This window comes from Poecilia mexicana, unplaced genomic scaffold, assembly GCF_051168715.1.
Source record: "Poecilia mexicana isolate PSO_F unplaced genomic scaffold, ASM5116871v1 scaffold_9, whole genome shotgun sequence".
NCBI lineage: Eukaryota > Metazoa > Chordata > Actinopteri > Cyprinodontiformes > Poeciliidae > Poecilia > Poecilia mexicana.
Window position 1 is genome coordinate 6161952 of NW_028263378.1, and position 144179 is coordinate 6306130.

At 37.0% G+C, this 144179-nt stretch overlaps 1 protein-coding gene and 1 long non-coding RNA gene across 3 annotated transcripts; one reads left to right on the top strand and one right to left on the bottom strand.

The window, feature by feature from the left end:
* The first annotated feature begins 22091 nt into the window (after positions 1-22091).
* Positions 22092-76781, top strand: rtn4r (reticulon 4 receptor). The gene is made up of 2 exons (XM_014985700.2): positions 22092-23335; positions 74717-76781. The coding sequence occupies exons 1-2, from the start codon at positions 23314-23316 to the stop codon at positions 76096-76098; spliced, it is 1404 nt and encodes a 467-aa protein (XP_014841186.2). The 5' UTR covers positions 22092-23313; the 3' UTR covers positions 76099-76781.
* LOC106917043 (uncharacterized) lies at positions 75703-81798 on the bottom strand. Of its 2 annotated transcripts, none has more exons than XR_015764248.1 (3): positions 81754-81798; positions 77022-77157; positions 75703-75790 (listed from the first exon to the last, which is right to left on the bottom strand). It is a non-coding gene; the product is annotated as an uncharacterized LOC106917043 (long non-coding RNA). The 2 variants fall into 2 exon arrangements; XR_001418119.2 differs by lacking the exon at positions 81754-81798 and adding an exon at positions 80916-80995.
* Positions 81799-144179: the final 62381 nt, after the last annotated feature.

The window sequence follows — 144179 nt, forward strand, 5'->3', positions numbered from 1 at the left end:
TGTAGATTATTCAGCGTGAAAATAAAGTTATACTGTAAGGAACTGGACTCAACACTCAATTATGCTCTAAGTAAAACTCAGTCCTACTGGCTGCCTTCTATCACATGCATGGATCTGCCATCTCATGCTACATGGACCAAAAGTGTGGCGCCAGGACAAAAGCACTGCCGAGTTGAGAAGGGAGAGATGAGAGAAGTCAGCACTGCAACAGACTGACAGAATTCTAGCTGTGGAATCTGGTGGAGCCTTGCAGGGGTGAGAGTGACAACAGATCAATAGCTGTGATTAATTAACTTCTAATGAGTTCATCTGAGCGCTGAGAGACTCAGAAAGTTGGACATGTCCTATTGTCTCTTTTTCCCTGACCTATCCCACCCCTACCTCTCTTCCACATTTACTGATGTGTTTTGAAGACAAATTAAGACCACCTTGTGTTTTTATTTTTAATGTCACATCATAACTTGGAGGATAGATTTTTTTATTAATAGTTGAATACCAAATTCCCAAAATTAAGAAATCTAAACTGCACTATAGATTTTTAGTTTTAGAAGGATTGTTGTCTTGCATTGAAGTAAAATGCAGGTACTTTACCTCAATGTTGACTATTACTGTTATTGAAGATCGGTAGCAAACAGCACAGTTAAAATCAAGCATTATTGAGCTGGCCTGATTTTCTGCGGCCACCATAGTTAGAGCCAGACAAGCTGCGCTGAGAATTATTGAGTGACAGAGATACACTTTCTCTCATCTGATTACCCTAACAGCCATTATGATGCTTCAGAAAGTGAGAGTGAAAGTCAGGAGTGTAAAAGCAATGGAGATGAATGGTCATGTGAACACACGGGTGGAACCGGGAGCTGAGGTGTCCTGTGTTGCTCGGTGTGCCACTTTCCCTCCCCACTCCTGAGCTCAGAGGGCGAAGCACAAGGGTTATTTGTCTTGTGGTGAAATTAGTAATCGCACTGCCATCCATCATCGGCTGACCTGCTATTGATCGGCAGTGGACCTCTCTTTTCAACAAAATTATATTACGAAAAAAGAATAACAAATGTCTGCACAGTCTGAAGTGGTCCACACTTTTGGCTGCCTCAGCAGGAGGCTCAAGGAAGGAAAAACAAGCTTTTTTGTGGCATGTTGGTACGGCGTGTCAAGCAACCCCATTCACAGAGATTAGCGCTGCTGTTCTCAAGGTGACAAGCATGGGGCAGGTTTAAATCAACGCAGACTTTGAAGCCAGGGGTAATTTCTGCTAGCAAAGCTTGTTTTACACCTCTGACACCTTATTGACAAATCCTATATCCTGTTCCCCTGTCTTAAATGATATACAGAGTCGAACATGCTGCCTCGATTGACTTGTAAATATTTCAGAGGCGAGTTGCATGCAGTAGATATTTCAGAGGCGAGTTGCATACAGTAGATGGTTATTGTGCATCCAAAAATAACATTTTAATCTAAACTATACATACTGCAGACCACCAAAAATGAAGTCAAGATTTTTTTTTTTTTGTTTAGACTTTTCCAGTCAATATTATAGACAGGCACTGAGCTACAATTAGCCCGCCATTGATCAATGTTTTGCCTGTGACCGACAAAACACTGTAGACAGAGGCCACTGCCTATTTCCTTCTCCCTTGGGATTGCATGACTGCAGAAGTATTTGTTAAACTTAAACTCAGTGCCTGGCAGATGTCGTCAGGAAAGCATAGTTATCCATTCAATGAAATATTTGAAAGCATTTTCAACTACCAACCATTTGTTCCCCATGACCCCCAAAAAATTCATTTATAACATTTTAACTTTTTCTCCTTTCAACCTGTAATTTTGTGGAAAACAAACAGTTTATTTGTATATTTTGTTAAAAACATGTACAATTTGTACAAATTTGCTTTGTACAAATTGTTGATAGTCAGATTTGTAAAAGCAACAACAGGCTGAACCATCCAAGATGGTGATAACATTTTATGGACTCTGTAAGATTACTTGTTCTGAGTATTTTACTGAATTCTTCTTTTGTATTGCAAGTTTCCTATGACCTGCCCGTCCTGTGATTGCTCTATAAGTTTCCCTCATCACTTTATTAAAGAACTGCTGCAGTAAATCTCTGTAATTGGGTTTTTCACTAACCTCGAACATGACAGCAGCGAAAGATGGTTTTAAAAACCCTTGCCACAGGGAGGCTAAATACAAACCAATGTTTGTAATTTCAGATCTTAACTTTCAACATGTGAATTCATTTTCTTACATTTCAAAATTATCCAGAATTTTATTTTGGTCTATCACTTATGCATAACCCCATGAAATACATATTAAAGTTGGTTGCAATGTTACAGTGTTGCATAAGGACATGAATATATTTGCACTGTAGAGAAAGAGTGACATACCCACAACATTGAGAAAAGGAAAATGTGATGAACACACTGAAGTGCTATCAGTTACACAGCAGCTTTCAAATTCCAGGAAGAGGAGGTTGAAGGGGTAAATTGTTATTAGTTAGATGTGGTTTCAAATATCTGTGAAGTGACTGCTTAGAAAAACATGAATAGATAAATGCTGAAAAACAGTAGCAGGACAGAGATTAATGTGAGACGTGTTATAGACACAGGCGGACACATGGGCTTCTGTGTGTGTCTGCATAGACATGCACATCAGTGTGTGTAAATGACTGACTGTAATGTAAAGTTTAGCATGTGGCTGCAGGTAAGATCACTTGTTAAATCTCCTATGTCAAAATGTCGAAGCACTAAACCGAGGAGTTACTTACAAATGGTCAACTTGTTTACATTTTCAAGCTTCATTCAGATATTTTATGTAATTTATAAGTGCATAATCCTTAAACTTAGAAGAGAGATAAAGGTCTACAGGTTCCTCAAAGACTTGTTAGTAAAAACGAAGCGTTTAAGCTTCATGGTTTTTAGTTTAATTCTGCTTCTCCATTCTTTACAGATCACAGTGAATGCACTTTTCCCCATGTTTATCATGTTTCCCTATTCTTATCTAAATCCTCCTCACTGTTCCAACCTCAGTTTCCCCATGGATTCCCTCACAAACATTAGATAGCCTCTCAGTCATCCAGAGTTGCATCTGCTTCAAATGTTTCTGCACTCTGGACTTTGAACTGTGGATGCCCAAGGCACTCACCAGAGACCTGATAGGGCCTGTGGTTTGGCCGCCAATCTGTCATATCTCGCCTGCAGCCATAAAGAGACAGACCCCCCCATATCTCCCCCCTCCCCCCCCACATGCAGCATGTTTGATTCATTGCACCCTCACGCACATCACAAGTATTGATCACATCAACAGGTTCTCGAAGCGCTCTGCTTCTCTTTCTTAGAAAATTATTAGATTTAGCTTACATAAAAAAACATGAGACCACTTTAAAATTTGATAGGGGACTCAGGCAGATTTCATAATTCAAAACATTAGGAAGCAGTTAAAACTTACTTTGATTCTTATTTACTTTAAGCTATTTGTAACCATAGTTTACATTGAACCTCATCTAGTTCATACGTCTTTGTCATACAGTGGTCCAAAACAGAAAGTCCTCCTCTGAATGGGTCAAAAAGAATTTGGAGCAAAACAAAATCTGGGCTCGCTGTCTTGTTTAATAATATGTTGAAGCATGACATCAAACAAACCATTTTTTGCCCCAAAGTCCTTCAGCCTGGCTGAAAAGCAGAGTGTGATAAAATTCCTCCACACTGATTTAGTATATGCATTACTAGTTATCAGAAATACTTGATGGCAGCTGCTGCTTCCAAGAGTGCCACAACCAGTTATTAGGTTTCGGGAGCAATTGTGGGGGATATTTTCACACAGGGCCAAGCTGGCTCAGATAGTTTGATTAAAAATAATAAAGAAAAACAGATTTTAAAAACTAGATTCTGTGCTTTCTCTAGTTATTTTTGTCTAATGTTAAAAAATTATTATAATTTTCCATAAGCTATGTTAATCATTTTAAGATTCTTATTTTAAAATAGAGTTAATTTATATTTGTATATTTAAGACTTTTTACATGTGGAACAAGATCATTTTAAATCAAATTCCTGACAACTATGATGTTTCAGAAAGTTAGATTTCAAGCAATCATTTTATAACCAAGTTTTAAGTCCAAATTCCTTTGATACCAAACTTACTTCTGCATCTGCTGCAGTTGTGCATGAGAACATATTTTTCTGACATTGGTTTTTGAAAAAAATGACCTTTGTTTTCACTATTAGCATCTTAATAAACCAATTTGCTATTTATAGAGTATAATTCAAAATATTTCTTTATCCCTTACCACTGGAGGCCTAAATTCACTATGTATGAGATTTATCGAGCTTGGTTAGGCTTATTGTTATAACTAGACAGCTAAGCCCACATTTAAGCCACAAAAGAATTGGACAGAGTGGTAAACATGATTCTGTACAAAAGATGGGGAATATAACGTAAAAGAAAATAGTGTTCCAGGGGAAATAACCCTTTTTGGTCAAGTTACAGTGTGTTCCTTTCAGTCACAGACAATAACTGATATCATTACATGAAACCCAAATTGTTATAACGCCAAAGCTGTCTCGTGTTTGAAACATGGAGGTGATTGAGCTTCCACAGTGTCCTTTATTCCTTACATCTTCCCTTTTTGTTTTCACCTCTAGTGGAGTATAAAGCCCACACAGATTTATAGCTTTGCCCTGTTTTTCTCATTTCATTGTCCATTTATTCCTTTTATTGTGGCTTTATAATTTATTGCCTCTTGGTGCTTTGTTGTTTATATTGTAAATTTTATTTTGACTGTAATGCAGTTCTGTCAATTTTTATTCTTTTCAAATGAACTCCATAAATAAACTGAACAAAGAAACATTGACATCCCATGGTGCTGTGAAAACCTAGTTGCACCCTTACATATTTCTTCCATTTGTCCTTTTTTGTCACTCTGAAATGTTTAAGGTCAAAACTATTTTAATATCAGGCAAAGACAGCTTTAATGAATACAAAGGAAGTTTGATAATTTAAATAATTCTTCACATTTAATAACCGAAAAACACTATGTAAATCAACCACCCTTGTAGTTTTAAAAAATAAAATAAAAATAGCCTCAATCTTAAATCATGTTGTAGAATCATAAAATGCATAAGTTAATTGAAGTTGATGATGAAGACTCGAAGATTACAAAAAGCAGCTTAGCATACTTCAATTTAAAGACACTTATTCCCTAAGTCTGGAATGATAAACCCACAAACCTTGGTATTCCAGAAAACTACCCTGAGATTCCTTATTTGCAATCTGAGAAAACATAGAGTAATGGTCACCCTTGCCAGGGGTGGCCAGTCTACCAAATGACTCCAGTTCACAAAGGATCACAGAACAACCTGACGCACTACAAGTCTCTCTTGCCACAATTAAGGTATCCATAGGAAAGTTCCATCGAAAAAACCTCTAGTGACCAAAAACACCACAAAAACCTGTCTCACGTTTTCCAAAAAAACATCTTGTGGATCCCTGTGACCTTAGGGGAAATATTCTGCTGACTGATAAAACAAAAGTGGCGTTTAGAAAAGCAGCCAGTCCAAACATTCCCGAAAGTGAAGCAGCCCATTAGCCAAGACAAAAACCGTAAACCAGCTGAACAACCCTGGCTCCGACCTCACTTCTATCAGGGCCAAGAAACCCAAAAACCATCCAACTAGATCAGCCCAGGACAAAACAGCTGCAATCAAAACTCCATGAACTTCTCACCACCCACAAACTCCAACATGAACAGATTCTACTCCAAACACCCTCTCCACATCCCGTCCCCCTCCACACAGCGTGCTGCAATAGCAAGGCAATGGCCGTGAATGCAAACGCATTGCCCCTGCATGCAAATGGAACAGAAGGGATGCCACCGAGCCATGCAACCACACTGGATCTTCTGACCCAACACCAGGACAGGATCAAGTCACCTAACAAACAATCCCTGCCAGGCGGTATGCATCCTGAGCCAGATGGTTCCCACCGACAATGCCCCTGCAAACACTGAAAAAACCAAAACATGTCCACAGATATCCCTCCTGGATACAACGGTGATCCGAAAAGGAAGCCGCCCAACTGCCTGTCCAGTGCTGGCAAACCCAGCCCAATTAAAATTATTATACAAAGATTCCCAAGATTCTAACCAGATGTTAGATTTAGGGGGATATTAGATTTTAGATGTTCAAATATCTTTTTTTTTTTTTTATCTAACCAATGAAGTAATGATTTGAAAATTTTATTTAACTTTGATATAAAATTTTATAGTTTTTTTTGGGGGGGGAGACATTTAGGTATGACAATAAATCCATGTACAGAATAAATCTGTAAGGGGGCATAAAAGTTTTACTTTATATGCAAAGTCATCAAAGGCAAATTAATGTGTCCCATCATATTTATGTCTTTGTGAAGGCCGTACTGTCCTTATCACAAACTTCTCAAATCCAGCAACATTTCTCTTCATCTATTTTGTAGGCTGTGCTTGGAGCTTAAACATCAGCTGCCTGTAAACCCTCCTGAAAGAAAAAAGAAGACATCATTTTCCCTCAGTCGTTCTATATGTCTCTGTTGATTTTCCGGGAGGATGAGATCATTGTCAAAATTGTCGCATTGGTGGCAGATATGTCAGCTGTGTTGACTACAAAAACCTCCTACTGACACCTCCATAGGATGTAGAGAAATTAAATCGAATCAAAAGGAATTCCTTCAGCCCTGCTGTTGCGGAACACACAAACACACACAGAAATATGAAATGTTATTATCATATTTGCACAAAAAACAGCCTAGAGGAGCTTTGTCTGTTGTACCTTGTGGTTGTGTTTTTCTAGCTTATTGAACTCATCAACTCAAGATGAATGCCCACCTGATTGCAGACCTACTCCGCCATTTACCTTTTGAGGAGATGCAACACTACAAAGAAAGAGAGAGGGGCAAGACTTGAAGGCTCAAACCATTAATTTCCCTGGAGAAAGTGTGCACTCTGCTTGGAGGGCCAGAGTGACCTTTCGCTGACAAGTCTGGAGCGGCAGAGACAGGAGCAGTGGACAAATGAGATATTAGAATACAGCAGCAAGAGGGGATGGAGGAGAATACAGACACCAGCAAGGCAGCCGTTAAGTCATGTACTGCATCCCCAGGGGGAATTTAAAAATATGGACTTTCAGCACAGTTTATCATAATGTTTTTAATGTTAATTATTTGAAAAGTGTGGTCTGCATATGTGTCCCCTTTATTCTGATACCCCTAACTAAAATCCATTGCAACTAAATGCCTTCATTTATCTAACTAGTAAATATGTCCAATCTGGTAATTTAGCTATAAATTGAACTGTCCTGTGAAAGGCTCATTACAAAATACTGGTGAATAAGTAGCTTCATGAATACACTTGGGGCTGCACAGTGGCGCAGTTGGTAGAGCTGTTGCCCAGAAGGTTCTGGGTTCGATTCCCGGCCCCAGTCTTTCTGCATGGAGTTTGCATGTTCTCCCTGTGCATGCGTGGGTTTTCTCCGGGTACTCCGGTTTCCTCCCACAGTCCAAAAACATGTCAGGTTAATTAGCCTCTCCAATATGCCCCTAGGTGTTGGTGTGTGTATGCATGGTTGTTTGTCTCTGTGCTGCCCTGCGACAGACTGGCGACCTGTCCAGGGTGTACCCTGCCTCTTGCCCGGAACGATAGCTGGAGATAGGCACCAGCAACCCACCAGTGACAGTTCACCTAAGTTGACAGATTGGTAAGAAGCAGCTGATCCGTCCATGGCAAATCTGTCCCAGACATGAAAACCATCAGCTGTGCACTCAACATATCTGGACTTTATGTAGGGGTAGCAAGCTAAAAGTTACTGCTGAAAGAAAGACACAAATCACGAAGGGGCAAAGCAAACAGGTAAAAGACGACACTTTGATATGATGAGACATAAATTACGAATTTGAGGTGGAGCAGGAGGAGTGGACAAATGAGACATCAGAATACCTGAGACATAGATGAATACATGCTGTTGGGATTGTTTGTTTTTAGCTGTGAAGAGAAGTTGGTCTGATTTGATGGGTAAATACATGGAGATAAATACACTGGGATAAATCCTGGGAACAAATCCTTTAAAGGTCCAGAAAACATCTAACAGAGGGACAATCACTCTAAGCATGCAACAGATCTGCAAATAAATAATTTGGATGAAAGAATATTCATGTGTCACAATGACAAAGTAAAAGTCCAGGTCTGATTCCAATTGTTAATTTTTGAGAATAATTGCAACTGTTGCTCATGGACAATATATATTTCCAGTCTTAGCAAAAGATATTCTAGAAAGAAGAATCACCAACTTTACAAACACTGGCAGAGACAAACCCAAAAGGTTTTGCCATCGCAAGAACAGTGAACAGTGGTACAAAAAAATTTAGTAAAATACAAACACCATCCTTTGCAGTTTTGTGGTGATCTATTAAGTATTAATAAAATACTTTATGTATTGTTTGTGTAAGTTTCAATATGACAACATGTAAAATGTTCAAGAGGCATGAACACTTTTATTATATTATTGGAGCAGCTTTGCACCTCATGTTTTGATGAATATAAGACCTAAAATGAATATTATAATTTTACTTAAGAGTAGATTTTTTTTCTTCACATGGTCGCTCACTTTAAGTGTTGAAAAATTTAAAAATAGATCATTTTAAAGTGCTTCTTAATAAAAAGCCCTAAAAGGCTTTTTTGTTGTTTCCATGATAAAGCAATAAAATCACAAAGCCACAGAAGAAATTTAGACGTATTCACTGCTTCAGGCTATACAAATTGAAGTAGCAGAAGATTAGAAGAGGCTGCACTTTTTTCTCTTCCCTTCATTTTCTGGTGGTGAGATGGAGGTTTTGTGAAAAACCACTTAAAACAGTCACCAGCTGTGCTGAAATCTTGTTAGCCAGCATGATGCTTATGAAGTTCTGTTTAAATTCTCTGCCAAAAGGGATACATAAGTTATTACCATAAATAGCAATGCGCCTCCACTGTTGTTTTATTCTTGATGTTATGTTTTTGTTTTTGCTAATTGTCAGGGTAGCATTCAGCTATACTGGGATTAATTTTGTGCAATTCAGATGCTGCATTTTGTTACAATACAGTAACAAAATGAATTGACATCATTATTTAAAATTTTTTGGCATCACATGACTGTCAATAAACAAATTAATTGTACTAATTAGCATCATGTGGGAAAATAAGATTTACCTAGTTTAATATGCACACACACCTACATGCATCTCTATATCGGGCTTCTACTTGGTATCCAGACAACAATTCTGGACATGTTAAAAAAAGAAGAAAAAAAAAGGATACAAGCCTGGATAACTGGGCCTCCAGCATAAAAGTACTTTCAACATTTAGTATAGTGGAAGAAGTGCTATACAGGTTAGATCCAGCTATCCATCCATTATCGTCTACTAATCCAGGGCCATGTCACAGAGGCAGCAGCCTAAGCAGAGAGGCCCAGACTTCCCTTTCCCCAGCCATATGGGACAACTCCTCCAGGGGAGTCCTAAGGTGTTCCTAGTCCGACTAGCACAACCTGGGCACCACAAGCCAGAGCCACTTCAACTTCCTCCTCTCTATGTGAAGAAGCTTGGTTATCACCGGATCTCTAAGGGAGAGTCCAGACACCCTGTGGAGGAAACTCATTCCGGCCGCTTGTATCGAAAAACCTCATATCCTTGTCCTCCTCTCTAATCTGTGGTGCTCACTTCTGACTTTAAGACAATGTAATGTCAATACATGCTGCTTGTTCTTAATAAAACAAAATATATTTCTCTTGATATCAAATCTCAAGAGAAGAGAAGTCTTGGACACTAAAGTAAAATCATTTTTCAAAAAAGCATTATTTCTATTACATTAGAGAGTTTTTCATCTACTGAAATCCATTTGCTTTCCAGCCAACCTCTAGTCATCTGTTAATTATAAGTGTGAAGATGTGATCTTCATTGCTGTAATCTCATAATATCTATCAGGCACCCACACAAATAGAAAATCAACAGCAACCCCAGCAGTGACTAATGACTAACACCTACTTGTTTTCTCTCAAGTACACAGTTAGCCACTTCAGTTCAAGAGATATAGTGCACTTATGCACATCGCTTTGTTTGTGCTGAAAATATATGACAGACCTGGGCACAAGGACTATCAGAGGAGGTACTTATAACGGAAATGTTTAGTTTACTATATCATAGAAATCAATATATGTAAACACAAAAGAATATCGCTGTCGGAGTGGGGAAACGTGCTCAATATGGGTTAAATAGACTCAGAAGCTGACATGAGACCTGGTGTTTTATATACTGATTCTGGTAAAAGTAACAAGGATGAAAAAGAATCTAGCCTTCAAATATGAAAAGCTATGATGAATGAGAAATGCTCTATACCATAAGAAGGAACCTTTAATGGGGTTTGAGTGTATTGAAGTGTGGCTGCATAATGAGAAATCACACATAAGTAGAAGCAGTCAGGGAAGATGGAACCTGTCGTTCTTTCTGAATTAAGAAAGTATCATATTTACTCCCTTGAATTAAACAACAGTTTGTTCATTATTTAACAACAAATCCAGGACATGCAAAGAGATTTGAAAACCTATTACAGACTGAAATGATTAAAGAATCATGCATAGGCAAGATAGAAATGTATATATGATGGTGTTTTGTTGATTATTGGCTTAATCTAGTACTTGATTGCATTTGTTATCGTATCAAACAAATACATAAACATTATGGCACTTGTAAACCGAGATGGGATATAGGACCTTCTTTTCTTCTCTCTCTTTCTCAATGCTTAGTTAAAGCAGAGAATCCATTTTTGCTAAGCCAGTATAACTGGTGCCAACAACATAGCATGATCAATCATATCAAAGTGTTATTCAAACAGGCTGAGGTTGCCAGTATCTTATTCAGAGGAGCACATCCAATCGTGACATCACAGACACTTCACAACAAATTAGTTGGGGGCAATTTCCATCTAATGATGTTTATCGCTTGATGTGGAGATGTGGGGACTTAATCACATTTCCTTCTTTTGGTGTGAAACTAAGTGTTTATCCTTGCACCAAGCTAACTCATTTCTGTTTAGTGATATTCTGAGGACATCATGATTGGAAAGTTATCTACACAGGACATTGAGTCACTTCCTGACAAGGACGGTTCCTCCAACTACAAGAAAATTATTTTCCCCGTTAAACCAATTAGGTGATCCGACAAAAACAGTTCCTTCATTATTCATCTTAAAGCGTGTCAGCGTTGTCAAATAGAAGTTGTTTTGCCCTGATCTAAGTGTGGTTAAACAGAACACCTCTGTGAATGAGAAACATGTCAGAAACACAGATACTAGCTTCGGGTGCTGCTAGCCAGCTTCCGTTGGCTCCTGCCAAGAAATTAGTTCTGTGAAGATGGCTTGCTGAGCTTTGGTAATTAAACTCCACATATCCACTGATCTCCCTCATCTCTTCCTGCATCCGTCCTATCTCCTCCCTCAACCCAGTGCTGGTCCTAAGCAGGGATACTGAATAAGTAATGCAGGTTTCCGAAAGAGGGTGTGTTAATTGGCTTGTTTTTATGAGTGCAGAGTGCTCCTGCTGACCCTTTTCCCGAAGAGATAGCCAGTAGCCCTGGGCCAGAACCCTGGAGAGAGACAAACTGGGAGCTGTTAGACTCTGGACTGCAATGAGATATTTTCCTGTATCTTTTCCACATTAAAAAAATCATTTCACTCTCCTGATGAAAAGTTTGAAAAGAATGAGCATACATATGTAGAAAGCATGTCTGGTCAGTGATGGAAACTTCTTGAGAAATAGATGTGTTTATTTGCAGCATTTTGTTTATACATCCTTATGTTGTTTGGCTTATTCCAGTCGATTTTGAATACCTGATGTTTTTGGGCATCATTAGACAATTATGTTGCATTAATCTCTGTCTTGGGGACACTGGCGTCTTCATGACATCATTGTCTCACATGTTCTGTGAGACAATGTGAGACATTGATATAATAGTCAACTGTGATGACAGTCAAGGGGTTAACTCAACAGAACTACACAATCAAATATCTCTGTCACACAATTAGATTTTTGCCTTGCATTTTAGTAGTGTGGGAAGATGAGAATGCATTGCTTTACAATACATTTAATGCTGTAGCATACATAATTCTTCAGCATTTTTTGACATGTAAAGGAAAAATGCAGCATGCCCACCATAGTGTCCATGCGCCATACGTGCAACTGATACAGAACAGGCACAACTGTTACTCAAATATTGAAGCAAATACCCACTAAATCTTGCAACATTAGGCGAAAGTGTTGTTCCTACTGATGGAGTTTCACTGACCATGATATGACACATGTTTGAATCTTAAAGTGAAAATAACAGCATGACCTATGTTTCCATGAATTCATCTAATATTCATTAGACTTTTTAGGAGAAGTTACAGAGCACTGAAATTAAACTATATTGTCAGCGTACTCTATGCTAAAAATCAATAAGACGGGTTATATGACCACTTGGAATCAAAAAGGTTTAGTGGAATAGAGAACAGTCACACAACAGCAACTTTATGATAATGTACCTGTCCTGCTGCAGCTAATCATTATTTCTGTGAATTCTACTGCCTTTGTCCTAATGCACATGCACTATTCGCATCAGGAGTGCATCAAAAGCAACACACACACTTCAGAGAGATTACATGACTTTATGTTCAGCAAACAGCTTAATTTCTTCACAGTTATGCCACACAACAAGCATTTTCCAACACAGCAATATATATTGCATAATAGGAAAAGGTACAACACAATCTTTAGAAAAAAAAAATTACATTGCAAACCTGGAGTTAAATGTTGTGAGGATGAAGTCAATTGCAATAACATTCATTACAATGTTGTTACAAGTCCCAATTAATTTTGAATCACAACAATGTCATCCTCCCCTCTGTAGGAGGAATTTTGGATCTTGATAATTAAGCTCCATATCAGATAAAAAGGACAATGAAAAGCATTTCAGTGGTGAAATACATTGGCAACTAGAATTTGTATGCATGGCCCTTATAAATATTCCACCCAAACAGACTTTATCCAATTGCCTGATTGCACTTAATTGTATTTGATGCCACGGATTCAATCTACACTCCAGCTCTATAACTGAATTTGAATTTGGTTGACATAATTAAGAGATTCAAGTTACTTATAAAGAGCTGAAGGGATTTTATTATGAACAGCGAGAGAATGGGTATGAGATTTACAAGGTTTTCTTCAGTGATTATTTCAGTTAAATAGGTTAGCTCATAAGTTTAAAAAAAAACTAATAGTAAAATGAGTGATTGCACAAATAATACTCTGACATTTAACCCATCAAGTTTAAAAGTTGAATTTTAGTATCGCCAAAGGAAATTGCTATTTCATATTGTGTAAAGATTTCACCTGCTGAAATCAGTTTTAATGGGCTCTGATTTCTCCCTAAGAACTATAAAAAATGTAAATACAAGAAAAGCATTCAGTTGGAAAATATACTTTTCCTCTCAAAAGCTATCCTTCTATAAACCTTACTTTAAATACATCATTGATATAATAGTAAACTTGTTTTTTTCTTTTTTTAACAATGACCACAATAAACTGTTACTGTGACCATGATTCAGTAAAACTAAGTTATTGTGCTTTCAGTGATTTGCAAAAGAGCAAATGTTGTGATTTTAGACAGCATGTTTTTATTTGATCAAGCCAAAAAATCATCTGATACTGATAAGTAGCAAAATTCTCTGTAGATTTCTATGTTCTAAAAAATGAAGAGAGTTGCAAACTATGGATTTCATAACATATATACCAGAGGAGTCTATATTAGTTACTGCAATTAATCTAAATTTAATTATTGATGCATACCAATGTCATTGAAACCATCGGGGCCATGACAGTGTGATTAGGATTCATTAGTTCACCTCAAGAGTGCAGACATACATCAGTGGAAGCTGTCTATGTGCAGAAAATTACATATTTGAAATATATATATATATTTTTTGTACTGAAGTAGAGGCAACAATATTGTGAGCTCTCATTAAATCAAGCAATTTTTATTGATTGAATATTAGCTCAAAGTTCCTTTACATTTCACAATTCACCCGTTTCTTTGATATTCAAGGATTTCTTTTCACAAAGCAGGTCAAAAAGCATCAACCTCCTGCATGACAGAGTTGTGAATATCCTACTTTTTCCTGTCCAGCTAAAGTCTTCTTTGTTGCTTGGCCTACAAAGAAGACAAAATAAATGGAGCATCTTAATTTTGCATTAATTTGGAATACGCCACTTATAATGGAATTTCTAGACAAAATGCATGTCTATATGTAGAGATGAAAGGCTTTCATTTTTCTTAAAGCTTTCCAAGGGATATTAAATGCTCTGACGTCTACACTGGTGAATTAATTTCATGTTTTGAAAATGTGGCATGTCTTTTCTCGTGATTCATCAAATGGTAAAGGTTGTGTTTTAGACCACTGAGCTGCAATCTTGATGGCCATGTCTTATCGTCTTTTGTAGGCTTAAAGACAAAAGATTTAGATTCTGTTCAAGATTGATTGTTTGCCTTCAAACACTTCCAGTATCTCACGGAACAGCCTAATACTTTGAAAGATTTACCAGCAGAGATTCATTTAGATTTAAAAATGGACATGCCCTCAGACTTTCAATCTGGGCCTGCTGATGTGTGCCACATGACACTGAAATTTGCTGATGCTATCATCTGATCACATCAATACACCTATGGAATAAAAACATGATTCACCATTACAAACTAAAGGTGAATTATAATACTAATTTTAGATTAAATAAATGATTGTTTTATATGGCTTTTCATAAAGTCATTTTGGATTTAATAGAAGTTAAACAGGTTGGTGGTATTGTATGTTATTAATGGAGACTGCAATTATTTTGTTAAATAGATCAAACAGGAGAATTCCTAATTACATTATGTATCACAAATAAAAAGAAAGGATCATCTAATCAGATTCAACAGCACAATAAAAGCTTGTTACTGCCTCCAAACAATCAGTTTTATGTTTTTAGAAGGACATTTCCATTTAAAAGAAGACTTCTATGGAAGCATGTCATTATTTTTCAATTATTACAAATATTTTTCATGGTCTTATCTAATGTTTGAAATCAAGGAAACATACAAGTCTGTAGTGACAGTCATGTGAAGAGCTGCTGGGAGCAGAGACAGCCTCACTGAAGTGAGGAAAATTAACTAACTCCATTTAGGGTGTGTAATTAACTTTACCAGACAAAGTGAAGACATTAGGCCCCTAAATAATCTGCGATGGGATTTACTAAGGGAAACAGAACCAAGAGTAGGGTGTCAGATAAAATTGAAAAATGCAGATTAATAATCCAGCCCAGAACAGACCTGGAATTTCAGACAGAGCAATATGGCTTCTTTGTTGAGGGCATGTCAGGACAAATTGCTCTGTTGTCCAGCTGTTACACTGTAGCACAAAGCCGACAACATGAAAGACATGTTTTTGATCACAATGCTGGCAGAGCAGCTTGTCTTGTGAAAACAATGGCCACAGTGTTGTATCTGAAAAAGGGATAAATCTGGGTCTTTACGAATAAAAAAAGTGAAAATAAAAAAGCTCTAGGCAAAAATTGTCACTGAACAGAGGACAGAATATCCCTGAGCTCAAAATGCTACCAATACAACATCACTGTTGATAAGATAATTATATGTGTGTGTGTGTGTGTGTGCGCGCGTGTGTGTGTGTGTGTGTGTGTGTGTGTGTGTGTGTGTGTGTGTGTGTGTGTGTGTGTAAGCTTTGGTTACTGTTGCCAGAATTTACAATTTACAAGAACATTTTTAGAATATTTGAGAGTTTAGAGAGGTCGATTGACAGTACAGACCCGTTTATCACTACTAAGTGCTTTAAAGTGAATACTGATAATACTGAGGGCCAGGAAGAGGTTCTCCTGCAGCGGCCCTCACCTTTCAGAGTCTGACCCCAAACATACAAATTCAAGTATTCATTATATTAAAAAACTTGTTAACCTGACACATTTTGAACATGATTATGTAAACAATGTTAAAAAAAAACAACCTATACATTCTAAATGAACTGAACCACAAGCTAATTTCAAAACATTAAAAGGTGGTCATAACCATTAATATATGCAACAAAAAAAAAACATATTCAAAAACTTTGTGAATATGCTTCAACAATATTTTATTGAGATGCAACTATATTTTGAAGTTCTTGTGTTAGTGTGAATGTTGAACTAGGTTGTGCTGACCGCTCAGCAGGTAAAAGACTTGTGTGACCAAACTTGTTCTCCAGAGTGAACTAAAGTTCACTGCAACTCATGGTTATTAAAAATAATTACTCAATATGTTTTAACATCTTGCTATTTTTAATTCACCCGATGGGGGAGATTCTGTGAACTCTGATCTGCTTGTTTTATGGTTTAAAATGACATTCTGTGGAGAATGATGAGGATCCTTGCTTCGTCTAAAATAAAACTGAGTCACAACTGATTAACTTTTTTCCTAGAAGCATGAGGAAAACAAGAGTTTTTAAAGTGAAACCACGGTCTAATTAGGTCTGTTAAGATTAGGAGAAATCTGTGTTCAGCATAAGGCTGCCAACTTCTTAAACTTTCCCCAAAATAAGAACATTGTGTAAATTTAGCCCAAACCAATGGTGTTTGTTAATTAAGCCGTAGAATATGGATAACATCCAAAGAAGATTTTAATTATTTCAAAAATGTTGTTTCATAAATCCAAGTTCTTAAAAGAAAATGTGTTTAATTTCATTTTTCTACATTGAAAAGCCTGAGAAAAAAACAAACAATATTTTTAGGCCTTAGGCAAGATACCAAAATGTTGATGGTCTTGTTATAATCATCCAGCGCACTTCACACGCTTGCTGTAGAAGGTGTGAAAAATCTTGGGCCCTTTGGGAGCTGTTATACCTTTATACCTTTCTAATCTAATCTAAATATGAAAGTTTTCATCCCTGCCAACAGGTTTCTTACAAATATGAAGAAGGTAAACTCAGATATTACTCTCTATTGACAAACAGAGGAAAAGTAAAAAAAAAACAGATTCTCCAAATGTAGACAGCTATTTAGGATTTGATTTTAAAAAGTCATATCATATATCTACTTATATATGTTCACACTACCCAGAATATGAGATCAAACTGACATAAGACTGATGCACAAAGCCTGTGTTCATCCAAGATTCACACTTTCTTTCCATCTTTCTGTCTTCTTGTTTTTCCTTCAGCTCTTTAGTTTTCTTAAGTATCTCACTTGAGAAAACAAAAAGAGAGGAAATCAAGGTCAGGCACCAGACCATGTGAAGCTATGCAAGAATAAATTTACCCAGTCTTGTCCATTTTGACCCACTGACAGTTTAGAGGAATGTAACCTATATGGCCAAGTTTTATATGAGTAGTGAAGATGCTGCTATGTGGAATGTCTGTTTCCTCCCTTTCCTCATGCATGAAACACAAAACACCACAAGAGGTGATGTGTAGGTAGGTGCTTAATTTACGAGACACAACCCAGTCCACGTTGTCGGTATTTGAGTGGAGGGGAATCTAATTAAAGTGGCAAATGGAAAGAAGAGAGAGTGAGTAAGAGAGACAGAAAGTGAGTGAATCAGCATAATTACAGCTTAATGCAAACAACTCCACATTGTCTTTATTCCAATGAGTTAATGAGGTTACAGACTGGAAAAAAACAATTCCATCACAGCTATTGTCTACTGCTGGCCACCAAGGAAAATGAGCTGTCACCCGATCTTAATGGCGACAGGGTTTTCACCCAAGCCAGAATTAATATCTGACTCCCAGGCCTAATGAGGAAGGGCCTGGCCAGCAGACTGAACCCTTTGTACTGGAAGTTTGGAGGAAAAGAAAAAAGGCAGACCAAAAAAAACAAAAAAGAAAACAAAAAAGAAATGGATGATGCTTGGGAGTAAGCCTGGACTATGATTCAGAGGTGCTGTTTTAGCTCAGAGTCTTATTGGGAGTGGCGTGGTGACATATTCCAATAAAAGTTGTCATACAGTTTTTACAAGTTATTTATTGTAACTGCTATGTTCTGTTAGCTGTGGCTAGAAAAAAAAAGCCATTATCTGTAGGTGGTGAATTACATTGCTAATTTGTACCCTTATTTCATACATGTTCCATTTTGGATCTGCACGCAAACCATTCCATGTGCTTCAACAATTGCATGTTTCTTTTTTCTTACTAATCTCTATACTTAAGTATTTTGTTAGTAATTAACAAATATCCCAAAAAACAGTCATGTGTATTTTAATGTAATTGCATTTAATTTACTGTGTATTGCACATTATTTGCAGTTTTAATTATGATATCTTATTTACCTGGAAGCATCGTACCCTCAAGCTTTGACTTTTTGTCCCTTAACTTCATATCTATAAGCATCCGCTTTGCATGTCATGCCTACCGTTTTTTCTTGACTTATTTACTGTTTTACATTAATCCTTTCATCAACTGACTAAAATGAAGACATAAAACCTCACCAACTGTAATACAAAAGAACCAACGTAAAAACAGAAATGCAAAATGAGAGGGAGAAATTTAAAATAAAAAACAATAGCAGGCAATTAAGTTCAGTGATGCACAACTGCACATTAGGAGGATCAAATACAAAAAGAGAAGAAGAGAGCCACAGGGTGATGTAAAAAAAAAAAAAAAAGTTAGAAGCACACATCTGAACAGACATGAGGAATCCTCAAATAAGATGTAACACAACTGGAATGAGATTTATGATTACGGGGCAGATCTGTAAGACACCCAATTAGAGACAGAGAGCCAGCAGGAAATTTACATGACAGGTTTTGTTTGCTTTGCTCGTTTTTAATTTGGGGGCATTGCTCCTCAGTAAGATACAGTCCAACAGGGTGCCTCTTTCATGTCTGCACCCAGGAAGCCATTATTATTCTATAAACAGTCCATAGCTCTTTGTCTGTCAGGATTTCTATTGCTTTAGGAAAAAATACATGGTTTGATTATAACGGTTTAGTGAAACACGTTACAATCATATTTTTTTATGAAGTAACAATGATGCACCTGTATGTTTATTTACTGAATATACAGAAAGATAAACAATTAATTTGTCATGTAAGAAACTTTCTTGCCAACAAATAGAGTACTGTAAAAAATGTTTATTCCATCAGAACATTTTTTTTTTCTAATTTTGTATTTTTGTCAGGCTGAGGTGGTCATTGCAGGTTATTGCAATTATTATTAGAAAAAAAAAATACATCCAAAACAATCCATTAAAACACATTTGCCCCTCTGTGTTGAAAGTCAAATTGACTTTGATTATTAAATATTTTTGGGTTGGGGTTAATTGAAGTAATCACACCCTAGTTAGTGGGTAACCTCTTGAATATTAACTAATATAAAATTAATTAGAATCTGTCTAGCAACATGAAGTTGTTTATTTTTAATTTTTCAAAACTATACAAGGGCAAATAGTATTTCACAGTATTGTATAACTCATATCCTAACAATTAATAAAACTGTGCCTTGTTTTTTTTTTACGTATTATATAATGGCTTATATTTTACAAAAACCTTCTGTGCAGCTTAGCCGACAGGGATTCCCTCCCTGATTAGGATTTCATTTTATTATTTTTCTCTTTTTACATATTTTCCCCTTTAAATGAATCATCATCAGACTCCATCTGCTTCTGGTTTAGGCAAAAGCTAAAAAAGCAATATAGCCTAAAGTGACAAATAACAAGCTATTCTTATGGGCCAACACCGGAGAATGTTAAGAAAGCAAATGCCAGCACCATTTTTGAATATTTATGTAATTCTGAACCTCATATGAGACACAAGGGAAGATCATTCAAGAAGAAAAATGGATATGCCACAGGATGAGTTAGTGTAGAAGACCTCCAGGACCTTCGACATAATCACAAATTAAATTTCATGTTCAACTTGCTCATTCTGTAATATAAACTGAGAGAAATCCTTAGCTTTTATTCATAAACTGCGATTAACATTGAGCCTGTTGCAGTTCCTGTAGCAGCAGGATACAACTAACTTCCCCATTACCAAAGGAAGTCATTTATGCCCCTGCTCTCCTTTTGATCTGTCAGACTTATGATGAAAAGAATGGTAGAGCTTCAGCCTATAGGGATCTGTTGCCTTTGAGACTCACCAGCTTGACTCATTTCATTACTGTCATGAATTAAAGATCCTCAATCTTATTTTTTTTCTAACTTCACATGGCAATGATCTGCTGTTAGTTAATTTATAGTTGCTTATTGTGGAAGGTCTCCAGTGTCAAAGCTCCCTTTGGCAGTATACCTGTGTCCTTTTCACTTGCTCCATCATGTCTTTGTGATATATAATAGCAAAATGAGAGGGGTACTTATAAGTTCTTACTTAATGTTCCAGATGAAATAATCAGGTGTGATGCACCTCATAAACTTCCTGGCCTTTGGAAGTATCTTAGCATATAATTATACTTCTTATATATATTTAGGAGTGATTATTGTCTGAGAACGTCGTGTTGTAATAATGTAGAAGTAACGACGTTGCTTTGACTTAATTAGGATCCTTTTTGCATGCAAGGCTTGTTCTTATTCTGTCGAGTGCAGTTTCTGTTTGAAGAGTTGCTTATCACCTAATACGCCTCCAGAACTGGGTTACGCTGGTACTGTATTGTCTGTTGGTCTGTGCAAGATAAAGGTGTTAAAATGAAAAATGTGCTACTAACACAGGTGTTTGATGTCTGTTTCTTTACACATGGTTTTATTTCCATCTTTTTACCTGAACTAAGCTGTCTCTGCTTCAAAAGCAAAGCTATACAACAACGTGACAGGATGACACTCATGCATGTGTTTACCCAGCCAGACGCATTTGGATAAAGTAGGAGAGACAAAGACAACCACGAAAGGTGACAACATCTTCTTTTGTGTGGGGTGACCTCGTTCTCAGCGGGTTGCCGTGGCGGTTTTGGCCCACGTCTCTACAGGCCATCTGGCTCTGCTCATCCCCACTGAGAGCAAATACCAGGCGAGCGGCTCGTTGACATATTCTGATGGTGTGATTCAACATTGGTGGTGGTTGTAAGCCTGGGATTAGCCTATCCCTGTTTCACTTGTCTAAACCGTCCACCTGACAGTGGCTTCCATTCACCTGCTCACTGTGGTAATCTTTCGGTTATTATCTGTCTCAGTCTACAAAGCATACTGTAATTATTGTAGGCATTAATAATGTGCCAGGCATACAGAGCCTTAAAAACATTTCATAAGCCTTGATTGTTCCATGTTTTGCCATATTTCAACCACAAATTTCAATGTATAAATTGAGATGTTATCTGCAAAAATACCATTTTGCTTATTAAATAAAAATCCAAAATATCTAATGTGGAACATGAAAAGTGTGGCATGCATTTTAACTGAACCACTTTTATCCTGATACCCCTAAAAATTTGCTGCGACCCATTGGCTCTAATCTCTATCAAATCTATAAAAAATAAAAATAAAAAAGATTAAAAAAAAAAAAAACACGCACCGAAATAACATAGCGTCTTATTCCACCTCATCAGTTTGATTCTTTTGCATCGTATGGTGTCATCAGCTCAAATACATATAAAGTTTCCCTGCAGTGGAAATAAATACTCACCAGCTGTAGTGGCAGCTGGTCTACATTTGTTAATCATGATGGAAGTAATACACAGTGAGGTAATAACCTTAAGGAAGTAAGTCACAGTACTTACCAATGTGACGTCTAATATTAATCTACAAGAGCAGTTTTTAGATACCTTGGGTATCACCCAGAGGTTCAATGTTCCTCAGATTAAAATATGTTCTTTCAATGTTCGCCGGCAGGGGGCGTGTAACACCTAAAGATAACGTTCTTGTGTTGAGTCCCCCAATTCTCATGGGTCTGAGCAAGGCTCAGCATTAGATGCACACCCGATGAGCGCCGCTGAATTAGTCTGTGGTACTATCAGCAGTGACTATTTAACACCCAGTCACTTAGTAAATGGCATCGCTAATATGCCCAACAGAAATGAAAGGTTCCGTGCATCTAACACGTCGTGCTTACCAGGGAATTGTTTAAGTTGCCTGTTATACAGAAATACTTTCGTAAAATAAAGTTTATTCTAACCAGACAGGATGGATTTTTTTTTCCTCCATTGAACTTGACGAAGACATAAAAGCAGTTGTTTCACGGGAGAAAGCTCGGGTCCCCAGCATTAGGCTTGGCTCTGTGCCTCTATTTTAGAGCTTATTTTTCTATGCATGTTGTGCGCCTTACTGAGTCCAATACAAATAGATTCGCCGCACGTCATCGTCCTACACAGCCACACCACCAACCCCAAACCCCTGCGCATAAAACATTCATCAGAGCGCAGGCACGGCGCTACAAGAAATGGCATTAGGTCTGCGAGTCACTCTATAAAATCTGGAAATTTCACCTCTTTCTATTAATAGCTTTAATGCGGGTATGATAAAACGCTGGCAGGAAATAGCCTGGAGACATTTTTTTTTTACCATTATAAATATTCTAACTTTTCTTTTAGAATAAAAGGGGGGATATTTTTTGTGCCGTGACACGTAGCCATAAAAGATTCATCCTTTGAATTTTCTCTCCCCCTCTCTTTCTGTCTCTTTTTTTTTTCCGCCAGACGCACCTCGCCGCCCCGCCCTCATCTCTTCCCCGCCCGGTGAACGCACACTGATGCGCACCAGTGCGGCCGTCGTCCACGCTCAATGCCGCACACTTTCCTCTCTGTGCACTTGGAAAATATATTGTGACAAAAAAAAAAAAAGAACAGTTGATCGTTGATCGAACTGGATGTGTTCTGCGATTACAACGTTTGGATTCGGTGCTGGCTTGTCTTTTTTCTCTCTCTTTTTTTTTTGTTAATTCTCAACAACTGCGATAACACTTTGAGCTCTTTTTCTTTTACTGTTGTTATTCCAGAGTCGTCTGCTCGTCCCACATTTTTCGGGGAGGTGTCGAGTCTGCTGATCTAAATTTGGATATTGAGTCTGCTGATCTAAATTTGGATATTTACTGCTGACTTTTTCCTGAAATCCTCATCCACATGACTGAGCCAGGGTACGAGCGGAGACGTGGCTCCCCACCTGGGAAGACCTACGGCTAAAGTTTGAAGGGTGCAAAGCTGTTCGTTTCCCCCACCTTTACTTGCTGGGATTTGCAATCACCCCAGAAATTTCACTAAATAGCGGATATCTTATCTATCTCTGCGCACGACCGGGAGTCATTCGACTTGGATTTATAGCGCTCCAGGATTTCACCCCCATCTAAACCATGAGGACCGTCGTTTTTGATGGTAAGTAGAGAATAAGTTTTTTTTTTTAATTATTATTATTAAATTGGAGGATTTCGATGGGTTTGTGCACACTGGTTAAATCCACATCGGTGCGTTGTGACAGAACAGTGGGAGAAATAAACCAGCTGCTCTTATTGGAGTTTACTCCGGAGCCTCTAATGTGTTTTAGACAAACTGATGCAAAAACCATGACGGGTAATACGACAAAACGACCTTTAATTTGCATTGTGACAACATGTGTTTTTATGTTATAGGATGTATGTTATGTTATGATATATGTCAACATTAGTTGGTAATGCAAACGACCTTGACTAACTGAGTTATAGTTAAGAATCATTATTAGCTTCTTCGCTGTTTCTCTATATAAATGAGCCAGAGTATTCTGTTTATGGTGACCAATTTCGCAACTTAACCGAGGCATCCGCTCTGACTTTTTTTTTTTTTTTTTTTTTTTTGATGGAGGCTGCAGATGGTCCGCTTGGCGGCTCACTAACACCACATCCCTCTCCAGCTTCTTGGCTTATAATTAGTGTTTTTGTGGCATCGCCGCTCGCAGGGTGCCGCCGCCAAAGTGAGGGGAAACTGGGCCGCGTCGCTTTTGGACTCTGTCTGGAGGTGCAATAATGAGAGCACGGACGCGATCCCATTCCCGCCAGAAATGGTTAAGAATTTAATTCCCCGGCAGGGGAGGTGGGGGGAGCGTGTTGTTGGCAAGCCAAGGGTATTTTTTTGTGCGTGTGTGCGCGTGCGTGAGAGCGTGAGAGCGCGCACGTTTGCGCGCGGAGGGAGGAGAAATCGAAGAGGAAGGATGGAGAAGCACCTGGCATGCTTGTCTTCCTGCACCTGCATGCACCCGAGCCTACTTTTGTGTGCAAAAAGCTTATGTTTAATACAGTGCAGAGATAATAATATGGACATGGTGAGTGCTGCTTGACAAGCAGCACTATTTGATAACTCTCTCTCTGTGTGTGTGTCTCTCTCCTTCTCTCTGCGTGTGTGTGCGTACCCGTGCGCTATGAAGCCTCTTTAGGACCTTTCCAAGGACAATCGCCTGCCTTATCTTGACTGATGGTCATAATGGGGATTAAAACCCAGTCCTAATGTGTTGGAACATACGTTTGTGGTGTAGAGGTGGGGGTTAGGGCTACAGTAAATCAAGTCAGAGATGGTCACAGATACTTACTAAACTGAGTGGAAGGCAATATAGTGTCCCAATAGAGATAGAAATACAAACTTTTATATGTGTACTTGTTTAAGTTGCCTTTTCAAAATAGCTTCCGGTCACTTCATCCTTCATTTCATACCTTTCTGTTTTTTTGGTTGTTTTGTATTGGCTTCTTCAGATACAAAATGGAAACGTCTGATAGGCTACAGGATGTTTTTTTTCAGCAAAACTGCGAAGAGCATAACCACCACTTTAAAAGTAATTTTCTATCATCTTTGGGCAGTCTGCCAAGACAGTGTGGCCATATGAATCCAATAAATAATATCTACAAACCAGAGGCCTTTTAATTGCTTTAGTCAGATCATATTTATAAATATTTTATAAGAGCCAGGAGACCTAAATGAGGACTAATACCAAAATAAATGAGAACAGAACGCAATACTAAATGTACAGACACTATATTTAAATTACATTAACAAGCATTTTTGTGTTCCTTGAACTCCACAAATCTTGTAAGTACTCCACTGCAACAATAAAGTAATGTCATGCATTAGGTAAATGGATACAAAATGGTCTGTATGCGAGTTTGAAATGGACGAATGAAGGAATGAAAAGAATGCAAGTGGGTTAAGTGTTGACGGAAGGGAAAATTGACCAAGAGCTGACAACTGACAATTTTAAGTTATTATTCGGTAAGGAAATGTGGTTATGCAATGTTCACACGTAATATTGTGACCAGGAGCTTATTCATAGCTATTTTGGTTTGACCAGAGGTTCTGTTTTGTCACATTTCATAAGAGCCAGTTGGCCCAAATGAGAATAAGAAACAAAGTAAAAGAAGTATGATGTTATTTAAAGTTCCTGCTCCCCTCCAGCCCCCCAAGAAAAAACATGAATTTTGAACTTTTTCTCTAGTATGTATGTACCTCTATAAGTCATATAGAAATAATTATTTAACAAAAAGCATAACCTCATATGCAATGATTATGAAGATGAGAACAAAATGGTTTATTTATACTTACAAATTTGAACGAAAGGTATAAAATGGCAGAGCAATATTCTACAATAGACTAAGATACAAGAGCCTGACCAATTGACCAAGAGCCTGTTTAGATATTTTCCTTCCAGGGACCAAAGTTATGACTTGTGTTAGTGCTGTGTTAGCTGGAGTTATTCAAATAATTAGTAGTCAACACAATATCTTAAAAACAATCTAAATATAAATTAGTTTGTAGATTTGTGCTTGCTCTTGTCTGTGTTCCTCTTTAGACCATTTTCTAGTAAAAACTTATGATGTTAAGGCCAGTAGTGGACCAAACCCCAGTTTAAATGTGGTGTACTATATTTTGGGGGGTTAATGGCTTCAGTAAGGATATTATCTAAGTTTAGGCTAAGCTCAAGGTTAAAGGGTTTAGTATGTACCGATAATGGTTACGGTTCGGGATAGCACTGAAGCTTATTTTTTTGGATCTATTAAATCACAACATCCACTCAGAGATAAACAGGTTTCTACTAAATATAGTCCAATAGGCGGAAATAACAGGCTTGTTTGCCCACATGCTACTAAGAGCAGATGCAGAAGAAAGTAATCTAAACTGAAGATTAAAGTTTTTCCATTTACAAAAGAAAAAAAAAAATCCGTAGATTGTGTTTCTTATACACAAGTGTCCCCTGTTGTGTTTCTTCTTCTGTTGAAAAGATCCTACTTGTGGTTTTGTTTAACAGTTGTCTGTTTGGGGCAACCCTTTAAATTGGTTCCATTATTGTCACTGTTGGCATTCAGTCAGAGTGCTCACAAAGTCTTGGCTACAGATAGATGTCAATGGAAAGTTGCGGCAAACTCCAGTGGGCAGTTGCAAATTGTGAAATTCACCTCGGACCGTAGATCAGATTTGGAGGTTTGAATTCAGACGTAGGTCAGGGATAGAGTTAGTTGAGTGAATGTTACTCAATATAACATCCTGTTAAGGATAATGTGTTTCTGTATTTATGTGTGTGTGTCTGTACTGTCTAGTTTGTTACATTAGCATGTGCCATAATCCAGTTGCTACCCAAAGTTGTAAGAACACGCTGTCTCTCGCTCTCTCCAAACACACACGTAAACACACAAACAGAGATATGTAGAGCTTATGCAACATGCTGTACACACTTTATCTTCCTCACGATGTTCATTACTTGGCTAAAACTGGAGGATTATGGTAAGAAAGCCGCAGATTATTGTGGACCCACAAAATAACTCTGCATCTCACAACTAGGAAAATCAAAGAGGCACATCTGCTTGTGTATTCCCTTTGATATGTCACAGAGTGATGCAAATTCAAGTGCACATCCCATCACTGTGCAAAGAATGGCTCTGGGTTCCTCAAACCCTCCAGGCAAGTTTTCATCATCCAACTGCTGTTGTTGTGATTTAGCACCAGGCTACTGACACGCACCTATGTCTGATTTCTTCTTTTTTTATTTCTGCTGCAATTATAATTGGTATCCATCTCTCGGGCTCCTGATTTGGCTGAGGAAATATGGCCTGTCGTGTCTCGTGTTTAAAGTGTCAGGGTGAGGAGGGACTTTAATTTACACTCTTTTTCACCCAGTCAGCATATGATCAAATGCCTCTGTGGGAAAGCTGTTGCTCGGGGGTGCCGTTGCTCCCTGTCTACTGCCAAGCAAAGCCAATAAAGTGCAAATGAATGGATAAAACCATTATGGTGGAACTGAAAGCTTTCTCTTCAGGAGTCTTAAACCACAACACGAGGCTTTTTTTTTTATTATTATGTCAAATTAGTACATTTTTCCACCATCCACAAAAAATTTCAGCTTTGTTAAAAGCAGGCCACAAGATGGATGCAGAGAAAATTAAGTTTTTAATGGATAGAGTATTTCTAAAAACAAAACAAAAAAAGGCCAAAAAAATGACTGATTTGCTGAAGTGGAATTAGGTGAGATCAAACACCAAGTTATAACTTCCCAATGAGATGAGACAAGACATCTCAAACCTCTTAAAAGGGAATGTAACATTGATCCATCTTAGTGCTTGTATGGATGTTTACACAAGCCCAGGATGAGAGGTACCTGGATCATGTGTGTGTGTGTGTGTGTGTGTGTGTGTGTGTGTATGTAGTGTTCTGTGAGTTATGGGGAGGTCTGAAGAAGGTGCAGGTAGTAAAATGGAATAGACAGAAATATATTTTCCTGCTAAAGTGTCTATTATCAGGATACTCCAGGATGCTGCAACAATACTCCGGGAAGATTAGCTGCTACTTTGGGAATGCAGCTTACATTAATTTTTCACAATTGCCATAATCAGCCAATATGACCAATGAGTGCATCATAGTTCAGCACAATAGAAGCAGTCTGCAGGGGTCATTGAATTGTAATGTTGCAACAGCACACAAGACCAGAATTTGTGAAGAATAGTGATCAATGCTGCAGACACAGTGATTGTTCAAACTTCAAGATTTCCAGCATTTATTCTCAACTCTTCAGCCTGATTGTCCCTTTTGGTTTTGTTGGATTTAAAAGTTCTAGTGGGGAGGGGGGAAACTGTTGAAACAGCAGCAATACTGGCACCTGTACTTGACTAAAATCATGACAAAATATAGTTGATGATTTCATTTAAAAATATACTTATATAATCATGGCCAGCCATGTTATACCAGGATGTCACCACAGTTGCAGATGGAGCAGTTACCTACATGCTTAAAGGTAGAAGAGCAAACTTAAGATATTACTAAACCTGTAACAATTGAGGACAGCACCTGAGCATCAAGGACTAAGAATCCCAAATAACTGTTAAAACTATGGTTGCTTTAAAAGTGTTAGTTGTTTTGTGTTCATCCATGTTTTTTCTAGATGTGCACCAGTATGCCTGTGTATATTCTTAGTCCTCCGAATTATGTATTCTAAAAGACAACCAGTCTTTTGCACATTTTTTTCTGAAAACATTTCTAGACCTATGCAGGTTTTCAATTCTGGAGGCGTGTTGTTGAGCAAGAGAGTTGAACTGAACTGCGAACCGACAGAACTCACAAAGACTTCTGGATAGGTGTCAAAACATATACATGAAAAACTGAGCAAAACTCTGATTGCCTTCAATTTAAGCCTGTTGTAATGTGCACTAGTAGTTCTGTGGCAACTTGTTTAAGTTCTTGAAACACCAGATGTGATGAAAGCTTTTGGCTGATGGATAACAGTGGACTCTCAAAAGTAGGCACTGAGTTCAAATCAGTTCAGTCCACAGTATTTGTTTATTTATTCACAAAAAAATTTGAATTAACATTGAAAAAATCAAATCCTATATAGACAGATTTACCTCCAATGACTTACAAACACTTTTAGTTTAATATTTTAATCCTTTAATCCAGGGGTCCCCAAGCTACGGCCCGCGGGCCGGATCCGGCCCGCCTCCTCATTTGGTCCGGCCCCCTGAACAATACCAGAGAGCATTCAGTGTTTTTTTTCATATATATGTGGATTTTTCTTCAACCACCAGGGGAGCTCTTGAGCAGATATGAAACTTAGTTTCCCTCAATGGAATATATACTAGTCAGTACCAGTCACCGTTTCGCTCATGGTTTTTTTCCATTTGCATTCTGGGTAAAAATCTATCTACAAACTCTAATATGTCATCGGCAGTAATCAAACAAAAGTTTTCTAAGGTTTCTTTCTCGAAAAACTAAGACCGGCCCCCGACCAGAAAAGGGAACAGTTATGTGGCCCTCGCAGGAAAAAGTTTATAACTAATTAGTTATAATATTTTAACCATGTAACTGTCTTATAGTTATAAATGGTGCAGAAAAATCCAGATTATTTTGCCATCTAGGAAAAAAAGTAATAGCTAAGGAGGCCAAGCGGATTGTACTCACTCACTGACTGCAGCGATTCCTCATACTGAGGTGGCATGTGGCGGTAGTGGAAAGGAACAACTCTCTCTGAAGAAAGGGAAGAAACTTTCAGCAGAAGAACAGAGCAGACGAACATAAAACACCAACACATTAGTCCAAGAGGGCTTCCGATGTTAAAGAAAAAGCACAGAGTTAATGGCAGAGTGGATCACTTAATGGCGTCAGACTTCAAGAGTACTTTTGAAGGGCTCTGATTTCTGTGCTTATTTGGATTTAACAATCGCTCTGTTTTGGTTTCACAAAACATCTTCATATGTTTAGGTTTCAGGTTTCACAATATAATGATGGTCATTTCTCACTAGAGAAGCATCCACACACATATACGGAAACACATTCAGCTTTGACTACTTACATATGTCTACAATATACAACTAATTTAGTTAAAGAATGGAAATTGTTACTCTTTTTTGGTTTTCCCAAATCAGTGAGCAGGTATACCAGTTAAGTTGTTAAGGCAGATGCATATTCAATCGGCCTAAAAACAGCCACTGATATAGAAGTCTGTAAAAAGTTTTAATTCTGTTAATGTCTAAAATGTTGAGTTTATGTAATGGACTGCTGGTTGAAATAAAATTATCTGCAGGGAGTTGTTAAATCCAAATAAGAAGGTTTAGTTCTTACATGCAATTATTCAGCTACAAATATGGCTATTTTATTTATTTATTATTTTTTTTTTTTTGCACGAAGGGACTGAGATTGCTGAAACCAAAATCCCCCAAACATGCCACATATCAAATTTGACTTAGCAGTCCATAACATATATAATGTAACAATCATAACTAAAGGAGCGATTCATTTACTCCAGTAATTTTAGATTTCTGAGAAAGTCTGACTCTCGTGCCGTTACATCTTCATCCCAAAATGACAAATTTTGACTTAAAAAACCCAAACAGTTTCACTAATATAGTTTACTTACAAAATATCCCTAAATTAGGGACATTTCCTGCTTTCATGTTTATCTTCAGCTCATCCCTTGGTCCTGACCATATTTAAGAGGTGTCTAAGCTCAAGTTTTTTATAAATATTTGAAAGAAGCTGAAACAATTATAACTGTGGACACTTTGTCATGCAGAATCCACTACAATTTTTTTTTCTTCCCCAATTTCTTTTGTTTAGTCAACGGATAATCAAGAAGACGGCACATTACTAAAGGTATAAATCTGTGGGTTTGCACCTTAACTCCAGCACTTATACCTTATTTTAAATGGATCAAATAAAAGATGAAGCATCCTTGATATCCTGCATCAGGTGATTTCTGCATGTATTTACAACTTCTTTGGTTGTTACCTCTCAGGTGATGATCATCTGCTAATCATAGTTATTTACATTTGCCATTATCTCCTTTGCCCAGCTTCTTTAAAAGGAGACATTAGACATGATGTTGATAGTTTTGCCATATTTCAGCCAAAATGATAAGTTTTTGATTTACTGGTATTAAACAGCATGTAGTGTGTGTATATTACTGGGAACTATAAGCAACTAAAATCTCAGTACTAAACAAACAAGCTTACTAAATTGACTAGAAATTGGTAAACATTCAAGTACTATCCCAAAGACCTTGAAGCGTCATGAGCATTGTGAGTCATTATAGAAAAGTCAGTCATTAGGAAGAAAATGGAGAGAATTTCAGGGACTGTTGGATTAACCAACTATCATTCAGTGTTTGCTTTCTGTCTTGACAGCAAACACAAAGTGATTGTTGAGAAAAAGCAAACATACACAAAAAAACCACTAGTCCAGGAACAGAGAAAGTCTGAGTTCATAAAGGTAATTGCAGCAGTAACTCCGTCAATCACTCTGTGCAGAAAGTAAAGACAGTTAAAGAGTAACAGGATGGAAAAAAGTACGTATAGTTAGTCACAGCAATATCTTTCTCAGTGGCTCTGTTCAATGAGATACAATTAAGACAGTTAACGGGGTAATTTTTCATGGTTTTTAATTAAAATAACATTTCCAAGCTGAAATAGAATTTTAATGTGCAGGAAATATACGAACACAATCCACTGTACAAACAAATAATTTAAAAATGATGTAATGCAGTATTTATAGCTTCTCCATAGAAAAAAATCACTACCTCCTTCTTTTCTCGCATGCAAACATCCATCCAAAGTGTAATTGCTTTGTAATCCTCATATAACGACTCATAGAAGTGTCGACATTTTAAGTTTTAATATGTCTAATAACAAAATAAGCCACACGATTACAACAGGGGCATAACACGTCAGTCCTCAAGGGTCGGCATCCTGCATGATTTGATTCTCTCTCTGATGATGGTTACTATCTCCTCAATATTCAAATGTTTGCAAGAGATCTGCTAACAAGTCATCATTTATCCAAGTGCATTGAACCAGGGATAAAACCAAAATATGCTGGAGACAAACCCGGCTTTTTCATCCTGCATATGGACTTGGGAAGGTGCAGAAATAAGCACTCTGTTTTCCCATTTTTACACTACTTAAAAATAGAAGCTCTTTTTATAGATCACCGGTTAATGGGATCAACAACACATTTTAATTTTCCTAAAATCTGTGCTGTTGTATAGCATAACCAGACCATGCAAGAAAGCTTTTTTGCAAACATTTATGTCAGATTGTATCCATCTCCTTATGGATTTTTCAGCATTTATAGGATAAGGATGTCGATACTATGTGCTGCAAAGCTAGGGGGGTATTAAACCCTCAGTTCCAGTGACAGACTGCTGCGAGATATCCAGGAGTGGATCAGCTGTGTTCACTGCATCCTGATGAGCACACTGCTTTGGGAGCTTCTTTAATTGGCCGCACCCTTGAAGTAGCACTTATACCGCACAATCACACATAGACATGCATATCCTCAGCCACACACACACACACACACGCACAGATACACAGATGCATGCTGGCCCCAGATATCCTTGGAACCCACTACTCTAGGTTATCCCATTCTTCCAGCCCTACACTGCTAATCAGCAAGACAGAGGAACTAAGTGGATAAAAGAGCGAAATTCCATTTGTTTATACACAGGAAGCTGAGGGGTGAAATGTAAAGCAGTCGAAACAGAATATGCTATTCCCCCAGATTGCCAGTCCTTAATCCTCTCTGTGGGTTATTATTGTGCTGTTAGAAAATTTGGAGAGACAACCTACTGAGAACATGCTGCACCCCCATCCCCACCAGAACACAAACACACACATACACCCTCAACTTGTTTCTTAATATGATAAAAGGAAAATAAATGTTAGCTGTTAAATAGGGCCAACTAGATGAGTTAGCGCAATGAATGCAATTTCAGGATGACGCAAGTGGACTCACTTGGGGGTATGTATTTTTATTTTCATAAAAATCCCCTGGATCATAATCCTTCAAAGCCTTTAGTGGCTTTACCCCAAACAGTAAATATATTAAAAAATGGCCTGACAATACTGAGACATAAATGAAATAAACCACAAATTCAAAGATAAAAGCTGCCCATCTGAGTGAATGTGCTTCTGCAAAGGATTCTGTTAGGGCAAAGACATTATGTGGTGTGAGCTCCTAAAGTGCACAAAGAGAGAGGGTTAATTTGTCAAACACACTTCATCTAGTCCTGTAGCAGAGGGAACATCTTTCAGTGCAGTCTGTTCTTTCATGATTATTCTCCGACAATCCTTGAACCAATTGCCTCTTTTCTATTTGTGCATCCTTAAAAGTTGAATGTCATTTCTAATCTTGTTGCAAATATGGAGGTGTGCAAATAGCTACTTGAACACCGGCGATGCTGATTATACCACAGTGGGAAGTGACTGATGGCCTAGTAAATTGTTAATTAGGCAGAGCTGCTCTTAAATTAGATGTGTGAATGGATACATTGTCGGCCTTATAAGTCAACCCGTCTTGGCTCTTCCTCATGCGGGCTGCACTGCCATTCAGATGAAGTAGCTCACTGATCCAGGATGTGAGCAGCGTCAGAGTGAAGCCAGCGTTATAGATAAATACCAAGAGATGGAAAGAAAAATGCATTTTACATGCCAGTTTAAATTTTTAATAGCCATCAAAATTATAAGTACATTTTAAGATGTATGTCTGTAGCTCAATACAAAGCTATAAATGACTCCATCTCAATTTGCCTATTTACTTATTTATGCTTCATTTCATACCTACGCGTCATAACTTTGGCCCATCCTTTGTACCTGTAAACAACCCATTTTGTTGTCTTGTGCTCAAGCAATTGTGTATAAATGTGTCTATGGTTTTAAAGTACTTTCATAAATTCTGGAAAACAAAACATAAAACTCAGACACCTTTTTTTTTTTTTTTTTTTCAGGTTTCATATTCGGGGAGATTTAAAAGAAGTCATTTTGTTTCAGAGGTATTTTAATAAAGTTAACTATAAACTGATTGGGCTTTGGTAGAAGGATAAGTCAACATTGCAATAAGTTGGCTACATACTACTTTGGTTTTATCCAAATATCCATCGCTGTTTTTTTTTTTTCTTTTCTTTTTAAAATCTTTTGGCACAGTGGCCAAAATAATGTGTAATATGACAGAAAGGGGGCAGAGAAAATTGGGGAACGGCATGAGGCAAAGGAACCATGAGCATCTTGTCACTCACATTTGTGACTGCAATGTTGAACACAGTACAAGACCGTATAACGTGCTGTTGTGAACTGGGTAACGCTTCATGGGACAGAGGCTTTTTAGCTCAAAATAGAAAATACAATTCATCTGTATTCTGTAATATTAACATGTTAAACTTTTTAGATTAATCGCATGTATTAAGGGGTTAATGTTGACAGCTGTATACTAGATTTTAACATTTTCATCAGGTGATACCTTTTGTTCATACACCAATGAATGAGGTGAGTTGCAGGTGGGAGCAAAGGATTTGTAAAGCAGGAAAGACATAATCCTACGACAGCTAGAGGGAAGTAAGACACTCTAAACATACTCGGAAGCATAACAGTGGAATCAGAGGAAATCCCACTTGTCTCATAGTAAGAACAGCCTATAACCTTCACTTTGCAAGAACACTTAGGTTTATCTACATGTAATTGACAGGCCAGCCCCCACAAAGCAAAACATTCCACAAAGGAAAAGAGCTGCTTTTAAGCTGGTGTGTAAGTCTTGTGTCCAGGTGAATCAGGTTTTGCTCACAGTCATCTGGCTCAAAGTAGGCTATTCTTATTTAAATGCAAATCTGACAACCCTGCTTCATCTTTGCTCTCCTCTGTCCCTGTGGACTGTGTGCTAAATGCATATTCTTCCATATTCTGTATATTGCTCTCTTACTGTTGCTTTCTCCAACTCGGCTTGCACTGTGTTGATCAATCTTCTTTTTATAATTCTATTACCGTTTCACCCTGGAACACCTTGTTGCTGTTTCTGTCATCACTCTCAGGTGTAAATGCTGATTATCTTGTGTAGATATCAGGCCATGGCAAATTAAATGTGACCACAACTAGCCTGCCAGGGCGTCCATTATAATGATATCTGTAATCTGCTGGGCTCAGGGGAGGCAGTGGGGAGGGTTGGAAAGATAGAGGGAGGGTAATGTGAGGGGATTTATTACGGATCTGGAGGCTGGCAGGAAAGAGGCGAGCATGGACTTTAGCCACTTAGCCCACAATGGGTTTCACATCGACCATATGTTATGCACGGCTTCAGGATTATGTGAACTAGAGTTCCTTCCAAGATTGTCACATCATCAGTAGATGAAATTAGAAAACTGTCTGTGATGAGTTAGTTTTCCCCTTCTTTGTCTTTTTATGTTTGACTGTTTCAGTCAAAAAGTTGGACTGTTTCAGACATGTTCCTCATCCATGTGTTTCTGAATCATAATTGGATAGATCCAGATGTTTGTAAGTCATTCAGTACCCAATATAAATTTGAAAACTCAGCACCTTTAAAGTGCTGTTATGTAAAATACTTTATTTCATCAGTATTGCATGGTCTACAGTAGAAATTTGATTGTGTTCCACTTATAGCAGTGATGTTACCCATAAGATTTCAGAACTGTCAGTTCTTTTTAAAACTGACAATCTGTCTTAACCAAACCTTTTCACATTTTTGTCTGTCTACCATTTAAAAATCAGATGAAACTTTTCCTAGTTCAAGCTAAAGGTTATCCCACTCAGTTTTCATTTTTTACTGTTATATTTGGTTATTCATTTACCCCTCACCCCTTTTTAATTTTTTTCTACACCTGCACCCTCATAAAACCACAATGATTTCTCTGTTTCTGTGACATGCAACAAATCTCCCACTGCAGATTAAATTTCTGTATAATCATGACTGCTTTTTGAGTTAACCAAAAACCATAGCTCTTACACACTTAAACTCCATTACAGCTGTTCTTCCGAACCTTGCTGAAAATCAATTCCATGCTGATACAATTTGTCATCTGGTTGGTTTTTCCTGGATTGCTGCCTTTTTGCCATGAAAGCCAGATTTCCAATAACATTTTGAGATTGTAATACCCTGACATTTTATAGTGTGTAAGTGGTTTAATTCCACATTTCCAGGGATACCAGAACAAGAGAGTACAAAGTTTGAGAGAGTCAAAACCCAAAATAGTGTCTACTTTAAGGACAAATAAGCTAATGTTTAAACGTAACAAACAGTAGTTCTAAAGTGAATCGTAAGTGGAATGATGACAAGAAGTGATATCTGATGAAGCACAGAAGAATGACAAACTGATGTACATTGATTTGACTTTGTCTTCACGCCCCCATGTCTTGAGGTCTGCGGGAGTAAACATTTTTTTCCACTCCTGCAGATTTCACATGCTTGTTCTCATGCCTGTTCATGTTTTCAGAAAAGCCCATCATCACAGCAATTATCCCTGGGAGAGAAATGAGCCCTGCCAACTCTTCGTTTCTGAGCTGTAAACAAATTATGCTGAGGGCGTCTCAATGATATCTGTATGAAAAACAAAGTAGTCTGAAGTCAATTCAGTCCCACTGTGCCGTCTTAGGTCCTCGACCAGCAGATTCTTGTGGAAGTAAAAATTGCCAACAAGGAATGAAATTGGCTGTAATATCAATACTTTTTGATCTAGTCGGTATTTTTAGTCACTGTTTTGCTGTTTTTCCATTTTGCATCTGTCTTCTAAAGTGCACCCTCTTCCATTTGTTTGGTAATGAGTGTTGACAGATCAGCATTTCCTCTGTTAGCATAAATCAAAGCCAGAAATTTCCACCTGGCACTTTAATTAAACACTTGATGAAGTTACAACTGGCATATGCCTCTTTAAACTTAATGCAATTCAACTCGATCCCAATAAGTCAGAAAAGGTTAATTTTTCTGACATTATTTTGTAATTAACAACACAACTTGCAGCTTGCATTTAAGCTCATTTGTATTGTGGAGATTTCATGTGGTTTAGCAATTGTAATACGGGTAATTGACAGGTTATGTTTTCTTCTGTTCTGCAGCCACGCTAAAAGGCATTAGCATATTGAGTTTGTGCCTAGCCGTTAAGTATTTCCCACCTGGCATTTAAAAGGCATTACAAGAACAAGCGTCTATTGAAACGGTGAAATACGAGACAGGACAGTCTTCAGCCCTGTCCTGTCTGCACTCACACACATATTTCAGAAGTACCAACCTAACATCCAAGTACATATAAATAAAAGTAAAAGGAAACCTAAATCTGCTGTTGTTTGCTTGCTTACACAAGGCTTAGCAGGTGAACAATATTTTTAGTAGGGGTGAAGGGTTCATGTTACTCTCCTACAATTTAGTCTGGTGAAACAGACCGGAAATTGCTTTAAATTCTCCTCCAGGTTAATGACATTTGTGACTCTCCAAAGCCCCCTGAATCCTATTTACTGACAAATCAGAGTGGAAAACGTCAATCTGATTTCACTTGGAAGGGGCTACAATCACAACAAAACAGACTTTGAAATAAAAGAAACAGACAATAGAAACACCTTCCACATCCTTTGGCGCCCAGGTAAGAAGAAAATATATCTTAGAAATCTGTGTGATCAGCATTGTCCCTGAATAAAGGTTGTGCCCTTGTCTCCATAGTAACAAATTACCATGTAACACTTTCAGGTTTTAGTTTACACATAGAAACCTCTTCCAATAAGTAAGGGACTCTTTCAGTAATGGCGGGAAACATTAACTGAATGTTATGGAGCGACAATGTCCATCAAAAGCTTCTGTGAATTTCACTACCGGGATGAAAAGTATCCATGGGCAAATTGGAGAAGCACACATTGTACGTCAAAAACAGATTTTTACACTTTGGCATTCTATCAACGTCTTGATACATATGCCTTTTGCTTTTGCTCACTTGATAACTTGAACTGGTGTGTTTGAAAAACACGATCTTTACAAAAACATTTTGAATCACTCAACAGGAGTTCATACCAGGTTTCAGTTATTTTGTTCTATTATTGGTCATATGTCCTTGCTTTTGCTGTAATCTGCTAAAAGCTGTTAGAAGTAAAAGAAAAACATGCCACGGGTGTTAAAATATAATTTTTTTTTACAACATGCCAATATGCTTCTGAAGGAATAAAGGCCCAAATTATAGAACATTATTTCACGTTATAAATTTAATACAAAGACTGGTAAATTTGAGTTATGTTTCTTACAGTAATGTTATTAAATAGATAGCTACACTATGGGGAATTCAAGTGTCACAGCAGCAAACAACAAAATTGCTAACAACTCACATTGAGTTGGCCATCTGTGTGTCATCTGTTTTCATAAATCACTTTATATATATATATATATAGTCGATTTTCAATCTATTCGAAAAGAAGATTAAAACACTAGGGAACTAATTCCTCTCTATTCCATCCAAGTAATGATGTGAAAGATGTGAAGAAGAAGGGGATCTGGGTCAACCCACACCTTTGCCAATTTGTCCACAAGTTGCTCTTTTGTCTCAACCTAGCTCCATTTTCTACTTTTAACCCCAATGAGTGAGTTGCTCTCTACTGCTGGTCAATAATTTTAGAAAAGAAAATTTTCACATTGCTTACAGAGCCTGTAGACTCTTGATCAAATTAAAATGAACACAGCACTGCTATTAGATATTATTAAATTTCCATTAGCAGATTAGAGATTAATCTGATAAGAGGTTGGGTTTCCTTCTACCTAAGAAAACCCAATCTGCTGGGTTTCCCTATATAGAAACATTTTAGACTAATTTGAATAATTATTCAAGCTTATTATACAGTTTAAGTATAAATTGGAATGTATGTATGATTAAATTGAAATTATTTTTTTATACAATGCCTCAAGATATTTGTTGTGAATTGGCGCTATATAAACAACACTGAATTGAGTTGAATTAAATGTATTGCATTCACACAACCAGTGCTTGTCAATATGGGAACAAATAGACATGCAAGAATAAAAAGTTCTATAGCAAAGTGAATCTTGTAGCAACAATTAGTAAAAGGCAACACTTTTAGCTAGTCTTAACTGAAAATGTCTATCACAAGCTTGGTTGAGCTGTTAGTGGAAGCACTTTGATGGGGAAGTATTTGGACTCGTTTGGAGTTTCACTTCAATTCCCATCAGTTCTATCCATACTTTATTCTGTAATGGAGAAAGGCTGAGTCAGAACCCTTAGCATCATGAATAAGAAAGTATAAACAGCCATTAGGTATTTCTGTTATGAGAGCACTGTGCATCAGTGCTCTCTATAAGGTAAGGTAATTTTATTTATATGGCACATTTTCAGCAACAAGGCAATTCAAAGTGCTTTACATGAGTTAAAAGGAAATACAAACAAAATAACAAACCAAAGGAAATAAAAAAGAGGAAAGAAAACTAATCTAATGTTGTTCTAAAGTATGTAAACTAAGTGCTCCTGTTCAGGGTTGCCAAGTATCTAATTCCATTTCTAAATAATGAGTACTCTACAGTTTCTGATAAAATAAGCTAAAGATTGACTGGGTTAAAGTAATATAAACTAAGCAGTGACTGTTCCTGTTAAGTATTTCTGGATTCCAAGTTCGTAGTTATTCTTATTGTAATTCTGATTCAATTTCTGGGCTGTATAATATTGATCTAAATAGTGATCCATAATTTCTGATATTACTAATAAACTAAAATAATCCTTTTCTGGGAGGATTAGGGAGTACTCCACCGTTTCTAACAAACTAAAACAAAAAAGAGGAAAGGACACATTAGGGGAAATGGCAACATTCAGACAAAACAATGGGCAAAATGAAGACACGAGTGAAGGCAGTGACGTCAAAGGGCCATGAAACCACTTTACTGAGCCTCCCGGCAGAAGTCCAATAAAGGTATTGTTTATCCAGGAATGTCCTTGGGAGCGCTCAGCTTCGCAACTCCATGGATACAGGAGGGGCTGAGGAGAGAAGAGCGTTGTGTTTACATATCTTCAAGGAGATTAGAAATATGCAGCCCTTCCAAGGCCACACAGGGAAAGCCAATTCAGAAACAGAATGTCTTAGGTTGGGAAGATTATAAATTTAAATCTTCCCTAAAGTCTCTCCGATACATCTCAGTTCCCAATCATCCAAATTAGTTTGGTCGTTCCACTGAACCAAAACTAGCAACTTCTCCTCGATCGATTCCATCCCATTAGTGAGTTTTAGAGTCCTCGTCTCTGTCCACACCCACAATCTGAGTGTTCGCTAGTTCGGCCAAGTCTGTCACAAATTTGTCGATAATCCAGGAATCCACAAGCTCCAAACAGCAGAAATCCTGTTATCATGAATAAATCCAGGGTGAATCCTGCCGGGTGTGTCCCCGCAGGACAAGAGGGCTCCCCTGTGCCCAGACTTATTGTCGAAAATTTGATCAATTGCATTGAGAGACCGGTTGACCAGATCCATAATTTGTAGATTTGGATGATGTGCAAAGAAAGGCTCCAAAAATATAGAAAAAGACAGGACAAAAACAGAGCAAGCAGGGCAGGCAGGGAGGGAGCAGAGAGAGAGCAAGAGAGAACGAGATACATAGCAATTGTCTGGAAAAGGAAGGACAGGAGACTGGAAACTTTATTACAGATGGGAATAAGCGACGAGACATAGGCCCTTTCTACACCCATCTGGATATTTTACGAGATTTTCTACTTTCCTTCCACCTTACATTTACTCCCAAATAGAGTTTTAGGATCAAAGTCAATGATTTGTTTGACCATATCCACAATATCACTCTTACGTTTTTAAATTTTGCAAAACACATCTGCTCCATTTTCACCTTCTGTCTTAAAGGTGTTTTTTAAAATGTCTGCTTCTGGTTTATACATGTCAACTGGCTGCCCTGAGGGTATTGAAAGCAATGAAATTAAGGCTCACTTGGCACAGGCCCACACAGGTTTTCTGGACTACACACCACAACATTTTTTTATTTTTTTTAATTATACAGACTCAGCACATTATCCTGACTCTGCTTTCCTTAAACTTCAAAAGTAAGATGAAGATGTTAAGGACTGAGAGGAAAAGGAAATAGCATGAAGGAAAACAAGAATTACAGCTGGTTCTGAGTATTTCTAGCCAGAACTAACTTATGCTTTCTTTTGGAAGCTGCATTTTCTGTATTTTTGTCAATAGTACGGAAATATAGCATTGAAGTTGAAATGTTTATTCAGTTTGCAATGTGGCTCCAAAGTATTAAGTATTAATATTTATGGACCTACTACCATGCCCTATGTCTTACAGCATTTTGTTGAAATCCTAGACTATAAAGATTTTTTCTTTCAGAAGAGAACTTATCTGTCGTATGTCTATATTTTTATATCTGTATAGATATCACTCTCTCTATAAAAGTATGTGTGTTTTTTCTAGTTCCGTACTTATTGGCAAAACAGTCAAAGCAGAAATTATTTCAATTTGTTTTATGTTTCTTGTTTTTTCTACTCAACAGCAAAAAACAAACCTTTTCTACTTTAGTCGCATCCAGCTCTTCTCTTTCAGTAATCTCAAGCATGTTTTCATTTATATTGACTAGAAGATGAGTCTTTTTTTTCTCCTGATAATGGGCCCTGCTGATACCTCATCTTCTCCAGTGGAAACGTTTTCCACATTATGTAACTGCCACTGACGCAGCCTTACTGTAATGATCCCTCTGTCAGTTAATCATCAAACTAATTATGTTTTTTTTTTCCTCATATCAGCAGCGAGTGAGTGCTGCCTGTATGTAATTCCTTCTTTATCACAGAGTGGGTTTATCGGCTCTCCACTGTTGCTGTGAGAGCTATCCTCTTGTGTGCCACCTTCTCAATGAGATAGAGTTGGAGCCGAGCATATTGGGACCGTATTACAGTATCGACTCCTCATCCACTTAAATGGAGAATAAGCTCCTTTTACAACTAATTAGGGCCATTAAGGGAAGGAGGGGAGAGAAGGGGTGAATACGCTAATGCAGTTTTGCACAGATAACAGAAACATTGGCTCATTTTAGTGGCAGGTCAAGACAGGAGTAATTAACTGCTTATTAAAGTCGCAGTGTGACTTGTTCATGACTCGTCAAGATGGTGGCCTGGGCATAGAGTGCTGATATGGGTGTCATCGAAACTGTGACTGATTGCTTCCCAGACTTCCCACTATTTGGCTCAGACATTTTGCTCCAGATTTACCTTTTAAATAAAATCCATGGTGATATGAAAACAGAATAACTTCAGATATTTTGCCTTCAATAGAATTTAATGAGTGGATGTGCTTTTAGCTTCATTAGTGAGTAAATGTTTGAGTCTATGCATTAAATTCATATGAAAAAAGAGACTAATGTAGGGATAGAAGCAAATCTCTCATTATTCAAAAGATGAAATGTGATTTCTGCGTCAGTAAATGTGTTCTTCTACTGCTGCTTTTAGAAGGAACGTGTCTCTGCACATACAAGCGCCTTTGCTGAAAGTTGCTTTGGAACCACAGTCTAATGTAACCGTTGAGAAATTACGTTACATCACCAAAATTAACATACAAAATTGTCTATCCAGTTTTGACCTACAATGTTCTAAGTTGTTTGTACTTTTTCCCCATTATAATAATCTGCCACTCTAATGGAGGATTATGCAGGTTAAATGCATGAAGGACTTGCATAATAGCTACTATGGTAGAAAAATAGTTATTTCAGAGCAGCCATTAACAGGCTGCAGACTAAAAGCATAAAGTGTTTTGTTTGCACTTCTTTATGTAAACATATGCTTATCACACGAACCATAATGTTAATTTATATTTCTGAATATCCATCGAGACAGGTGCAGCCTGTTTCTCTCTGTGGGGTAGGATGCACAGATAAGCAGAAATTACACAGAAATAAATATTAATTGTCCAGATGTCGATTAAAAAGACAAACCAAAGCCTAGTTTCTGCCACAAGAAGCAAGATGAAACAAGATTGCTTTAAGAGTTCCCCCACCTTAGGTAAGCTGTTGTTAAGCTGAGTATGCTGTTATCTCTCATCTACTGTGCTGCATACAGGAAGACAGGAAAGGGAAGGGAAATAAGGCCAAGGCATTCTCCTGGCATATCGACTCCTTCTTCAAAGAGATTTTAACAGAGCACCAGTTTTTCTTTTATCTTCCTTTAATTCCAAGGATGCCATCCCAAATTAAAATGTAATATGACCAAAATAAACCCAAAACACAAAGAACTAAAATAAAAAAAGGAGTGTGCACAAATAATTAAACTGAAATAATTCAGGTCATATTTTCTACTGCTCCATTCTAACATTTCTTGGGTTCTATGATAAGAAGCCAAAACAAGTCTTATGTTTATGCAACAAAAATCAGGTTGTAATAGATGAATTGTCATTCGTGGCACAAGAACTCCCAATAATGATGTCAAAATGAAGTCTGTTTCATTGTTATTGTCACATGGTTTTGTCAACACCACAGTAAGAAAAAAAAAGAGAAGCTTTTGGCAATTAAAAGCCACTACAAGTTTCATCACCGAGCCTACGAAGTCCATGACAAGTAGTTGTCATGGACATTACAGCAAAATAAATAACACATTTACAAAACAGCACATTGGTATGCCTTTTGGTCATTTTATCTCAAGGAACGTCCTGGTATGGTCAAATAAAATAAAATAAAGAATCTCCTTAAAATGTTTTGAACTACAAATCATAATTTTGATGTTTTCCATCTAAAAGTCGATATGTAGTCCGCAAGAACACAGAAATTGGTTCTCTCTTCCTGGCTTTCATTATGGCAAGGACATTTCATACAGTACAAGAGGACAAGTTCAGAATGCCTGAGAAATCTCTAAAGGCCTCTCCCACTGCAGAACACCCACTTCATTTGTGTGGAGGAAAATAATCATGATTTTTTTTTTTAATTCAACACAAGTCAAAGAAAATTTGGAACATTTTTAGCTATAGCATCATTGTGTGCCTAAATAGAGCATGTGGGCAGCTGTTCACCTTTCAACTACTGCACTTTGTTCAGACAATAGGGACAATCATTGTTTCAATAGATTTTGCTCGGGGGGATGTAACACCTACGCTGTTTTGACTCTTTTCAAATACTTTTTTTTCCTTTCCTCTGGTTAAATTTAAAATTCTTCACTTACTTTTTCGATACTTTTTTCATACTTGTTCCAGACTTTTTTAGTTTAAGTCTGCAGGGGATAGGAAATAGTTTATTCTGGATCAACTGCACCAAACTGCAAAACATACAGTATGACTGCAAGACAAAAATCCTCCTTCTCTCTGCCACTCGGTGCATGTTTATGCATTTCAAAAACCTGTCATTTCTTTGAAAGTTTTTTTTTTTTTTTTTTGAAATTTTCTTTTTGCCCCTGTTTGTATCTTAAAACAAATCCTATCTTTCAAACACATCCCCTTGGTGAGGTATACATCCCCTGCATTGCTAGGCAGCAGGAAAGGATCGAGTGTCACCACAATTTTATAAGTTTTTCAAAGAAACATTTCAGCTGCCTCTTCCCCGTACGACATTGCTGTCACCGACATGGCATGTTTAAGATAAAACAGGGGAAAAGAGACCTTGGAAAATGATCTAGTGGGATTGGTGATGGCGCTGAAGATCAGACAGCAGCGGAGAACCCAGGGAACTGAGAAAGGCAGTTTAAAAAAGGGAATAAAAGCATGCATACTAATGCCACTCTCTGCATTATGGTCTGCCTTTTTTCTGCTACTTTGCATAGTGATCTTTTCTCAAGGTTTAGATTTCACTTTCTGTACCTCCTTCTCAATTTTCCCACTGGTTCAAGCTGAGGTTGTCGCCTTTCAGTGGTGTCAATCGATCATCCTTATTTCTCATCCAGCTGCCTTTACCTTGGTGTCAACCTGATGAAGGCGACCAAACTGCACAGAATTAATTTTCCTGTGATATAACATGGGTAATAAGTTTTCCAGCATATTGATTTGGCTAATTGACTTAGAAATAACAGTACTAAGAAGATAAATGACATGGTGCCTTTATTATATTTACGCCATTAGCTGCGTACTGTACCAGAGTGACTATTGGAAGAGCTGCTCAGACGGGTTATCTTTCTGAGATGAGTTGATGAAAACAGATGAATGTGACTGATGTTGACTATCAGCTTTTAGAAAGAGGGTGAGATCATTTATAACAAATGACTCTGGGAGACCGCTATACATCCTGTTATACTCTGAAGTTGTGCCTACTTATTATGTCTTAAAAACATATTTATTTTATTAAATCAGATATAGGATTGTCTAAAAAACCCAAGCAGTATCTAATTTTCCTGTTCCTTGCATCAGGTATTCTGCTTTATCAAGCAAATCAGCAAAATAAAACACGTAAAGGATAGACTTTTCTGAAAGTATTATGCAGTCTTAAGCATAACTCAGATAACCAGACTATATAATCATAAAAGCTTATTTGTCTTTGGCCCACTTGTTCAGGGTTGTCATATGCCAGAAGTCAACAAATTGTTCCCTTTAAAATTCATTGGCTTTTTGAACTTGCTAAGTATACCTCTAAGCTTTCAGGAGGTATTTTTAAAATAAGTGCAATGTGAAAAAGATTCGACTTGACTTGCGTTGGGGAAAAGAAAAGAAAAGCAGTGTTGAACTGCAGGGTTGGAGGTTGGACAGAAAATGTCAAAACACAGCTCCATAAAAGAAAGCATGTCAGATGCTGGCATGTGTAAAAAGTCGGCATTCCCACCAGCAACAAAATGCTTCTGAACAAGGTCCATAATTCCCCAGAAGCAAAATAAAAATAAAAAAGGGATTCAAAGAAACTCCAGGATAGTAAATGGAAGCAATAACACAACACCTGCTGCCTTGACTGCCCTATTCATAAGTTAGCCTGGGGAGCTGCATGTCCTCGCTGCACTTAATGGGCAAAAATGGTCTACTAGTTTTATTTTTTAATGAAAAATATTCACATATCATCTCTGTCTTAAAGTTATGAACTAGTGTTGCTTGCAGTAAAACTGACTATCTGAAATATTTACCTCTTTGAGAACTTTTTAAATTGTGCAGAATTTCCACTTGTGTTTGGATTCAAAATGTTGGAAATGTGTGGAAAAAAAAATGTACAGACTGATACACATCTGCAGAGAAGTAAACCTTTTCAGCTTCTGATTTAAATTGTAATTATCAGATAAAGTTGAGGAAAGGATCTCTCATGGAATTAGGTTAAAGAGTCTTCCACTCACCTCCTGGGATGAGTAAGACGATTTCAAACAGATGGCATCAAACTGTAAATGACTTCAGAAAGTTGCAACTGGATGAATAAAGTCGTGATATGCTGCATGGGGACTGGGATATGCTGGAGTTATGATTATGAATAAGTTAGAAGGAATTTATTAAAATTCCATTTAGTATATATATCGCAAATATACAGTAAACAATAAGATCTAAATTCTTTTTGGAGGCCAGAACACCAAACAGTTAGGATCTTTAATGAGCCGTCTCAGCCAACTAGAGTTCATTCAGTCTTCAACTATCATACTGAGTGAAAATACTGCATTACCGACTTAAAGTGGTAACATTACCTTGCAGCAAAGTTACTTAGCGACTTTGTTGCAATAATTAGTATTCAGACCTCAGTTATGGCTTGGCTCTTTTTATGAAATCGCAGTGAACAGCAAATTTAGTGACTTTTTGTGGAGCTTTTAGAGACTTTTGGAGGCTCGTGAAAGAATATGTTGTTTTACTTTATTCAATGTGCAGCAGGTGCAAAACGACAGGTGGCCCGGTTGTTTAGCAGCATTCCCTCCGAGCTGCTTTTGATTTATCCCCTCTGTATTTAGACTGCAATTAAAAATGAGCATAACCAAATCCTCTATCACAAAGCACTTGATGTACATGGAAAATGTTCTTTATTTAAGATAATTATTTGCTCTAAGATAAATCACAGAATTTACATAGTCAAAAACTAACATTAGCCATCTAACAGCTATCAAGTATGTCCAGTCACATGTTGCAATCAGAATTTAGTCTGTTACTGTTAAATTTCATATTTTAATCAACATGAAAACTCAAGAGTTAAAGCTAAAGGGAAAAAAAAAAGAATGACTTGGTTGAATAAAGTGAACTTTATTATCTGTTGTCTTTGCTCCTTTAGATTATGGTCATTCATCTCCTGTCATTTCTTGCTCACTTTACATGGTCTGGAATAAAGTAGGATAGTCTTTAAATATAAATCTTCCTCATAAAATGTAGCTTAGTAATAAGCACAAGCTTATGAATGTAAATTTATGCGATGAGCTTGTCTACTTTTCTTACTCAAAATCCTGTATATACTGTAAGTGGACAGTTACAGTATACATCTGAACTGTTCTTCCCAGTTCAGCCTCTCTTACCAGTCCTTCTTTCCCAAACAACATGGTCACCAAAAGCAGGATAACAAAGAAAAAAATGCCAGCCCAAAATAAAAGGTCTTACCTGATTTTTTTATTTGAAGTTTAATGTGTCAGGTGTAAACACAAGCAGTTTTTCTCCATTACTTGCAATGCCACCCTCTTAAATGGTCCAACTGCAGAATTAAATGTACCTGTAAACAGATAATTTTTTTTCTTTTGAGCGTCAGTGAAGAACTCAACTGTAAATGCAATTTACAATAACATGCAAGTCAGGTATGAATTTATTCTTGACATCAGTGCAAAAGCTCATGAGCAACTTGAGAATACTTGACCCTAAGTAAGAGAAATGGTCTGTGTTCTTCGCATTTGGTGTCTATTTAAAGCACAGTCCATCCATGATCCCTACTTTTTCTGAGCCACAGAACTGGAGTCCACATGACTGACGTGATCTTGTCTCTCTGACTGACAGAATCTCCTGATGAACAGATATTTTATCGACTTTGTTTGGGGGAGCGTGTCAAGTCGCAATGTTCCCAAGAACGTCTACGTTTCTTTAGGGAATAGACTCCAAATGGTGACCCCAAGTCTGATCTTTAAAATGTCAATTTAAATGTAAGCTCCCATCAGATAAGTTCTCCCGCTGGGATATTAGTCCTGAGTATATGCCAGAAACCAACTGTTCATTTCTAAGTGGAGAGTCTTATTGACAGAAAAACCTTTTGGATAAATGACATTTGTAGAGGTGACAATTATCCAGTGATATTTTGATTTTCTTTTCACTTTTGGGTTCATTCTGCTTGCAACATTTAAACTGGCCCACTAGTAGTGAGCATAAATCCTGAAAGCTTCTCAAAAAAATATGTCCCTTGTGTAACCACACACATAGAACAGGGAAGTATTTCCAGTGCAAACAGGCCTGATGGTACATTTAAGTATTCAAGCGGATTTCCTGCTGTGGCTCGCTTATCCCTTCTTTGTGTCTCAGTTTAAGGGGGGGAAAAAAACATGAAAAACGAGTAATCCATGAGCCTCTCTCTTTCCAATAAGGTGAAGGCTTTGCATTTTTATTCATGCCTGCATCAGAAGGCAGTCGGTAGAGAGAAATTTGTGTAACCCAACTTAATGGGTCTCTCCAGTTCTGATAGGCAGTTGCTTATCTTGCCTATATAATATCCTTGTGGTCTAGAGACTATGCTGCGCCGTAGGTCATGACGCTCCTGTCCTGCTCTGTGTCAACCAGCTATATCTGGTAGGGAACAAGCTCTTTAGTGTAAAACACAGCAGGCAACATTGTAAAAAGCCACATAATGGAAAGCTTCACTTTGAATCAAATATGTTTTATGGTTGTGTAAAAGTACCACGACTAAGACGAGCATTTTGTCCAGTTGAGGGAAGCAACACAGATGAAATAACACGTCGTGAGGTTGCATATATTGATTGTCTATGCCTTGTTAATCATAATAAACAGAAAAAAAACAAAAGACAGACATGAGAGAAGTGAGGTACAGTAAATATATTAGTCTTATGAAGTCGTTCTTCATGTCTTCCTTCAAAATAGTCAAATTTTCAGTGCTACAGGCATCTATGTTTTTATAAAAGACTCATTTTTTTAAAGTCTGCATAGTTTAACAGTTGGTACTGTTGCCTTGCAGAAAGAAGGTCCTGAGTTTGAATCTTGATTTGGGCTGTTTCTGTCTGCGGTTTGCATGTTCTCCCCATGTATATGAGCATTTCACTTGGATACTCTATGTGCTCTCTTCATTACACTCTACCTCTAAATGAGTCACTGCACTCATGGTTGTTTGTCGCATGTGTTTCTGTGATGCCCTGTAATGAACTGGTGACCTGTCCAGGGTGTACCCCACCTGTCGCCCAGTGACCACCGGACACAGGCACCAGCCAAACTCACTAGTTGACTCAGTGTTGTGTCAGGCAAAATTACTTTTGACTCCAGGTTATCTTAGCTCCAGGTCATTCTAGTTTTCATATATATCTTAAGACTTTTGATTTTAATAAACATAAGAAAAATGCTTATTATTGTTCTTTTAACATTTATTAGCTCTTAAGAGATATGAAAAGTTATGACCTACGACAAAAACAAAATATTTATAAACCACCTCCTGCTGGTAGGTGTTAAGTTTTGGAGTCGCATAACTATTTCCTTACAGTACAATATCATTAGATTTTTGAAAATAAAATCATTGGCTGTCAAAGCTTGCACAAAATGTCCCCAGTGCGAATTAACTTTATGACCGGAATGAAATGTGCCGTGTCAGACGGTTGTTTTTTTTTGTTTGTTTTTTTTGTACCAGGAAAACTTCAGGCACAAAATACCAAAACTGCAAATAGCAGTGGCAAATTGTTTTTCACTAACAAAAGCAGTGGTCAAAGAGTTTTTACCATAAAACTCAACTTGCATAGTTGACATTTAGCTAAAAGAAATTGTCCGTCTGTTGGATGTTGTGTCAGCTCTTTGGTGTATTATTCAACATTTTCAATTCTCAAAGATTGTCCTATTTGGTGTGGGTATTTTATTAAACTCAAATACTTCTGATTATGTCCAAATATTTGGGGGCTTGGATCACTGTTGACCTGTTCTGGGTTTGAATCTCTTCTCCCAGTGGGTGTATGGGTTCTTTCTGGGTACTTGGACTATTCTAACTTGCTTTTGGTTGTGAGTTTGTGCATGCATGGCTCTCTGACCTGACCTGGGTGTGCTCTACCATCCAATACCCACTGAAGATCATCAGCTGACCTACATTCCTGCGAGGAGGAAGGATGCTTGGATGGATGGATAAGAATAACTAAAGCTATTTTTAAGACTTTGAAACTGATTCCTTGAAAATAAGAAAATTAATTTAAAAAACAGCGGTGGGTGGGGTTACAAAGGCTTTTTCATGTTAGCCATTAAATAATAACTGATGAAAGGAGATGGGCTTTTGCTACTTCACATGTTCAAGGCTGTTTGTCTTATCCTGTTAACATTTGACGCTCTAACCCTAATAGCTGTGTTCATGTTTCTAAAAGTCAGCTTTTTAAGATATTTATTTTTATATACACATTTATATGTCTATATAAATAAATGAAGAGTTTTAATTTGCAATCATTATTTTAAACTGTTCAGTTTAATTGCAAAATATCTTGCAATTAAATGGAAGTGACATTGCGTCCTGTGTAAGGACAGAAATTACTTGTTATAAACTATGAGCTTTTAAAACACCTGCAAACGGTTGCACAAATGGAAAAAACACTGGAGAAATTTCTCTGCACGCGCTGATCAAAGTTTATGATGACAGGATGATATACTGTGCATATAATGCTGGTGTTTGTTCAATTAAACTTCAGGGTTTTTTAACGAGATTGCTGGTCCATTAAACTTTATCCCCCATGCAGTTGAGTCACATTAATTTTGCTCCATATCTTTTCATTTTCTTTGTCATTAAACAAGTTTATATTATTTCCATAGCCCAAAACGTAAGGTAAGGTAATTTTATTTATATAGCACATTTTCAGCAACAAGGCAATTCAAAGTGCTTTACATAAGTTAAAAGGAAATGCAAAAAAAAAAAATAAATCATAGGAAAGACAAAAAGAAGAAAGAGCTAAAACCTTTTTCTGGGTTAAAAGTAATATAAACTAAGCAGTGACTGTTCCTGTGAAGTATTTCTGGATTCTAAGTTCATAGTTATTCTAATTCTGATTCTATTTCTGGGCTGCATAATATTGATCTAAATAGGGCGTATTCCACGGTTTCTAATATTACCAATAATCTAAAATAATCCTTTTCTGGGTTAAATAAGGAGTAAAAAGCAAGTTCATCGTAAAAGCTTTCTGTGTTTGTTTTGCTTTTTTTCCCATCTCTTTCAAAGTATAAATCTCTATTGTAGAACTGAATGTAGTCCTGAAATAAAAGTACACATTTGGTGTAAAACTTGAAATTTATTCACATGTAGTATCTATCTATCTATCTATCTATCTATCTATCTATCTATCTATCTATCATAACCTGTTGTTCTCACTTTCTCATAATTACTGGCATGCACTGTATTGTCTTATTAGGAAAAAGGAATGAACACTAGGGGGCAAGCTTAACCCTGTCTCACATGTTCCATGGTGTCTTAGTGTTTTCTTTTTCTTCTTCTTATCTCCTAACACTTCTTTTTGTTTTGTTTGCACCCATCACCAGGCTATATGCTTGTTGCAGGGTGTAAATTCTCACGTTTTATGTGATGAGCCGACTTCATACGTTTTATTCCTAAAAATGTATCAAAGTGTTTAAGAATTTATAATGTTCTGATTGGTGGGTTGTTTACATTTCTGGTGGTTTAGAATAAAAATGAATTTCATCTCCAGATCTTTTCCCCTGCTTGCAGATACTGTAATGTCTGTGTTTTGGCAGGTCATCTCTTTAAATGCACCAGCCTTCCCTTGTCCATTTCCTTGTTAAATGCTGTCTACATCCTTCAACTTTCTCTTTCCCACTCGTGTTCTACCTCACCCCATGGGTTCCGGCTCTTCCAACCTCTCTAGATAGAGTCCCACTTCTTGCAGGTGTCTCCTTTGGAGTGTCTGACTCAATTTGCATCATTTATCTCTGTGCAGTCTCATCCCCGACCTCCTGATCAAATCCCAGCAGTTGATGAGAGCTTTCATCCCATATTTAGCTTACTCGTGTTTCATGCAGCAGCCGCCTTGCTTCCCACAATTCTTTGCTGGTGTAGGAATAGTGGCCGCCTGTGTCTGCTGGTCTCTGTGTCTGCTGTGTCGGTGTGTTCGTTGTTTGTTAGTAGGGATTGAAGAACAGATGGTGCGCTGCGTTTCCCCCTGCAGAGGGTGAGTGATTCAAAGTGCAGCATCATACAGGATAGGCTTTGTACTGCAGAAATCGCTTCTGCTAATGCGTCTACATGTGACTATATACCAATATAAGTGTGACTGCATTTTGCTCCACAGACAGAGTAATCCTCTATGGATATTCTTTGGTGATGCACTTATAGATTTTTTAAACATATTTCATGTAAAAAAATAAATAAATAAAAATTCAGAGTAAAAACATCCAGATTTCTAAAGTATTTCTGATTCACAGTCTTAAGAGGCATGGGGTTTGTTTTCAGTATTTTCCAGAATGTGCAACAAAGTCCCCCATGATGGTCAGGAGGAATGAGGACCTCAAGTTCAGTGTTGATTTAACTTTTGTATTTTGTGTCACGCCTTGAACAATACAACAACTGAAAATATTGTGTAGTAGAGTATGCCGAGCTTTGCTCCTGTCCTTCTTTTCTTCCTGGGGCTCCTTGTTTTATCCTCGCATCCTCCATTCTATTCCCAGACCCCTTCCTGCTTTTATTCTCTGTCTGTGCAGAGTTTATATATAAAGCATGAAATATCTGCTAAGGCATGACAAACTTTATCATTTTAAAATTCAGATTTGATGTATAAAATTGAGAACTCTGGAAAGTTAAGTCTGAAAAGGTCTGTCATTTACACGAGATTTCTGTAGGAATGATTGTAAATATAGGTTTAATTTATACACTACACATACCGTTTAGTAAATGTGCCAGTTAGTCTAAAGGCTATTTTTCTAAAACAAATTTTAAGCAATCTGTACTATTCACTATAAATCTATAGAAGGTATTTCTGCCATAGTTTGAAACCTGTGAAAAAGAAGAAAAGAAAGAAAGACAGGAAACTTAATGAATGGATGCGAGGACGGATGGATAGGGATAACATCTAAAGAGTTGAAATGGAAATATTTAGTTCTAATCATATACTTTCCCAAACTGTGTGGAACTCTTTATATATTGAAAAATATATATCTTGAACACTATTTTTACACATTAGTTCTGCATTATAGTTTTCTTTCCAGATTAAAATTGAACTTTTTCCAACAGACAACTGACCGATCCTCAGCAGCCATCCTTAAGAATACCTCATATTTTATAAGATCTGATTTATTTTTAACATTTTCAGCTCACTGTGGACATTCCTGCTTTAATTAAAATTACATCCTGGACCCAACACAGACTCCCAGCCACGCCCAGCAGGATGGCCGGGGTTTCTGTGAAGGCTCCTTCTCTGGAGACACCTCTTGGCAGAATATTAACAAGGTGGATGGATTCATTTTACTTAATGCAATTTACTACCAACGAGTGTTGCCACTGATATAACCAAAACATACGAGTGCCACAGACTTGTTTGCTGTGTAATCTACCATTTATATCACCCCTATTATGCAGCGCAGATTCATATCTCCTGCAGCAGGAGTGCATTTTTTAAGTGCTAATGGCCAGCTTGTGTTTTGGCCAATGTCAGCCACTCAGAAATCAAGATTAAAACTCTGCTCTAGATAATCATAACAAAAGCCATGGGATTAGTCATTGGAGATAGAGTCAAGGTCCTTGCCCACACAGCTAATTGAGCCCTTATCTTAGCCCAGGCAATAATGCTTTTAATCATAAATGAAGGTCCATACTCATGAGGAAGCTGTGCAAGTGTGGAGTGTCATGTTTTTAAAGGTTCATTTACAGCTGTGTGGGGACTGTGAGGATTCTCAAAGGTATTCTGTGAGGCATTTTACGAAGAAAAAAAAAAGGGCTAATTAAAGTAATATGTGATTTGTTGTTATTCTTCATGTGTTGGATTAGTTCCAGCATGAGCTTCTTGTCTCATATTGGTGGCTAGTGAGGCTAATGATAATCTGTGGGAGGAAGATTTGTTGCTCAGAGCAGATGCAAAGCTTCACTTTTCTTGTTTACCCCTCTTTTCCGTAGGCGGTTTACCATAGATGCAGACAGCAAGAAATGGAAACACAAACATAATCTATTGTTAAGCACTGGAGTCTTTCCACAGCTGCTATTTTTTGATGCCCTGTAGAAATGCACTTGCATACCTGTGAACTTTCAGCAGCTCTCTCTGCTGTCTGTTTTCTATGACTCTGAGCTATTTTCCTCGCTCAGAAGCATGTTTACAAACATGCCTTGTTCTCTTATGAACTTTTCTTCAACGGATTTTCCTCACAGTAGAGGGATCGCATTGTCTTTGGTGCTGCAGATTCAAATCATGCTAACCTTTACTTTACAGTTGATAATAGAGTCTGTCAGACAGAGAGCTCTGAAATTTGTGTGCTCGCATTGGTGTGCACTCGTAAATTAGCATAGTAGAGGCAGTTGGCCGCGTTGGGAGTAAAGAGGAGAGGTGGTGCAGGAGACAGAGATACGAGCTCAGCACAATGATTGAAATCCCTGCCCTTAGGTGATGGCTGCTAAGGTGATCTGGCAGAAAGTGAGAGCCTCTCTAAGCAGAATCTGAACAGATGGAGAGAAGACTGTAAAGGTTTTCGTTAGAGAAAGGATCAGGAGGGATTTCATCCAGCGCCGTCTCTTTTTTGTCTTTCATCAGGCCTGTGAGTTATGTAGAGCACAAACATTTAGGCATAATGTGAAGAGGCATGTGTAAAACCCAGTAGCTAATACAAATCCTTCACAAGAACACAAGAGCACCTCCTGCTGTATATGTAACAAAGAGTCATGGGAGGTTGTTTAGAAAAGCGGATTAAGTTAAAAGACTTAACGTTTTGTATGTCTATATGCCAAGCAGCGTGTTAAAGGTGTCAGCTTATATCGACAAGGATATGAGAATAATGGTAATAACCTGTTTTCTCAGTTTCCATTTAAACTCAACATTTTTTTTATTTAACAAGTAGTATCTAATGTCTTAAGATATTAAAGTGTAGTGATTTGGGCCGTTATGAATATCTGATATTAATATCGCTTGGAATGAAACAGTATTTGCATTTCCGTTCTACAGAACAGGTATTAAAATAATCTGTGTCACACCATGAAGCATCAACTGCAGACAAGATGTTGCTATGTGTAGTAACATAGTGCTATGAACACTATGTTACTATGACATAGTGTTCGTTGCTATGTCATAGTAAATAAAAGGTGTATTTTTGACATGGATCTGATGGTCCATCTGTGTCAGTTACCCCTTCAGAGTACTAGTACGGCTTTAGCTGTGGCTAACTTTCTTGGCTTTTTGTGGTTACATTGAAATAAAATATTTCCCTGCAGGTATCTGTGTAATTTCGGTCCAAACGTCTTCCCATAGAAACTCTTGTGTTGTTGCTAGAGAGAAGTGGCAGGGATTTATTCTAATGACTAAGCTGAACAGCAATTTCTTCTTGTTTTACAATTCATAACACATCAGTTTTATAACCTGAAAAGACGCTAACAGCAGCAGACTACTGGTTGAGCTAATTTATATAGGATGTTTTGTTGCCTTGTACAGAGCATTAAGTATAAATCAGCGAAGCATGGATGGCCAGAGAGTACCATTAAAAGCTCTGTAATGCATTTATATTATTCACACATATAAAGCACATTAGCACTAGGTGTAGAAATGGCTTTCATATTACAAGCCACCAAGAGCTTACAAGCGGGAGCTCCGGGGAGAAAAGAACAGCTGAAGGATGCAGTTTAAAAATACCAGATTGTTTTTCTCCAGGGCTGGAATGACTCATTACCCAGGCAGCAAAGCAGGAAGTCTTGTCAGTTGAGTCGTCCCACAGTACAGTGGCACTCAAATTGAGCCAGTGCATCATTTACAGTCCTGCAGTCATTTTGGGAATGATGACAACAGTAACACACACACGGTTTCACACACACATCCACACCTCAGTCAGAAGTCAATGAAAGATTCTGTGCAAATTGTGTTTTTTCTCTGAGGGAAAAAAAAATGTCTCAGGTGGCTGCCATATGCTGGCCTGCGCCTCACATTCCACTCATCCCCTGACTCACTTATTCACAAGAGAGGGGTATTTCGAGATGGCCTAACCAACCCATCACTCAGACACGGTGACATTTCCACTAGCATATCTAGCTCAGCTCTGATTTGATGTCCACTCTGCCAAAAGGTGTCGGCCTCGGTCAGGGATGGGCCCAAGCAGACATGAAAGATATGCTGAAGGGGTTACAGGGCATACAGAGGGCACACTGATATGACTCTAAGACTCGGATCATCCCTCACCTCAGAGATAAAGAGGAGGAAAGATGACTTCCCTGTGGGAATTGAACGTGGTGTCAGCATTTGACCTTTCAAATGAAAGAAAAGGTGACAGATCCAAACAGGTCATGGACGTAAAGAGTCCCATATCTGGGCAAATTGACAGAAATATTAGCTGATAATATTGCATTTTCTAAAATGTTACTTATTTGCACTTGGCTGCTTTTTGTTATCAGTCTTTTATCCTTTCTTCATATTTGAGTTCCTCACCAGACAAATGCATCTTTCTGCAGCAAGTTGCTTTGTCTGCAGATGATGTAACCATATTGAGATGGTGGTAAATAATTCACAAGTTTTTCTCTTCATTCGTCCAAAGAAGGAAGTGCTTGCCTAAGTGGTTCTCTACTTGGTGCTAGAGTGGCTTGCCATAAATCTGGCCCATCTTTAGAACAAAAAGTAGAATCAAAAAGGAAGATGTTAGTGATCTCACCTTTGCAAGAGTTCACTATGATGATCCGGTTAGTTTGTACATGAACTGTAACAAAACTGGAAAGATGGTAGTCTAAAGTCCTATTTGCATGGAATAAGGATTATCTGGTGACCCCATGTAATAAATAAATGACTCCCAACATCTGCTTTTTATGTGACGTATTTGAAATTTACAAACAGCTCCTGGACATGATTTGGACTCACCGTTTCGCGTCGACTCGAGAAATGACATGAGTTGAAATGAAAACTAGTGTCAGCACTAGCCATGTGTATAACAGGAGGCTACAAACAGAGGAAAATGACTGTTGACCCTTATTGGACACTGCAACACATGATGTGAGCCAACATTTGCATCTGATTTTCCTCCTGAAAACCTTTTGATGCTGGACTCAAAAGGTTTTCAAAGCTAGAGTCAAATGATCCTGAGAGATTATTTGACACACAAGATACAAAAACATACGACAGTCCTTAAAATGTTTTCTCCTCTGTTCATCATAACTGTTCTCAATGTTTCCACTTTAGAACATAAGGAAATGTGTGATTAAATGCCTCTTTTCTTCACTTTCACTTTAATTTATACAGCTAACATCAGCTCAACAGAAGCAGGTTGTATTCAATTCACTTTGAACGCTCTAGTTTTTACAAGCTTTGGTTTAAGTAGAAGGTTTGGGATAAAGAATGAATCAGATGTTTGTGCGGAGGCAGGCAAGTATATGAGATCCTATACCTCACCAATGTCAAAACTCCACCCACACATGTTCAGAGAGTATTGCAGCCTTCGCAAATATTTGCTGGATTCTCAATAGTTTTCACCGTGCAATAAAATCCCAGTGCATTACTTCAACAAACCCTATTTTGGAAAGACCTGTGAAAAAAACCTAATGCAATAGAAGCAAAGCACTGCTGAGAACATAGCTCTTATTGTAGGGCAGAGCGGCATAAATAGGGCTCATGGTATTGGCCCCAGCACATTTGTTTGCAGGAACTGATTCTGAAGATGAAAGGAAGGAGGAGGTTTGTCTTTTTCAGGTCAACATGCCTCCAGGGCTGCCTGAACATCCGAAATAGATGGATATACGAGAAAGCTGAGCAGAATTAGTGAACGCTTGTGCAATAATCCACTAAGACTATTTATTATTCCTTTAATTTTATGCACATATCAGAAGCTTTTTCTTCCTCTGGCGTTTTCTTATACATCCTTGTATTACTTCCAATGTGGTCACGGTGAGTCATACACTGGCACCATGAGGAAATTTAAACAGCTGCTCAATGTGATAATGACAGCTGTTCACATTATTTAGCCAAACACATATACGCTTTATGAGGTATGATTCTTGAATCGGTTGAATATGACGTTTGAATACTTACTAATATTTTTATTTGATAAACTATGTACATGATCATGGTAAGGCATCTAAGACAGCAGTCTTGTACATGTTGTACATGCATAATTAAAATATAAAGCATTCTAAATGACATCAACTTTAGTCTAATTACCATGTGTGACTCCTGTCAGGTGAATTGGCAAACAGCAATTCTCCTATTCCTTCATCTACCAGTGGGAGGGACATACAGTACTTCTTGCAGAAAAACCTTAAAATGAAGTTATTTTCTATTCCAACAGCAGACTCTAACTTAGAAACATTTTGTAAAGTCATACTTTAGTTGAACCAAGCGGATTAATTCTAAGTCTTCATAACAACCTTTAGACTCAATGATCTGTAATGAGGTGGGCCTTTGAATTTGTTTTAGTTTTTCTGCGGAGGATATTACTGGAGTTTAAGATAAGTATGACTTTGCCAGGGGTTCCGATCCCATGCATTTGGCAATTCATGGTCATTTCTTCCTTTAAGTTTGTACTGTATGTCAATGTTTGTATCGATATAATTGATAAAATAATCCTACATTATTTAGGAGTTTCTAATCATAAGCCACATCTCTAAATACCTTGTAACTTTGATTTCCTTTATATCAAGCTCGTTTTGCCTGTAATGTGCAATCTGATAAAATCTGAGGAGAAAATACATTTCCTGCTTCTCTGTGCTGTGGTCTTTTACCCTAGTTTCCTGCTGTGGATGGAAACCGTCCTGATGAGAGATATGAGCCTCAACAAAATGTAGTAAAATGCTTTATAGTGTTAAGAAAAACTGTGGAATTGGCTGATAGTACTTTAACAATGCACACAGTTTAGAAATACTGATTTTTGCTCTTTCAAATAGCTAGCTGACTTGTGTGGCGACAGCCGATCTGTTCCACTTTCAGCATGTTAAGACAGCGGTGATGTTTTCCACTGTGATGAATAAAAAATGTCTGCATTGTGTTGTGGTTATGGGCTGAATATGCTGTTTGCGTTTGATTTTTTTTGGCAGCATAAATGTGTTTGCATTGGCATTTTTTTGCCAGTTCTCAGACAAGTTGAGGTGACTGTAGATGACACATCTGCAGCCAGTCTGCATAGTCACCTGGACGATTTAACAGACTCCAATATTGCAAAACAGGAGTAGAGTGAAAAAGGCTGAGAAACCCATCATTGCATGAAAAGTGTCTCAATAATGGTTTGTCATGTGGAATATTTTCAGGCTAATTTTTACCATCTTGTCTTCAGGCACTGAACAATATGTGTCATTTACTGCATTTTCACATGAGTGTAACTCAGTTTGCTTCTCCATGCTTTGCATTACATCCGCCTTTACATTTCCCTAAAGTGACAAACGGGACTTTTTTTATACCCAGAGTGAGCATATAACAGTAAGATTGAGTGTCTGTGTCAAGAGGAAGGCAGAAAATGTCGAACTCATTTTTAAAATCACATCAACATCTAGTATTTTATTTTATTTCTATTCTTGGTAATAATTTTCCCATTTCTACAACGCTCTCCATATTACCTCTCTGGTAAAGTAAAAAAAAAAAAAAAAGACTTAAGTAAATTACATTTTTCTTGCAGTAACAATGTCACAGTGAAATGTTTAACCTCATGTCTAAGTGTGGTGGAGAGATTGGGGAAATCCTTCTTTAAGAACCAATTGTTTTATTGGAATTAACCTGTGACCCACTAAAAACTAGAAAACAAATGTTTTATTTGTGCTTTTTTTTATTTTGAAAGAGCCACTTTTAAATTCAAATTAATAATTATAGAGTAGCACTTAGCCCTATTTACCTGGGATATAAAGATAATGTCACACAGAGGCCTATTTTCTAAGCTTATCTCAAGAATGAGGAATAAGAGGGAACAGTAAAAGAGAAACTCTGCATTTCCCTGCATTAAATTGTATATCCACTGCAGAAATGAGATTGAATAAACTGCAGTTGAGTAAAACAAGTTGTGTAATTTGCTTCCATATTACTTATAGATTAATGTATGAGTGGCACAAAATGACCAAATTTACAAACCACTGAAATGTGAAACATGTGCAGGCCCTGTTAAGAAAGTACTATGAAGAATATTTTCCACCTAGATTTTCACATATCTACTGTGTAACCAGAACTATAAATAAAACGTTTAAAATAACTCAAACTTTCAAAGCAAAGGATGGACCCAAGTTTATTTTAATACAATTAATAGTGAGGAGGATGATGAGGAGGCTGAAAGAATAACCAAAGCTATAAAAAAAACTAAGACAGGCATCTAGAAAGTATCAAACCAACAACTTATTTAAAGTTTTATGTAGCAATCAAAGTATTCATCATAAGGAAAAGACAAATAAAAGGTTCAAAAAGTAAGGAAATAGTTGGATAGAAGGAAATTGCAAAAAATATTTAATTCTGATATCAGTATTTTTTTCAACCCTGTTCCTCAAGGCACACACCCCTGTATGCACACCTGATTTTAATTGATGTTAATGCAGGAAAACACCTAAAACAGTGTACCTTGAAGGCCAGGGTTGGGAACCACTCTCTTACGCAATGACCATGATGCATTGGGAACAGTTGAATAACAGGATTTAATGTAAAAACAGCAATTCCAAGCAACTCAGTCCTTCACAAACAATGACGTGGAGTGCCTTAAACACAAACCAAGAAAATACCGTTGCCTGCCATGTCCAAGATGGCTATCTTCTGATGGATACTTCTATCTGCATAATGCACCATGTCACAAAAATCAAAGCACCTCCAATTATTTCTTACAAAGGCTTCTGTGGAACTTCAACTTTTAGTTGCTGCATAGGATGAATGGCAGAGAAAGAAGGGGAAGATGTGCAGTAAATTGCCCGGGGACGGGAATCGAATCAGGGACAACCATATTTTGGAGCATCTACCGCCCGCTCTACTACTGAGCCATGTGAGACCCTGAACTATTTCCTTTAATACGATATGAGTTCACTGTATTTCAGTGACCACCACAGTCATCCACTCTCAATCCAATAAAGTACCTTTGGGATGTGGTGAAACCGGAAAGTCACATTATAGCTATAACTGACAAACCAGCAACTACTCTGTTAGGTTTTCATACCCATATGGAGCAAAATCTCTGGGGAGTGTTTCTGGCAAGTCGTTGAATTTATACCAATAAAGAATCTGGGCATCTCTGAAGGGCCAACCCAGAAGTAACAGAATGCACCTACAGGGAGGCCAAAGAGTGCAGTGCAAGGCATATTTAAATGTTAACTTTTAAGTCACCAGAATTCTTTAGGTTATAAAAAAAAGGAATCTCTTTAAAATAGGCCCAAAGCAGAACACAGACATCAAGTCTGATGTGGAAATCAACTCTTGCAGTTGATTTGCAGAGGTTCTAGCTCCATAAAAAAAACACAAAAACATTAAAACAACCCAACATTTGCTATTGCTTCAAACTTTTTGTGCATAAATAACAGTTAAAAATTTGCACAGGCCTAGTCAGTTTTCCAGGAAACAGTAGTAAAACCTCTTTACTTCTTCGTACTGAGCAATTCCACTAAACAACTCAATCAATTCCTCAGGGAACAACTGTGGTTTACTCTAGACTAGTCAGATTCAATATAATATAAAGTTTGTTTCATACATCTTTTTTCACTTATTTCTTGCACAACAGCAATTCATCTACAGCCAATGTTTCTTCAACAAGCAACAGTGCAAATTCTAAGAGGATTGTTCCCGAACATAGAACTTTCCCACTCTACTTTGAGGGCTGCAAGTGTAACAAAGTAAATTATTCTTAGAGAGTTTAAGTATGCCAATGGCACAAACGAATTAAAATGAATTGAAAATGGCATCAAAATGTGTATTCAGTCATTTCCGCACGCCTTGTGGCCAGGGCATTTCTGTGTGCTTTCTCATCTTCAGATGTGCAAACATGCAGGGCATCCTGCGGGTGCTGTCACTCCACACTAGCTCTGTGAGCTCACTCTTAACATGAGGAGGTGTTAACATTATCTGAAGCTGTCATCCACTATTTACTAGGGCCATTATCGTTTTCAAATACTACGCCAATGATTCATTTGGCCTTATTCACTCACATTTCAGTGAAGTAAATAAACCGAGGCCCTCACAGCCTCCCCAGTTTCTCCCAACACCGTTACTCATTTTGTTTGCAGAAGTAAGTCATTCTCTTTAGACAACTTGACATGTAATCATGCAAAAACATAATTCAAGGATGAAAATAACATTTTGACTGTAAAATATTGTATTTTTTTATTTCAAAATAAAGTGTTGAAGTGCACATCAGTAGATGTAAGAGAAACCATTCAGTAGCCTAGTTGAGATATTTTGAGCATGTTAGAACCCCAAAAAGGGGTGAATACAAATATGTTGTTACTTAAATCAAAACCTTTTTCTATATCCATCCTGCAGTCCTTCAAAGATCTTAATCAAGAAGAAGCTATTACATTCATTACTCACTTTTTATTGCAACTTTCTCTTGTGGTTACCAAAACTGGATAAAAAAATTGGTGCCTTTTAACTTGAGTTCTGTAATAGACATTGTGACTTAAATCTTGGTTTTAAGTCACTTAACAGTGCACATGTACTCTTAACAGTCTTTGCTTAAACTCGTCGTCCTAGACTGTAGAATTTTTATCTCATATATTCAGAATGTAAGCATATAAGCAGCATAAAAGCTACGACCACAACTCTGACAGATGCTGTTGAACATGTTTTCCTATTGATGGATGTGATACATGTATTAGCCAGTTAAGTTTGTGGAGCGTTAGTGCTCAGTTTTCAGCTGGGTCCCCAGATCCACTCCTCGAGAGCCACTGTCTTCCAACTTTTAGATGCATCCTTGTTTCTTCATACTTGAACTTTGTACCACACTGGAGAGTTATTTCAGTAATTGCATTTGAGTGTGGTGGTGCAGATATGAATCTTCATTTTGCAGGGCAGGAGCTGCAAAACTTCAGCCGGGGCTAGGGGAGTGCTAGATGTCTTTAGCACCATATATGAATTTCATACTTGTTTTTCCAGAACTTTTGACCAACTATAAAATAATTTCACAGCAATCTAGGCAATAAAAAAGTCTCATGAGGATTAACCTGAGGACTTCATGCCAAAGCAAGTCTTAACGTTTTGTTGTGAAAAACTATTGGCAGAGTTTTGCTGGAGCACACAGGATATTTAGAATACTATGTAGACGTTCAAATCTAAACTGACATAATTTTTTCCCACCTTCTTGCTGGTTGTTTTGGATATGGATTTCTGCTTAAATCCATCCAATACCCACTTCTCCATTAGGGTCACAAGGGAGCTGGTGTCTATCTCCAGTGGTTATCGGGCAAGAGGCAGGGTAGACCCTGGATAGCTTTGATCGAATCTTAGAAAGTAATTTGTGTTTAAGTGAAAACAAGAATGTTGTAACACAAGTCTGCCAAGAGATAGCACCAAGACGGCAAAGACATATAATTTAGCAGACACCTTCATTTATTTTCTTTCTAGCCTTGTGTAGATAAGACGACGCCTTTTGCCCTCTTTTAAGCAAAAATCTTTTGGCTGCACTCTGAACAGCGCAAAATTTACAATAGGGCATTGTGAATCGTTGGCCTTCTTTGACTCGAGGAGAGCATTTCAACACCCCCGCACGCTTATGCTTGGGAGATGCTTGCATTATTTTCTGCTTATATTACTTATCTTCTGAATTTTACATGGCTTCACATGAGAAAATTGCCCATGTCTGTGACACTCGGGGGCGGGCATGAAGCTGGATTTCATCCATTCTGCATAACCTCTCGGGCAGACTTGATTCCCGATGCCCTCCATGGAACATTTCATAGTGAGCTGTAGCAGAAACGTGGGAAACCACTTTGGTTTCCTGCCAGCACTATAATAGAGTTGTGAGTAAAACACATTTTTTCTTCCTAATCCAGTGGAACTCTGCCACCTCATATTAATTAATCCACTTTTGTGGTATTTAAGTAGACCTGACTCTATTTTAGCCATGACTAGCGTATGAGAAAAAAACATCAATTTTTTACCTTTGCTGATTAAAATTTCACAAAGTGTGAGACAGATAATTATTGATGTGAATAGTATCTTTGATCTGCTTTGCTCTTTTATACAATACTCAGTCATTATACAATCACTGTTTAATTCAGGTGGTGTTCTGTTTTTAATAATGCCGACTCAGTGTAGGGGGTCATTAGGTTAAAGAAATTGTAATGATATATTTTCTCATCATTTCATAGCAGTAAAACAAGGCATTTGTCTGATACACATTGTGACAATTATATTAGTGGTTCATTCTTACAACTAGAGACCTAAATTTCAAAGTTTACAAGGCAGCTAAGTAGGTTAAATAGGCAGTGCCCTGAATGAGCAGGGGTTTTGAGGGGCTCTAATCATTGGTATAGTAATAAGAAACGGCTCCACCCATCACTTCTATGAAGAAAATTCTATTTTTTTGATCAGTATGCCTGCTGAACAGCAGATGGAAGGGTACGCTGTGTAGCACAGGTTACAGATGTATTTATATCACAGTTCGTGTAGTACTCTACATAGTGCATTGTGGTCATTGAGGAATGGATGTCGTCTTATAGTGCAACTTTTTTTCAGCATCAACGGGACATGTTTATGAATGTTTTCTCTTTTTCTGCAAACTAGTGCAAACCAGTCAATCAGGACTTCCTGAAACACTAAGACCATCTGGCTCCAACACCCATGCCTCATTCAGAATCTCTTAAGCCTTTTTTTTTTACCTCTTCTTGATTCCCTTTGAACTTTAGCGCATCATCCTATTCTGTCAACCCTAAATGTATTGAGTTGCTGCAGTGTGACTGGCTGATTCGCTATTATGTCATGTGTCACTTGAACAGCTGAACTTAAAGTGGGAGAGTACATAATTATGCAAAATCCATAACAAATCAAAGTGAACCAATGTATGAGATAGCAAAGAGCTCCTTAAAAAAGTGCAGTTAATACTTGACTGCATTTATTTATGGGCTTAGTTTTCACCACACTATACACTGTTGGCAGTTTGCAAATGTTGAGCACAACACAGTGCTGACTGATACCCCGCTGAGTAGTGATGAGCATCTGGGAGGTCAGTGCATCATTGAAGGGTCGATGGTAATTTGATGGCTGTTGTTGAAAGGGAGAACTCCTCACCTCCACTCTCCCTTCCAATTGCTTGCCAGTTGAGAAGGGATTCGATCTGACACCCCTCTGATTGCAAGCTCATTCTATCACTGTCAGGATATTGCCAGTCAACTGCCTATTGTTACTGCTGTCACTTCCCCGTAGTTTGACATCACCATCTCTCTGCCGGACCAGAAAAAAAGGTTGTGTATTGATTTCATCTTTCAGAAAAGGAGGATTCCATGTATGTGGAGGCTCATAATGTACATCTATTCCGACTGTTTTTAACATAGGAGTCTGTTGCTGGGCTGGGCTTTCCTTCTGCCTGCAGGCCTCTGGTTCCTTCAGTTATTCATGAGCCATCTGCTTGGGCAAGGGCTGCGTCAGATGTGTGTCAAACAGGACCTCATCTGTCCCTCCCGTTCATCTTCTAATTGTGTCCTAGTGTGCAATCTGAGGCTGACACTAATGCCCCTGCAAGACACCCTGATTAGCTAAGGGACTACTGCCTAAGTCTCTGGTCTGTCATGTCCTAAATAACCTGTTTCATCTGATGACTGCATCTATTTTTAAGATCACAGCATCTGGTTCATTAATGTTGTAAGAACAAGTTAAAACCTTTTAATTGTACAATTGTCTGTTTTGTTTTATTTTCTCATCTGGAGAGACAAAAGGGATATAGTTTAAAATGTTTCAGTCAATACTTTAGCAAAGAAACATTTCCAACTATCTAGACAATTACAAAAATCATATAAATAAACCTATATTTAAGTAAGTTTTACCAGGTGCAATAAGGCAGAGATGAAGAATTCAATCACATCACTTGGTTTAAAATCTGTCTTAAATAACAAAAATAGCTATTTTGGACTTGAAGTTGAAAGCTATCCAAATAGGTGATACCTATCATCATTTGATGTTTACATAAATTTATTCATTAAAAAACATCAGTGCACAAAATGTCTGGGCTAAACATTATGATAGGAGAGAAAATCAATTCCATTAGATTTTTGATAATTTAGTGAAGAATCATACAGATGTGCATAATTTCACACTGCAATTGATAAAACGCTTCTCAAGCACATCGCATAGAGCTCTGTATGGGAGGGTATGGCATATCTTGACTCCAGTGTGCCATGACTATGCACATTTTCAGTGTTCCCAAAGTGCTTGATCTTCATTTTACAAACCTTTCGCATCAGTGCATGTCAATTCCAGTCTTCATTGAAAACCAAAATGAGTTGGTAGAATATCTCTTTCCTCAATTTCTGTAGTTTTCTCATTGTCTTGGAGCTTCCTGCACATGCATATGTTTTATGTGTTTGACTGCATGATAATGGCCCATACATTTACAAAATGGAGACCGACACCCAGCAGATTTTTTTGGGTGGGGATATTTTATATTCATTCTGAATCATAACAAATGACAATCATCATAATTGGGGATTTGCATGTCTTTTTTGGAAGCTGACTCATAACTTCAGTGGAAAGACTTAAGACTTGCACTCTGACTTGCAAAATACTTACTTATACCCTGCCCTGCATTCAGGCAACTTTTACATTACCAAGTGCTAAACTCAGTGATTTTTTACCTCTAGAAATAACATTTACTTCACAAAAAGCAATATGAAGAAGGAAAAATAAGCCATTTGAAAACTTTACTTCCAGTAACAGATGCAATAAAAAGGTCAGCATAGTCTTTTTCAACTCAGCCTTTCATATGAATATGCCCTACCAACCAATTCCTTTGCTACTCAGTGGTCCTCTTGAAAATGAAGACCATTTTCCCCATATAATAAAACTTTTCACAGGCTTATGAAGGGAAAAGAGGTTCAAAGCAAACTTTAATAGAATATTCTCCTGGTTTGCTGTGACCGTGTGACTGTAGGCTACTCTGTAATTCTCACTTTTTTCCCCAAAGAAGCAAGAAACTCCACATGGGCAGAAGTAGAAGCACATGATTAGAATGTGCTCAAAAAGTTTGAAGCAGAACAAAAAGCACTGATTTACTTTAAGAAAACTACTTCTTAACTTTTAAAAACTTTGCATGAGTTTATTCTCGTGTCTGTACTTTTAAGTGGTAAAAATAACTATATGCATTTTTAATTATTTACAACTGCAGTGGTACAGTTAGAGAAGAGTTGATTTCTCAGATTTTCATCTAATACAGTTATGAGGAGAAGTTTACATATACCCATGAGCGTTAAAGTAGCTTTACTGGCTTTACTGACTTGCTTAGTTGTCCACAAAGGAATATTTGAACATCTTTAATATTTTTTTACAATAGAAGTGACTTGACTACAATGTTATTTTAACTTCAACTATCAAAGGCAATAAATTCGGGTTAGATATTATGAGTGACTGAAGGTGATCAATCCCAGCATTAAAAAATTTTAGTTTGACAGCACTGATTGGATCAGTAGAGGATCAGGAAACTTGGGTAAAATATAAGTTGAATTGTGGATTTACACAAACAACCAAATGCCTTCTAGTGAATAAATGCATGGTCAAATAATACAAAGATTAATTTGTTTATACAGTGTCATACAATTTAAATAAAGTACAAGGGGGTCCCTGTAACCAGATTTTCATTAATTAAGTCATTGTGCTTCAAATTTGTACTCATAAAAGACAATGCAAAATTAAGTATTAAAAACCTATTAAAATCTGTAATCAACAAAAAACATAACTTTTTATAAAATTAACATTTTTTTTCTTCAGTTCTTTAATTCTACCTTTTTTTATTGGTGAAATTCTTGATAGCTTTTAGTTTGTGATGGTGTTTTACCTTTCAAATCTTGCCTTCAAGTCATCTTATCTGCATCAATTTTCTTTGACTGGTTTTCATACAGCTATCATTTCATCTGCATTTTCCTATTTGGGCATGATATAAAAAAAAATATGTATGAATGGACTTGCATATGATATATGACACAGCTGAAAGAAATTATAAGTATATTAAATGACAGCCTGCCTTGCAGCAACACAATAATGTGTAATTTCAGAAAGAGGCCAGGAGGTCCCTCTGGAGAACGATGTGATTCATCTCTGACAGAGACATCACTTCCACTCTAAGCAAAGGGATAAGACATGTTAGCTGTCGCTTCTCGTTCCCTGCCCCTTCAAAGTAAAGCTACCGTGATGAATCAGAGGCCGGCTGAATGTGCTGTCCCAGCATGCCCTCTGTCTACTTTGTGCATTTTGGTGCATGGAAAAATGTCGGAACGGATGTTGCATTTTAACTGTAAGACAAAGGAGCAGTGAGCATTTTGTGTGAAGCTGCAAACATGCCAGGGACATATGCAAATGAGTGAGGAATCTGGCTATGTGATGCCCCGATGAGTAAACAAAGCTGTCTGCACCCACTCATTCCACTCATGTTGACATCTTTATGTTTTTTCCAACAGAATGTGATGTACTCTGGCTTCTGCTGGGGCACTGGCACCACAACATTTAAACTGAAGCCACGGTTTGTTGATTTTATTTATCCACTCCACTGGCTTTCAGCTGTTTGGCATCTGAAACCAAACTTGTGAAACTGGGAAAACATGTCATAGGCCATCAAAGTACACAAAAGTTCCCGTAAAACATGCACTTTTCCTTGGTTGTACTTAAGTCTAACCTTTAATTTGTAAAGCTATTTGAGCATAAGCCTGATTTTGGCCCAATCCCCCTTTAAAGAAACCCCTCAACACTTTCCTCCTCATCATTATATTTAGTGTTAGCCAAGTCTTATCTCACCATTGTATCCAAAAACATGAAGTCATGAATTCTGATGAATGACAACTCTACTGTAAGTTGAGAACAGAATAAAATGAATCTGGAGAATGTGCTCTCAGATGTAGTGACTTTTCACTAATTCAGAGTTGATAGCACCATTGATTACTTAATGCTTAACTGAAGACCTTTGGTAGAAAGAACCCAGGTGGCTTCCAAATTAAATTGTGTAAACTCTATACTACGTGACATAGTTCGACTCTCTTCTTGTTTCTTATGGTTTTTGCTTTTAGATACCAGGATATCCCTCATGCTTAATCAAACAATACAGAAGCATTTTTACTGCAAACAGTAACCTAAAAATGGTTCAGACCACTGATTGATAAAAACAACTATCATCTGTGGTTTCCTAACTGAGCCTTGAAGTCCTAAACACACCAACACTTTACAATATTCTTTGAGAAGAGAAAATGTAAATCTGGGCTCTAGGTTTTTGTTTCTCTGCTGATACATAAAAGATAAATAACCCAAAAACAAAGATTTGATACAAGTCATTTCACCACTTAATTGCAACTAGATCTGATTTAGTTCTTAATTTGTTACAATTTTATTCGAAGCAACATGATGCAATAAATTGGAAAAAATCAACAATGTGATGATTTGCAGCTGAATGAGAATAAGTATTAAATTGTTTTTAAAAAATTCAATTACTTTGATTATTTAGCTTCACTTCATGATTGCTACTGAATGAGCCTAAAATATGTGATGCTACAAAATATATGCATCACTCATTCAGTACTGAACAGCAATCAAAAAATTGTACAGCTGAGCCCTGCCTATTCATCATTGTGGATTCACCTATTCACAGATTTTTCTTTGAAGCATAACTCCAAGTCATTTGTAGAAAATGTGCCTATTCACAGGTGTTTTTGTGAAGCATACCTATAATATTTGAAAGGAAATGCAGCATGGGAAGCTGAGATACCGTGGTGTAAGATTACATGACACATTAGAGCCCCATTCATTTTCCTTGTGGCTGATTGACGTACACCCAAGAGCAGAGACAAGAAAAGCCATAGATGCTAGCTTCTCAACTCGTGCCACGACGGTTTCCACTTAATGCAGACTGAGGTATATCTGGTGCTTAAACTATTAAAATAGGCAGTTATACGTGTTTCAATAGGAGGTCTCAAGTATGGTAGATTTCTGCCAGTTGTGTGTGGTTGTGTCCTTCTCCCCTGCAATTACCAGGGGTCCACTCTATTCCATTGTTTAAAGAATAGGTGCACCTTTGAAATATATCAACAGACTGCCGATTAGAGCACCATATGTTAAAGCTGCAGAGTATTTTTTGTCTAAACTGAGTCTTTGAAAGTACTATCTAGTTGCTGTCAGTATGCGTCTTTGTTTGAAGTTGACACATTATTTTGAGTCCCATATTATTCTCCTGACGGGTAGTAGTCTTGATTTGCTTGATTTTGTTGATAAAACCAGTTAACCCTCTTATTACGATCCTGACTGCTGCGACTGGGATTGATATTATATAGTTAGGGACATAAAGACTGTCTGACAACACAAAAGCATTAAGGAAGTCCCCTGCCAACTTCTAAATCATTTGGGTACTTAGTAGAAAAACAAACAGCAAGAGACTAAATCACTATGTGTATTTCTGTGCATGTTAATTGTTGTAGTGTTTGTGCCTTTTCAATGTGCCTTTAATTTGTCAGAGTCAAATAAAATTTTATTGCAATAACTGGAATAAAACTGAAAACTGTGAGAAGAGTGAAAGCTACTGCAACTGGCTTACAGTTAATTGCTAATAACACCAAAGTCTGGTTTGGAGCTTCCTATTAGTGACCATGAAAAGGGCCATTGCACAGTTTTTCATAGACAGTAGTTCAAATCCCCAACTGCTTAGAGTAATGGGTAAAAAAAAAAAAATCCTTTATAAGGATTATATAAAATAAAATTTGATATTTCTGAAACCTTTAATCCATTTGTGAAGATATAAAAAGCAATATACTCCATGCATTTTTGGCGGCACTAGAACCATTTCTATATGTAGACGAAAAAATACATTGAGATACAATATACAACATGCAATACAATATATAATATATAATATTGCCCAAACCATGTTAGTCTTGTAAGAAGGATGTATTGTTACATCCCTATCTAAGAAAAATGGCTTACACAGTGTTTTTTTTTCCTACATATTAAAAGTTAGCTTCCTTGTGCGGAATTGTTTTACTCAATGTGAACACATCAGATATTTGAGTACTTAGAAATAGTGGATACACACAAGCAGCACACAAGAAAGTGTTGTCTTTATTAATTTGTTACCAAAGCTGGAATCTGTGCAGCAGTAATAAGTAGTTTATCCAACTCTGAAGTGAAACTATCTCAAATGGAAAATAAAACAAAGAAGAGCCAAGATCAAACCCTACCATTCAATAGAAAATTGTCAAGGGTATTTCCATCATAGAATTTGTTTAACATACTTATAGGAATAAAAAATGACACATAACCTGAGCCTTGGAACCCCTTTTTGTTTGTTGACAGTCACAAATCAGATAATTTAATGTACACATGTCAGTTTCTTTCAACATATTCCTAAAACTCCAGAATTTTATTCTGTTTCCAAAATACAAGGAATTAATGTCTAGGTTTAACAGATAGAGCACTGACACAGGTGAGGGAGAGTCAGCCCAGAGAAACTCTATACAGCCAGACAACACATGGGTCATTCAGAGACTTTTGCTAGCATTTAATTACAAGAACTTAATTAAAGTTCTTGTAATTAAACTTTAATTATATACAGTGTATATATACACTGTATATATAAAAACATTATAGTTGTTTCAGAACTAGAAACTTTTTAAATCCTTAGTGTACCTTAATCCTGGTGACTGGGCTATGCCTACTTTATGTACTCCTAAATCTGTCATCTTACAAGTACCACCACAGTAAAAAGTTATCTCCAAATATCACCACACTGATATATATTTTCAAACATCTTTATGGCAGCGACCTATTTAGTTCTTTTAAAGGTTTTGTTGGCTCGAGTGCCCTTTGTTTGAAAGTAGTTGGACAGGAAACAGGGTAATGAGAGAGGGGGAAGACATGCAGCGAATATCATCAGGCCGGGAATCGAACATGCGACCACTGCCACGAGGACCAAGACCTCATTACGTGGGTTGTGCTTTGCCCCTGCGCCACCACAGCACCCCCAGAGATTTTTTTTTATTTTTTTTAACAAAATCAAATATGTTGCATGTTTGGTGGAAGGACGTGGTTCAGTAATGAATTCCAGTTTTACATGCCACTGGAAGTCAGAATTTCATGTGAGAAAATTGGATGTTTCACACCAACCATTTCCACCGAATCCAATATAGCTGCCAAGCGACAAAAAGTTGTCTATAATTGGAGCTAAAAAAAAGCTTCCTTCGCTGATTATGTTACAGCAAAATAGTATAAGAATTAACATGGACTTTACATTTTTCACACTATAGTTTATGATCTTTGTGTTAAAACATATTTTGTTTTGTTGTTATGTCTGTCTATGACCACTTCATCACTTTGTTCATATTTTCCATCAAAAAAATCATAGATAAAACATTTATTCAGATTACCACAGCCCAAAAACCACATGTGCAACAGTTTGAGAATCATTGCTACAGATTGAACCACACAGGATCTAATCTTAATGTTACATCAAGGCTTCTGTTGGGATGCTAGAATTTTGCTCAAAGAATAACGCAATTTACTCAGGAGAATTATTGGGGGTTCAACGACATTTAGGGATTATTTCTTTCATTCAACAGTTTCTAACAAAAACAAGACATATTTTGCTTCGTTCTGTGGAATCCGTGCAATGACATGAGGTGCAGGTGAAATAAACTGCTAATGAACAGGCAGGAGAGCGAGAGGAGAAAAAAATGAAGACGACAGAGGAGATACATGAAGCGTGCTGTGAGGTAAAATATCGCTATTGTTAGTCAGTGCTGAGGGAAAAGTGCTGCGGTGCAGAAAGAGTGGAAGGTCTTGACAGCTTTCCGGTGGCAGTCTGACGGCTGAGCAGGGAGGCTGGAAGGAAAGTGCAGCAGAGGGCTGCTGTCAGGCCACACCAGAGCCCCGTTTAACAAGGTCCAGAGATAAGCTGCACCACAACACTTTGCAGGCGAATGAGAGGGGGGCGAGCAGCGGGATGTAAGGAGGGATGAGTACGGCTCATGCATTTTCCCCCACTCTCACCACCTGTCATGCCTGCCATCCCTCGGATTCCTTACATGTGTATTGGAGCGAAGATTGGAAATTTTGAGGAGGGACCGGAGTTTAACGGGATTCAGAGAATTGGAGGTGTATCTCCCGTTGTATGATTATCACAGTTTCTGACATGCTGACATCTTCATCTGTACATGAAGGATGACTGAGTGGTTGTAGATAATGTTAAATTTTTACTGAGCTGAACAGTAGTGTAATATCAGAGCGGATCGTTTATGTGTGGCTATCTAACCCCATTTCAGCTATAATACTTTTAATCTGAACCATGGCAGAGAACATGCACAAATAATTAATGTGAGCAAATGTGACGTATGTTTTATTTTTAAACATGGGTAAAAACATAAAATAAACATTGGTCTTAATTGCTAAGCATACAGCATGCTTCAAGCAATGATGCTGTATAATATTAAAGTCTGATCATTTATATTGTAAAGATTGAAGGAAATTTGATGAAGCAATTTTTTTTCTTTAGTTGTTAAAACTGATTCTGGTAGAACATAGTGAGTCAACACAGAAGATGATCTTTAATTATTTGATTTTGATTCATATCATCTGGTAACTCTAAAATCTTGTTTTACAATTGTTCATGAAAATATCATGCAGGATGTGATACAAGTACTGTTCAAAAGGGGAAACTGATAAGAGTTGCAATTTTATCAAGTTAAAAGTTGGAACGATTTAGTATAAAGGAGCAGTGGATTTGATAAATTGCAAAAACAGTCTACAGCTGGATTGTGAGAAGATGAAAATCTATGATCTCTTTATATTTCTAATGTCACAGATTAGTTTAAACAGTATTGATGTCTTTATATGCACCCAGAAGAGGTGATCTGCACTGTATAACAAGAGTGTACGTTTAAGCCACTTTAGTGGATGTTTACTTTTTTTTTTTTTTACAACAGAGCTACTTCCATCTTCCACATAATCGCTGAAGACAAACTAAGTTACACAGACTTCTAGCATGACCTTTCAAAACCTATTTGATATTCTGTTTAAAAAATCTCAAGATACTCCCTTTATGTGGTAAGAATTTATGGTCATTCCTGAATATAAACCCTAACACTGACACTTTATGTAATAAAGGGTAATGCTGGTATATTTTAGCTCCCCCAAAAATAATTAATTGGTTCTGGCTACCTGGTAGCATTATCAGATTTTCATTTTTTTTCTGCTTGGCATGGTGATTTTTCTCCCACAATCAGGCACAATGTCAGCATCAGGAACACTAAAACACCATTAGTTATGTCTGCCTTATTAGATCAAGCTAATTCCATACAGCAGCCATCCACCCAATTCACAATGAGTCAGCAGTTGAGAGGACTCCTGCTGCTTTCAATCCAAACAACATCAAAGCTAAAACATCCAGTGAATCAATTTTTAAACTGGATTAACTGTTCTGTTTATTCGTGTTAAACATCAAGCTCATATCAAAAGAATATTTGGAATTTTGTTTGATTTTTATTACATTTCAGCTGACACTTATTCAAAAGAGACAAATAGCATATTCATTGTCTAGGGAATACTGAAAGGTTGCCCGTTTTATTATTTTCTGTGAACACTGGCCAAGATTCTCTTTTCTCTACAGATTTCCAGGTTATATTTTTATTTAATATTTACTGATCCACTTGTGTCTTTTCTTAATGTCTCCACAGGGGGGCGACTCCTTTTCCTGGTGATGTGGCTGAACCTATTGCCTCAAACTGACAGTTGCCCTGCCAAGTGTGTGTGCTACAGTGAGCCCAAGCCCACTGTGGCTTGCCAACAACAAGGACTGTTTTCCATTCCTACAGTGATTCCTGTACGGAGCCAACGGATATTCCTCCAGAGTAACAAGCTGACAGTGGTGAGGTCCACTAGCTTCAGTTCTTGCCACAATCTTACTGTTCTCTGGCTCTACTCAAACAACATAACCTACATCGAGGCTGGAGCCTTTTTTGGTCTGGAAAAACTGGAGGAACTGGACATTGGAGATAACAGCAACCTCCGCACCATTAACCCAACGGCCTTTCGGGGTTTAACTAAGCTGCACACCCTCCACCTTCACAGGTGTGGCCTGTCAGAGCTCCCTGTTGGGGTTTTCAGAGGAATGTTCTCTCTCCAGTATCTTTACTTGCAGGATAACAACATTCGCACTCTGCATGATGACACCTTTGTGGACCTTGCCAATCTCACTTATCTCTACCTGCATAATAACAAGATCAAGATAGTAACAGACAACATGTTTCGTGGCGTAATAAATCTGGACAGGCTACTGCTACACCAGAACCAGGTAATCTTTGTACAACCCAGGGCTTTTAGTGATCTTGGGAAACTAAAATCCTTGTTCCTGTTCTTCAACAACCTTACTGTCTTGACTGGGGAGACAATGGATCCTCTGGTTTCCCTTCAGTATTTGCGCTTAAATGGGAATCAGTGGATTTGTGACTGCCGTGCAAGGACCTTGTGGGATTGGTTCAAACGTTTCAAAGGCTCCAGTTCAGAATTGGAGTGCTATGTCCCTGAGTTCCTGGCAGGAAAGGATCTGAAACAGCTGAAAAGTGAAGAATTGGAGGGATGTGTCGATACATCACAAATCCAGACAACTCTCTTTAACTCCAAGGCACAGTCTGGGAAATTTTCCTCAACTGAAAGCCCTCTAGGCGACATCATTCCCAAGTGTTGTCTTGGAGATAATGACAAATCCTCCATCCTTTCTGGAAAGAGTCGCCAGATCACGAATAATCCCCCTAAGGAAAAGGAGAACATGTCCAAGACCAAATACAAGCAGCAAGAAAGAACAAAAAATGAGACCCAGAATAAGCAGAATGATGGGCCACTGGGGACCTTATCTAACAACCTGGACAAGACATTGGAAAACCTAAACCCTGAGTTCATAGAGAATCCAGAATCATCTACAGCATCAAACAAAAAGAAAAAGAAGTGTTCCAAAAAAACAAAATTGGATTCCCACTGCAGTAAAAGCCAGAGCTCTACTTTGCAAGTGTTGCACTTTCTCGTCATTCCCATGATTTGGATATCTCTAGCCATGTCTTAGGACTCCTGACAACTCTCTGCACAAAGGACTCAAGAATGTTTATGCTAATGACAATGATACAGAAGATCCAGTGACACCTACAACAGGAAGTGACTGAGAAGCAAGGAGTCATGTTGATCCAACGTTGCTGGAGACAAACAATAATGAAAAGAGTACCATAAAAGAAACGGATGCCTTTACAGAACACTACAGATCTAATGTAAATATTGATTTGGTGCCCAAAATTGTTTGTTCTCTATGTACTCAATTGTACTGTGTCTAAGATACACTTTGGAGAATCCTCCTTTCCCCCCCCTAAAAGCTTTTACTGCTTAGACAGACCACAAGAAGACAAAATGAAGGACAAAAAAGGTGGAAAAAAGCCTCATACAGGAAATCAGAGACAGAATGCACACAAAGAATGTTTGGTCTGTTTAAAGAAGAAAAAAACAATCCCCTCTCATTATTTATTCAAAGTCATACATTTGTTGTAATGTTCTTTTTTTATGTTTATAAAAACAAATGTTTTGCCTCCCCTGGATTTTAGTTCTATATTTTCATGACAGAAAGGATATATGGGGAGCATTTATGAAATGAATGCTGTCCTTTTATTCATTGGGGATTGCAATGGAATCATAGATATGCATTTTATTTTACTTGTGTACAAGTATGAATATATTATGAATAAAAGTTCTTATTTCATAGATGTTTATTTTGTGTGGTATTTTTCTGAAATACCAAAACCACTTGATATATGTTGTTCTCTTTTCTGTGTTTTTTTTTCAGCCACTGGCCTAGCAAACCATTCAATGGCCTTTTGGCCAATTTTTGTCATTACAGCCATTTTGATATGTATGACTTGCAAAACTGTATCATTGGAGGTGTATTTTACTTTGTTAATCGGACTCATCTGAGTTTTCCTCTAAATATTTTTATATTTTTACCTTCTGCAAAAATGTTGGTAGTGAAAGACAGACTTCTTCAGTCTACCTCAGTCTGTGACATGCTGCATGAACTTGGTCCAGATATCCCTGCCATCCTGGGAGAGTTGCTGGAACACCAGTCACTACATTCGTTGACCTGTAAAACAGAGCATCATGGTTAGGAATATTATTTAAGCTCTGTCTAAAGAAAATTAATGGCAAAAACGAAAGACCTTAAAAAATGTAATATTTAATCACACAGTAGTATGATAATTCATTTATTTCTCGGAACCACTGATGCATACGCTCTTTCTCTGAGACTATCATTGGCAAAGGTGACCTCAGCTTTGTTAGAGAAACAAAATAATGTGCAAAATATATATTGCAGTTTTCCAAGCCATGCACACAAACATAGTTGTTATTGTTTTTTTATGTTCTTGCTCATTACTTGCAATGCTAATATACAAATCATTGACGATACTAACACCTGCTTGGATGTCAGTGGATTAGTGAAATGTTCTATGTTACACTGATACAGTAAGAACATTTTGAGGAGGTCATTTAAAAGTTATCTTGCTTTGATCAGGAGTCAATCTGTCCAATTATACAAGAGTCAACTGGCAAAAAGGGAATGAGAAACGGAACAAAATTAAAAAAGTATATGACAAGGTTTTAAAAAAAAAAAAAATTATTACATGAAATTATATATAAGCAAAGGTATTAATATATTTTGAAAAACGGTAAAATAATTTATTGTTTGAAATAAAAAGGTTTTGGAGCAGATTAACACATTCCAACTTTGTTTTTAGATTTCTAGAGTCATACTTTCCAAATTACTGTATTATGGCAAAAAAAAAAAAAAACTGGTCTTGCTGGAATTAGCGTAACAGTCCTCTTTGATCCCTCTCACCTCTAGGTTGTGTTCTTGGTCTCTTGATATTGATGTTGCTATAAACTGCAGAAAAAAAATACTATAATCACTTATGTTTCAAAAAAGTTAAATATCAGCAACCATCCAGCCACTATGTTTACAAGTTTTAAATGGGTGCTGCACATGAAGTGATGATGCAGAATGATTTGCCCCAGGAAGTTGAAATAAAATTCAGAATATGATTAGAGGTTTATACATTGCAAATGCAGATGCAGAGCATCCTATGTAAGTGTGCATGAAAATCACAGAAATATTTTATAAATAACACCTTACATCAAAACATTGACTATCAGAGCAGCAGAGGCCCTCAAGGCATTGCATAAAAAAACTAGTATGAAATATTAAACATAATGCTTCATATGAAACGTCCCTTCTGGGACAAGTCGCCTGAAACACATCCGTGATGGGGTGTCCGCACGCTGAGACAATGTAGTGTTACAGTGCGCTTTAATCTATGCTGAGAACTTGTCAACAATGCTCAGTTTATCTTGCTGAATGAGGAGACTGGGTCCTCACAAAGACCTGAGGCTTTTTTTGATGTTGTCAATTAAGGGTATACAGTCATAGAAACTGAGAAAATTGATTTTGGGGAGAAAACAACAGGGAATAATAACACAGTCCCAACCCCCAGAAAAAAACAGCTTCATTGGGGTTTGTATCCGTATATGAGCTGCAGCCTTCAAGGACACCAGTAATTGCACATGACTCATTCAGGCATCCTCTGTATATCTACAGAGTTTCATTAAACAAAAAAAAAAGGGGGTGGGGGAAATCCTTAGCCAAGTCCCACAGCTACTATATGTTAAAATGGCTACATGAGCAATACAGCCTGCTACTCAGCTAGACTTAACTTCATCTATCCAGCTGTTTTAAGCAGTAGTCGTTTTATACAGACTGAAAGCAAACTTAAATAAGTAACAGATTTTTATTTCAGAGATATTTAAAAAATACAATTAAATAATATTGTTTCTATTGTTGAGAGTTTATCAATAAAGTAGATTTTCATTCAGATCTAGGAAATCAAGTGACACTTTGGAAGGGAACAACATTTGAGATTCAGTAACCAATAGGCGTGGAGGGAGCTGCCCTAGAAATCACTGCAACTTCTCAGTCAGAAGAAATATTCATCCACTAGTCAACCGAGTTGAACCAACAGTGGACCGCCTCGGCGCCCCGAACACCGGGCTTAGCAAGTATTCTGGGGGAAACCCTGAAAAGGAAAAGTGGCACAGGGGCCGAGGGAGTGTACACAGGGGACTAGACAACAAATCTAACAAAATAACTAGACATAAGAAACATAAAAAATGTAGTGTAACTAAGAAAACAACAAGACAAGAAAAGAACACAACTAGAATCACTAAGAAGAATAGAGACAAGGCAGAACTAACGGAAAGGACTAAGGAACACAAAATAACAAACCACAAAACAACTCAAGATCCTAACATATTTTCACTTAGAACCAGGATAGTTAAGAAATACTTTTTCCTTAATATATTATATGGTATTACTTTAGAATATGAATGCCCTGTTTGGTTTGGGGTATGGGTAATGATCTGAAAGATCTGAGTGTGAAAAAAGCAAAAACTGAAGAAATACATAAGAAGGTAAACAGAACTGTACCTGAAAAGGGCTTTTATACTGGTTTCTATGCCAGCTATCTTGACATTGGATTTAAAAAGTTTGATATATTCAGGCATGGCATAGCAGTTAAGATAGATTAAAAAGACAATTAAAATCATCCATCCTTTGTCAACACTTGCTTATCCAATTGGGCTGGAATTGAAGGACAATTTAAATGACTTAATTAAGGATCTTATTATTATAAAGCTTTTATTTTTGATAACATCAAATGTTTTACAAATACTTATATCTGTTTTTTTTTTGTTTTTTTTTGTGGTCACTCATCAATTGAGTGAAAGACCACAATTTAACCTTATATCTAGTATATTTATTTTTTGGTCCTTAATGTATACAGTTACATTAAGGACTGTATACACGTTGACTGGTTAATCATGGGGAAAAAAAACATGCAAGATGTACGACTGCAAATGCTCAATGGTAATTTGTATTGTATAGAATTTATCAGTTTGATAAGTCCACGTCAAGTAGAGTAAATAAATATTTGTAAATTATCAGATCATAAACAGACTTTTATTATGTTTTACTTTTTTTTTCCTTTATAAATAAAATGCAATAAATAGGCTGTTTATACAATACCTCTGGGAAATTACAAAGGGAGTTGCTAAATACATAAAAACAAACAAAATGAAAATCACTTATTGTGATTTATCATCAATAGCCTTACAAAAAACTCTTCCCCTGATAGAATATTTCCTTCTCTCAGCCTCTCAGCATTATATCACTTTGGTAGTACCACTACCAAAGTTAAATTTAAAAAGTGTTACCCTCAGTGAAAATTTCTGCTTTGTCATGTCAGAAATGAGACCATGATAAATCCTTTCAGAACCATTCCCACTGCCAATGTATGATAAAAGATTCAATATGCAGTTCAATAGAAAAACAATACATAACGGAAGAATAAAATAATCCGTTTGTATGTGTCCAAACATGTCAACTAATACTTGAAAGCACTTCAAGTATTAGTCGAACATTTAGTATTCTTCAGTGGGAAGATGTTAATTTTTCAGAAAACTTCTCCAAATCTGTCAGATTGTGATTTCCACAAACGTTCTATTTATTTTAGTTCTGGACTAAGGTTGGGTGATTCCAAAACTTTATTTTTGCTGCTGTTAAAGCCCACTCCACACATCAGCTCACTGCCAGATTGCTAAATGCGCCTCAGTGAATGTTTTGTTCAGAAACTGTTAGAATCTGGATTTGATAACTTACTTTTCCTCTACAAATCCCTCCTGATTTTTTGGCAATTCACACTCCTCCTTTTATCTCCACTGGATTGACTAAAGCCAATTGCTTCTTCCACTGTCTTCCACATTTGCCCAGCATAAACTCCTACATAGACTCACCTGCTTGCCCACTTCTCGCTGTTCCTTCATGTTACAGATCCCAAGTGTCAGAACTGCTACAACAGTGATGTACACAATCTGACGAATAGTAAAACAGTATTCAGCAATAATCACCAAAGCGTTGCCTTTAGCATCCAGATGTACTCATTTACTTGTTAACCAACAAATCTTCTACAGTATACAATATTAATCTTTTACATTAACTTTTGTTTTATAAACCTTGTTTACCGTTTACCCTTTCCACATCATCATCCCTCACTTAGACAAAGACAACCGAAGTACAGTATATTAAATAGGATAAATTGACTATTTATAAAGCTTTATTGCACTCAGCTGCTCATTAACTGGTATAAACATCAAACTTACTTAGTACTGATCAAAACAGAATTACAAACATTATATATAAAATTTAACATGGCATTATTCCAACATTAACGTCTGAATTCCCACGCTTCATGAACAAAGAATAGTTTCTCTACCTTTAAACTCAACTAGAGTCACTTTACTCTCAGGTTCTTAACTATTTTATGACACCAAGCACCATGCACTGAATATTATTCAAACAAAAGCAAAATAAAACTCCTAAAGCCCGGAGTTAATAAGATATCGCGGTTTTCAATCATTTCACCTCGTGAGAGTTCCCCGGCGCAGGTTGGCTTCCTGTCAATCTAAACCTAGGCTGATTAAAACTTACAAGTATTAACAATAAGGTGCACAGAAACCGTATCACAGTGCTATCAAATGACAGAATTAAAGGTAAACATCTTACAGAGCAGTTTTAGAGTAGTGACCTGAAGAACAGTAAAACAGGATTTAGCAAAGACGACGGAAACGCTACCTTTAGCATCCAGATTGTGTCTGAGACAAACAGGAAGTTCGTCACAAAACCAACCCGGAAGCAACGACCCCTATATAAAGGTTCCGCGTCGCCGCTACTGCCCCCATCTGAACACCAGTAAAGCAATGTAAATACAGCAGAATAACGTTCCAAAAAATTCTAACAAAATATAATTTGTTCATTTTTGGAAAAAAAATAAAATAAATAGTATATGAAAATATTTAAAATTTATAAAACAACCCAAAGTAGTGTGGGGGCATTTTTAGGTGCATCACATTCAGCTGAATTGATTCAACTGGACCTTTGCAATACCCCAACACGCTATCTAAAAAGAAATGGTTCATAAATCTTATTATTCAACTTATGCAAATTTCATGGGATCTTTCCTCGTACCGACTCTTCTCCCTTCCCCAGAATTATGCTGGAGTATCTAGCAATATTTTTTTCACTTCCAAACTTTTAAAAAGTAAGTATTATATATTTTCCATGTATGTAAAGACATTTTATAGCACAATCAAAATGTCACCTTCAGTTTTGAAAATGCTAATTTCAAATGACTTAAAAGAAATTTGAAATTAGGCCTCTGTCTATTTAAGAATATCCTACTCTTTCTGATACACCACAACAATGCTTCTTATGATGTTGTTAACTGTTCTTAGGAGCATTGGACTGAGAAGTAGTTTGTATGATACGCCAGCAGGTGCATAGTCCACCAGGCTGGAGACTGCAGCTCCAAGGAGGAGTTTTGTGAAAACAGGAGGCAAATGGCTGCCACGGGAGATTCAAGGATTCCTCAAAAGTGCATGAAAGGATCAAAGCAACACTCCAAGTATGTTTTAAATGAAAGAATAACATTATAACCTGATATAAAGCTCAAAAAAGTTGATGTTAGATAATCCATTTTCTTTAAAAAGTCTTTAATCCTATTTCTTGCAAATCTCTTGGTGAGCACTTAGAGTGTGCTTCAGCACCCAATGTGACATTGTGACATCTCCATCCCTTAATGACAACAGTAGCAATTCCCACAATGTCACAAAGCTCAAAACATCTCAAACTGATTCCTTGAAACAAACAATGAGTTCACTGTATTGTAGTGACTTTCACAGTCACTACAGTACAGAGCACCCTTAGGATCAGTCCAAATGGGATATTTGTTTTATGAATGTGCAAACAACTCATATGTAGCATGTGAGATACTATCATGTCAGTATGGACCAAACTGTCCATGTATTGTTCGTGATGCCCTTATGAACGTTGAGCCTTTGAGAATTGAAGCAGTTCTAAAGGCAGAAAATTGTACCTTATAAAACTGTTGGTCCATATATTTTCATGGAGAGCCTGAATGACAAATAGTGGATGGGTGTGAAGATAAGCTCTTAGGGAAGAGCAAAAAGATAACATCTATTTATACTGCTTGAGCTTAAAGTTGTTGTTTTTTTCCCTTTTAACTTTGCAATCCTCATTAACTGGGTAAAACAAGATTTCCCACATTTAGATTTTTCACCCACAGCATTTTCCCAACTAAACTCTTCTTAAAAGTAAAAGATCTTAAATCCAGCAAAAACAACATGATCATGCCTGTTTCTCAATGGCTATTTATCCACTGAAAATGACCTGCCTTCAACTCTAATGCAAATTCTGGAAGACGCACTATGTCTCTTCCAGAAAACAGCACCCTTTGATCATAAGTAATAAGACACTTTTTTTTTTTAGCTTCAGTGAATGTGACTGAAATATTTGATATTATGGCTTGAGGCGAAGGCTTATAAGTGAAAGTTTAGACTGCTCACTGCTGAGAACTTCAACACAGGGTCTAAAAAAGTTTGCTTGCTGATCTGCATACTAAATTCTCAAAGTGTATCAGTCTTTGTTTCAATCAAATCTCTCCACAATTCTCTCTCTGTTGCTATTTTGCACTCTATTTCTGCCACTATCATCAAATGTTTGCCTGTTAGAGTTCATGATTGTAATATCACCGATATATATCTAAAGCTTTAGAAGTGAAAATGACTGATCTGTTCGGTCTTTTCAAAATAGATGGGTTTATCAACACAGCTTTAAAATGAGCAAAAGATCATAAGACTTTAGAAATATTCATTATCTTCTTAATGCAAATTTAAATGCCTCAGGTAAAATATGAGGCAGGCCAAAACGGATATACTTATATAAATATGTATATTAATGTAATACAACATTATGAAGAAGCTCTGACTGTTCTTATATACATGTTTGATATTAAAATTCTTTCAAGAAAAACAAACAGTAGAGTGCTGTTACATCAAGGATGCAGTATTTTGTGTTTTGTACCCCTATTACCAAAATAGATACAAATTTCATAATTGGAACAGGACTTGATGCTTCACAAAATACTCTATATTTTCACAATCATAAACCATAGAACATGTGATACTAGACACAAGACAATTGTTATGGCAGCTAAAAAATATCCCCAAAGGAAAAGTACTGCCATATTGTTTGTTTTGTTTTTATTTAAAATTAAAACCAGATGTTCTGCATTAAAAAAAAAAAAAAAAAACAGAACTCTTTTTTTCTCACTGAACTCTGCTTAGTAAAGTTTGGACTGATTAAAAAAAATGTAATTTAAATGTCCAAAAGCAAAATGTTGATCTCCAGAATGTTATAGGCTATATATTGTTTTTACACATCTTAGCTGTACTCAAAAATATACTTTCTGACCAACAGCTCTATATTTAGCATTGCTTTATGGAGCATAAGTGCTTACATTATGAAGTATTATGAAGTATTATGGCTTTTTACAAAGATGTTGCGTTATTTTGCACGACATGTAGCCTTAACAGTGACACGTTAAAAGCCAAACATCATTAGGGAATTGAGTCTCGTAATTCAACCACACTAGATCTGTTTAAGTGGTCTCATGAGTCGACTTCACAACTGTCACCATACTGGCGTCAACCCCCAGAGCGCACTCAAAAGGTCATAACAGCAGGACCTCCTTCCTGATCCTCTTTTAAATGATGGGGATCATGGTTCTATTTTTATCAGGACTGGACTGCATTTCACGCGACAAAATGCAGCTGAGAAATAATCTTTGAGCATTTCAGACTGACATGGCCTTAAAGTAAAGCATTCATCCTCTGAGAAAGGTCAGATTCATTTCAAACTAACAGGACATAGACTGCAAAGGTAAAATAAATAAATAAATAAATAAATAAACAGCTAAGTAGTACAATGCTCACTTTTATTATGGGGGAGAATTTTAATGGTAGAACCATGGACTAGATAGAAACGTTTTCTAAATTTCCAACAATACACGTTTGATCATTTTGAAACCATGTGAGATTTTTCTGAAGAAAGAGATTAGCTGTATTATTCACGCTGAGAATCTAACCATTTGTGTGCTTATTATTTTTCAGTAACCATTTAGACGTAGAATTGCAAAACATTGCTAATTTTAATACAGAAAAATAAATGTTAGATGTTCACATCCCGGCATCAGCGGAGGGAGATACAGTCTCCAACAAAGCTGCAGCAACCGACTGTGGAGCTTTTGCAATAGATTAGGCTGATATCCAATAGGATTTGGTCCTACACACCTCATGAAAAGCACTGTGTAAATGGGTCTATCTAATGATCCAACTTAATATGATTAAAAAGAATAAAGCTCTCCACATACACATCCCCACCACCCTTCACGCACACACACAGACACAAATACACACTCTTTTTCCCATTAGCCATTTTATGCCAGTTCATGTGGAGATCTGTGCTGATGTGGGGTTATCATCTGAAGACTAGCATACTGTCCAGTAATCTGCTCCAAACCAAATGTCCCCGTCTGTCAACAGAACTCACACAAGGGCCACTAAATAAAACACTGACCAGCATTCTGAGTGGTTAATCCACTGCGGACTAAAACAGAGTCCAAACTAAAAATAACAAGTAATCCACAAATGCTAATGTGAATCTTTACCAATTCTGTTTCCTTTTAAGGTTTCCGTAAAGCTTATCATAGCAATATATATATATATAAAAAAATGTGTTTGACTTGCAAAAAAAAACAAAAAACTTTATGCTGAGGAGCTAAATCAGTGCTGGTGTACACTTTCATGTAATTAATGACATACTGACTAATTGGCTCAGGATCTAAATTGAAAACAACTTTCTTATAATAAAAACAGTGGATTGATCCCTCCTGGTTGGGGGTCCATTTATCATTTACCTCCTAACACACTAATAGCAAATATTTTTGTTGCTGACTATATCAATTTTTAATACATTTTCTTAAACATTTTGCCCTTCAAAAACCCAAAGAGCAGCAAAACTACTTTTTGAAGCATTGCTATGTGTTGAGGTGCCAAATCCCACCTTTTACAACCTGCATTCATATTTTGCAGCTCTGAAAAATGTGAATATTCACATTAAAGGATCACTCGTTTATTATGAAAATATCAGTCTTATAAACAAGACTCCAACTACTAGCATTTTGTCATTAAATTGGCTCTACGGTTCAGCAATAGCTTCATGCATAAATTAAGCAATAAACAAATAACCCTTCATCGTCATAAAGCATTTATTTTTAGGTGAAAACCTCAAAATTACACAAATGTTTTCATTGCAACATTTCAACATCCTGTCCCATAGTTTACAGAATAAAATACAGAACAGCAGGACAGGACAGAGTTACATCTTGCATTAATGCACTCTCTGCTGCTAGGCCATCTTCACAGTCAGAACATGCTCTTAACAGGAAGAGCTGGGCAAACCAACATTTCTTGATGTACCTCTGGGGCTTAGGGGGACTGATGTCCAATTCTTTAGACTTTCATGGCTCCAATTTTCACTCTCTAATGGAGTGAAACATGCTTCTGTACTGAGGAGTTGAAAAAAAAAAATCTTGTGCACCACACTGCAGGCTAGAGAATAACAAAACATTAGAAAATGCGATTAAATTGATTTCCTTGTTGAGCTACTTTGATTTTGTGATTTAAGTACAATCTGATTTTAATGACAAACAACCAACATGTTATTTTGTTTTATTAGTTGGTCACAATTAAATCTTTCACTCCTTTTGTAATATTTCACAAGAGGGGCCTTTGGTATGGCCTTTCTGCATTTGTTTCTCAATACAAAGTGAAGTAGTTTCTTGTTGTACAATTTTGTCATCTCTGTCTGTCCTCACATTTATTCCACAGGTTTGGCCAAACCTTTTGAATTATGTTTGATAGTAAAGAAAACAAGACGCAAAATGAAAACACATGAAAAAAGATGGAGCAAGGCAGTGAAGGAGCAACCAGTGTGGCTGATTATTGCTGAATAACTCCAGCTCATCCCATCTCATTAGTCAGTTCGTGATTAAGAACTACTCTCAAGATGATGCCATTAACCTGCCCACACAACCATACGCTCTCAATGGGGCTTTACAAACTAGGCAAAAGAAATTTGCTGGCGCTTTCTTTTTGAGTTCACTGGGCATTGTATAGATGATGAAAAATACATGTCTGTCTATCCATCCGCCCATCAGACCAGAAATTAACAGTCTGATACTAAATTAGACTAAATGTTTGAAAATGTAACAGTGAGTAGGCAAGACTTTCATTGGCATTATTATTAATTTATTCAAAGTTAGGAGTTTGTACACATTTTCTCCATATTTGCTGTGTGTATAGTAGTGAATATGATGGTATCTCTGCTAAAGTTGATGTTTCGGGAGCGGTATCTGATCATAGTGAAAGAGGGGTTCTGCAGTATATCCGCTCTTAGAGTGGAATATATAGCCTTTTCCTTACATTCACTGTTCATAATCCCTGCCTATGTGTCCTTATCTGATTGTGACCCCAGCCATGAGCTTCTCGGTGTGAGATTACAAACATCTGGCGGGACATCTAGTCTCAAGCTGTTATGTTAAACCCAGCAAACAGAGAGGGCTTCTGGACGGCCATGGGGAATTTTAGTGATGGAATGAATATCCCACCCAATTCAAGTCCTAATGTAATGCTTCGTCACTGCAATGTGATCCACCACATAATGCCCTGCTGGTGTGGGTATGTGATTAAAAAGCGTAATCTGAGTGCTCTGTATAGACTGATATGCAGTATATCACTCCACAGCCCAAGTTTCTCCTCTTAGCTCCATTTTGCTCTTGTTCAATTCAATTCAGTTCAATTCAATTCAATTCAATTCAATTCAATTCAATTCAATTCAATTCAATTCAGTTCAATTCAATTCAATTCAATTCAATTCAATTCAGAGGAATGTTTAAAACACAGTATTAGTGAAAACAATGAAAAAGAGGAAGAAAAATAAAAATATCTGAGGAGGGTAAGACTAACAGGAGAAAGTTATTTTTGAATTAATCAGTTTTTCTCCATGTTTTCATCCAAAGTGTAATGTTGTTGTGTTTCATTAGCAAAACTATCCTAAGGCTCTTTTGAAGGTATTTCCATTATTAAGCAGATTTTATCCCCTACATAGAGAATTACAATGACACAAGTATACCATCCCAACACAAACAGCATTATTTAGAAAGATTCTCAATCACACTGTATAGGAAAACTGCTTTAGGTGACATTTGCCTTCCAACTTAAAATACATCTTCCATATTTTTTGTGTCTAAATTTTGAAGTGGCTAAACTAGAATCCAAACTTTGATCCTGTCAAGAATCTGTTAAGGGATGTACAGCCCAGAGTGACGGCAATGGAGCTTTTTGATGAAGCTTTTCCAACATCAAAGACCTGGAGATGGACACTTGCAGAACGTTGCAAAAATCCCAATGGGTTCCACAAAGAGAAGACTTACAACCAAAGGGGAAATAAAGGCTTTGACATAATTTGACATAATTATACAGAATACTGAAAGCTACCTCCCGGAATAGAATATGTACTGGAAAAAGCAACGTCACTGTTATTCACTCTTATTTATTGATTTAAATTTTTATGAAGAAAAATACATTTAAAAAAATTCAGGCATTTTGAAGAAAACGTTGTTTTAGATAGATAAGAAAATTTTATGAGCTGGATTTTTGAGAGGAAGAAATGATGGACGAACAGAAACACCTTCATGTATAAACATGCATAATGATTAGCTTCAGTATAGCTTCAAAAACTGCAGCTATGTAGGAACAAGAAGACTGTTGGAGTAAATTATATAGTGAACAAAATCTTTATTCCAAACATGTGAACAGTACATGCTTAAGAACATCAAAAGAACATCGCGTTCTCACTAGAACCAGGAAGATAGAGCACATAACACCAGTTCTAAAGTCCCTACACTGGCTCCCTGTAGCTCAAAGAATAGACTTTAAAATACTGTTGTTAGTTTATAAATCACTGAATGGTTTAGCACCACAATACATTAAAGATCTGTTATTGCTGTACCAACCATCTAGACCCCTCAGATCTTCTGGTTCTGGTCTGCTCTGCATCCCCAGAACCAGAACCAAACGAGGAGAAGCAGCATTCAATTTCTATGCACCACGGATTTGGAACAAACTTCCAGAAAACTGTAAAACAGCTGAAACACTGGGTGCCTTTAAATCTCAACTTAAAACCCACCTGTTTACAGTTGCTTATGGCAATTGATGCCTTCTATGTATTTGCGAGTGACTGGGAGTCATTGCGCGTATATAAAACCCTGTAAATTCTAGACTAACAGGTAACCAATTAATGCACAAAATCCGCGTAGGACAGCGAAAGTCCTAGCGCAAAATTTTCGCGAAACAGGCGGACGGAGCCTGGTGCTGCAAGGCTGGAGGCCTTGTCCTGTTAGGCTGTGATTTTATCTTTTCTTTTTATCTTTTTATTACTTTCTTTTTCTTTCTCACTGTTTAAAATTATGTAAAGCACTTTGAAATGCCTTGCTGCTGAAATGTGCTATACAAATAAAATTTGATTGATTGATTGATTGAAAATAAGTTTTAAGTAAAATTATTGATGTGGCAAGAAAGTCAATATATATAAACTGAAATTTCCTAAAAATTACTGTAAAATTTCACCATTTTCAGTTTGTAAAGGAGCAGGAGGAAAGAAATGATTGAATCCTGGCCTCTGTTACTAGAGTTAGCAAGTAACTTTAGTGTTAAAACAAAAGTATTTTTCTTAGAATATTTGACAGAAATATTCATATATTTTGTCTTACTATTATGAGTCACCTATAAATTGTGATCATTCAACAACTAATGAGACAAAAGAAAAATAAGACATGTAACAAGAGGAGTGGTTTTGCATACCTAATCATCTATCATCTTAATTAGAGACGACGACAAGTAAGCAGATGTTCAAACAGCAACTGCATTTTTCTCAGCAAATGATGCACTTTCTGACTCTTCCAATTACATTTTCAATCCTCTCTCATTAAAGTTGAAAAATGACAGCTGGACCATAAACTGATGTTTTGCGTTTTCAGCAAAGCTGCGGATCCTACCAAGTGACTGTACTCCAAAAAGCATAAGTTGCACATCATACAGTCATCCCCCCTGCACAGTGTTTCCTCCCTTTACTTAACACATGTTCTAGAATTTGAAATTCAGTAAAATGAGGTTTAATTCCTGAGTGAAGATTGACTTGACCAAAAATAAGTACCATTCAACTGCAGGCAGTAATAAGAAAAAGTTGTGTGATGTAAATATCTTTCAGAAGAAGAGAAATAAAGAAGATGGAGTAAGACACTGGGAAAGAACAAAGATGAACTATTAAACAAATTGTGAATGCGCCATGTTTCTATCATCCAGCCGCTTTTCCACTGCTATTGACACAAAGAACTAACAGCTGGTGGCAGAAAAAGGGAGAGTTTGTTTTCATGTTTGTGGAGAGTTGAGGCAATTTATTGCACTGGGATTTAGCAAATCAGAATTCATTGCTGAAACTTTCTGATCCTGGAGGTTCAAGGGCTCTGAATAAACAAGACTGATTGTTTCAGAGGCATGCATATATTACCTCTGTTTGAGCCAGCACTATTACGCACAGACAGCTATGGGAGTTTAAGCCCGACGTGTTGAGGAGATTTTGAAGAAAAACATTGCAAAATCAGTTAATATAAGTTTTCTGTGCAAGGCAAAGAAAACACTGAGAATTTTTTTTTGACAAAGCGCTCAGGTCTTAAGACATGAAACATCTGATTTAGAATGTGCTGAAACCTGCACAAATAATATGGATTATAAGGTTTTTCAGGAGCAAAATGCAAAGACATGTTTAGTTCATTTTTATCGAAAGCATAACAACCAGCAGAGGGAATGTGGAAAAGAATAAACTTAAAATGTCAGAGTCCAAATGTTCCATTTAAGATGAAGAACAAAAACCACATTGGTTTAATCATGGGCTCAATTCCTAACAATGTAAACCAGCTCTGACCCAGAAAATGTACTTCATACATAACACATAATACATGTATCGGAGTTGCTTTTCCATATTTCTGCTCAGCCTTTTCTCAATTTTACCGTTTGTCATTATTTTACTGAGGTTATTTCGTTTGAAAGCTTTGTCACGTATTACAGTTTGTAGAACTCTACAAAGCAGAACTTTTATAGTCTCATTGCAGCAAATGTTATTTTATATTTATAAGTTCAAGAAAGTGGTATTAAAGAGCGATTGATCAATTGTCCAGGTTGTTACTTTCAAGAGTTCAAAGTTAATCTCTGGGTGAATTTTCAACGATCTTAATTTTTTTACCTGTATGGTTTTTTTTATCTAATTTTCTATAAGCCTTAGAACTTTTGTGTAGGTCAGTTATCTGATCACTATCTGAGCGAACAGCTCAAAATCCTTACAATTGCCTTTAATTTCTTATAAAAGCATGGGGATCACTGGACATTTTACTTCCAATCAAAACATTAAGAGAACAATATTTTGTTCTCATTCTGTAGAGAGTAAGAAATACTGAAAATAATAGTCGAGTTTTTACAAACTTAAATATTTAAGGCATAAACTGAAAAATGCTTAAAACTTAGTTTTATTTTAATCACTGTACTAACTGATTTCATATCCACAGTTGCTAAGAGCTGCTTTATATCAGTGTTGCCTCTGACTCATTACTAAGATCTGTGAGCTGGTATTTCAGCTCTGGATTATTGTATTACATTTCACAAGTCTTAACACTTCTCTGTTTCATCACAACTATAACTTTCATCAATAAAATTGGCCAAACTGAGCCATTTTTAAGACAGTATGAGTATTTTCTATGTTACTAATAAAGGATTATATGTTATGACACTTAATGTTGACTCATGTCACCATAAAATGTACCTGTCAATCAGTATATTGACACAGAAAATGTCACTCTGCTTTTTTTTGACAAGAGTTTTCACTGATCTGTCATTTTTTGATGGCATAACTTCTGAGAATTTATGCAACCGTTTTGTTTAATCCAGCACTTAGTTGTGAGAACTAGAGGGATATGTGAAGCTACCACCAAGGGCCTCACTGTATTTAGCAGCTTAAAAATAGTGATCCATATTTAAAAGGTTTTGATATTTTTTTTTCTTTCATGTAGAGCCATAAAATTTCAAGTTTAACAAATCTTCACAAAAGAAGACAAAATGTCGACCAAGGCCAAAAAGGACCAAAGTTGATGAGGAGAAATGTTAATGTTATCCAAGATATAGCTATTGTATAGGCTTACATAAAAGTTTCAATGTGTTAATATGAGCCTCACACAATAACGCTGTTGAACTGTTCAACCTACTTGTATTCTACTGAATGCGTAAGTATATTGTGCAGCATAAGCATTTTTTCCCCTCTCATCTTTTCTGCAAAGTACATATAGTTTTTGTTACACTGCTAATTAATGGGTTGGGAGCAGAATGCCACTGTTAATAGCACCAGAAAGAGATTCAGCCAAGGGAATAAGGATTAAAGTGAAAGTTCCACCACTCTATGCCAAGCTCCATCTGTCTTCTCCTTGCACTCATAAAAAACAAACCATATGGATGTATGCCCCACCTCTGGCATCAGACATTCAGACATGCTCTGTTCGTCTGGCCAAGTTTTCTCTGAGAGCAACGGACTGTGGTATGTACCTACCGAGCATTTCAAAATTCAGTTAAATTCAAATGCTATTTATTAATCTGAAAGGACAATTAAAATGTAACTCATATTTGACAAGTTTTTGTCTATAGTGATGGCATAGAACAGGAAGAGAACAGGAAGTGATGTCAGTATCACAGTGGGTCTGAAGAGTCCCTCATTCACAGTCCACATATGTTTGTCTGTATTATAGCTAGCATGGGCTACATTGCTATAATAAGTTATTTTTTTACACATAGTCTGATTTTGCACTTACAAAGACTTCAGCGCTAAGGTTTCTGCAACATATGAGCTAAAGTTTATGCTTAGCTTTAGCTGAGCATAAACTGAGCTAAAGCTTAGTTTAACTACAGAAAATGCTGTAATTACCCAGCATTTTCTGGTATCTGAAGCACCATTACATGTCACTCATTATTATTATTATTATTATTATTATTATTATTATTATTATTATTATTATTATTATTATTATTATTATTAAAAATGGTTGTTTCATGTAAACGGCTATAATAATAATGCAATACACATATTATTTATGCATTTATATTGCATAAAAAGCCCACTTACTGTCCCCGGCCCACTCCCTCTTCCCCAGTTAAATTCCTCTTGAGCCAGGTCTTCAATGAGGTATGCTACTATGATCTGTCTGATGTGCCTCCAGCGATTTCTGTTGTTGGCACAGCTAAGAATGAACTGACTTCACTTTCTCTAGAGTCACAATTGAGTTCCATCATATGCTGATTTATTCAGGTGAAATTTCTTTCAGCACCGGCTGCATCTCCACTGTTTTTTCAAATTGTCCATTTTACCAGCGAGTTGTTAATGGTTTCCATCTTTGCAGGTGTTCCGCATATTTTATTTATCCCTATCATTTTTTCATGAATGAAAAAATAATTTTTGTTTGAATCTAAATGGCTGCACTGTTGTGCCAGATGACGACTCTCTTTGAAAACCAATAGGTAGAAGAGCAGTGATGTCAGACTGACACTCGGTGAAGAAAAAAACTGATGTAGTAAGCAGCTGCTAAAACAGAATCATAGGTGGAAACAGCATATACTGTTTAGAAAATATAACTAGACACTGTTATTAATTCATAACAATGATTTGACAACATTTCTTTGGTATTGTCCCCTTCAATATGATGACCATTTCATACTTAATTCACTGGCCTCTAACAGTCGCTGATGATTAAGTTTAAAAAGCTTATTTACATTGTACATCCTCAGAAAATTAGAAGTTTGTTGGTCCTTAAAAGCAAACTTAATATGGAAATTAAGTTAATTTCTTTACACTTTTTGTGTGCTGTCTTGCAAGACTGCACAGCACCTTGCTGTAAATGTAAGCGAGGAATGTGTGATTATGGCTAAAAGCTGCCAGGTGCTGTCTTACTGAACGTGCAAAACACTTGAATAAGGAAACGTCTCTAACCTGGATTTATTGCACTATCTTCTTCAGCATGCTGGTTCGCATGTCCTCCTACACTTTCCTGCATGTTCTTGATGATCTGAGCATTAAATGAAATGTCAAACGTAAAGGGTTCGCCCGCATGGCAGACTTGTGTGAAACAGGTAAATATGCAATTAAGAACAGTATTATGTTACTAAAGATTCAGAGCTTACAGCAAAAGGATTTGTAAGTCACAACAAAATCAACTTAAAGCATCCAGTTCTCTGGAGAAATCCAGAAAACAAGCTGAAGAACAACTTTAGAAATCCCAAAGTTTCCTGAAAACTGTAACTTCCTCAACGATAAAGGAAAAATGAATGATGGTTTGAATAAAAATGGAATTGTCTTAATACTAGTTCTTGCTACTGTTTGATGAAAGTGAGTAAAAGTAACCGTGGAGGGATTAAAAAAATGAGAGGAATTTACTAAACCTGTCAAGTATAAAAAGTATCACGTAATATCTGATGCTCTGTGGAGCACCAGGAAAGTTAAATCCTTTCTATCAGCTTCTAAAAATCAAGGCACCAAATTACTGGAGCTCAGTGGCCCTGCATACTTCTGCTGAGCAAAACATGGTGTTTGGTTACATCATTACAGTTAAACTCCAAGTTTTACACGTTTGATCAGATTCACTGTAGAGATAAATATAACCATAGAGCATTTGTTTTTATGTGTATCATTTGCTATTTTTAAAGTAATTAAAATGGCTTTGTATCTCTGTTGGATGTTTTCCTTTTCATTTTTTTTCTTTTACCCACCAGTTAAATGACCATGTGGCAGGATTTATTTTTGAACAGAATCAAAACAACAAGAAAAAACAGTTTCAAAGTTCAGAATTATGTCAAGATCATGTCTTAAAAAATAAGTAAATCTCAGTGTGAGAGTTTGATATTAGCTAATACTGATTTTTTTGGTACACTTTTTAAAATGTACACTGTCCTACTTATAGTTTGCCCTCTGACATCTGTTCACTTCTTTAAATATTTGTCCTCTCCTTTCTTTTTTCTAAAAATATGTTTAATTTATACTCAATCTTCTGCTGTCGTTGAATTTTAAGCCTTGTCGTTTAATAAATCTTTCATGGTTGGCTCATTCCAACCTGAAACAGTTATAATTCTTACAGCTTTCTTTTGTAGCACACAAATTGGTTTAGTGTTGGTTTTATCTGTACCCCTTTCTTTCACACAGTAAGTCATTAAGGAGCAGTAAAGCATGTATAGAGTTTTATGCTCTTGGATATCTTTGGTTTTATATGATATTGCAGAGGTTTTAGACATTTACTTTATTACATCATTTATATGAAGCTTGCAGCACAATTTATGATCAGTTATCATCCCCAGAAATCTGCTTTCATACTCTTTCAACTGGAACATTGGTCATCATGAGATAGACCTCCTTTTTATTTGCCTGTGGCTACATTTTACAAGTTTTGTTAGGTGAAATTTAAGTTTGAAAGTGCTTATGTTGTGCTCCTCTGTGCACTATATACCTTTATCTCCTATGTGTCTTCACAGATTACTGCCTACAACGGTGTACTCATCCAAAGCAGCACTCGTTAGAGGAATCCTCTGCTGCATTTCTCGTCACGCAGCGATCCACCTCCACCTCATCTATCTATAGGTCCTCGATCAGCCACAATCAGCAGCCTCATGCTCGACCATTCTTTAGTCATCTCACTCACTTTCCAACTCTCTGGGTCTTGCAGTACTCCTCCGCGCCTCCAATCATTCACCAATCAAGCAAGATTGTATACATTATTACCATGATTTATGTGAATATAGTTTACCAACAAACTTCTAACTCGCATTTCTTCTCTGGCAGAACTCCCAGCAAACGTTTGCCGTTCATCGCAACTAATATTTCACAATGTAATACTTAATACTAAGCACATATAGTACTGGAATATAAACACAGCACAAGTCAAAAGATCTGCATACAATGAAAACAAATGTCCCTGTAATTTGATTTTTGGTACAACACTTCATAAATATTTTAAAACCAAATAAAAAGCTCATACAAACATTTGATTAATGCTCCCAAAACAAACAATATACAGCACAGTCTAGTGTATATCTTAAAGTTCAGAAGTATAATCACAACATTAAAAGCTGCAGGCCCCATGATAAAGTGTATTTTCATAAATATATGTGTAAACCCAAATAAAATAATAAAGAATTCAAAGTCAAGCTTTGGGACTAAAAAGTAGACAAAAAGTCATCTTTATGGATCAGCTGCAAGTTGCTCAGGAGGAATCCCATTTAAATCTGTGAATTTAAATGGGATCTTTGTGGTCCCCCTGCCAACAGCTGTAATTGATATGCAATATTAGAATAACACTATTATCTTTAGGTGGATGAACACACCATGCATTGATTTAGTCAGAGTGAGTTTCATTTTTCATACTACTATTTACCTGGCTGGTTGTTATGACTCAAACGTTTTTCAGCAGTTCAGGACTCATAATTTATCACAATCATTTTCCATGCTTTGGATGCTGCATGTTTAAAAATCATTTCCCAGTGGCACCAGATAAAGCTTCTCCTTGTAAATTCATACTTTTCAGAATACTACTATGAAACCAAGGGTTAGAGTACTACAACCTGTACAGTACATAGTTCATAGAATAGAAATAAAAGTGAAATTTAAAAGAAGAGTAGGAATATGTAGGTGTGTCATTCTTGCAAAAAACTGTTAGGGTAAGACAGAGAGCGTAACAATGGTAGTTAACCCTCATAGTGGTAGTTAGGAGAGACTAACCTGCAGTCTCTACTATCACCTTTTTTCCAGTCAACACCAGTAAATTTTCATAAAACATATTTTCCCAAATCCAAGCAGTAACACATGTCAACCTAAACCTAAAAAAAAAAAAACAGGTAGTTGTAGAGTCCAAGAGAATGTTTAGAACAAGACTTTAAGATGGACATGCATGGAAAATGATCAAATAAAACACTTTCAAAAGAAAAATGTATATATTGTTATCAGTTTCATTTCTGAGATGATCAATGCGCTTATAATCGTTTGCTTGGATTCTCAGGATTATATTGTGATTTCGACATATAAAATGTAATTTCTTGCAGCTGAAGATGTGAGTCCTTGTTACAATTTGGTGAAAGTCAGTCATCCATATTTACTTACCAAAAAAAAATCCCCTTGAAACCTCCATGTTTTAATACTCATCATTCCGCATTATTCTCAAAATCTAACGTCAGCTCTTGAAACCTTTTCTTTTCATGAAATCCGGTTTTTGAAGTTCACATTATTTTTTCCTGCCTTTCATGATAATTGGTATCGTGCTGAAAAGGAAACATACCCCTCGGCTTCTTGCTTTAAAAGGTAGCACATGAAACAATACCACATGAAAGATCATGAAAAAGACATACAATCACAGCTCCCCACAATTAGTTGGCTGTTGGTGAACTTCACAAAGTGTCAGTCAACTGCAGATTTATATTGGATCCTTCAACAGAAATAAAGTTTGTAGACATAGCTTCACTGTATATTCAACCCTTTATCTGAAACCAGCCAAAGTTGCAAATTAATTTTACTAATGCCTGTGGATGCATTTTTTACACACATCAATGGTTGGATTTGAAAGTCTTTGCTGTCTTCTAGTGGTCAGAGTTTCCCCCAAATACACCCAATTTTACAAATTTTCATACAAAGTACCTACACATATTGTCTGTGCTATGTTTAAATTAATAACCAAACAGCGAAAAAAAATACATATGTGGACCTTTCTTTAGTTTTTTGTTTTATTATTATTATTATTATTATTATTATTATTATTATTATTATTATTATTATTATTATTATTATTATTATTATTTACCCATCATCATGTTGCTGCTTTAGTCCTGCTCAAACACCAGCCTTGACAACAGCCCTTAACAAAGGTTTGGACATTATTCCAAACCTTCAGGCACATTGCCCTCATCCTCACCTGGATTCCTGCTCTTATGCACCTGTGCTTCCCCTTTTCATAGCATCTCTTCTTGTAGCCACATTCATTACTACTTATTTTTGATTTATTTTCACTATTCTAACATAGTGCTCTGATTCAGTCTCTCTTTTTCTTTAACGGGAAATAGAATGATGTTAAATCTATTTTGAAAAAGAATAAACATTGAATATTGTTTATATTGAATTGTTATTTAATATTGAAGGCAACTACAAAACAAGCAAAATAAAATTTAACAAAAGGAAATTTATAAAATTGGAAAACAAAAACATTCTGTACCGTATACCCAGAAGACCAAGATTTATCTAACCACATATCAACAAAATTTCTTGTTATCATGGTGATACCATAATGTTTCACCCTAATGGCTCACTGTTGCTTCAAAGCAACAAGCAAAACGTTGCGTAATTGTTGAATTGTAACTAGTTAATTAAGAACTCCATTATTTAATTAACAAATAAATAGCATTAAATTATCAGTAATTAAGGTTTACTCACATGTTACAGTAATTTATTTTTTCGCCAGGTAGAAAAGGAACAGGAACTGTGCTGCAAGTAGCAAAGCTATAATTTCCTTTGACAAAGTCTGCAAAGTTTGGGCTTAGAAATCCCTTTCTAAAAGTCATGTTATGAGTTAAAGCACTTTAATTGTTTCTTTATGGTCTTCTCTCTGTTCAAAAGTGTTGAATCATTTACAAGGACGCATTGCAGAGATGTGACAGGGCAAAAATGGGTTTTTTGCCAAAGGGTAACATTATTTCATGAAGGATTCATTCTCCCCTGCTCTTGTCTCTTGTTTTAGAACGTGTGAATGCAGCATTTTCTAAAATCTTCTAGTTTAAAGTGACTTTTTTTTCTGTTATCTTTTGGATGGAGCAGATTTGTCGAGCTTTTATCAGTTTCTTTAACCTCAGAAATAGTCCTCATGACCCCTACCTTTGTCAGCCCTTTTCCCTTTATCTTTTCTACCAGCAGGTCTGCCAAGAGAAGCACTGATAAAACATGTTGCCCTGGCTTGTGGAAATGACTGTGCAGCATGATTTTAACCAGACTAACTGTGATAATCAGAGGACAGTGAGGCGAGAACACTGCAGTTTCCAGAAAAGGTCACCTCTCTAATGAGGAACATTAACCTGCTCTTTGGTCGCAAAGAACCATTTTGTGACACATGAGTCAGAGGGGCCTGCCAGCCTGGGAGCATTTGGGAGATTCTGAAGAGACGCCTTTCCCTGGGTTAAACCCAGCCTAAACTGACCTCAGAAAAAGAACCTAAATAAGAAATGAAGGGTTTTTAAAGTTGTCTCCATGTCCTGTTAGGCAACAGACACTACAAAAGGAAAAGTGATTACTGTCTTTGCATAGTCTATCAGAAAATTTGACAAAAAACGGATTATCCCGAAATGAAACTTTTGCAAAAAAAAAAAAAAGAAAAAGAAAAAAAGAGTTTGAATTTCCCAGTTCAGTTTACAACTACAAAAAAATATTGACTATGAGCATGTTTATCTTGAAAGCATCAATAACTCTCAGATCCCTGTATATTAATTTTTCTCTGTCAAATCTTACACAATGTGTCAGATGCTGTCTGTTATGGTGCATTAAGGTTCATATGAGGATGTAAATCTTTCACTCACCACTGTGATTTATATTCTCAGGTGAGTTGGACAACATTACCAATTTGTAGACTGGGTACATTTTTGTCTATAAAACTATCCTTGGACTGTTCCCACCCTACTTGTCCTCATGCCTTTCACTTAGGCTGCCTCAGGACTTGCTGTCCCCGAGTTTTCCATTAGTATAGTCAGAACTTTTTGGTTTGTTTGATCAATGTAGGTCTCTCTTGTAAATAAGATATTGGATTTCAATATCTATTGAGATCCATGTATTGTATTAATAAATGTCAAATAAATATTAAATATCAAATAGATCAAACAAGCTCAAAGATGAGTGGATAGAGAGCATTACAGAATGCAAAGTACTAATTTCTCCTTTTAATCCCAAATCTTAATACTTCACAAAAATCCAATCAGAAACAGGTCTTACAGTTAAATGTAGAGAAGTTTAAAACTCATTGTCAGGTCATTGTTGTTTAGGGCCCAATGTCAAAGTAAATCACAAATTACATTAGTCACTGAGTAATTTATCCTGATTTAACACATACTCTGTTGTTGTTAATGGAAATAAATGACCCTGTAGTCTTTGTCCTTTTGATTGTTATTAAATATTTCTATATTATAGTCATGTTCTGAGGAGGTTTTTTTAATCCAGAGGGAGATTTAATGTTTCTTGGGGGAAGCAAGACCTTGAAGGTGGTGTGTCTGGGAAGATTGTTTAAATAGATCCAGATTACATACTGTGGTCAGATTTGTGAGTCATGGGGTGACACAAACCTTCTGATGGACAGCAGGCACTAAGGTGAGTACTGAGAGTCAGAGCTGAGCAGCTGAGATAAATCCAGATCTTTGCAGCCAGGAGGAGGTAAGTGGTAATTTTAACCAGCTGGGAAGGAACAGCTAACTTGTTTTGAGAAATGTATCTGCATTGGGTACAGTTAAACACATTTCTCCTTCTCAGTTGCTAGATTATTTAACACGTTTAAGATACGTTTTACAGTGTCATCAAATTACTAACATTTTTTTAAGCAAAATAAAAATCCAACTTTCTTGGGGAAGACAAACGATGATATGCTGGGAATGATCGGATTTTCAAGGGTCCTATTGAAGGATTTACTCTTACTAGTGCATTGAATCATCCAATCTTCTGCTCCCAAAACTCACCTCTCGCCCTAAATCAATAGCAGTCTGATTCAACAAGTTAAGGCTCCTGTTAAAGGATTTAGTAGGTAATGGGAACACTAACTCCTGACAGATTCTCCTTTGTGCTGCTCTTCAGTATAATGAATCCAGGGAATAGAGCAGAAGGGCAAGGTATTTACCCCGCCTGCAAAGCAACTGCTGTCCATCGTCCAAACGGCTCCGCTGCCACACTGAGGCCCCAGTAATGAGCTGACAGATGCAATGTTTACACTCCGATTGCCACTCACATTTGAGGGGCTGATTCTTGGTTTAGTCTATTTCGACATTAATGATGCCATCCAAAGTGCCTCGGCTTTCTGTTGTCTGTCATATCTATGAAAGATATCTTATAGCCTTGAAAATAATAAATAAAAATATGCCTTAGTCATTTACAAACTTTTTTCTACTTTTGGAGCCCCTTTTTGTGTATTTTTGATGTGCTTAATGTGCACGTCAGAGCCAAATGAAACAGCATTTAAAAATGCATCTTAATCACAGCAGGACAGATGTTACTAAATTATATTGTTGCTTTTCCTACCTCGAAATCTGGAATCTGGGTAATAACACATGATGGATAATGCTTAAAAACCAGAAACTAATTTGTCACTGCTGCTATGTTTCCACACATATAGGAGAAAAAAAACAATTTTCATTGTGGGACCTTTGAGTCTTTTAGCTATTAGTGTTGGTGATGTATTGAACATTTCGCCCTAAAAGTTATGCTGGAAGCAGAAAAACTGTGAATTAGTATGGATTTGTGAGGGTTTCAAAAAGACCAAAATCTAATGAAAAAAGATGACTTGATTAAATAATCTACAATAATTGAACATTGTGGTTGTTGCCTCATTTATTTGGGGAACGTATGGCACCACAAAGTTTGGTAGGAAGATAAGCTGCAGGAAGCAGTGTGATACTCTTGCAGACGATCTGCTGGGAAACCCTGGATCCTGTCAAAGATGTGGATATTACTTTGAGAAGAACCACCCACCTAATGTTGCAGATCAAGGACAAAATACCATTCACACCTTTTAATGGAAATATGTTCCCTGATGGCGACAGAAGAGTATGCCCTGACAAAAAGCAAAATTGCTTCAGGAATGATTTAGGTAGCACAACAAATTTGAGGTGTTGACCCAGCCTGCAAACATCTCCACTCTCAGTTCAGTCAAGCATCTGTGGGTTGTGCTGAACAAATAGATTCAGTGTAAAAACACTGCAGTGCTTTCGCAGTGCTGCAAAACCCTAACTAAACATTAACTCTTACCAAGTATTTCTGGTTTAATTTCTAGTTAAAATGTCTCAGTACACTTGAAATAAGACAAAACTAACTCATAGTTAACTTTTCAGCAAGACGTAAGAGCTTGTTTTTTAATATTGATGGGAAAGCATCGGTTCCACCGGCAGATAATTTTATTTAAAACATTTCCCCCATGTTATCAGTGAAATTATCTGCCAATGGAACTAGTTCTTTTTTTAATCAAACTTAATGAGTTATTTACTTAAAACATCTTTCTGGGAAGTTACTTGCAAGTTAGTTTTGTCCTATTTCAAGTGCACTATATTTGCACTAGAAACTAGACCAGAATTACTTAAGATTTTGTTTTTTTGCAGTGAATCCACTCGGGCCTCACCTACAAACTGCTTAGACCCAAAGAATGAGTGTCTTGCTCCAGTAATCAAAGGGCCAGAGTCCTGTCAGTTTTTGAATCTGCTCCAGGAGAGATGATTCAAATAATCCAGCTACCTCCTCTGAATGCCATGAAGTGCTGCAGAGGCCTGCAAATGAACCATCGTTTGATTCAGATCATATGTATGACGCTAGGTCTTGAGGACTGACTTTGGACACCACTCATCTGCTGCTAACATCTCACTGCCAAATACCACAGCACACCTGCAGGGCTCTACAGGGACACAGTTTGATGGTGCTTCAGACAGTCAGAGATGCTTAGGCAGGAAAAGAGGGATACAAATTTTGATAGAAACATGGTCAAGACGTTATGCCTGTTATGTGTTATAGCCAGTTCAGAATCATTGGTAAATGCACAGCTTTGTAATGCAGGAGAGAATAACACCCTCAGGAGTACAATATATGTCTCTTAATGTTAAAAACCATAACTCCTATTGCACAGATGTTACAAAAATAGCCGAATCCTTTGTTCGTGCACTTGAGCAAAACGTTTTGATGTAGTTTGGTCATGTATGTGTGAAAAGTGCAGGAAACATAACCAAACTAAAATTGATGTTGTGTGCTAAATAGAATCTGATATTTATAGTTTTCAAATAATACAAGTAATCAAACAAATTAAAAGGTTGTGCAATTTGTTGACAAAGGGACTTTAGTTACAAAGGCCATATGATATGTCTCTTTTTCATATGAATTCATATTTACATAAACATTATGCAGTTTTCTTTTTTCTTCAGTGTGGGAGAGATGTTCAGTAGGTGTGTTTTGCCCCCCTAGAGGCATCTCTTTAAATCACTTACAAGCAATTTTCCATTCTAGTGTATGAGTCTCCCCAGGGAAAAAGAAAATCCTTTGTCTACCTGTGATTGATGATTACACGTCCTGACTTGAGGGAAATGTGGCCAAATATGCAGTAATTGAACTAAATGATGGTTTTGTATCCTTTAAATTGATCATATGTACCCATGTTATGTCAGCATTGTTTGCCACAATAAGATGTGCTTATGTTCATGCAAGAAAAGCTAATCTCTGCTTCAGACTAAGAGTAACTCTCTATGTCCAGTTAATGAAGACTCTGAAGCTATTTAAGCATGATTTACTGAAGCATTCATTGATTTAAGGTAAATCTTAACAAGTGTTAAAATTATTTGATAAAAACAGCCATAAAAATTCAGGTTTTAACTCAGCGTAGCGCATTTAATCACATTTATTTTTCATAGGGATCATTTACGCTTGTACAATCATAGAACGTCCGGAAGAGTGCCTTTAAAAGGCTCAGATCTGATTAAGAAATGATAGATGCCACAGCAGAAATGGTCTTTTTGCTACAGCTCATTAGTTGACCATCTTAGAGCACACCAACGCTGCCAAGACATGACTTTGAATCCATCACTCTTGCCCTTCCAAATGACTACCTCTTTGCACCTCTGGTCTTTCTCCGTGTAAAAGCACAACGAAGCAGGTGGTAAGCAAAAGCTCATGGGATGCCCTCAAAAACAGCCCATTCATGTCCTTTTCAATAGAACAAACATTTTATGCTATCTCTGACAGGCATATCAGGTGCTTTCAGGGGAAGGATATCACATTCCTGCCATACACCAAAGAACGCGGTGTTCTCTGACTAGGAACTGCATCAAAATGACAATCACGCTTCACCTCTTGTGACATTAAGAAAACACAGTGAAAGCCAGTGGGGGGAAAAAAGAGAAAGATTTAAATTCATTGATGTTGTACTAATTAAGTACATTTTATTACATGGCCCATGTACCACTTACTCTGCAAATTATATCCTTTTCCACAGCTGGATACTGAAACATGTGGAGTTCAGAGGTGGGAAGCTGCCTTTGTTTTGGAGAACAAAAGCAGCAGCAGTGTCGGGAGCACAGACATGCACTGATCAGTGAAACTATAAAATTTTTTTTTTTTTTACAAGATCACCCAGAAGCAGCCACCAGTTGCACGGCAAATGTAGTACTGCATCCTAATGGCTAATCATGCCTTTGGGTTGGCTGAAGTGTCCCAGATTTGCAGAGACTCGAGCTGACAGATCAATTTGACATTATATTAGAGGAAGACTCACAGGACTCGGAGAGTAGCCTTTAATCCAATGTGTTACATGGATGGAAATTGCATTGAGACTCGCAGTAAAAAGGTCTCACACCAAGGGGGCAAGAGGCTAGCCAATAATTCTAGTCTGTCTTTTAAAAACATGCTTTTTTTTCATATCCAGGTGTGTGGGAGAGGTTGTTTATTTTCTTTCAAATGCCATGCCATTTCCTATATGTATGTTACAAAAGCCAAAACCCAATTTCACACTTAAGCATATGTGTAGTTTTGTAGTTGATATCTATACAAATGTCAATTTGTCCACAATATGTATTTTTGGAGTTTGTCAAAATTTTACATGCACATCTTAAACATTGTAAAACAGTAGATTGTCTGAATTGCAGTGAGGCTGTAACTGCAATTTACGTTTAATGTTTTCATGTTTTTTTATGATGTGGACCCCAGGAAGAGTAGCCATTGTCACGGCAACGGGTAATGGAGACCCAAATACAACTAAATAAAATATAAATTCTCTAAAGGACACTGTTAAAACCTGACATATCGTATGCTGAAATTGCACCAATTATTTACATAATTTGTTTCCTCAATGGGGTTATATAACAAACAATACTGGTACCATAGAGACACATAATCTTTCTGATTAGAGCCACAAAAATCATGTGTTTAGAGAAACCAACAGACATGGGAAGAGAAGAAGCCGCATTTTAGCTTTAATATCATAACGTTTTAATGTCAAATAGGATACAAGATTTTCACATAAATTTAAATCTGCAATCTCAGAACCTCTGACTTTATGGAACAAATAAAGAGTCGAGGACTGCAACTTTCTGACAGTCTGGTTACCTTTGTATCTGTTTGGAGGAGTTCCAAGGTTGGCTAGCCCACAGTTTTTCACAACTGAAACAGAAAATAAAATCACTATGGTACTCTTTATTGAAATTTTTATGGCTGTTTATGCAACATGTCTAGTCCTACGTTCAATTTATAAAAGTATGGTTGAAAAAGAAAAATATATAAATTACTTGTCTGCAGCTTTGAGCTCTGTTAACAAGAAAATATGTCAAAACTATTTATGTAAAATAGCTGAGCAAGAGATGCAAGAATATTCATTTTTAATATGTTTTATTCCATTTACAGTAAGGAAGTGGGGCATACTTTGAGGCCAAGGGCTCTGGTGTTATTCTGGGGAATAGAGGAGAATCAATACCATGTGAAGAAAATGTTTCAGGAAAAGTTTGTATGAGAACCTAGAAGGAGACTTGTTGGTCTGTGTCTGTGGAGGTTCCTGCAGAGATCCAGGAGGTCCAGAGAAATGGAGCCATACGGATGAAGGACAGTGTGTAAGCAGGTTGATCTGGGTGGGAAAATATCCTGCAGCAGGTGGAAGCCAATAAAATCAAATGTATTCCAGTTCATATGTAGGATGAGGTGGAGCGAGGGCTGCAAAATAACAGGAGGGAACTGCAGAATAGAATAATAGGTAAATTATCAAACTATGTTTTGTTGAGAATAAATAAATCTGTGTTTTCCTTCCATCTCTTTTAGCTAGTCTCAAAGTTAAAACTAAAGGAAATGACATGTTAGGAAACGGCCTCAAAGCTAATATTACAGGATATGACAAACTAGGAAACACCCTCTTTGGGGCGCAGCTTAGAGAGAGGCTGACAGAGGCCATTTTGTCTTGCTAGCTTTTAAAGGAGGCATGTGAAATGGACCTGCTGTATTTTGGTGTTAATAAAGGAATTCATGAATTCAACTCAGTGACTCTTCGGTAACCTCATACATCAAGAACTCAGCATGGAGAACGGATGATTCTCCACAGTTTTCAAAGAAGATTCATGTTCTTAATGAGCCTAATGTTCACCAAGGCAAACAGCCAGGTGTTGAGCTGAACTCTGAAAATATCATGGGACCCTCACAAAAAACGCAACAACTGTGATCTCTGTGTACTTTTGTCTACCTTGGGTAGTGCCAGAGAGAAGAAAAGGACATATAATCAAATTCAGGCTAAGATGTGCTTATTGAGGCTTGAGGTGCAGTAATGCAAGGAAATTTCCAAGAAGAAATAATTAAAGAACATCTATCTTGAAGATTTAGACAGCAATGAAAATATGAATAAACCTGTTTTTGATGGATGGATGGATGGATGGATGGATGGATGGATGGATGGATGGATGGATGGATGGATGGATGGATGGATGGATGGATGGATGGATGGATGGATGGATGGATTAGAGCAAAACAATGTTTTGAGATACATATTTACTTTTTGTTCATGCATGTGTAAAGCTCTATTAATAGCTGTTTGCAGTGCTTGCTGCAGGTTTGTTGTATACACTGCGAACTTTAATCATTGGAAATTTGGAAGCAACTTTAATGAGAGCTAAAATAAAGATGAATGGTGCAAATGATTTTCTGTAACCTTGTGACTCTTCCCTTCTCTTTTGATGTTTTTTATTTGAATATTTCCCGAGTGCAGTGGTACGCACTGTTTTGTGGCATTCCTTTAGAAAGTTAAAAAAAATACTTTTCACAATCTGGGTCTTTACAATATGCTGCAAGGGATTATGAAGTCATGCTGTCACTTTTCTTGCTCTCTCTGTAAAGTATGACAATCGTGACAGCCCGGCGTTCCACATTATTCCCCAAACACTCCAGAGATGTGACTAAAGTATTCTGAAAGTGCTCTGTTTTATTTAGTTCAGCTCAGACTCGTTTGAGACTTATTTTGAAAGTTTTGTCTGAAATTTAAAACTAAGGAGGTGAGCAGGCGGTGCCTAATAGCTCTACTCCCAGAGCCATTAGGCAAAATGATTTGAAAAGGTGCCTTCCCCGTTCAAGTAAAATAAGATAACTAAATTAGGTTGGTTCGCTGTGTGATCAGTGTGACATTATTGAGTCAAAAGAGAACAGATTGAAGGTTCTGAAAATTTTCTAATGGTTTAATATTGTGAATGTATAAACAATGTTACTCCAGTAGGTCTAAAAATAGAATTGAATGAATTGGTTGTTTCTAAGTTAGTATGCCTATCAGTGTTCTGGTTATGCTGATACTGCATTAGCACAACAACAACAACAACAACAACAACAACAACAAAAAAAATACAATTAAAAGGTATAGCACAGTCTGTCTACTTCAATTTAAAATTGAAAGAGAATTGGAATATTATACCACGTGGCCATTCTGCTTATCAAAATTAGGCCTTGGAGAACAACTAGTTGAATAGTTGGTCAGGCTGTCTGTTTGGGAGCAATTTATCTGCAGACTGATTGAAAGAGTGCCACTTAAAAGATTTAAAAAGACAGCCATTCTTATTGCTGAGTGTAAACTTAAAAGTGTTAAGCTTTTTTTTTACTATTTGTTGTAGCTTGCTTTATATGTAGGAGACATATCTTATGTGGGTCTAAGCATAAAAAAAATGTGTACATTATGTTTTGGTCCATCTATCAACTGTTTCACAAATCATGACATCAATTTTCCCAATATTTTCTATCGAATAAAGTACTGATCATTGAAAGGTTGGAGAAAACCTGTGAAAGGTCAGCTCATAAATGAGAAGGTAAGCTTGTAGTTTACTCCGTCTGAATTCCAAAAATGTCATATGCTGACTTACTTTGAAAAGATGGCGATAAGGAAAAAAACCTTGAATGTAAGTGAGACCAAACATCAATACATGTCCTTCCTAACAACCACCCAATAAAAACCTCACTCACTGCAATTAGATAGTGACTGTATATCAACACTTGCAGACAAGATCAATAAAAATGACGTCCACGTATATTTATAGTTAAGCCCGAGAGAGGGCAACACCCCTTTAATTTTTAAGCTACTAATGAGGCATTTTCCATCATATTACTTGGTAATGGTTACGAAGGTGATGTTTGTTCAGACCACAGAGGATCATTTCCCACATCCAGACTCCCCACTGTGAGAGGGATTTAACACATCTGAATAAACCAGATGGTAAAAAGAAACTGCTTCTGCACTGAACTACTTAATTCCACCTTTATGTCAAAAGAGGGAAATGCATAGTGTAGATTCTGTGGCCGAATCTTAAGAGAAAATTGAAAAGGAATTTTTTACACACATTAAAATTACTGTGTGAAATTGGAAAGGCATCACATACAGAGCTATGAACCTTAACTTCCTTTTATTAATCTTTAAAAAGGATAAAGCTTCTAACATGCTAGTGTATTCATTTGACAATGACTGTAAAAATTATGTTAGAAAGCCCGTCATGCATGATTAACCGTGGGAATTGAATTGCATGTAATAGTTATAACTTTCTTTCTTTTCAGAACAAGACATAGAAGGTGAGGCAGCAATCACTGTATGCAAGACAAGGTACAGAAAAAGAGACAAGATGAAGAGACTGTAACCGCCTGGCATTCATCAACAGAAACAGAGACAAGCTGCCTGACACTACTGACATTCGATCCATAGAGCACCTGATAGGGCGAAAACATCGAACAGAGTGCTCTGAACCTTAACTGTATTGAACATGGAACAAAGTTTGGGTATTAGAGAAGAGAAGACAAAGAGGTGCGATTGATTGTGTATCTACAGAGATGAGGTAGAGGCCACGCTTCCTAAATGCCAAGAAACCACAAAGCTGCACAGGGGTTAGTGCATCGGTGGATTTGAGTGCTGCTCAGTTGATTGAGGAAAATGGCATGTCAATGAATAGAGTTGTGACTGTAGCCCTGCAGTTAATGGCAAGAGAAGTTGTGCATTGCATAAATTGTCCGAGGTAACCAGCTTTTTAGAATGGACACAGCTTGACAACCTAATTTGGAGGACATATTGTATCTCTCTTTGAATTCAAGCAAAGGAAGTGTATGTGATTTTGAAAATTATACCAAGTTATTTTTTAATCAGATCATGGCCAAACTGAGCTCACATCTACCAGTTTCTAACATAAGGAGGAACAAGGCATGAAACCATTGTCATGATTTATCTTTGGCATTAAAAGACAAATAACCTATGCAGTTGTGTATGACAGCCCAGCACCTGCTCACAGTGTGCAACAGCATTGCAACTTCCTTTTTGGCATCATGCATATTGTATGTTATTTCATTCTCTTCCATTCTTGCACAGATGGGAGGACATTCAGTCTGGTTTTTTTGTACTGACGCGTCTGAATCCTTAATATTTTATGCATGCTTTAAGTTGCTCAAACAAACTTTGTACACATTCTACATCACATTTTTTATTGTCAGCTCTACTTGGAAATGGATAAATAAGTTGTACATTAAGATTTTCTATAATATTTTATCATTATGGGAGCAGTAACAATTACAGTTTTGTCTCCCTAGAGTTCAGCAGGTTTTGTATTTGCATTGGGATTACTATACACTGAGAAATAATGAGGTCCAACATATTTTCATTAATTCATTAAACCTCCAAGCAACTTTATTAACCGCTAAATATGCATTTACAGTGAAATGTAGCCTAATTAGGCACTGCAAAATCTATACATAAAAATGAGCAGTATGATTTATGGATAAAGTTTAAACATTTCTCTCCCCGCAACGACGAGTTTATGATGTAAGTTTGTGAAATTCCTGTTTACTGAAACAGAGTTTTCTGTTTCAAGGAGAATTCATGACTGTATTGATCACAAAGAGCTTAGACAACAGGGCTCAAAGATCCTGACAGGGTTGACACAGGAGCGGTACAATGTTTGATCTTGAAGATTTGCAAAATGTCTGAGAATCGCAGTAACTATTGCAGAATACCTAGTGTCATATTTATATTCAGCAGACCTTGCCTTGGATTATCAGTCGCCGGAGGCTCATAAGAGCTGACAAAGGACTGTTTTGTAATTTCTGATGCCAATTCCTTTACGTGACAGAAACAATTATTATAGATAGTGGACCAAACAATTATCAAGCAGGATTATATTACAGGTCATTGCTGACAGAAATAATTGTACATTTTGACAAATGTCAAATAACCTACTTTGTTTTTTTGTTCTTGTGCAAGATAGCAATTCTTTACTTTTTCATTACTTGCTACCATAAAGGTGAATACAATGTGTTTCATCATTCATCCAACAATAGAATTTTTTCCTCTTGGTAAAATGCTGTAGCTATTGACAATGATGACAAACTCGATCTAAACATCCCTGGTAATCAGTTTTATTCCAGGCGTTGGCTGGACCCACATATGACCTGGGTAATTGTTTTCTGGTACACAAAGTTGAAACCGCATGCTTTTATGCACATAGACATTTCTCATTTTCTAAGGTTAATCTAGACCTGACTTTTGGTTTTAAGTCATTTGCAGTAGTTTGTTTGTTGTCATTAAGCCACTAGCCAAACTCTGAAAGTCACTGCATCCCAGTTTTAGCTTCTTGTCTGGTGTCATGAGATGCTGCTTATGTTTTTTCACTCACAATCATTTAGTTTTGTTGCTTTCATTGCCGTAGTGACATTTTCTACCAGCTTCAGTTGGCATTTTCACAAGGTCTTTTGACTTTATTGTGGTGCCAGCAGCTTTGACTTTTTTCCTCTAACATCAACTGAGAATTTCCTTCCCTGTATGTTTGCTACATTTTGGTTCTTTGTCTTTTTGAAAAATCCCATAACTTTTATATATTCACATCAGAAATGTTTTGGTACATTTCTACATTCATTCAACCTTCCTCCAGTTTTAGGAAGAGTACCAGAACTATTCGCTGAAATAATCCCCTCACTATTGTACTCTCAGGTCATCTTTTAATTGTTTGTAGAAGTTTTTCAAACATATTGTTTGTTTGTTTTCACATAAAAAGTGTTGGATTTGGTCTCATCTGACCAGACTATGCTCCCCAAGGTTTTTTTTCAGAGGGAAACATATTGATGAAGTGATTATGCTTAGTTTTTTACTGAGAAATGTTGAAGCTAAAATAATTGCATTACTTTTCTTAACTTTCCAAAGAGAAGTCAATAGATGACATCATAAATCATACCAAACCACAAAGAAATCCCATGTGTATTTTGGTTTTACTTAAAAAAATAGATAAATTGCTCATATGAAAGAAAATATCTCAAAAATATTGTTCAATTTTTATTTACGTGCAACAGGTTATACAGGTTGAATTCATCAATTTTGACAGTTTATTTTCCATCTTTCTTATTGACTATTTAATCTTTATTTTGTCAAGAAATACATTTACAATAGTGAACAGTGACTGAATATTTTTTCTGTCTCATCACCACCTTCAAATTCACCTGTCACAAATTGACCATATGTGCAACATATTACAGAGATTGGTGAACAATAAAGGGGGCTGGTGCAAACCAACATCGTTCTCATCAAAAAAAGAAGCATTCGAGTTATAGCCAACTCACGTAGAGAGCCTATGGAATGATCCGCGATAATCCAACCAGTCAATACAGAGGATAAGGGATTCTGTTTGGCCTTTTGACGGCACTTGATTGATTAGCCCAGTCTTGCCATTTGCCAAAGTGGATGATGAGCAAAAAGAGCTTCAGTCAAGGGTATCAGTTTCCTTTGAGAAGCTGACCTTCAAGGCCGTGAGACTGCCAGAGGCCAGACAGTTTTGACTCTAGAGGATCTCTATGGCATTTTACGGCAAGCAGTTTAACTTTGTTGCTATTTGTTTGCCAACGTTTTATGAAATCAACACATTTACTCAAATTAATCAAAGGTTTAGCTTTCAAATTGCCCAAAGACTGAAACAATGCATTGCTTCTCTTAGATTCATACTACAGAGTTGCAATAATTAAAATATTCCCTAAGGAATTGGGAGGCTCAGTATTTTTTGGTTTTATGTCTTGCTGGAACAGGACATTCTCATCTAAATCTTCTGCTGAATCCTTTTATTTTGAAGCAAACCATTCTAACGTCAAATGCTTCAGTGTGTGGTGACCAAGAACATCCAATGTTTTGTTTTCTGAGGATGTTGGATGATAGCGTAAAGGCAGGATATTAGGCCCTTGTTGAATTGATTTTTTCTTTCTATGTCCTCAATGATGAAAACTGGGTATAATGTTAGTCACTTTTGAGTACCCAAAGAAAAGCTTCTGATTTGACGATACTTGAAGAAGTGTTTAGCTAGAATGTCAAAATTTTTTGCTTCAAATCATCAAAACTCACCATAATGCAAATAAATCTGAAACTTTGCATATACCACCATGTTTTAAAACACATATCTTTTCTATCTGGTTCAAATGTCATATTGCCCCAAATGGCAGAAAATTAGGATAAAGTTAACTCATAGCACACTGAATCTGCTACATGTGGACAGTCCACCATCAGTTACAAGACTAATTTCCTGCTTCGTTTGAGATCCCATTTTTCTGCTTCATTTGTAGACTGAAGAGTCAAACATAAAGAATGATTCCTGTTTTCAAGTCAGGCAACTGCACATTTGGCAATAGCCTCTCTCACAGGTGCAAGAGGCTTCAGGGTTTTGAATATCTTCTGCATTGCATCCACTAAGATATGCTAGCAGCTGCATGATATGTCCTTTTTGTGCAAGCAGTAGCAGAGTAAGAAGTGAAAAGATCAATTCCAGGCTTCTCTCTCTCTCTGGTGTATACATTTAGAAGCTTGACGCAACACAAACATGTCCACAAAGAAGAAGAGTCGATCCTAAAGTAGACAGTTTTCAGACAAAATGAAAAGAAAATGTCTCTGTTCTGAAATTTAGAAGCAAATTAATGCTTAAAGTTGTTGTTTGTTTCTGTTTGCTTTAAGACCCAATCCCCATGGAATCTGGACAAAACTTTAGACACAGTTTCATATTCATTATTTTCAGGAATACAAAAGTCAAGTTTATTTAGCTCTTTTCTTTTCTCTTTTTAGATCCATTGGCTATCTTTTCCTCAAAGGGTGCACCAGTGACTTTGGGTTTAATGGTGAGAGTCGGCTCAATACTCCAGTAACTTAATCCCAGATTGACCACATTTTTAGTGGGTGGGAGACATCTTAATGGATTCCCCAGCAATTAAACACAGCACTTGTTTCATTATTGAGCCATTAATTACAACAGAGTCCAGCATTAATGTTGGCTTAAAAAGGTTGAAGAAGCAACACTTTTTCTTTTATTACTAAAGGAGCACTGGAGCAGTTTGCACTCAGTGCCAAACATGCAGGTCTCTGATCATTTCAAAGCATCTCTGGCATTCCAATGAATTATCTCTGTCACATGAAAACAATAATTAATCTAGCAGTGATGCCTGCAGGCTAGGCTTATGGTAGCAGTTGCTCTAATGCTTTTTAATTTCCATTCAACAAAACTCACCTGTTTGATTTCATACGGTGCTGCCATTTAAGCAATGTCCATTTTCTTTCCAAGTGTGCAACAGCAAGGTATTTTTTCAGAATTTTACAACTAAGGTTCTAATCAAAGATCATACACAGTAAATATCTTACCTGCAGTAGTTATCCTATCTGCACTAAAGGCTTTCACTCTGTGTTGATATTTAGGAATAACCCCAAAGGAGTTGGTGCCAGAAGGAGAAGATAATGCGTATCCCAAGATGGCTATGCTACCTGTAAAGGTTGTACTATTTTAAAACAACTCTGACCCCAAAAACGTTATTGCAAAGAATAGTTCATGCACCTTTAAACAATTGTGAGATTTGCTTTGTCTGGTTATTAATACCGATGACAATGACATACTGATGGAAATGAAGAAAGGAGGCTGTGTACCTCAAATTGTCTTCCTGTTTGAAAAATGCACAGAGAATGAAACACTTACAAATAAAGTAAATGACTTATATGAAAGCTACACAAAAATAAAAAAAATAGTGTTGCAATTTAAATTCAAACTTTTGCACTGAATTTTAGACCGCCTAACCTCTATGTTTGATGCGACAGAAGCTACTCTGCAACATGCTATTGTTTCAGTTAGTCTGGACATGACTTGATTTGAATAAATATGTCATTTGACTTTTATATGTGTCCTGTCCGGCAGTGTAGCACTCAGAATTGCTGCCTGAGCATCAAGAAGATGCCCCCAAAAAATGAGTTTCACAACTGTCCAAAGAAATGCGATGACATCTTAACCACTGCAATCTTTTTGAGATTGTGGATACTTTAATACGGTGAAAGCCTGTTCTTGTCTTGGCCTCAGTCAGGAGTTAGCTTCAGTCTCCAGGATGAACCACTGTGCATACAAACTAAATGAAGATGCTAGGAGAGACAAATTAACTACTTATTATTTTAACAGAATTTTATGATTCTGTTAAAATATGCAACTGATGCAACTGTTCAACTAATTGAACATAGCATTAGGTCATAATCAGAGGTACACCTCCACTGCAGCTGCTCTTTTCCTACACAAGTGCAGTTTTGTGATTATGTGATCAGGCAGAAGGGGTCCAATCGTTGCAGCATGCTTCGGTGAATGTCTCTGCTCGTTCATCCTCTGGGATTAGTGTTTTAAGCATGGCCTTTGACTCAGGGCTGATGAGGACACTCTTTCAATCTCCTCCTGGTCCAAACAGCAATCCTCAGCTTGGATGCAAAAAATGTCCATCCTCTTTGACTTCTTCCCTCTATCCCCTCCATCTCAAATGAATTTTGAGATTTTTTTCTCAGATATCTAAGCCATCCAACAGTCCGACGCCAAGATGTACAAATAATCTTAATCTGATATATATATATATATATATATATATATATATATATATATATATATATATATATATATATATATATATATATATATAGGCCCTCATCCTGGCCGCCCAGGAACAGGCCCTAAACACCAGAGCAATAGAAGCTCAGATCTACCACACCAGACAAGACCCAAGGTGTAGGTTGTGCAAGGAGGCCTCTGAGACAGTCCAGCACATAACAGCAGGGTGCAAGATGCTGGCAGGGAAAGCATACATGGAACGTCATAACCAAGTGGCGGGCATAGTGTACAGGAACATCTGTGCCGAATACGGACTGGAAGCCCCGAGGTCAAAGTGGGGAACACCCCCAAAGGTGGTGGAGAATGACCGAGCTAAGATCCTGTGGGACTTCCAGATCCAAACAGACAAGATGGTAATGGCGAACCAACCGGACATTGTGGTGGTGGATAAAGAACAGAGGAAAGCCGTTGTGGTGGATGTAGCAATACCAAGTGACCACAACATCAGGAAAAAGGAGCACGAGAAACTGGAGAAATACCAGGGCCTCAGAGAGGAACTGGAGAAGGCCTGGAAGGTGAAGACCACAGTGGTGCCTGTGGTCATAGGGGCCCTCGGGGCAGTCACCCCCAAACTGGAGCAGTGGCTCAAACAGATCCCAGGAACAACATCAGACATCTCAGTCCAGAAATGTGCAGTTCTACGCACAGCCAAGATACTGCGCAGAACCCTCAAGCTCCCAGGCCTCTGGTAGAGGACCCGAGCTCAGAGGATGAAAGAGACCACCCACGGAGGGTGAGAGGGGAATTTATTTTTTTTTATTATATATATATATATATATATATATATATATATATATATATATATATATATATATATATATATATATATATATATATATATATATATATATATATTTAAAGTGACAATGAGGACAGCACAGTGAAAATTTAAATTCACTTTACATAGACAAGCTTTGGCTTTCACTGAGCCCTTTGGTTTTACACTCAGATATACTCAGAAATTAGCATAACAAGCCTCGGTCTTGTTATGGGGAGAAGCCCTGCTGTCAGCGGCAGCTAAGCGGGTTACAACTCACTTCACATTCTCTGTGGTCTTCCCTTCATCTTTTTTTCTCTGCATAAACCTGCTTCTGTCTGTTACTGCAGAGGTGTGTCATTAAAATGTGTAATTATGCCATCTGAATTATTTTCAGCAGCAAGATTATTCATGAGATTCACATCCTCTTTTGTTTACGGGTAAGTTAAAGTGGTCCATGGCATAGAAAAGAAATATCTTAAAGTTCTCTTTGAAATTAATTAAAGAGCTCTTGATCAGATAGAGCAGAAAGAGCGTTATAATGGGGATGCATGGGTCTTATAATGTAGCAGAAAGATCTATGGTTTGTACCAACCTAAAACATGCCTCTGCAGTGCAAGATCCCTGCATTAATCCTCCAAGGAACTTTTTGCCAAAAATAAATAAATACAAATAGAAAAATATCTGATGCTGGCATGATATGGTGACTTTCTTAAGCCATGCTGTCCAGCTTAATTCTTTCCATGCACTGCCTCAGGGATGTGACATGAACATGAGCATAACTTGGGAAAAATCATTTAACCAAACATGCAGGCAACAGCATTTAGTATCATAAAGTAAAATGGGAAATATATTTTTAAGTAGCTGTCTACATAGGAAATGAATGCCCAAAAAAATTAAGTACCCTCTAGTATTGGTATCCCTGGTAAAACCATAAAATAAATCCCTTGCCAAGTAATTTTGTTATAATTTTTGCTTTATCTACTTTTGTTTGCCTCAAATCTCAGATTTGTGCTTCTTGGTTGTCACACCAATTTTCCTGTTTTTTGTCTATCATGAGATTCCAAGTATTTTTTTTGCCAACAGCTTTATGTCTTTGTACAACAAGCTAACTTCCAAGTCAGATGCCTTTTTGTAGGTAAAACCAGGTTTTAAAGACAGAAATGATTAACAACAAATGTTATTCCAAGAATTTTGAATCTTTTATCTACATTTTACATCAACATTTGGATAAAACTGACTTATTTCTATTTTTTGAAATTTTTTTAGAGGTGTTGAAATGTGTTAGAATGCTCTCATCCTAACACACATGATGATGAACACACTGTTCATTACCTTGTCACATACAGTATATTAACAAAACAAATGCCTAATAAAGCCAACAAAAGCTATTTGTTTATTTGACTTTTGGCTATTTATAAAGCTAGTGAGAGATATCATTTTCCCTCCTTGAATCTAGAGCCCTGATGTTGCTGCTGTCCCTTGTTTAACCTTTGCTGGAAGACTTGGTCAGCCCAGCTGGTCGGGGTTCAGAGGCAGACACAGCTGTGCTGGAGTGGACCTAGAAGGCACTTGTTCAGAGACCTGAATGCTATTAGCCCATCAGCTTGCACTTCATGTATCAAGGCTATCATCCAAGACCCCATGCGATAGGGTGTAAGACTGTAGAGCTTTCTGTGTAAGCTGCAGGGTTTTTTTTCCCCCAGAACAGTGGAGAAAACCCCCCTGCATCAATAAGAAACAAGGAGGATGTGCTTCAGAAAGCAATGAGTATCACTTTTATATCTGTTTCTCTGCTTGTGCTTAAAATTATCAAAAGTTTAGTCTGTGGGAGTTTCAAAAACTGCTTTCTGATGTTAAAACTGTCAATTTTTAAGGGTCCAGTAATAATACACCACGTGACTGAGAAGAGGGAAGTCTTGCCGTCTCTGCTTAGGCTGCTGACCCCTCACCCCATCCCTGGCTGAGCAGAAGATGATGGATGGATGAAATATGCTAAGATAAATAGACTAATAGTGAAAAACCCATTAAGACTTCAAAATCTGGAGTCCAATAAAATGAAACTGCATGAATTCCAGGGTTGGCAAGCATACAGTCACACTTCCAACATTAAAACAAAAAAGTTCATTGAGGTTCTAGAGCTAGATTCGGCCCATCTTTTTAGTGGCATGACTATGCATTTTTTAACAAAGTGGTACAATAACTAGATGGAGAGATAGAGAGACAGATCACTCTTTCAAAGGAATGCACAAAACTCTATGACTGTCTTATAGCACTCCTTTGAAACGAGTCTCACTGTCATCTCAGCAAGATTTCAAAAAACCTTTAATTGAGTGCTATCAAAAGAGCTGTCAGTACTGCTCACTGTATATTCTGCTAAGTGGGAGAAAAAAAAACGTTCCATGTCCAGAAACCCTGAAAAAGTGTATTTCTTTCATTTTATCCACAATGAAGTGAACACAAGGGAGATGAGGAGGGGGGGACAGGGAGGTGGGCAGCTGGGTAGCAAACCAGAGGATGAAAAAGAAAGCAAAGATTCTCTCCTAATGAGTATATAGAAGGTGTTATCCTGGAATCGTGACTTGTATGTTCTACCATTTGTTCAGCTTTGCTATCTCTGCGTCCCTCTTGAAGAGAAAACCCCACAGTAAAAGAAAAAAAAAAGGAAAAACGTGTCGCTACAGAGTTTGGCTTGTCATGGCCTTCTGTCAAAGATGGCTAATTGGATCCAGTTGGACTGACCCCGGATTCTTTTCCATCTCGACTGTGACCAAACCCTTTAAGTTGCCCACTTTGACATATTTTTTTTAAACGCTTGGTCTTTATGATTTAAAACATGACTTGCTAAGATATCGGATACTGTTCCTGAATCATTCTCTGTGACGGGAGAGAAAGTCAGGGATGCCATGATCAAAATACTTTTCTTTGTACATTGAAACAGTTACATTCTTTCCATAGGAGCCGTGCAGCTCATATTTTATTCTATTTTCCGTACTTTAGGCTTATTATTTTTCCTCTTTCTGCTTTCCCTTACTGTCCATTAAAATTAACTCTTTGAACTTCTAGAGAAATCTTTCTGACCCATTTTCACTCTCACTTATCTGCTTCACTAATAAAAGGGCTGAATTTAGGTATCTAAGAAACCGGAAAAAAGGCAAGAGAACTTGGTGTGAGCAAACAGCATCATCTCACCTAATTAGCAGGCAGCAGATAAAAGACTGTCATTCATAATTGAAGCTAGCGGAGGAACCCTGTCATCCCTGGATTTGCAAGTGAGAATGTAGAAGCTGCGTGATTCCTGCCCTGCTTTCATCTAACCAACCGCTCAGAAAAGAAAATCTAAAAGGGTGATATGTGAGTTTTTCGGGGACCGCATAAAATGGAAATTTAATCATTGTGCTTTATTTAAAATAAATCGTGACTACCCTCACCGACATCCCCCCCCCCCCCCACACACACACACACACTCACACACACTCCTAAACACATGCAGACCTGCTCCGGTTCCTCCCTCTAACGCTGCTGTGTATTTTTTTTATTGCATTGTTTTGTTGCTGTGGGGCAGCAAACATTCAGAGTCTCCAATGACTGCATTTGGTGCATAGCAGGTGAGATGGTTCTGTGGAGTTATGCAGTGTGTCAACACTTTGAGAGAAAGATGATCAATAACTGTTCAAGAAGGGCTGGCTTCATGCTTCCCACCACCCAGCGGTGGGAAGCAGATTTTCAACCTTTTTTTTTTTTTTTTTGTCTGAGTCACGATCAGACTTTAGTGATCCTCAATCTGCAGCAAAATGATTAAACTGCAGAGGCACACAACAGTGAACATTATTGAGTGAATGAAAAAGGTTCACCTGTTCATCACCCTCTTTTTCATGTTAATTCCAGGAATACAGTTTCTCAATTCAGTTCTAGAACTGCACCGTTAATGGTGGCAAATCACAGAGGAGGTGAAACGGAGGCTTCATAGAGCGGCATCAAAGAGCGGAGAGAGAAGGACGAAGTTCAACCAAAAACTGTAGCTTTTACAACCAGTCAGAACATCAGTATTTGACAAACATTCTGCCAGCTGACCAGTTTGTCAGTTATTGTTTCACTCATTCAGAAAAACCTAACATTGCTGTCCTGTATTTTCCCCAAATTGTATATAATGTAGTACGTGTGTCCTTTATCTGACTGCTAAATATTTGCAACTATGTTTGGAGCTTTTTAACCTCTCTGTAAATCACGGTTTTAGCGCAAGGTAGCAAAGATTTTACCAGGCAGTTTAGCTTTATTTTTGGTAAATCAAGTTCATTGAAATAGTTTACAGGAGTATACCAAGTAAGACTGTGAATGTGGGTATTGAAACAAATGGTGCTTTCATTTATTTATATATTTATCTATTGTCAATGTTTGTGTTTACTCTCTCATGAGGTTTTTGTTTTGTGTGTCAGCTGAATATAATAAATGTCAAATAGGTGGAAAGAGGTTTTTCCACATACTTTCCGAAAAGTATTCTCCAATTGCTTTTCGGAAAATACTGCGCTTGAGGATTTGTCAGGTCTGGCAGGACTTGTCTTCCAGCATGCCAAGAAACATTTGTAAAATGCAACAGATGTTGTGATGGATTAATATGAATCCAACAGATCTCCTGACCTACAATTATGAATATAACTAACAGCAAACCCCTGCTGCTTGGTAAAGGACACATTTTTATCCGTTAGCCGATAAAGATGTCATCAAACAATGACTTGTGCTCCCACTCCACTGAAACATCTTTACAGTTTTCTACAACCTCAGATTTGTGAGATTCAGATTGATATTCCATCCTATTCCAGCCGTAGCAGCTGAATCCGAATGAAAACCACTTTAGGAAACATGAATTAGGACAAATCCTTTACTTTTCATCATCTTATTCATTTTACAATAACATTCATGAAACCAAAGAACAGTTATGCAGCTGCTTTGCTTTTTGATAGTGGAAAACTACATTAAATATGTTCTAATTACATTAAAATTTGAATGATCTCATTTGATCGTAATTATGCTTCTCTAAAATCTTTAAAAAGGTAACTAACTGTAAATGCACATTGAAAATTATGAAATATGAATGAGAGTTACCAGAGATTTCTATAATTAAAACAACTATTTTAAAATCTCATTGTGTTTTTTTTATCCATTGCTTGTTAATTTCAGAAAAGTCACGTTACATCATATGGATTAGCTTTAATGAAGAGCACACTGGAAATAAGTCCCAAAAGCTGTTTAAAGTTAAATAAATGCATGAAAAGAAGGGAAATAAGGAAGGAAATGTCAATTTTTTCAAAATATCATGAACTTCAACCCTACTTTCTTTTGATCATAGTAGGCATTTGTAGCTACATATTCATACATCTGATTCCATTTTGATGGATTATTAAATTTTAAATTGATTCTCTTTCAGATGTTGAGCTATTGCTGCTATTACTGATCTTTGAGCCACATTTAGCTTCACCTTCTCTTTTAAGTTTCCATCAACACTGTTTCAATTTTCATCACTTTCCCTGATGTCGAATGGTGCAGGATCCAAGAAAAGGTTTAATAACATACATCTCTGGCCGATTCCACTTCTCTGCCAGTCTGTGACCACAGATAGCCTCGTGCTGTTAATGATAGGTTCAGAAATGAAAAAAAAAAGTGCTAAGTCTTGGGACTGAAAGGCATTTTATGTATCGTGGAGGAGGCCGGGGCGGCTAAAACTGAAGCAGCATATGGGCAGGCTCTGGTGTTTGCTTCTTCTGAGAAAATGTAAACAGGCACAGAAAGAGGGCGAAGAAAAAGCCTTCTTTAGATGTTCAGGCAATGTTGCCAATAGTTGGAATTGAGAGCTCATCAAGTCCACATAAATTAACAGCAGCAATTAAATTATTTCTACATTCAGCAGAGATGATACAGCATAATTTCCAAAACTGTGAGGAAGCAGAGAGGTAAGGCAGCGATCAAAATCTGGCAACATTTCTCTCGTTCAGTCATTAAAGATTGATGTGGAACCGAGTACTGTGGCCTAGGAAGTTAAGGTTTTTTTTCTCTCAAGGCCAAGAAAGCTGCTCCATGTTGTCAGGTAAAATATGTCAACATTTGACGTTTTAGAAAATGCTTCTTTTCATTGGAATATCCTAGTGGTTCTTGAGTGTCATAACTTTCTATGGCATGTTTGAGATTAGACCAAAAATGATCTATGTTATGACTACTTGGGATAATGATAACATAAAAGCATTTCTGAATAAAAATTATTGAAACATAGTAATATTTTATCTTAATATAAATGTATGATGTATTTCCACTTTATACTAATAAGGTATAATAGGGAATCCAACACTGTTACTTACATCCAGGCGGGTTACATCCTGGACAGGTCGTCAGTCCATTGCAGACCTACTTAAAAATCCTAACACTGTGTTCATATTAAAGCAGTAATTATACATCAAAACACTGTCTAGGCCACATGTGTCAAACTCAAGGCCTGCGGGCCACATGTGACCCGCCATGTCATTTTATGTGGCCCCCCAGCATTTTATAGGCTGATTGACTTAAAATTGGTTTTGAGCACGAATTGATTACAAACTACATCTCCCACAATGCATTCCGATTGTTACCAGTCAACATTGCGGCTTCTCGCCACTAGAGAGCAGCAGAGTCACCTCAAGCTGCTTATTGATTTTCCCAGCGAATAAAACTGAGACATGGACAAGCTAACATCAAAACGTCCAAGAAAAGAAAAATCGATTTACAAGTAAGACTGTGAATGAAGATGTGTGTGAGTTGGTGTCAGGGCGGCAGGTGGCGCTAGACTTTTTTTTTGTTATCCGTTATCTTGACCGACAACATAAAAAAAAAAAATCGGTCATGTACTATTTTTATCCGTGAAATTACAATCATATTAACATCGGCTATTTAGTCGCATTTTATGCGGTTTATTTAATATTCACCGTGAATCCAGATCCCATCACAAATTAAGAAGATAAATGCATCTACATCTTTTTCTCCGTAGTGACAAAAACCACTGACTGAGGACCCAATAACTTTTAATAAATTAAATTAAGCGAATTTACTTAAATTAGCATCACTTCACCCGCTGGGGTCTGAACAACTTCCTCCTGGTTCCCATCTGCAGAAAAATCTGCGCTAATTCATCAGTCAGTTGGATCTGTCTGATCCAAACAGATCAACTGAACTCTGAGTGTTTTACCCTGTGCGGTCCGGTGTGCGCTTTTACATATTATTCAGGTGGATGCGAAAAACATAAATGAACCATTTTTAATTTTGAAGTGTTGATTTTATTTTTGAACCCTTATTTATTGTAAAGTGTTGATTTTATTTTTGTATTGATTTTATTTTTGAACCCTTATTTATTGTAAGGGTGTTGATTTTATTTTTGAACCCTTATTTATTGTAAAGTGTTGATTTTATTTTTGTATTGATTTTATTTTTGAACCCTTATTTATTGTAAAGTGTTGATTTTATTTTTGAACCCTTATTTATTGTAAGGGTGTTGATTTTATTTTTGAACCCTTATTTATTGTAAAGTGTTGATTTTATTTTTGAACCCTTATTTATTGTAAGGGTGTTGATTTTATTTTTGAACCCTTATTTATTGTAAAGTGCTGATTTTATTTTTGAACCCTTATTTATTGTAAAGTGTTGATTATATTTTTGTATTGATTTTATTTTTGAACCCTTATTTATTGTAAAGTGTTGATTTTATTTTTGAACCCTTATTTATTTTCAAGTGTTGATTGTCTGAAAGACCTTACACATGAATTGCCCCATACGGGGTTTGAACCGACAACCTCAGCATTATCAGCACCGTGCTCTAACCTGCTGAGCTAACTCACCTACCTTACAAACTATTGAGTTTCCATGGATTTAAGAAGAGCTTACATGCTCTTACCACAATGAAGATTTGATAAAATGCTTATATTCTAATGTTTTTCAAAACAACATACATAATATTTTATTTTCCAGAGATTTTGTATTTTGAAGTGTTGATATTATTTTTGAACCATTTTTAATTTTAAAGTGTTGATTGTATTTCAGAGATATTTTTTTTATTTTAATGTGTTAATTTTATTTTTGAACCATCTTTTAATTGTAACAATTGATTTTATTTTTTAGCCATTTAGCCAAGTCTCTGTAGAACCATTTGTCTCTGCTAATGACATTTTCTATAATTTTTTTGATCCCAGGCTTAGTTTATGGACTGTAATGTGAAATTAGGCACAATTATAAGTCTGACAGTTTGTTCACCAAGTTACTGTGCTCTCTGAGAGGATCTGTAAGTATTTGACTTTGTTCCATGCCCATCGTTGACATTAGTCTCTAACACAATGTGACTCATCTTCCAGGAACAGTGGAAACAGCATCAGTTCCTGTAGTGTAGTGGTTATCACGTTTGCTTCACATGCAAAAGGTCTCTGGTTCGAAACCAGACAGAAGCAGATTTAGTCTGTTCTATTCATCACAGGTGTTTACTAAAGGTCAACAAGGGTCTGTGGTGTCATGGTCTGTACTCTGAATCCAGGCATCTGAGTGCAAACCTCAGTTAAAATTTTCATGCGTTGCATCTCACATCATCAACTTTGGAACCTCAAACTGAAACAGCACAGAGGAGTTCAGTTCCTGTAGTGTAGTGGTTATTATGTTTGCTTTACATGCTAAAGGTCTCTGGTTCAAAACCAGACAGAAACAGTTTTTGTAGGTTATGCATCTTTTGGGGTGCAGTGAGACAATAAGAGTCTTCCCCTTTCGTGTTCCATGCCAAGTTGATTGGTTCATTTGCCAATCGACTTCAATGTAGGCTTCTTTGAAATCGAAGTTACTTTACTTCAATTACCAATTGGCAGTTCTATGGTGTAATGCACATGTGTCAAACTCAAGGCCCGCGTGCCACATGTGGCCCCACAGCATTTTATAGGCCGATGATTGACTTAAAATAGGTTTTGAGCAGAAATTGACTACAAACTACATTTCAACCAAAGGTTTGTAATGCGCTTCCTAACCAGACGCTCCAAAGCGTCCGGTCCATAACTCTTCAACACGCCGTCAGCTCCCGGTCAGAAAGAGGGATTTAGTTCAGAGACCATGAGATAATATTCAGAAAGGATTTTTTTTAATTAATTGATTTCAGTTGCCTCTGAGACTAAATCTTTGCGTAAAGTCTATATTGTCTGCCCATGTGACTTGTTTTTATTATTTGCTTGCTCACCTTTAAACACTGATTTAAATAATGTAATTTTTAAGCTGAGCAGTAATTTTTACATCCATGGAAACTCAAATGTAATATTTAAAACTTCAATACATAAAATCAGTTATTTAACAATATGAGGTGTTTAATTTATTTTTAACATTGTATTTTTATACATTTATGCTAGGGCTGCCCAAGTCTAGTTTTCCAGAGCTACCATCTGCAACTTTAGATGCATTCCTTCTCTAACACACCTGGACCATTGAATCATTATAAGCCTCTTCAGACCTGAATGAGGGAAGTCAACCTTTTGTCTGGGGTGTGTTTTAGCAGGGATGCCCTCCTGATCTGTACCGTCAATGTGGCCCATTGAGGGGGGCCAATATGCTGCAGTGGCCCTTGGTGAAATTGAGTTTGACACCCCTGGTCTAGGCATTTGGTATCACCATATACCTTGGATTTCTTTCAGAAAGGCTTGACTGTATAAAAAATTTGTTTTATATATAATACCAATTATACAATTACCACTGTTTAAACTTTACGTTTAATAACATAAAGTTACTTATTTTTTAAAGTGCAATCAGTAATACTTTTATAACAAATTTATATCAGTAATGATTTCTTGGTTAATGTCAAGTTGTCATAACAAAGACATTTTGAATAATGTCAACTTTGTATTAAAAGTGTCATAATTTACCGAATGACGCTTTATGACAACAGTCATAAATATTCATGAAGGCTTATTCATGTTCATGACAGGTGTTATGTCATGTTTATGACAGTGTCATGTCAGTCTTATTCACCCCCCTTCAAATAAAGTGTTACCGAACATTTTCACTTTTACTCATGGATAAACACCAAACTGCGAACACATGTGAACACTGCTTTTCAAAAGCATTACAAGGCCAATGAAGATAATTTTTTTTCACATGCACTCCCCCAGGCACAACGTTTTAGAATGAGTTATGGACTACAATTGTTTGGGGATTTTCAGAAACTTGTCACAATTAATGTCCAAATTTGACCAATTGCTTTGTCAGTGTGTTTTTTTTTCACTCATACATTCACACATTTATTCTTCTTTCAAAAGAAGTTAGTCTGTGCTACTAGAAAACTGACTTTGAAATTAAATCACAAGTGAATCTAATCGTATTTGAGCAATATCCCATAGTTATGTTTGAGAAAAACGGTTTAAAGTGACTGCGGTAAAAAGCATTTAATATAAATCAGCTGAAGACGTACAAGGAATGAACCAGGAAGAAATCAGCAATAAAAAATGACAACTAGTGAGCTTATGCAGAGGGAAGGATGAATGATGACGTTGGACTGAAGTGAGATGATCAGAGGGATTTGGAACAGCTGTGGAGAAGAGAAAAACAGAGAGACGTTGCAAAAATGAAAAAAATGAACACAGAGAGAATAAGCTAGACACAGAGGAAATTACTAATCAGGGTGGTAGGGAATGCTAACACTGATCTAACTTAAAATACACAGAGAATAAAACACCAGAAATAAGTAATAGCTAAACGTAGAGAAACATCTTTTTAACAGTAACAAGTACAGAGGAATGAAGGAACGATCGAAAGACAAAATCAAAACCAAAACCCTGAGATCATAACATATAAAGATTTTTCTTTATGAAGTGAACTTGAAAATACATATGCTGCAAGATACATGAAAATATTGTAACCTAATATGTGTGGTAAGTGTAAATATGCAAATAGGTGTAGCAAAAATCAAATCATGCAGATCCAAAACTTTATTTTTTGCATCCTGCACAGCTCATGGCTAAGTAAATACAAATCTTTGTAATTCCATATTTTACACTCTAAGATGAAAAACACAGAGTTGTCCATATGGAAGTTTATATCCCAAAATAGATAGTATGTGTAGTACCCTATACTGAGGCAAAAGTTCACATGAAGGAAAAAGGCAAAAAGAGAGCGTATAACTCATCACCTCTGATTTGGTCTGGATTTACAGATGTCAAATCTCTGCCATTTTCTTTAAAAATTGTTCTCTCTAACTTGTTATGGAGATGTCTGCACAGGGTTCTTCAGAAAGAATTGAATTGCTTTTTGCATTTTTCCAGAGAAGACTATTACTGTTTTTCATCAGACTTTTATTCTCCATTCTAAAAGGATCAACATCTGACTCTGAATACTATAAACTATTGTCCGCCCATCCATTTTTCTGTACCTGCTTTAATCTTGCTGATGCTTCTCTCCAGTGGTTAATGGATTAGAGAAGGGATATGCCTTGGTCAGGCTACCGGGCTGTAACAGGTGCACACCTACAGCCTACCTGATGCATACGTTTCACTCCCTTTAGTATCAGAGTGGTTAAAGTTCTTCACAGGACACTGGACTGGAAACAACAAACTCCTAAACTTCTAGTTTTGATTTCCTATAAGCTCTAGACCACTGATGACCTATTGAAACTTTCATGAGATATTTAATAAATGTCTTCAAAACAAAGCTGCACAAACAAAACAAAAAAAGCTGCTGCTACACAGCACACGTTTGTGCTGTTACAGCTCAAATGTAACAGAGTTGATTGGTATCAGTTTGGTTTGATTTGAAGAAGGAAGCAGTGTGATGGGGGGGAACTTCACTCAGGTCAGAAACTGTTATAAATAACACATTATAGTGCTATTTGTGTGCTAATTTGTGGTACTGTAACACAACCCTTACGAACCATTAATTTATACCTTTACTGGCCTGTGCAGAATAGAGTCAGAATGCCCCTGTATTACACTGTACAACATAGTGCTATTTGTCTTTTTTGGTATTTCTCTAGATTAACTATGATTAAAGCACCTATAAACCAAGTAATCCACTTTAACCCACTGAAAAAGAAAAGTTTTATGGTTTCGCTTACATGAGGGGTATTGTTAAAAGCTTTTCAGAAAGCCCTTCAGTGCAGCAACTGGACTGCTCTGTGTGACATTTTCCACATAAACCCGACAAACGGAGCTCCATCACGAGACTTTGTTCCCAACCCAAGCCAGTCCATTTCCAGCTAAGTGCTTATCTGCAGTGTGTTTGCTCCGATTGCCTTTGAATGGTTCCCATGGTCAGCTGTGGTGTAACGGCCACCTCCCAGTGGGACAAACAGCCTCTCAGGAATGTAGGGAGGACAATTACTAATCAATGTACACAGGTCCCAGAGCACCTAAAGAGGTGTTGAAACGCTTTTAAGTTTCAGCCAAACACCTGCGGAAGGAATTGGTCCTCTTTGACAGATTGGGGGGCTTTTCACAGAGTTCTGTACTGTTGCTGTTCTGCAGTGGGACATTTGACATGTTTAGTTGTTAAAATAAAAACATTGTAGTTAGTTGTGCTATCTACCTTCAGCCACAGTCTGTGTTTAAGCAGGGCGCTTATGGAGCTTTGAAAAGTCTGGCATTTTGTCTCGCCACATTCCAGGTGTAGAAGAGCATGAGAAGAAAATAGCATTTTCATTGATTTTTCTTGTCTTCAATTTTCTAGAGAGAGAAAAAAAATCTATCAATGCTTAATAAATACAGTGCTTTTAACATGCTCTGCATATGTATGATATTCTTTATATTTTTATGCCAATGACAGCTTAGTTTTACCATTCTACCCATCAGTAGGTCAAAGTTAGTTTCAGCATTGTGTTGAGCTATAATTTATTGAACCTACAGATAAGACTGCAAGAATCAGTTTACGTTTGTGCTAAAATAAATGCTGAAAACTGATCTAGAAATGCAAATCTAGAAAAAGAATGAAAATTAAAAAAAAAAAATATGTGCATGCAAATGTGTATGGACCTTTATAAATAATGGAACATGTGAACTGACTTGGTATACATCTTCTTAACACAGACTTGTCATTTTATTATTCCTATTTGTGACTGGCAATTACAATTTGTTGAAATATGTCATTTTAATCAGAAAGCCAGAATTGCGGCATTATTTACATTACAGCGTTGGTGTATCGATGAGAGAAAATATATGTACATGCAGTTGCTTTCTCATGGTAATTTCAAAGGTTTTAAAATGTACGAGCCAAACATTGGCATGCAGTATTATTTTGAACTGAAGAACAAAAAGCCTTTACATAAGAAACCATTGAAGAAATAACTGAATACAATTACTAATGGCCTAACACAAGAGCAAGTAATGCATTTGTGGTGTCTTTAAATGAACAGACCGTCTTTTCTTGTGAGGCACCAGAATGCAAGAAACCAGTGGAAAAAGAGAAAACTCGCTCACTGCACCTGGCAGATTCTGTCAGCTACAGGCTGCTGGACACCAGGCAGCCAGGGAAGCCTGTTGCCAAGTCAGACTGTGCTGCTACACCACGGCAACATAAACACTTCCTGGGCAACACTATTCTCAGCAGCAGGCTGAAACACTGTTGTTCTCTTCATGGGCTGTGGCCACTGACTCATATGAATTTGAGAACATTTTATTGTTGATTTCCCTTGTGTGAGCTTTGTAGATATATATGGGGAAAAAAAATAAATAAAAATTCTGTGGCAGTGGGCAAACAGGCTGCCTTCACTGCCTAACAAACAATGGCAAGCATACAAACAGAAATAGAGCAAGGTTCGCACAGGTTCAGATCAAACAACGTTAAACTAAAGTTTCGCTCTTAAGAGGTTTGGTTAGTTTTGACCCTGAAAATGGTCATTTTTCTTAACAATGGCCCGTCAGTGCAGCTCTCCCCATTGTCCACAGGAAGAATGACTTAATAATAAAGTGAAATCCTTTCACTTAATTAGTTTTTAAATTGCCATTTTTTCAGTGGAATAATATGGATTGAAGGCTGGTATCTTTTGTGGCACTGTGGATGCAGGCAAACAATGAAAGTTTGCCTTTTTGTTCTTAATTCAAACTACTGCTGTTTGAAACTGAAATCACCAGAAAAGAATTGCCATTAACAGTGATATACTAATTTAATCTCCAACAATATCAAATATAGTCACCAATAGTTACAATTTATTGAGCTGAATACCAATAAATTGTGTCTTGTAAATGCACTGGGTTGCCAGGCACCATCTGTACATTCTTTGAAGCTTGAGGTTAACATTTAAACACAAATGTTAAGCAATACAGCACTTACTGAGGCATTAATATCGGACTTTATGTCTTTAGGGTTCTCATGTCAATAGACAGTAAGTCCACTGATCTGTCCCTAACCATTTCTCCTCTTTCTTTCAGTGAGAGTAATGGAAGACTGATTCTATGCCACTTTTCAACAGATGGCGGCTCCATGTGGGGCTTAACTAATCATAAACATGTAAATAATGCAAGGCACCCTGACTTAGAGCGGTTGTTGAAGTGAGGTAGACAGAGAAAGAGACAGAAAGGAGACACAATCGACTAGAGGCTATTCTCCTACGGTATCAATAAAGACTTGTATTTGTGTTTGCTGTCATAAATGCTGACTAATGGATATAGATAATGAGTAAAAGCATAAGGTCATGACGGGTGAGTGCAGAGTGGTCCTTGACAACTGAGGGATATGATCACGACTTAACAGTTACTTCATTCCTTTATCAGTTTGCGTGTATGTGTGTGTGTGTGTGTGTGTGTGTACTCCACAGGAATACTGCTCCACCCACATAACTCAGGTTGAACAAACCTCCTACAAACAAATAAACACACAAAAAAGGTGACAGTAGTGATGCTCAGAACATTATCTGCGACATTTGGTGAGGTATTTTTGTCTTATCAGCCAATATTGTGGCAAACAAGAGAGGTCAGACTAGGATAGATGTTTCATATGAGCCAGAAAAGGAACTTTGAGGGGCGTCTTGTCATTTGGTTTATCTTCAATATCACTTTGGCTACGTGATGAGTTTCTGGTGGCTGTTAATATTCATTTTTATTTGTCGACTATCATGGCATACTATTAACACTTGGTGTTTTTAGTTTTGGTTGAATTGCATAGATGTCGTCAGCGGTGCACCTGTACTAATCTGTCCCACGCAGATCTTTTGCCTGCACAGTTTGTGGAACATGTAGCTGACAAATTTAATCTGCGCCACATTTTCTGGGCATTAGACACAGGGCACTCAGACATAGCATTGTAACCTTGAGCACATATGTCAGGCTGTGTAAGAATAGCTGCATCACATGCCTGAAAAGTTGCTGCTTTACAAAAAAAAAAAAAAAAAAAAAAAATCTGTACCCAGTGAAAACACATTCATAGCTACAGCACATATGAATTGTTTTGGACCACAATTTATGCATTAATCTTTGACTTACCCATTAAGCATACAATGCAATTATGACCAAAAAAATGAGATATTTACCGGCAGTTACCGTCATACAGACAGACATGGTAATTATGTCGTCCATCAGTGTTGCATTCAGCTGCTCAGGAGGCCAGTTGCAGGAATTTGTCCATCTTTTACATTGTTCTGGATCCATTTGGGTTTGGGAAATTAAATAAACTCTATTCCTTTCAGGGTAAAGCATGTTATAAATGCATGTTCCCCATTTTTCTGATTGCTTTCCACCAACTCTCTATGATCACTGCACATTCTTGATGATAAAATCCAACAATTTTGTCAAAGATAAAGTGAGTTCAGTTTCTCCAAATAAGGGTGTGTCACTTCCAAACAAATTGAGTCTGCTTATCGGTCAGTTGCTGACAAACCCACTGGGCAGATTCACAAGTGGAGTCATGTCATCCGGAAGAGGGGATCCCTTGTGTTTTGCACTGAGCGTAAAGATGGCCAAATTATGGCCAGTGGTTAAAAATACTAACGTTGATATCTAATTCTCAACTTTTGATTCAGAGCTAAATGATTTGACTTTCAGAGGGATTCCCTGTGAGTCCCAAAGCATTAGAAACAGCCCTTTAATGCTTTAATGACTAATAGAACAACAAATATGTTTCTCATCTGTTGCAGAATTGAGCTGAATCTAATTGATTTTATTGATCTGGCAGTAAACACGCCTGGGTGTGGCAGGGAAAGTTTAACTCAGCTTTCCAAAAATGTGATATCTAAACACTTCATTCTTTATTTAAAAAGAAGGGCATTTGACTTTTTATCACAGAGCCAAGTGTGGAAAAAAAGGACCTGGATAATCTGTAAAAGGAAAAACACTGTTTCCCAGCTCTGTGTGTAGACAGAAGAAAACTACCAGTCCCTGAATAAATAACCAAACCATGCAGCAGGGTTGACGGTTCCGCTGGCCCATCGTAATTAAATTTAGACCCGTGTGAAACTTTTAAATGAGCCTAAAGTCTCATTTAAATCACAATAAAATAAAACGTTTAATATGCCACTTTATATGTCCACTTACTTTATTCAATGACATTAATAAAAGGAAGTGAGCATATTTAATCTAATTTTATATAAGTGATGAAGACCTAAATTACATTCCTCTCCACACAAATTGTTTCAAATTTGTCAGATTGGAAGAGAAATCCCATAAATTAATTCAAGGCAGATCTTGAAACAAGGGTGCAGGTCAAATATAATCTCTTTAAAATTATGAGAAAAAGTTTCAGTGCATCTCAAATTTTTCTCAGTTATGCTTTAAAGATGCCAGAATTGAGTCACCTCCAGTTTTATCTCTAGGCTTCCTGTAGATCTGAAACTTTAACTACTTCGTTTCTCTTTCCGGCCAGTTCTTGTACCTCGCCACTTTTTTGAGCTTCTTTACGCTGATCTATGAATTATTCAAGGATAATACATAACAGAGAACTTATGACAAAAAACAGAATGGAGACAGCAGCTTTTGGATGTGTTCAGTCTTAATATAGGGTTGGATGACAAATTAATAGAAAAGATCAGATAATTTAATGGGTATGAAGTTGGAAACTGTGATTTCTTGTAACTTTAAAAGCAACCGGAAATGCTGTCTTGATTTTGTGCTGGCTGTAAGCAGAAACTGTAAGACATGGTGACTGTCTGGCAGGTAAAATTGTTGGACTAGACAGACATGGGAACTTGGTGTGTCCGAGCATAAAATCTCAAGGGGTTAATAGAGTCTTTTATGTGCTCCAGCTGGGACTTTGTCTTACCCAGCTGGCAATGACAGCAACTTGGCAAAAAGCAGAGCAATGCCCCGAGAAAATACTGAACAGGAGATGAGCAACAGCTGTGTCAGGTAAGCTGCCAGGAACCCGAAGTCACGCCCACATAAAGACAAAGAAAAGGAGACAAACATGAAAAATGGTGAGAAGGGTGCGGTAAGTCCCTCTGCAACCTAGGGAGGGATTTTTAGAGGGATTTTTTAGATGTTTTTTCCAATGTGCTTTGAAAGAATAAAAGGTGGCGAGAACCAGGACTTGCCTTCATCAAACTAAAATTGTTATGCGTCTATAACATCTCTTAGAATATTTTTTATAACTTATTGGAAGTTGATAACAAAAGTATACATTCAGAGTAAATGTTAAGATAAAAACAGCGTCTCTGGCAAAGAAACATGAATATTGCATGAAGTGGATGAGACTGTTAAGCTTGTGTAGATCCAGATCCACGCTGCTTGTTTTCTGACACTTGTGGTAACAGTGAGCAGAATTGCTCACTGTTGAAACAAAGAGAATCTGAGATGCAGGCAGAATACATTCGGTTTAGTTGTTTTTCTTTTCTTTTTTCAAGCAAGTAATGGTTTAGGGTAAAAAAAAAAATTCTACACCACGCGACATGTGTGAACGTCTTCGGACATTTTTCACACTGGAGCTGAAGCCTGGGATCTACATGCTGTGAAAGCTGTGACACATCTACGAGAGATTCCTCTCTCTGTCTTGCTTGCTCTCTCTTTTTCTCTTTCTTTTGTAACAAACTATTAAGTGTTGGAAAAACAATTTACAGCAGATAAATAAGTCCACATTACCCACATTTTTAGCTTTTCATATTTCGCCTTCATTTACATTAGTGAGAAAAACACAAAGACACAAATGATGAACAAGAATTAAACTGTGGTGCTCTGAGTATATAATATTTTATTTTGTCAAAGGATTTTTCTTGATTTTGTTTTGATAAAAGTTCAAAGTAGTTTTGCTGGTTATGATAATGGACGTTTCACTCTCAGTGTTTGAGAAGCATGATTGTTTTCCAATAACACAAATTACACTTTTTGTAAAACAGAGGCTTTTATTTGCTGATAATTTTCCATAATTTATTCTCATTTTGCAAGATTTCATCAAGGCAAAAGGGACTTACCTTTCATTCAGCCATTGCCAACAAACAGCTTTCTGATGACATGAAGTGTTTAGAATTCCTTATTGAAATCCATCCTCAGGCTCCAATCCAAGGAATCTAAGGAATACAGAAACTTTGTAAATGCAGTAGATTAAAGTCCAGTACTGCTCTGTAGCGTATCTGCTCACAGACATTAACTTGTCTGACCTTGTTACTTTTGCCTCTCACAAGGAACAAAAAAAAAAAAGTAACTCTTTTAATGACATCAATACTGCTTTGTTGGTGAGTTTATAAACCACTTCTCTGACTAATTCACCCACAAGTGGTCTTTGGCACATATGAAGTGGAAATATATTATGCGTGGGCAATTAGCATTTTCATCATAAACCAACAAAGAATACTGATTGCCGACTCTGGATGAACATCAAGGACAAGTAGCAAACTAAAGAGAAGCATTTAGCTTTTGCAAGTCCCATCGCCCCTCTTTTATCCATTATAAAATCCCCACCTTGTCTGAAAAGTAATTAGCCGAGGCTACAGATATACTATGATTAATAAAGAGTGTAACCAAGCTAACAATTACCAAGATAATATTGGGACTTTTGATGTTGATGGGTCTGAAACAGAATAATGCACTGAGGAGCATGACACGGTTACATCCTGTGCCATATCTCAGAGATAATTATCTCAGTCTCATTATCCAACCTGTTTATGAGTGTCCTCAGTGCTTTTGTGTTTTGAGCTGTGGATGCAGCCATGATGCACGTGGAAAAATAGCCAGATATTCAATGAGCTCTCTTGCAATAACAGAGATCTGTGGTGTAATAGTGAATAAATGGCATTTCAAGTCAGCCTGCTGAAACCTTTTTTAAACCATACTTCATATTCTACAGGGCTGCGGAAAAAACATTTGCTGCTTTGCATAATTCTTCTGTTTTTGCATTTTGTTACAGTTAGGTGATTCAGATCATCAATTTAATTTTGATAATATGAATAAAGGGTTAGGGGGTACTTTGGTATCATTTTTTTTTTACTTCTAAAATAGAAATTATCCATCAGGAGCTTATACTCAGTCTTGCCTTAATATCATCTGTCCCAGTTTCAGTTGTTCCTACCAATTCATTCTCGGTCTTCAGCCTCCCTTCTGTTGATGATGTCACCAAACTAATTCAAAAATTGAATTCTTCAACCTGCCATTTAGATCCTCTTCCCACTGTTCTTGTTAAAGCCACCCTCCCCTCTCGGTTCCCTCTCATCACTAACATTGTGCATTCTTCCCTTACTACTGCTGCTGTTCCCTTGGCTCTCAAAACTGCAGCAATAATAATAATAACCCCAATACTTAAGAAACCTGGTTTAGATCCCAAAGAACTCAATAATTTTCGCCCTATCTCAAATCTTCCATTTATTTCTAAAATTCTAGAAAAGACAGTTGCTGCTCAACTCCATTCTCATCTTTCCAGCAATAATCTATATGAACAATTCCAACCTGGCTTCCGTCCACTCTGTAGTACAGAAACAGCGCTTCTTAAAATTACAAATGATCTCCTTCTTGCTGCTGACTCCTTCTCCTTGATCTGACTGTGGCTTTTGATACAATTTCACATTACATCCTTATTGATAGATTATCCTCTCTTGGCATTGTAAATACACTTCTCAACTAGTTTCGTTCATATCTCTCAGGCCGCTCTCAGTTTGTTCAGTTACAATCATTTACCTCTCGCCCAGTTCCCGTCTCTTCAGGTGTTCCCCAGGGCCCTGTCCTGGGACCCTTGTTGTCTATCATTTACCTCCTCCCCCTTGGTAATATTTTTTTGCAAACAGAACATCCAGTTTCATTGCTATGCAGATGACACCCAACTCTATGTTTCAACCGAACCTAGTTCCATGCTTCCATTTTCCTCCCTCACTGACTGTCTTCTTGAAATAAAACAATGGTTTACTCTTAACTTCCTCAAATTAAATTCCAGTAAAACTGAACTTCTCTTAGTATTGAACTTTACTTCAATACTAAGTAAATTTGATAATTTCTCCATTTCAGTTGATAACTCCTCCATTTCTCCCTTCCCTCAGGTTAAAAGTCTGGGTGTCATCCTCGATCCTTTTGCCTCCAATATCAACAATATCACTTGGTCAGCTTATTTTCATCTCCAAAATATTCACCGTCTCCGTCCTTCTCTCACTCCACACTCCACTGCTGTTCTGGTCCACAGTTTGGCCACATCTCGTTTAGACTGTTGTAATTCTCTACTTTTTGGTTTGCCACAGAAAACTCTGCATAAATTACAATTGGTTCAAAATTCAGCTGCTCGTATTATTACTCAGACCCCCTTAATTCATCACCTATTTTACGACAGCTCCATTGGGTTCCAATCACATATCGCATCAACTATAAAATACTTCTTCTAACTTTTAAAGTAGTTCACAACCTCACACCTCCATATCTCTCGGACCTCCTTCACATTGCCACACCCACCCATCTCCTCAGATCCTCTTCCTCTGTCCATCTCAACGTTCCCCCTGCTCGTCTTGTCACTATGGGGAGCAGAGCATTCAGCCGCTCTGCTCCCAAACTCTGGAACTCACTCCCACCTGATCTCCGTAACACTGAGTCTTTGCAATAGTTTAAGTCCAAACTAAAAACCCATTTGTTTGAACTAGCCTACAGTTTTTAATTACCTTTGTACTGTCTTATAACTCTTGTTTGTTTTATTACCGGTATGTATTTTATAATTTGTTTTATGTCAAGTGTAAGTGCGAGAACTGAAATTGAATTTAGCTTTCCAAAAAGTGTGATTCATCACAGCTAATTCATGGCATAACAATATATTATAAGACCAGGTTGGTTTGTACTTTTGATACGCCTCCCACCCCTTTCCCTTTAATAATAATAATAATAATCCATTTTATTTATAAGCGCCTTTCTGGACACCAAATGATTTGAAGCAGAAATGTACAAAACAGGTAACTTAATTTATTGTTTAAATAGCTTCAACATCTCAAGGTAAAATAATTGAATACAATTATAATAAATGATAAAATAGAAAATCTAGTGTATTAGTGAAAATGTTCTAACTTTGCTTAACAGCTCAGAAATATCTCAAACTGAACATTTCATTACATTTAAGCCATTTTCGTCAGATAATTATTTTGGATTTTAATTTAGTGGAGAGAAATTATTCTTCTGCAGGTGCTGCAGGCAACATTAAACTAGATGACCATCTCGGCTTCATCTGATGATCTGTCTGCTGCTGCCTGCAGCTGAAAGGCAGCAGAGAGGGGCAGCGTCTGGGCAGAACATTTATTGCTCCATGTAATGTGTTTTATAAGTGCTTTGTGCTTCCTGTTTCAATCCGAAGTTGGATTGGAAGGAGGTTATGAGTAGTTCATTCGCATATACTTTGCTACATTGCAAATAATCAATGGGAGATTTGCGCATGAGTAGAAAGAGAGTGAGGGTGGAGCGCGCGCCAGAATAAGACGCGTGTGTGCATTTTGAGATTTAAACACACAGGGAAAATAAAAATAACTGAAGATTTTGGAATGGTCTAGTCAAAGTCTGGACCTTAATCCAATTGAAATGCTGTGGCATGACCTCAAACAGACCATCCATAGTTGAATAAAATCAACTCAGCAGGCCAAAGTCGGCTACATTGTTATAAACACATTATTGACAGCTGGTGTTGTAATGTGTTGAGGAAATTATTTTATCGTCCTTTTTCTCTTAGTAAATCAAATCATCACTTGAAAACTGCATTTTGTAATCACTTTGGGGATTTTGGTCACCATGGATATTGTCAATTTATCTAGAGTAATACTAAGTGTCGACATATCGTGAACTTTCACATCTGTTTTTAAAATTACATTTTCAACTTGAATTAAATGTTCTTGTTATACCTAAGTGAAACTCATTGCTAAAGCTCCAAAACTATAATTACACTGGATAAGAAAGTTTTCCTGGCTCTAGAATATAATCCCTGCAAGTCTTTTTATTTTATGGAGTGAACTTGTCCCTTTTTTTGATGTGCACTTTAATAATGCACCACCATATAATAATACCCACCACAAATGTTTCTTAGGCTCAGTAGTAACTTGCAATTTCAACAAGCTGCTATAAGTGAGCGTTGTTGGAAATGCCATCATCCTTCATTCTGAGTCACATCTCGAATCTTTGGGTACAGACTCAGCTGCTGCAGCGATGCGGATTTCCTCCTTGTCAGCATCTCAGATCATCAGATCATCTCTAAATTCATACTGCATACCATGGAAGCTTTACCAGAATGTTAATTTCTGAGCTGTTTCTGTGAAGACAACAGAGGATGTACTGAAATCATCTAGCTCTTTTGACCCTCTTTGAAGCCTATAGGTCTTTCTATTTCCAGAGAGTAATTGCTTGAACTTTTTGTTGAAAAAGGTCAGTATTTGTACAGCATAGCAGATCAGTGTACAAGGAAAACACTGACATACTATCAACAATGCATTCTATCATGTTGCTTGGATCAAATCTACAGTGAAGCTGAACCCTTTGTAATATCAGACATAATAAATTGTGCATCATTCAGGTATGATAATAAACAAATATATTTCACATTCCAGATGCAAAATATATTTGCATTTGCAAAGAAGAGGTTTCCCTTTTCATCAATACTGTGTACAACAGTGAAACTACAGAAAGTCCTCGGTATGAATACCATATTATTATCAATAACTGGCCATCACTCCCTTCACACAGATTAATAAATTGATACAAATTCATCCATAAAGCTATTATTGGTAAAATCCCTCCACACGTTCACTCACTCATCAATATTTCCAACAACACACATCATTATCATTCATTTTGCAGCAACCAATGATTGAAACAACTTGAAAAAACACTAAAGTTCATTACTTTGATTTCAGTTTTGACCTTTATCAACTCAGTAAAAGAACATAGTAAGTAAAAAAAATGTACCTGCTTTTAAAAAACATTGACTTTTGTGTATAATCTTAGATTCTTAGACATAGAATCTAAGACGACATAGAATAATCAGTGACTAGTGTAAAGCAGCACTGTCACAGTAACTGTATCTGAGATGTGTGGTGTGTAAGTATTTATAAAGTTGGTAATGAAATGTGTGTGTTCTGAACATTTTATTGTTATTCTAACAGCAATGGAGGATGATTTGTGTGAACGGTAGGCACATATTTGCTGAAGCTACAACCATTGTTTTCATTGTTTTTTTTATTTATCATGGATTTTGAACATGTAAACCATTCAAACTTAAAAGTCGATGAATAGATCTTTAAATTATTCTTCAACTAAGTGGAATTTACATCAACGCCATATATTTAACTTGGTTGAAAAATGCTTTGCGGAGTTGCCCTTAAATTTGTTTTTCAATAAACGTAAACATATTTTGTCTTGCAGCTAATTTTCTGTGTCCAAGCATTTCCTCCACCTAGGAATTGATTGACAACCAAAGTAGATCAGCAGGGAAGAGCATGCAGCCAATAATCACAGCATGTGCAGCCTTTTTCACCTAATTGCCTCCTTTGGATGGTTTGCAACAGCTATAAAGAATTCTACAAAATTATTGCCACTCTCTCTGACCTCCTGTCGAAGAAAGTTCACAGAAATTACTCTCTCACCTATTGGGCAAAGGTATTCTATCTCCACCAGCATTTCTGAAAATGAATATCAAAAATGAATGACAGAAGACAAGTCAGAAAGTTGTGTGGAGACAAAAAGAGAGCCAGAGAGAGACCAAGGGAAATGGGGAGTAAGAGAACATTGGGAAGAAAATAACTTGGCAGTCACCCAAGTGGATCATTACCTTCTGCTCCACAAATGTGATGTAGTAGAGAAGGTGAAACTGATAGTTTGGAAATGAGCGGAGCGCGCTGGACTGATACTTAATCATTACCACCACTGCACCATGGCAGATAGCAGCTTCAGGCTTCAAGGTGTTCTCCCCTGATGTTTGCTGGAACAGATCGACAAGCTTGTTCTCCTTCTCTGAAGGGAGGACAGTGTCCATGAAGCGATTAAAAACACACTGCCCACTTTATAACTGTCCGCTAAGTGCTTAAGGCCCAGCAGGAAAATGTTCCCTCTGTTTGTCAGCATTAGTTTGATTTATTGACACCGCAGTGTAAACACCATGCGTGGACATCCCACTTGTCTTTTTCACATTTGTGTGGGATTTCTTTACTTACTGTTTCCATTTCTGTGCAATCGACTATTGATGTACAGCAAAGTTTGAATGCAGCTTTCTGTCAGTTATCAGCAAAAACAAAACATCAGCTCCTGATGCAATGACAGAGTTGAAATTGATCTAATCTGCCAACTTGAGTAAGCAAGGTGAGGGGTTAATCCATAGGCTTTAAATTAGACAGCTTGTAAAGGGAATCATCTTCCAAAAGACTGCCACCTTAACATGGAGAAGGGGTTTGAGAGCCCCTTTGATCTTGAGGTCAATATTATTCTGCACTTTTCTTAGTTGCACCATCTCCCATGCCTCAGAGACGAGGTCATGTAGAGGATAGTTCTTACTGGACTGCTTCCTCCTGGGTAGAGGTCAGACTGCATCAGATGAATAAGTTGCGGTATTTTGGTGGTGATTAGTCTAGGGGGAGAACCCGGGAGCACCTTGAGATACCTTTGAATATGCTGGAAGTGTCATGGAAAAGTGGAATGTCTGTGAATCCTCCTGGACCAGTGGGGCCTTTGATCTCAGTCATTAAGATCACAATGGATTGAAGAACAAATGCTAGATGATGTTAAAAATATCAAGAAACTGTAGGCTGGATACAGAAAAAAGTGATACCTCTTTCAATATCTATTCAAGTGCAGAAGTATAAAGTAACATTACCCATAAGTGTATATTGTCAAACAATTTAGGATCCTGGATGATCTGCCCTAAGGCTGCTGAGTTTTCACTGACACTCTAGAAGGATATATTTTGAATTTAGCATTCTTAAATTACCAACTCTCAAAGATGTCAAAGATAATATGAGAAAAGACACCAGCAATTGTGCCATTGTGGAGAAACAGATACCAGTGGACTGCTCTGTAAATGACTTTTTCCTCTGATGTAATGATTTGATGTGAATAACAGTCAAACAGCTGCCATGGACTCGCTCATTCTGTTGGACACTTAGAAACTGGAACTCAGGTCAATGAACAGAGCAGACCCATTAAAAACAAATTTAGACTTCTGAGAAATGGAGCATGTAATACTTCAGTATTCAGCTGACGGTTTAATGTGTCTGATATACAACTCTTGCCACTGAGATGGCTCTTTTTTTCATAATGAAAATTCATAGAAAGCTTGAGATCTTTTTTCTATGTTTATGTGATACATACTGCAAATACCCTTCTCTACGGTATTTGAGCTATCCATCATGTCTGACAGTCACAGCGAGCTCGCAGTTTCGAACACAAGAAAATGTTCTCGGATGAGGTTTTATATTTACATATACCTTTGTCTGATCACAGTCTCTGTTCCTCATGTTCTAAACCAGAGAAAGACATAGATAAATAGGTAAAGGGAAGAGGGAAAGAGAAAAAAATTAGGGAGAGACTTTATTTCCCATAATATACAGAGCTGTCAGAAAGAAAGAGAGGGAAAAAGAACAAAGATGTTACTTAGCTTAAAAATAAAAAATAAGCTTTGCTACTTTATTCCAGATCCCAGCTGCACAACATTATCAGTTTTAAAGCTGATGGCGCTCAGGGCAGGTTGGCTGATAGATGCTGGTTATCGCAGATTATTTCAGATATCTTCTCTGTTAATCCAGGTAGAACATTTAGGTCTCAGCTAAACAAACAAGAGAAAAACAGACAGAAAAAGAAATAAAAAAAAAACCTCTAGAGTAGTTGCAGATTTTTGGTGAATATCCCTGCACACAAAAAGTGAACATTTTCCAGCCACAGTAAAAATAGCCTATTACAATTATTCATTACTCTGTAGCAAAGCAATTAGTGTTGCAGGGAACTGCTTTGACTGTGAACTCTGTTTTTGTTTGCACACCTTGTTTAATTGTTGTATTTAATAAAGCTCAATCAAATGAACACCTGCCACTTGTCTGTGTGGGGGAAGAAGAAACCAGAGTGGCAGCTGCCAAAGCCAAAGCATGACAGTTTCCTTACATACCTGTCAGTTAGGCTAAAAAAACAACCCTGTGGTAGTAGGTTTTTTTAAAACCATGCTGTCACTGCTGGACAAATTCCAGTCTAAAACAAAGCAATGATTGACTTACCTGTAGTGAAAAAGTGTTGACGGGAATCAGATCATATCTGCCTTCAAAGCATCAAGGATTACTCATTCAATTCAGTTTTCTATCCATCTATCTATACGGTTCCTTACTCCTTGGTCATACTTTACTTCCTGCAGTACCCATACATTACTGAATAATTTATAAAATGTAAATTTTAAATATTAAATTAGACATCCACCATGTGAAGCATCTCTTTGAAATGAAACAAAATTGCTTCAATTAGTTTCCACAGTCAAATATCCATGAAGACATGTTGAGGTTGATGATGTGCATGATGGTCCTGGGGGATAACGCTGACAGATAAGATGGATGGATATTATTTCCTTTAATAAAACAGATGTGCATTTTAATTGGCTTTGGGATATTTTTCACGCAATAAGATAGCTTGCTCATTTTAGAAAGAAATGAAACTAATATTACTTCATCCGAATTTGTCTTCTATTAGAGAGATGAAGTGATATGCAGCCAAGCTGTGAGAGCTACTTCCATCCGGTCTACAGATGCTGATGTACAGAATTTGTATTGCATGCTGCATAGAACCTAACAAAGTATTCAATCTTTAGAGAAAATGCAGCTTCACTGCTTTGGAATAATTCAGCATCTAGTGTAGAAGTATTTTGCAAGACATATTGTTTTTCCAGATAATTTTTTTTTAAATCGTTTCAGAAATAGACAAATAATTTTTTCTTCTTAATAATCAGATTTTACCATCAAAAACCCAACAGTAAACATCATTTAAGGTGTTTTTTTAAATTGCATCCTCTCTCAGTGCACTTACCTGCAGCTATTCAGTTCTTCATGACTTCTGGGACGAGGCAATTTCCATGTATTTGAACAATAATACCTTTGAATCATGTCAGTGTACAGATTGCAGAACAAATCCCCTGTCAGTTATGCTACCATATTTATGTAATCTGACTGTAAAGTGAAGCAGAACACGACACCAGTTTGAAGCGTGAGAACCGTTGCCAACTTAGCAACGTCATCGGCGTATTTAATAACTTTTCAGGCCACTCTAGCAATCTTTTCTTTTTAAAAAGAGACTAATGACAAATTTAGCAACTTTCTCTGGCTTTTTGGAGTCTTGGCGACAAAATGAGAAAGCATTGATAGTACTGTGGTACTCAAAATCAAAGGACCTGAAATAAACCTGATCGGTGACATCCATAAATAATTATGACATGTATTTATAATTGACTAAAAGTCCATTATGAGTGTGGTGACCAGGGGCTCTGAGATTTGATTTATTGATGTAAGGTTTATGTGTATATTTAATATCCGTGAGTGTGTGTCTCCACATCAGTATCAACAACTTATGGAGCTTTTTTATTTTCCATGATTCAAGGTCATTGACAAACTGACCAGATGTTTTCTGACAGCCTGTGTGGTAATTCACGTCATTCATTTTAATTGCACTTAGATTTTCTTGGGGAACACACAGTCATGCCTAGGGTTTAATGACTTGAAGCAT

Excerpts from the sequence above, each read along its gene's own strand:
- rtn4r (XM_014985700.2), top strand. The coding sequence starts at position 23,314 with ATGAGGACCGTCGTTTTTGATG. Across the intron at positions 23,336-74,716 it reads GAGGACCGTCGTTTTTGATG|GGGGGCGACTCCTTTTCCTG; the intron begins GTAAGTAGAGAA and ends ATGTCTCCACAG.